The 144,179-nt window shown below is 32.6% G+C and overlaps 4 protein-coding genes and 1 long non-coding RNA gene across 10 annotated transcripts; all 5 read right to left on the reverse strand.

Moving 5' to 3' along the window:
• Positions 1–377: 377 nt before the first annotated feature.
• LOC143057712 (uncharacterized) lies at positions 378–15,397 on the reverse strand. 2 transcript variants are annotated; one of them, XM_076231079.1, is made up of 8 exons: positions 15,132–15,397; positions 8,632–9,891; positions 6,493–6,718; positions 5,743–6,005; positions 5,297–5,522; positions 4,601–4,854; positions 3,760–3,985; positions 378–766 (listed from the first exon to the last, which is right to left on the reverse strand). In XM_076231079.1, exons 2-8 carry the CDS (start codon positions 9,876–9,878, stop codon positions 617–619), a joined length of 2,592 nt encoding a protein of 863 aa, XP_076087194.1. In that variant the 5' UTR covers positions 9,879–9,891; positions 15,132–15,397; the 3' UTR covers positions 378–616. The 2 variants fall into 2 exon arrangements, with proteins under 2 accessions (XP_076087194.1, XP_076087195.1); XM_076231080.1 differs by lacking the exon at positions 378–766 and having other exon boundaries at positions 3,853–3,985; positions 4,579–4,854.
• Positions 15,398–28,402: 13,005 nt separating this feature from the next.
• Positions 28,403–39,382, reverse strand: LOC143057294 (globin-like). 3 transcript variants are annotated; one of them, XM_076230583.1, is made up of 4 exons: positions 39,133–39,382; positions 33,296–33,459; positions 31,416–31,641; positions 28,403–29,822 (listed from the first exon to the last, which is right to left on the reverse strand). In XM_076230583.1, the coding sequence occupies exons 2-4, from the start codon at positions 33,442–33,444 to the stop codon at positions 29,685–29,687; spliced, it is 513 nt and encodes a 170-aa protein (XP_076086698.1). In that variant the 5' UTR covers positions 33,445–33,459; positions 39,133–39,382; the 3' UTR covers positions 28,403–29,684. The 3 variants fall into 3 exon arrangements, with proteins under 3 accessions (XP_076086698.1, XP_076086700.1, XP_076086701.1); XM_076230585.1 differs by lacking the exon at positions 39,133–39,382 and adding an exon at positions 37,679–37,881; XM_076230586.1 differs by lacking the exon at positions 39,133–39,382 and adding an exon at positions 34,531–34,680.
• Positions 39,383–55,264: 15,882 nt separating this feature from the next.
• Positions 55,265–68,626, reverse strand: LOC143057295 (globin-like). 3 transcript variants are annotated; one of them, XM_076230588.1, is made up of 4 exons: positions 68,482–68,626; positions 60,065–60,204; positions 57,986–58,211; positions 55,265–56,569 (listed from the first exon to the last, which is right to left on the reverse strand). In XM_076230588.1, the coding sequence occupies exons 2-4, from the start codon at positions 60,196–60,198 to the stop codon at positions 56,432–56,434; spliced, it is 498 nt and encodes a 165-aa protein (XP_076086703.1). In that variant the 5' UTR covers positions 60,199–60,204; positions 68,482–68,626; the 3' UTR covers positions 55,265–56,431. The 3 variants fall into 3 exon arrangements, with proteins under 3 accessions (XP_076086703.1, XP_076086704.1, XP_076086702.1); XM_076230589.1 differs by lacking the exon at positions 68,482–68,626 and adding an exon at positions 66,579–66,601; XM_076230587.1 differs by lacking the exon at positions 68,482–68,626 and adding an exon at positions 63,408–63,620.
• A 17,239-nt stretch (positions 68,627–85,865) lies between these two features.
• On the reverse strand, positions 85,866–92,816 carry LOC143057114 (uncharacterized). Its single transcript, XR_012972638.1, has 2 exons — positions 92,100–92,816; positions 85,866–86,997 (listed from the first exon to the last, which is right to left on the reverse strand). It is a non-coding gene; the product is annotated as an uncharacterized LOC143057114 (long non-coding RNA).
• A 37,421-nt stretch (positions 92,817–130,237) lies between these two features.
• Positions 130,238–134,714, reverse strand: LOC143056072 (uncharacterized). The gene is made up of 3 exons (XM_076229148.1): positions 134,639–134,714; positions 133,084–133,941; positions 130,238–130,663 (listed from the first exon to the last, which is right to left on the reverse strand). Exons 2-3 carry the CDS (start codon positions 133,874–133,876, stop codon positions 130,278–130,280), a joined length of 1,179 nt encoding a protein of 392 aa, XP_076085263.1. The 5' UTR covers positions 133,877–133,941; positions 134,639–134,714; the 3' UTR covers positions 130,238–130,277.
• Between the last annotated feature and the right edge of the window lie 9,465 nt (positions 134,715–144,179).

The following is a 144,179-nucleotide window of genomic DNA, read 5'->3' on the forward strand; positions in this document are numbered from 1 at the left end:
ACGACGGACGCCAAGTGATGAGAAAAGCTCACTTGGCCCTTCGGGCCAGGTGAGCTAAAAAGGCCAAATAAATAGGAACATATCCGTCATCAGCCGTTAGAACTTCAGAAAATTTTAGAAAATAACACATACTAGTAAACGTATTTTTTTTTGAAATCGTGTATCATCGTTCCTAGTTTCACTGTAAGGATATTAATGAAGGATATCCCACATCTCCATAAAACATCTTTATTGGTATATTCACTGGGACATACACAATCCACCGTAGATTTGCAAAGTAAAAGGTACTTGTTTGCACCATATATTGTAACACAGATTAATCTATACTTTGAAAATTCTATTCAATGGATATAAAAAGCCAGGCAAAATTTTTGTCGTTGCATAGACTCCTCTAAAAACTAAAATCACAATAAACAGAATATAATTTAAAAATAAAATCACCAAATGTTGACAAGGAAAGCAAAAATTAAAAAAAATCCATGGTATATTCAGTAAACCCGTATTTTCATTTTCCCTATCCTTAATGTTTCTTCTAACTTTGTGCATTCCTTCATCTAATGATCAGTTGTACTATTGAGGATAACACACCTTATCCAGTATCTTAACATATCAAATTCTATTCATGTTCTTCTTTTAAATTATTAACCTCTTCCTGTGAAATTGACGCCAATAAACCAAATAACTTGGTCCAAGCCTTTTTCAAAAGTTCTGTGGCATTTTCTTCAAGAAGTTCGTCCAATAATTCTAGAAATAATGGTAACAGCCACTAAAATAAAAGATAAAACAAAAAATTAATAGAAAAGATCTGAAAATGCCTTTCTCTGTGTGTTAAATTTCTATAATTTCTACTTGTATAACATGTCCTAAAGGAAGTTCGTTACTCAGTTTCAACATAATAAGCTTTTTAAAACACTGGTATATATTGATAGGGAATAAATAAAGGAACAAATAGAGCAAAAGTAAAATACAGGTCAATGTATATTTTTTTGAGATATAAGCCATTGAAATTTTTGCGGGAAATTGTTCTCTCTTGATTTTTCATAGCTTTATCATTGACAAGTTAAAGTTTTCAAAATCTAATAAAAAATAATTGAGATTTCATAAGACTTAAACAGATGGCTTATAATTATGCATGTTGCATTGGCTAGAGGTATAGGGGGAGGGTTGAGATCTCACAAACATGTTTAACCCCGTCGCATTTTTCCGCCTGTCCCAAGTCAGGAGCCTCTGGCCTTTGTTAGTCTTGTATTATTTTAATTTTAGTTTCTTGTGTACAATTTGGAAACTAGTATGGCGTTCATTATCACTGAACTAGTATATATATGTTTAGGGGCCAGTTGAAGGACGCCTCCGGGTGCGGGAATTTCTCGCTACATTGAAGACCTGTTGGTGACCTTCTTCTGTTGTTTTTTTTTTCTATGGTCGGGTTGTTGTCTCTTTGGCACATTCCTTATTTCCATTCTCAATTTTAAAGATTTATAAAAAGCAAAATGGGGATCAATAGGCAATTGATGTTGCATCAAATTTTTTTAAGACATTCAAATAGATAAAACCAGAGGATTCCGAAGATCTGACAAAAAATCCAAAATGTGACAAACGATTTTCCTTAAAATAAGATGATATTAAGTTGCAGCTGAAAAAATATTAACTGACATAACATGATCAATAGCAATCGGAATATCAGTACACGTGGTAGGTGACACAGACTAACTTACTATAATACTGATCTTTTTAAGATAGATTCAGTGCTTGCGACGCATACTTTACGTTGGACACTCAATGCTCTTCAACTTTTAACTTGTTTGGCTTTATAAATATTTTGATATGAGCGTCACTGATGAGTCTTGTGTAGACGAAACGCGGGTCGGCGTACTAAATTATAATCCTGATGCCTTTGATAACTATTTACACCCAGTATTTCTCAAAGGACGAGAACTAGCTAGGCAACATCATAACAATACCAAAACTAGAAGACTTAACAACATGTTGCATCAACTAGAGAAGAATCACCTTACATTTCCTTACAATAAGAAGGCGTGTAAATTTGGATGACTTTAGGTTGCAGCTTAATTTTTTTTTAGCTAGCACGACATGACCAATAGCAATCGTATTATCAGTGTACGTTGTAGGTGGCAAAACTTAACTTGAAACTGATCTTTTTAAGACAGATCCATTGCTTCGGTCAATACTTAACACCAATTATTTCTCAAAAGACGAGAACTAACTAGGCAACATCATAACAATATTAAATCAGGAAGACTTAATAACTGACTGCATTAACTAGAAAAGAATTGTATTATCACGAATTATAGAAGCTGTTTATAAAAATCTGCAACAATAACAAGCTGGTTTTATAAATTGTAGCGGTTGTATAGACCACATATTTGTCGTACGAAACATCTTAGAATATTTCCATGCATGGCAGAGATAATTGCATATTAATTTTGTAGATTTCAAAAAAGCCATTGACAGCTAACACATAGACTGTATAGTTGTTGGATATGATGGAATACCAAGCAGTTATATTCAAACTTCTCATGTACCATCAGCTCTGAAATTGATTCTAGTTTCCTTTTAAAATGAGGAGTAAGACAAGATTAGTTAAGTTGTATGTGCTTTTTATGATTTCATTGGTAGGATTATGAGAACGACCCTAGCAGAAAACAATCCCGAACTCAGATGGACACTTAGCTTGAGGATACAAGATATGCTGATGATGTACCATTTTTTTGCATATCAAAGACCTTATGGAGAAAAAAAAACAGAAAGCTAAAAGCGAGAGATTTAGCTTGCAATAAACCAAGGTTAAATCAACCATTTTCTACATAAGGAAATGCAAATACCAATTCAGGAATATAACAGTTGTTTTCCTTTCGTTTGATTTGTTGAAGCTTTTGATTTTGCCATTTGATAAAGCACTCTGTTTTAAATTTTTCTGGGAATTTTTTTCATTCCACTTTTTTCTAAAAGAAAATTCTAGACTGATTTGGATAAAGACCAAGATTAAGAAAACATAGTTAGTGTATCTCAACTTAGAGTAACTGCCTTTTCTATTTGTACAATTGAAACACCTGGATACACATGACTCATTTAGTTGGCAATGAAATTGTATGACAACAGAATGTTGGATATAAACGGGATATTTAGGTCAAAATAGGAAACGCTAAATCAACTTTCATAAGTGTAACCAGCTCAAGAAAAAACCAAGACTTTTCCAAGAGGACCAAGCTTAAACTTTATAATAGCTGAGTACGTCAGGTGCTCCTATATGGCTACATAATGACAGACAAATACATCAACACACTTTCTTATATAACACCAGTCTGAGAGAGATAGAGAAAACTATCGTCAAAGAGTTTACGAATACCAATGACATGTATACTTGGCTGATACAAAAAAGATGGAGAAGGCTTTGTCATGTTCTACATAAATCATCTGGAGAAATGACCAAGGTATCCCTTAGATGAACACCAATAAGTAAGAGAGAATGAGGAATACAAAAAAGTACGTCGAGGAGCATATAGGAAAATAAAATAAAGGAAAGAGAATATGCCCAAAGAACAGTGGAAAAAACAACAGAGAGATTGGAAAACTGGTTCTTGACCTATATGCTTAAAGGCACACCAAGACCAAGAAAAATGTGAGTACGTACGGGATATGTGTTCATTTCCGCCTGTTTATATGATTTTTTGCAACATGTTTTTTGGTGTAATTTAACTGTTGTAATTACATTTATTATAAAATCTTTTAATTCATTACCATTATTTGTTGTGGTCCTACACTTCTCTTAGCATGATTAATAGCATTTTCCCTCACTAATGCTTCCAATGTTTCTGGATCATCTAGATTGTCCAGAAAAGATTTCAATGCATACATTAAGGCCAACGCATGTGCGCCCAATTTTTTGTTTGATCTTACTTCATCAATTGTTAAACCATCGAACTCTTTGAACATCTTTTGTGCTTCCGGATACGTAGTAAATAATCTGCAAACAGAAAAAAAAGATTTTAAAAACACTCCAAAGGATATAGTTTTTTTTTATCGAAGTTGTTTTTGTACCTCGGACACACATTTTTGAGTCAAACAAATTGCTAATGAAGTTTGTTATTTATATTGTGCTTCTAAACCACTCTCCCATGTTAGGGTAGGGTTGAGCGCTCAGATACACGTTAAACCATGACACATTCAATAAATGCATCCCAAGTCAGGAGCCTGCAGGTCAAAGGGTGTCGTTGTCTTATTTGTTAATACTATCCGGAATGGTTTTTTCATTGTTGAAGGGTAAGGTGATTGCCTACATCTACTTTATTTGAATTCCGGTGAATAGTATGCAAACTTGTAACCTGTTGGATGATGGCTTTTGAAGTCAGACCCCTGGTACATTTCTTTATTTCTGTGAAAATAATGTTAGTCTTTGAAAATGTTAAATGGCACATTCAACATTTTGGAACAAGCATTTCAACAAAACTGTCAAAGCCTTTTGCAAAACTTGTTGATTAATGAACCATTAGTTATTTATGTTGGAAGACCATTGGCAGTATAAAGTTACAACTGTATCAACGAAGATGAAAAAAATACCTATATTTTAAGTATATCGTACTTTACGAAAAGTGCTATCCCATTTTTCTTCTTATCACTCCACACAACAGTCCATGTCTCACTTATAATGTTTGCCTCGTCTTCTGTAATAGAAGACGGTTCTTCTGGTAATAATTGAGCACTTAGATTATTAACCTCTTCCCGTGAAATTGATGCCAGTACAACGTATAGTTTTGCCCAAGCCTTTTTCTCAAGTTCTGTAACATTGTCTTCCGTTGTTTCGTCCAATTGTTCTAGAAATAATGGTAGCAGCAACTAAAACGTGAGACAAAACAATAAAATTCAATAATACAATTGAAATTGTCGTTCTTTTTGTGTAAATTTTCTGCTAATAAATTTATACTTTATGTTTTCTCCCTATGATTTCTTTATGATTGAATGAAAATGTTTGCCAATCAATTATTCATAATAATAATACGTTCATAATTGTTAAAACTAATCATCAGACTAATACGTTTATAAACATCCAAATCGGTACTAAGATGGATGCGTATCAAAACAACTGAGAAATTTTATTTTTGCTGTAAAAAGACAACCTAAAACTAAAATTATATAAAGCTTATATTAAAAAGAACCAATATTGCGTAAATTTACCGAGGAAGATTTCCAATGTAAATTCTAATATCAAAGTACTCATGTTTTAGGTTTTATAACTACTGCAATCCGATTGTTTTTTCTCAATCTGTTAATTAATTACCATTATTTCTTTCGGGCCTACGCCTCGCACTGCATGGTTTATTGCATTTTTCCTCACTAATCCTTCTAACGTATCTGGATCATCTAGATTGTCCAGAAAGGATTTCAATGCATACATAAAAGACAATCCATGGGCTTCCAATTTTTTACTTGATTTCATTTCTTCAATTGTTAAACCATCGAAATCTTTGAACATCTTTTGTGCTTCTGGATGCGTAGTAAATAATCTGGATAAAAAAAACAAGCTCGGATAAACATTGCAAAAGGATATAAGTTCTCTTATCTAAATATCCTAGCCAAACCTTAAGTGAGATATGACAATTATCCAATATCATTAAAATGTATTTGTAGTAATTTTTGATATAGCAAATGGAATAATCAAACTTATATATATCTACAACTATATAATGAATATTGAAAAAAACTAATATTTAGAAAATATCATACTTTATAAAGAGTGTTTTCCCATTTTTCTTCTTGTCACTCCACACAACAGCCCATGATTCATTTAAAGCGAGTGCATCTTCTTCAGTCATTGAAGTTGTTCCTTCTGGTAATAATTGAGCCCATTTTACAATTAAATTATTAACCTCTTCCCGTGAAATTGATGCCAGTACACCATATATTTTTGTCCAAGCTTTTTTATGAAGTTCTGTGACACTATCCTCCATAATTTCGTCCAATAGTTCCAGAAATAATGGTAACAACCACTAAAAAGTGAGACAAAATTATAAAATTCAAGGGTACCGGTAGAATCAAAAATGTCTTTTTTGTGTGTTATTTTTTATGTTAGTAGATATATACTTGTATGTCATGTCTCGATGATTGTCTTATGGTTAAGTGAAAATGTTTTTAATATTTTGTTAATATAAATCATTATAATGATACGCTAATAAAATGCAAGATAGAGACATAGCAAAACAACTGAAAAGGCAATCTTTGCAGTAAAAAGACAAATTACATGTAAAATCACATAAAATTAAAAAATGAAAAACGGAAACTATTTGTTATAAATTTGAGAAAGGCATTCTTATATCAAAATCCAGATATTGACAGTTGTTACTGATAAGGTAATTGATACAGTTAATATATAATAAATGACAACATTATGTTATCAAAATTGCCTTTGTCTACAAACTAGACATTACAAATCTTTATCTGTATAGATTGTATTTACTAAATCTGTTAATTCATTACCATTAATTCTTTCGCACCAACACCTCGTTTAGCATGGTTGATTGCATTTTTCCTCACTAATCCATCTAACGTGTCTGAATCATCTAGATTGTCCAGAAATGATTTTAAAGCATACATAAGAGACAATGCATGCGCTCTCAATTTCTTACTTGATCGCACTTCTTCAATTGTCAAACCATCAAACATGGGGAACATCTTTTGTGCTTCTGGATACGTCGTAAATAATCTACAAAGAAAAACAAGAATGTATACATAGCACTTGGATGCCCAACTCGCACTCTCATTTACTATGTTCACTTGATCGTGTAATTTTGGTCAACACTCTAATTTGGCATTTAAAATAAGATAAATCATATCACATGGAACATGTGAACTAAGTTTCAAGTTGATTGAACTTCAACTTCATGAAAAATAACCTTGACCAACATCTTTAACCTGAAACAAGACAGACGGACGAACGGACGCACAGACCAAAAAATATAATGCCCCTAAGTGGCTGTTACACTACTGTCCCAGGGTAGGCCGAGTGTTGGGATATCGCTAACGTGTTTAACCCCGCCACATTCTGTATATGCCCGTTCCAAGTCAGAAGCCTGTAATTCAGTGGTAGTCTTTTGTTTTTTCGTTCATTTTTTGTACATTTATTAGGCCGATTGTTTTCTAGTTTGAATAATTTACGTTAGATATTTCGGAGCCTTTTATATCTGACTTTGCGGTATTGGCTTTGCTCATTGTTAAATCACTGTACGCTGATATATAGCTGTTAATTTTTTTGTCATTTAGTCTCTTGTGGAAGGTTGTTTCATTGGCAAATATATCAAATCTTCTCTTTATATTTAATAAACATTTCAAAGGATATAAGTTCTCTAACTTAAAGATCCTAATTGAAACTTAAATGTGGTATGATTGCAATTTAGACAACTATCCAATAGGATCTAAATAAAAAGGCAACAGTAGTATACAGGTGTTCAAAAGTCATAAGGTAGTAAAACACAGTTAAAAGTTTAGTTTCACATTTTGGCCATGGTGATTTTTTTTTAAATATTAAATTGAGAATGGAAATGGGGAATGTGTCAAAGAGACAACAACCCGACCAAATAAAAAACAACAGCAGAGGGTCACCAACAGGTCTTCAATGTAGCGAGAAATTCCCGCACCCGGAGGCGTCCTTCAGCTGGCCCCTAAACAAATATATACTAGTCCAGTGATAATGAACGCCATACTAATTTCCAAATTGTATGTTTTACAATAAAATTGGTTTTAGATAGTTGAAGAATAAAATAACATTTTAAGTGGGTTTATATGAACATGTAAATTTTTTTTTCTCTGTTTGAAAGTCCGTAATTTCACATCTGTACCGCCCATAGGTCCAGAAAGTAGTATAGTGGTATTCAGCAAAACTTTGACCCTCCTTCTTGCCATTCAATTTTATGGAAAAAAACAAGCAGAAATGAATATGATTTTTGTGGACCTCTTGATAGGTAAATGTATATAATGTCAGGAAAGGTGTCACTCTAATGGATTGCATTTCTCTTTTGAACCAACATTTTTGAGACCGTTGTGGCATTTCTCCCCCTTTTTGCGATATCTCGTATCAAATAAATGCAAATGGTCGACATGGTTTAACCAAACAAAATTATATTTTACCATTATGACTATTAGAAATCAAAGCTAGGGGAAAAGCTCATTCCATAAATATACACATGCATAACAAAAATACAAAGCCTTATTTGTTAGAAAGGAAGGGAAGGGAGAGTGGGTGGTTAAAAATTGGGAGTGTCAATTTTAAGTTTTTTCCTTACTGTGTATCTCTACCTAAATCGATTGAGAAAAATCAAATCCGGGTAACAAGCCAAAACCGTTAGAAACTATAAGAGAAAAGCAAAGGAACAACAGAAACACCGAAGTGCAACAAAAACAAACGCCAACACAATTTCAAATAGAAACGAACTATTTGATAACAACTGCCATATGCCTGACTTGTTTCAGGACATGTTAGGAAAAATATAGGGTTGTACCTGGTTTAAGTGACATGCCAAACCTCCTGCTTTATGACAATATTAAATAAATGTATTTGTATTGAGATAGCTATATTAATGAATATTGAAAATAAATACTTATAATCTAAGAATATCGTACTTTATGAGAAGTGCTATTCCATTTTCCTTCTTATTACTCCACAAGACAGTCCATGTCTCACGTATAGCATTTGCTTCTTCTTCAGTTATGGCAGTGGTTTCTTCTAATAATAATTCAGCCGACATCTTTTTTTCTAAATTTTTGTCCGATATTTCATTGGTAGAACTTGCGATTTCTAATAACTGAGGTGATTTATTTACTGCATTTGTCTCATCTTTTGATAACGGAGCCGAAGTCTCAGTCATAGTTTCCTCTTCTTCCGATAACGATCCAGATGTATGAGAGATGACATTTAATTCTTCGCATATCAACGGAATCGGTGTCTCAGTTTTTGCACTTGCATCTTTTTCGAATAACGGAGAGGATGTATCAGCGATGATATTTGCCTTTTCTAGTAATGGTAACGATGTTTCATTTACACTGGTAGTTGTGTCTTCATTTATCAACGAAGTTAATGTTTTAGTTTCAATAGTTGCCTCTTCTTTTATTTGATGATCCGACGAATTAGTAACGGTAGGAGATTTTTCTTCTATCAATGAAGGCAAGGTTTCAGTGACGGCGGTTAACTCTTTTTTTGAAAACATAGCCGATGTATCATTTTCTGCACTTGTCTCATCTTCTAACTTAGGTGCCGATGTTCCGTTAATGGACACGGCCTCTAGTGTCGAATCCAATGTCCCATTAATGTCATTTGTCTCGTTTTTCGAATCTGATTTACTATTTATAGCATTTTCCTCTTCTGTCGAATCCAATGTCCCATTCTTGTCCTTAGCCTCGCTTGTCGAATCCGTTATACCAGTTATAGCATTTTCCTCTTCTGTCGAATCCGATTTGCCATTTATGCCATTTGCCTCTTCTGTTAAATCTGATATGCAATTCATGGCTTCTGACCCATTTGCCGAATCCGATATGCCATTCATAGCATTTGCCTCTTCTGTCGAATCCGATATCCCATTTACGACCTTTGCCTCTTCTGTCGAATCTGACATTTCTGTCGTTGCATTTGTCTTTTGTTTTAATAGCTGAGCAAACGGTACAGTAACGAAATTTGTAAATGTTTCTAATAAGGATGTCGATGTTTCAATCATAACGTTTTCTTCTATTTCTGAAATTTCAGATTCACTTTTTCCCACCATTTTGTTTATATTCACCTCATTATTATTTTGATTGGTCGATTGGACATCCAGATATGTCTCAGATATGCCATTAACCTCTGTTTCCGGTACATTAGAATCCACTTCAGCCATTTTGTTTCAATGCCTGAAATATAAAATGGTATCAGTAATGTTGATATCACAAAACATTTGAGGTACAATATAATTATTCATTTAAAAATATGAAATTACTTCTAGGTGTCTATGAGCTCTCGAGGGTGACTTCCTAATGGTAAGTATTTAGATTTGCAAACATGTGATCCGAATGGTCATTGTTTAGATGTTTAGGATGTGATCCGATTGTCAGTTTTTACATGTTTAGGATATGATCCGAATGGTCAGTATTTATACATTTTTTTCAAAGTTAACTTATTGCATCATATTTTATGAATCAGAACCACATAATAAGCTGACCGTAGATGGTAATTAAATTCATTTTGATGGTTATCTTGCCTATACATAACTCAATATGTATTTGCCTATCATTAACTGTGCTAACTTTTTGCTTTGATAATTTCAGAATTAGGTATATACAAATGTACTAATTGAACTGACAATAATGGTAGTTTACTTTTATCAACAATTAGTTAATAAATAAATATTTGTTGACAAATGATATAAGTGAGTATGACTTTCATCAGCATTTAGTTAACTTTATAGGACCGTAAAGCTGGTTTGCTAAGGAACACATAAGAACACTTTCGGTTATTTTTCGTCACTATTGCTTGTAACAAAATATTGTCAACTTCTGAAATTTGTAAAAAGTGAAACCATAAAGAAAAATGAACTCCGAGGAAAATTCAAAACAGAAAGTCCCTAATCAATGGCAAAAACAAAAGCTAAAACACATCAAACAACTGTCATGTTCCTGACTTGGTACATGCATTTTCTTATGTAAAATGGTAGATCAAACCTGGTTTTGTAGCTAGCGAAACCTCTTACATGTATTACAGTTGCATCAAATGCCATTAAATTGACAACAATGCACGTTTGAAAGGACGACAAAAAATTGATAAAAAACCTTGTAGATTTCGAAAAAGAGTAGGCTACTGTCGCTACAAGGCAGCACTCGCACCCGCAAAGTGGAAAGGGATTAATATAAGTTGCAACACTTGTTTCCCAATCCACTATAAATAAATATGGTTAAACTAAAACAACATGATTTTTTTTTATTAAAAGATGTAAGTTAATCTAGTTTTGAACAAATATTAGTGTTTGATTTTGAATATTTAACATTTTCTTTTTAAGAAGAAAACGAAGAGGTACCAACATCTTTAGTATTACAGCTTAAGTCATCTATGGATTTTTATCAGTTATTAATATATGCGGCAAAGAAAGTGCTGTCCGCATATATTACATTTAAGCAGTTGTGCTCTTTATTGTTAGCATAACAATCAGGATTTATTCTTACACTATTCGTCCTAGTTTGGTGTATAGTATCTACTTTAGCATTGCTTACTTTAATAAATTCAAATTTTCTTTAAAAAAAATCGTAAAAAAAAATAAACACAGAAGAAAGAAACAGAGGTCAAACGAAATATGCATAACATCACAAACCTATGCATTGACGATGCCTAAGGAAATAACTATGTAGGTTCCCATTATCTATTCCAAATCTTAAATTAACCTCTCACGGGAAAACCCGAAGTGTATAAACGGGTTTATCAAGGAAGATCATCTATGTTTTTAGCTAATAAGAAAAGAGAAATTTTATAGTCGTGTAAGAAACAATTTCATTGAAATACTGATAAATAAGGTCTGAGATATAAACAAATACTACACAGCTACTTTTGCATAGGTACTATTTATGTACTATTCATGTACCACAAATCTGTAGTACTGGAAATCTACTTTTAAAATTCAGTACTATAGTGTTACTTACGAATTATTGTAATATTTAAGTACCTGTATCTTACAGTACTTGATTTGTACTTGAAATTTAAGTACTACAGATTTTTGGTTGCACGGTTAAATTTTCAGCATTTTGAACGTTTGTCTTTTTTCAAATCTCATGTAGTTATGATGTTCAAACATGGAATACTGTGATCATTGTTGGTATCATTTTTGTACCAATATTTTGAGTACAAATCAAGTACTGGAAAATACAATAACCTAAAGATTACAATGATTTTGAAGTAAAGAAATAGTACTAAATATTACAAGTAAATTTTCAGTACTACAGATTTTAAGTACAGAAATAGTACTTATGCAAAAGTAACTGTGTAGTAAATGGAAACATAATTGAAAATTGTAATTAAAGTTGGGAAAGTGAAACAAGTAATTTTATAACCCTTTGTATAGTGCTCTTGCAACTCTTAACACTTTTTTGATACTTTGTTAAAATGGATTCAAATAATAATATCCGGTACTTTATGGAGTGTAAATCTTCCTTGAGTGTTTTAGATATATGCATAATATATAGTTATCAAATGTACCAGGGTTATAATTTAGAACGCCAGACGCGCGTTTCGTCTACATAAGACTCATCAGTGACGCTCATGTCAAAATATTTATAAAGCCAATATTTTGACAGACATTTCAATACCGCTAAGATTCGTGTCTTGTATAACGTGTGCATATCGTATCCTGGGTATTTAGTCAAGCTAGACTTCTTCTATTTAAGGACATGGTATCTCAAGAAAATGTACATGTTGACGTGAGAGTGCCCAAATTGCACCTATTTTAAAAGTTTTTTAACCTTCGTTTTGTATGATCCAGACAAATGTTTCCATTTTATAGATGTATCCTTATTAACTATATATTTCCAACAATTTAATTCTTAATCCATATTGAAAAATAGAAAAATGGGTTTGAACTGAAACATATTTCTGTTATGAAGAGTACCCAAATTGCATTCATGCTTAAATTCAAATCCGTAAAAATCTAATAACTGACGTTTTGTATTGTTTCTTTAAATATTTAGAACTTTTTGACAATAGTCCATGCTTACTCATCATTTTTGAGGATAAGATTTTTTTGTGGACGTTGCATGGCGATGTTTCCATAAATTTTACTGTTTCCAATAAACACTTCATTTGTTGATATATACTGTGAACGTGAATATTAAGTTAGTTAACCTATTCCAAACACGTGCATAATGTCAATGATATTTTTTTTTAAATTGTTTAGTCCCTAAGAAAAGTAGTTAGATTTCCCCTGCTATTTATGATTTAAAGAAACAGTTTGGGCACTCGGTGCAATTTGTGAACTGTGATGTTAGGCTTCTGAAAACCTTTTCTCAAAAACCTTTTTTACCGATGTTTCGTTGAGATGAATTACAAGTTTATGTTTTTCCTAATAATTTTACAATTTCTTTTTGACTTTCGGAATTTCTAAGAACATTTATTGTTCTCCCATACATGATTTAATCGAAATTATAATGAGTCAGTGGCAATAGGCGACCTTGATAACGATCTGTCTTATCTCGTATAACAAAACAAATATCACACCGGTTTTTCCTTACATCAAATTTTCTTGGAACCTATCAAATATTTAACGCTTATAATTCAATACAATTCAGAACGCTTATCGTTTGTTTGGTCTACAACAGACTTATCAGTGGTGATAGAAAATAGTGTAAAACCAAGTCAAATGTAAAGTTAGAGTAAGCCTAGGAAAGTAAAACCATGATTGGATAAATGATTTTTCAATTTTTTGATACTTTTATTCATTCAAATGACAATATCGGTGATAATCATATTGCTGCGTATGCCATCGGAAACAAAATGTTTCGAAATTGACGAAAATAAAAGGCAACAGTATTCGTAGTTCAACTATTTTCACATCTCGTAAATTCATTTTGAAATTGAAAACCACCATTTTGAGGATCTTCGCTCCTCTGTTTTAGATTTACAGTTACACTCTTTTGCAAAGACTGCTATCAATTGATTGTATACATATATAGGAATAAGCAGAAAACTGTTTTTGAGATATTAGCAACAACATATTTGGTGGAAAAGTATACTCTGTAGATTGTTCATACATGTGTTCTTTTCCAAAATATATATAATGAAATTATTAAATTGAAAGAAAGGGTTAGCGGGTAAACATTTGTAATGGCGCGATATTAATTAATGTAGAGGATTCCGAATATCTGACAAAAAATAAAACAACAAGAGAGGCAAATATACTTAAAATGTTATAGTTGTATGACCAGGGACCGGAGACGTCGACTGGGTAATAGTCTCTTCCTTAATGTATCACCTATCAAGCAAATCAAGATCTTGTCAATAAGTCATAAACGGCAGCAGGACAAAACAGTTAAATTTACAAATATACGGCTACTCTTGGTCCGCTTTTGTGTTATGATCACACTTTTGTTAATGAATTCCGTATCTTATGAAAATTCACGCGCGGAACGTTTCATTTCATTTCAGCTGGTTACGTTTCAAAGCGGGCTCATAAAAAACATTATTTTACCCTTCAGTCTTTACATTTTTACGGAAAAGAATTGTATTGAATTTCTTACGTAATGTTCACTTTAATAAAATCAATATGATAACATTTCTCAGATAAAACATTTGGTTTTTTTCTACATAAGCTAGAGGTATGGGGGGAGGCTTGAAATCTCATAAACATGTTTAACCCCGTCGCATTTTTGCGCCTGTCCCAAGTCAGGAGCCTCTGGCCTTTGTTAGTCTGTTATGATTTTTCATTTTAGTTTCTTGTGTATGATTCAGAGTTTAGTATGACGTCCATTATCACTGAGCAAATAACATATTTGTTTAGGGGCCAGCTGAATGACTCTACCGGGTGCTGGAGTTTCTCGCTGAATTGAAGACCCATTGGTGGAATTCAGCTGTTGTCTGCTCTATGGTCGGGTTGTTGTCTTTTTGACATATTTCCCATTTCCATTCTCAATTTTATTTAAGATTTATTTTGTTTTTTGTATTTAGGTACCCGGATGAGAAAGTCGATTAATCTGTTTGACGCACTTTCCATAGTGTCGATGATAAGTGACAGATATTGCGATTACTTCATGCGGAAATTCACAACAGTTTGGTTTTTGATGAATCTATTAAAGCTTTTACACGTATTTATTATAATTTTACTGTTTTATATAACTTTAAAAAAATCTTAGATACTCCAACTAAGTGAACTTTTTTCTGCTAGGTCCTCCGCCAGAATTTAAAGCTTGTTATTACATTTTAACAAATAAATCAGCTTGATTATATTCTTACTTATTTTATTTTAAACAAGAATTAAACACCAAACCAGTAAAAGTTAAACAATAAGTATATACAAAGATAAATAATAATAAAACAAAATATAAATCAAACAACAATTATAATTAATAAAAAGAAAGAAAATAGAATAAGTTTATCTTGAAAATAATATTTGCTTTACCTTTTTTGTAAGCATATAGTACAATAACTATAATATCAAATATATCTATCCGGGTTATCAGGCTAAGTATGTTAGCTGTAATGACTTTCAAGACGATGGTCGTTACAGACTATACGTCTGGATTCAATAAGTTGTCGAATTTTGTAGTTGATTAGACCCCATTTCACTATTTATATAAACATGAACTTAAATACACTTGAAGTAGTCCAGTACTTAATCAATAATATTTGAAATAATTTGTCTGCAATGACATTGAAATGCACAAGTTTGGTGATACAAGGAACTTCATTGGGTTGGATTTGACATTTGGCTATAACCAGAACACGTGGTTTCACATGTGGGTAAAACATACGTGAGAAAAAAGTAAATCTACCTACCACATGGGTTATGCACATTTAAACTATCACAAACCTGTCTCTTTAATTTGGTTTAAGTGATAGCAACAAAAAAATGCACAAAAGTAAGTAGAATTATGTAATGAATGACTGAAGTGCACAAAAGTGCAAATCAAATGAAATAGAAACCAATAATTGCATTAGATTTTAAAGGTATTGCAGTATACAAAATTGTGTACACTCGTAAGCACTACACAATAACCTTCAAATTAACAATTACGTGCAAATCGTTTTAAGGATATGGAACCTGTAGTTATGAGCAGGATACGTTTAATATACTTGCAAATAAGGAGATTCTGTATGAACATAACAAGAAACCAAAGGGCAAAGAAATTAACAAACAAGGTCACCGATCGGCTTCAACAATGAAATAACAAAACACTATTTAGCATAGTAAGCTATACAAGACACCGAGTTGAAAAATATAAAATCATTTCAATTGAGACTACAAGGTCACATATTTATAATACATCAATAAATGAACTACATGTATGCCAAACGCACAAATACAATCACTGGATTACATTGTATATCGGTTTTTAGTTTTAAAAAAATCAAAAAGAAAAAAACATTGTGACCCGGAACGTGTAGGAGTACTCAAATGACTTCGTTCATGTAGCATATTCTGAAATCTTGAATATCTGATCAGCATTTCTGTATACTCTTTGTACGTAAAACAAAAGTTTTAAAGAAAACTTGCAAAAAGCAAATTTTGTAAACAATTGTAAATCGTAGGACAATATGGTTTCGGTCATACTTTCATGTTTGCACATCTTTTATTGCTAGTTATTAAGTCGTATACACAATTTGTTTATCAGATAGAGATTTTTCAGTAAAAAAAGTACATAAAAAATAGTTGTAATTGTAGGGCAACAACTCCTATCAATAGTTATTCAATGGTCGTTTAGTAGTTTTGCAGATCTTATACTACTGATAAGTGTTAGTGTTTTCAGTTTCATATGCAAAAGTTTGATACAACAACGGACACCGATGGAGTCGTCAATGACAAACGACTTCGACGGACTCCTAGTGATAACAAAATAAATTCAAAAAACATAATTTTATCATTTCTAGAGTAGGAATTAATTTTCTGGATTTTACCTTCATCGGAAACGCTCAAATCTGTATATTTGAAAGCCAAGGGTGTATAGTAACGAAATAGTTCTTATTCCGCGAATTAGAATTGTAGAACCAAAAAGGACCCCAAAAAATACTTTTAGCCAAATACACTAAAGGTCAACCCTTACATTATATAGGTCCGATGTGCCTGAACCAATAAAATATGTGTTGGTGTACTAGTAACTTGGTTAAAAGATCTATGAGAAATTATATTCAAAGCAAACAACAGAATGGAAAAAGACAGTCACAAATGAAAAAAGACAAACATACAAGACATTCGATTATGAAATATCCAGTTCGGCCTTGCCTCAATAAATACAACAACAAGAAACAACAACCAATAGAAATCAACAAATAAAATCCGCAAGAAAAACCAAAACATTTATAATTTTATGAATGAAGCTATAGTTGCATAATTGAAAAAAAATAGAATATGGAACAGAAAAAAAGAGATCACTATTCAGCCAAAATTAAAAAAATGACTTTTATCACGTTCTATGTTCTAAATATTCACTCTGAATGTTTTAAAATATATGCAATCAATGATAAATAGTATCCGGTATCAAAAATAATAGTCATCGCGTCTGAAGTACTTAAAATATTTTCAGTGTACACATGTCAGTAGTTGATCGGTTATCGAATCATTCGTATAAACTGTTAAAAAATCTGTTTTAACCGGTAATCCACTATATATATGTTCAATTCGATTTTACATGTAGCATGCGTTTCAAAATTTATTATGTTATGAAGAGCGTTATACAAACTCATTCGGACATAAAACAAGGGCCTCGGTGGCCAAGTTGTCTAAGTACTAAATAGTTCTACCACTGTCATCACTAGACAGTCAATACTTAGGTTGTGAGTTCGTACCCCGTCCGTGCATGTGCACTCGACTCTTATCTTAAATGACTAGGATTGTCAATTTTCCTATCAAAGGTCGATGGCTTTCTCCGGGTAATCCTGCTTTTTTCAACACAAAAAAAAAAACTGGCCGTCACGAAAAATGGTGCTTTGAAACAAAGAGTTTATTTTTCATTATTTTTGCACAATGTGCACTGGTGTATTTATACATCCCGTCATTATTTTATTGTGCTTTTGTATTCTTGTCTTTCATTTTTGCTAATGTGCTTTCTCTATATGCCTTTTTGTGATTCTTTGTTAAATATTTGTTTGTTTTATAGTGATTAAGATTATAACACAATGTTGACTGCTGCACCCCAATTTTTGACATTTTCTCCTATTATGTATGTGTGTTTTTTGTTCAATATTATTGAATTTGATGTGACGGTCATACAAGTGAGAGGTAAAGCTAGTGATTTAACCAGGTTTAGTGCACCATTTTCTACATAGAATAATTCCTGTACCAAGTCAGGAATATGACAGTTGTTATCCATTCGTTTGATAACTTTGAGCTTTCGTTTATGGCATTTGATTAAGGACTTTCCGTTTAAATACTCCGCGGAGTTCAGTATTTTTCTTATTTTTCTTTTTTCGCTACCGCTTCTTGTGAACTGGTAGTTTCAGACACATATCATCATCTCACTAAGCAGTGCTTCTTACTGACATGAAGAGTAAGAAGCTTTTGCAAATAACTTCTGTGTTGATACATTGATAAATCATTCAAACAAAAATTCCCTTATGCAAACAAGACGCCAATACATTTATTTTGTTATTCTTTAATGTCATTTTGATGATATAGTTTTACATGTTTTTTTAGTATTTATACATCCTGGGCTTTCACAAAATTGGCTTTGAAGTTATGAACGTTCCTAATGAAGGTAAAGCCAGAAATTGGATTCACAGGCAACCAATTTATTAAGCGTAATTTTCACTTGTGGAACATTAGATTTGCATGTATTGGAAATATATATAATCTAACTTCCTACATCAAAACTGTCCGAAAATTTTGGGAGAGTGATATGCATTTTAATTTGAAAGCATTTTGCATGTTAGTTAAAAAAATAAAGTATCGATGACAGTAGTCCCTATAAGGCTTTTCTACCTCATGAATAGTTTACCTTAGCTGTACATTGGCAAACCTTTTAGGAACTTCTGGTCCTCAATGCTCTCCAACTTCGTTCTTTATTTGGCCTTTTTGACTTTTTTTATTCGAGCGTCACTGGTGAGTTTTTTTATAGACGAAATGCCCGTCTAGCGCAAATACAAAATTTCAATCTTAGTATCTATGATGAGGGATTTTTTTACAATCACTGGGTCGATGTCACTGCTGTTGGTGTGTTTATTCCAAGAGGGTATCACTGTCCGGTAGTCAGCACTTCTGTATTGATATACTATCATTGAAATGGTCATTATTATGAATCACCTGTTAACACAACTTTGAAATTTTGAAATACTAAGGTTTTTCTACCACAGGAATATATATTACCTTAGCTTTTTTTGGCAAAACTTTAAGGGATTTTTGGTACTCAACTTCTACTTCGTACTTTGTTTGATCTTTTTAACTTTTAATCGAGCGTCAATGATGAGTCTTTTAAAGACGAGATCCGTATCTGGCGCAAATATTTGAATCCTGGTATCTAAGATGAGTTTATTATCATATACAACATATGAAATTATTTTCTTTCTCTATAAAAAAAAAACCCCAATTTTAAGATGTATATATGACTTTTTAAAGATTTTTTTTTACATTGTAAGTGTTAATGAATTAAGAAAATTATTTACGTATATCCGTCCATATGTGTAATAGATCATGATACTATATAAATTATTACATCCTATTACCGACTTGTATACGTCCGATTTTATGGGATATGTGTGTTCCAAACGCCATTAAAACAAATGAGTTTGCTATCGTATACATCAGATTTTTGTTTGATGTTTCGATTGACATAGCAGAACAACATATTTTGATATATGTATACCTATTGCACATGCTGAACCCCTGGATAGTAATAGGATGTATTTGGCAAATTGAACTGAGAATTTCCTTTTTAAATAATCAAGTTAAACCTATTTAATCAAGTCTATAACTTTGAATTATTCTAAAGAATTTCGTAACAACAACATATGCTATTCATTCAACCCAGAGATTCCTTTTGTTCATATTTTCAAATCGAAATCCGCTTACCCTTCCGGGGCGCTTGTGATTATCCCATTTTTTTGCTGGAGTTCTTTTACCTCAGTATTTAGCTTTCAATGTTGATTTTTCTTTTTGTCATTTTTGGGGCATTTCTAGTTGTTAAATAAAGGCAACAGTAGTATACCGCTGTTCAAAACTCATAAATCTATGGACAAAAAACAAAATCGGGGTAACAAACTAAAACGGAGGGACTGTAATTACTTTCAGATGTGAAGATTTCAATTTTAGGTAATAAACATAAAGAATTTATAAATGTGATCTTGTGAAGTGAAGTTATCATTTCAGTTGATCAGTCTTTTCAGTATAATTGTTAGATACATGTAAGCTTTCAAATATGGGTCATGGCATAACTTTTCAATTATTTTAATATCAGCAATTTTCATATTGTGATATTTAAGTAAATACAATTACAATACAATTATTCACCATCAGACGCTTACGTTGTCAACGAACATGAGCGCTCATTGAGAAAACTTGACTCAGTAATTGGAGTATAAAATTGTGATCAATAACATTTGATTGGTTATTTCTGTGTCTGAGTACGATAATCTTTCTCGAAAAATTAATAACCAAAAGGTTTGGTTTTGCACCTGTTGAAGTGCATGAGATTTTTCATACTTTGTATGTGACATTGATTCGATCTTCTTTCTCGATTTATGAGATTTTTCATACTTTGTATGTGACATTGATTCGATCTTCTTTCTCGATTTATGAGATTTTTCATACTTTGTATGTGACATTGATTCGATCTTCTTTCTCGATTTATGAGATTTTTCATACTTTGTATGTGACATTGATTCGATCTTCTTTCTCGATTTATGAGATTTTTCATACTTTGTATGTGACATTGATTCGATCTTCTTTCTCGATTTATGAGATTTTTCATACTTTGTATGAGACATTGATTCGATCTTCTTTCTCGATTTATGAGATTTTTCATACTTGTATGTGACATTGATTCGATCTTCTTTCTCGATTTATGAGATTTTTCATACTTTGTATGTGACATTGATTCGATCTTCTTTCTCGATTTATGAGATTTTTCATACTTTGTATGTGACATTGATTCGATCTTCTTTCTCGATTTATGAGATTTTTCATACTTTGTATGTGACATTGATTCGATCTTCTTTCTCGATTTATGAGATTTTTCATACTTTGTATGTGACATTGATTCGATCTTCTTTCTCGATTTATGAGATTTTTCATACTTTGTATGTGACATTGATTCGATCTTCTTTCTCGATTTATGAGATTTTTCATACTTTGTATCAGACATTGATTCGATCTTCTTTCTCGATTTATGAGATTTTTCATACTTTGTATGTGACATTGATTCGATCTTCTTTCTCGATTTATGAGATTTTTCATACTTTGTATGTGACATTGATTCGATCTTCTTTCTCGATTTATGAGATTTTTCATACTTTGTATGTGACATTGATTCGATCTTCTTTCTCGATTTATGAGATTGTTCATACTTTGTATGTGACATTGATTCGATCTTCTTTCTCGATTTATGAGATTTTTCATACTTTGTATGAGACATTGATTCGATCTTCTTTCTCGATTTATGAGATTTTTCATACTTGTATGTGACATTGATTCGATCTTCTTTCTCGATTTATGAGATTTTTCATACTTTGTATGTGACATTGATTCGATCTTCTTTCTCGATTTATGAGATTTTTCATACTTTGTATGTGACATTGATTCGATCTTCTTTCTCGATTTATGAGATTTTTCATACTTTGTATGTGACATTGATTCGATCTTCTTTCTCGATTTATGAGATTTTTCATACTTTGTATGTGACATTGATTCGATCTTCTTTCTCGATTTATGAGATTTTTCTTACTTTGTATGTGACATTGATTCGATCTTCTTTCTCGATTTATGAGATTTTTCATACTTTGTATGTGACATTGATTCGATCTTCTTTCTCGATTTATGAGATTTTTCTTACTTTGTATGTGACATTGATTCGATCTTCTTTCTCGATTTATGAGATTTTTCATACTTTGTATGTGACATTGATTCGATCTTCTTTCTCGATTTATGAGATTTTTCATACTTTGTATGTGACATTGGTTCGATCTTCTTTCTCGATTTATGAGATTTTTCATACTTTGTATGTGACATTGGTTCGATCTTCTTTCTCGATTTATGAGATTTTTCATACTTTGTATGTGACATTGATTCGATCTTCTTTCTCGATTTATGAGATTTTTCATACTTTGTATGTGACATTGATTCGATCTTCTTTCTCGATTTATGAGATTTTTCATACTTTGTATGTGACATTGATTCGATCTTCTTTCTCGATTTATGAGATTTGAACATCGCTTTAAATTTGTTTTTGATTCGAGCGCCCTGATTGAGTCTTTTGTAGACGAAACGCGCGTCAGGCGTAAGTATAAAATTTTAGTCCTGGTATCTATGATGAGTTTATTTAGATATCGCTATCTATAATTTAAAAAAATAAATATTTGAACATAACGTTCAAAACATTCACAACCAATTAACCTTTAGTTTGAATACCTGAATAAAGGAAACAGTAGTATACCGCTGTTCATAATATATACATTAAGAGAGGGCCGAAAATTAGCAGAGGGACAGTCAAACTCATAGATCGAAAATAACCGACAACGCCATGACTAAAAAAGGGTAAAGACAAACAGACAAATAATAGTTCACAGGACACAACATACAAAACTTAAGACTAAGCAACAGGAACCCCATCAAAACTGGGGATGATCCAAGGTGCTCCGGAAGGGTTCGCTATAATTTCGTAATCATTACCATTTTCGGTTGTCTTCCTTGCTATAGTTGTAGATAAACACATAACTATTGGTTATCTATGATAAGACAGTATTGTGAACTTTAATTTAATGTAATTCTCATAAATATGTCCTACTGATATCGATGTCCCAGCCTCTAAACCATATAAGCACACATGACATTTTGTGTAAAAAGCATTTCAAACATATTTTTTTTTAATAAAGTAGTGATTCTAGAAAGTGATAAAGATATTAGCCGAAACTTTTAACTGTTATTTTTAGCCATACACAACAGCCACGTTATAAATATGTTTATGTTAGAATAAAGCGAAATATCGGTCAGTCATAGTATGCATGCATACACATCAGAATAAATGAACAAGAAATATTTATATTTGAATGACATATTTACCTATATTACATGTTCAATATTGTCGCTTTGTTTTTATTTTAAATGAACATGTATATACATAACCAGACAGACAGTAATAGGTTATATTTGTTTTATAATTTCCTAATTTATGAATAAAGCTAAGGTAACATCTCTATCTGAAAACCCCATTCTAACTTTCACACATTTTGTTTTATTCTTGAAGCATCCCAATTATGCACTGAAATCAGTATATGTTTACATGTTGTAATGTTCTTCTGTATTATTTATTCATGCATCTCTCTGTGCTGAGTACTCATGCATTTGTTTGTGATGTATTCCTATCACGTTGTGTTGTCATTTTAGTGGTATTTTTAACATGCAATATAAGCGGGATGTTTGGCTAGCTATCATATCAGGTTCAACCCACCATTTTTGTTCAAAGCGTCCTATACCATGTCAAGAATATGGCTGTTGTTATCAACGATTAAACGGTTCGTTTATATATTTACATATTGGTGTTTGTTTCTGCTGCAGTTTAGAGTTTCTGATGTTCCATTCTCTTCCTCTTATACTTGATGTGTATCCCCCGGTTTTAGTTTTATAACCCGGATTTGTTTTCGTTTAATGGATTGATTTTAACTATTGAACAGCAGTATTCTACTGTTCCCTTTATTAAGAATTATTGAGTGGATATTAATGTTAATAGACTTTCGTGCGATGTTCTCTCTACTAGTTGCTAAGTAGCCAGTTGCTTCACAACTGTCATGGTTTAAATGATAGACCTTAACTATTATTTTTTTTAATTTATAGACTTAATCTAGTATGTGCATCAAATAGAGTAAGCCTTAATCAGCTGTGATGTACACACAATGTTTTATCCCAGACATAGATTACCTTTAGTCGTATTTGACACAACATTTTTGAATTTTGGGTCCTCAATGCTTTATACTTGTTTGGCTATTTTGATCTGATACCGGCGTCACACATCAGCGTATAGCTCCGACGAACGCTGGGCATGGTAAAAAATCATGGACGCTGCCAAGACGCTAGTAATTTTGGATGCATTCAACCTGCTACATATCTGTATCGTGTACACAATGAGCTTTAAATGTGTTTTTTTGCGTACGAGAACCGTACCTTAGCGTTTATCGGGCGTTTAAGTAATGTCTGTTGTCGTATGCTTGGCGTTTGTCTATCGTAAAAGGAATGCACGATACGATACGTATCTGGAACGATAATCCGTGCTTTCGCCGTGACTTGAACATTTTATAATGGGGTGTTTGTAACAAACACACCCGCATACGTTTGAGTTAAAGTCGAACGTTGATGAAGCGTATGAAACGTGCCCTAAACGTGTTTTAAACTTATCTGTAGCGTTTTTAACGCCCTTGTAGCGTATGTATTACGTGCGTGTAGCGTACAGATATTCGCTAGACAAACGCTTGAGCTGGGTAAAAATTTTTTAGCAGCATAAAAATTTCCTGGCGTTATAGCGTTCACCAAGCGTATACCTTTGCATTTCGTCGTACTTCAAACTTATGCAACGCGCGTTTAACGATTGCTTAGTGTTCCTCTGGCGTGCAACTAACGTGTTCCGACCTTGTCAATTTTCTCTGTACGTCTGGTGCACGCAGGTCTGTACGCCAATATGTGACGCTTGCATGGACGTCACTGATGGGTGTTATGGAGACAAAACGCGCGTCTGACGTATCAAAAATAAGCATGGTACCCTTGACAACTAATTATATATATATCTGACTTCTAAAATGAAAGTTACCAGCGAACCTGATGAACATTTTTCAGATATACACTTAAATTGGAATGATACCTATAGATTGTAAATATACATTCATTATTCTAAGGAAATAGCTGGATGTGCATGTAGCGTATAATTAAGAAGTAGAGCTAAAATATAATCCAATGGTCGGTTTTCATTTGTGTTCAGCATTTATTGTAATTAACTCATCTTTTAATATCAATATCAGTCTTATCACCCCCAGTTTTTGGTGAGTTTCGTGTTGCGTAGTCTTTAGTTTTCTATGTTGTGTCGTGTGGACTATTATCTATCTGGTTTTTTTTTCTTTTTTAGCCATGGTGTTGCCATATTATTTTCGATCTATGAGTTTGAATGTCCCTCTGGTATCTTTCGCCCCTCTTTTATAAAGTTTAAATTGAGGTAATTTAGTTCTGATATTGTAACGTTGTAGATAATGTTTGCAGCAAATAAATTAGCGTTATTTGAGTGACACTAATTTTGAGTGGCAAATTAAACAAAACGATAAGTGAGTTATTACAATTTAGTTTAGAATTGGTTTCATTCTTTCATTGCAAGGTTTTACGTACCAATATCCCATTCATCTGATAACTTGTAACAGTACATCATTTGTTACTACATTATTATACTGTCAGGGAATAGGTCTCGCTCTTTTTGAAGATCACGCAATTCCCTCCCTTTTCTATTGTCACATTTGCATACCTGTCAACCTGTGACGATGAAAATGCAGGTCATGACCTGCATTGAAGAATCAAATCTCAGGTCATAACGAGTACAAACTTTTTCGAGCTGAATTTCAGTATTTATGGTACATTTTCTTATAATGTATATCAAGATACCAAAACATCAATGCATGTTCACTTTGTTAAGTCATTTTAAATCTTATTAAATATTATTTCATTGCACTTTTAAAGATTTTTATAAATTTGTGTAACTCAGTCTTATGTGCTTTTCTTTTTGAAAAAAAATAATACAATCATCAAACACTAAAATTTAATGTAATTTTTAAATGTTTGAGACTATTCACTATGTAGCCTTTACCCAAAATATTTTTTATTCAACAAGGAAATTAGACTACGATAAAATATACAATGTAGTAATACAGTTAAAGGAAGTATAAATGTAAAAAATAATTTTCAACTTTTTTTTTAAATTGTATAAAGGTATAAAAATAATGAATAGTTATTTTTCAATATGTATTTGAATTTTATATTTTGAATGATTTAATCTTTTTCACCCATAAAACGTAAATATAAGGAATAATTTTGAATGGTGACAAATAAGGGGAAGTAACTCTAGTTCAGTTTGTAACCGATGGTGCAATTTATTTACGACCTAAAGCTAAGGTAATTGGTGTTAATTAACGGTGTGTTTGACACTAAAGCTGTCAAGTAAAGCCATGCACTTAATGGGTCACTTAATTTGACAGTTTACATAGCTAGAGGAACTTCCTGTTCATGAAAGAATTACGAATTTGACCACAGGTGCTTGAGGACAGGATCCTGTATGAGCCCCAAATAGTCCCTCCCCCTTTTTTTATATATTTTTTTTTAATCATAAATCTCAGATTTTTCTATATATATCCCTTATTTGTACTTATTTGTACCATATATATACTAATATACCATATTTATACTCTAAATATGCATGTTTACTATCAACGTGAATCTCGACTATAGAGCGAAGCGAAAGGTTGCCAACTTCGTTTCAAGAAATTGGGGCAATGGTCAGGAAAAATTGTTTTAAAATCTAATAAAATGTCTCTTACCGGTCTAATCAACGAGTACTTGCTGTTCCTACATAATTATCCTTATCGAATATCAATATCCAGACATAATATATTACTGTTTAAACACTTTTAATTAGTTTTTTCGCTGACGGTGTTGCTGTTTTTTGGTCCATTCAACTTCGATCAACGGAAGTTACAAAACAACGACATCTGTGTGGTCTTCAGCTCAAGAAGGATAACTCCACTTGAAAACGCGGGAAATTAGATGAGTTCCGGGGTATAAAAAGTCAGAGATTTTCGAAATGTTTACATTCGAAATTCTCTTATGTTTTCTTATCCAGCATATATATACGTCTTTGGTGGCGGTTCTCAATCCTCATTTTTAGTTTTCTATGTTGTGTTTAATGAACTTGGTACCTTTCTTGGAATTTGGAATGTCTTCGCTGCTTTGGTAAATCTTATAGAATTTGGATTGTCTTAGTGCTATTTATTTTAAATGAATACCTAATATTGTCAATTTCTCTGATAACGACGACATTTTAAAGAGGATTAAACATCTAGAATTAATACTAAGCATTGCCAGGGCGTCTTACACGACAACTACAAACTTAATTTTATGTGTTAGGTTAACGGTTTAACTTACTTTTGTATGTCAAAGAATATGGTAGAAATTGTAAATAACTATGGGGTTGACATGTAAACTCAACTCTTTACTATGAGTTGCATATGCATAAAGCCCCTTCAAACTGATGAGCTAATAGAGACAAAACTCCAGTGCAGCGTACACAAAAATAATCCTGATATCTTTTGTGTATACATATGTTTACGTACAATTAACGGGGGCAGTTGAAAAACTCGGTCAGAGTTGTACAAACATACATGCATATTTAGACATTTTACTATAATATTTCAATATTTCATACTTTAATGGCATATTTATTTAATAATATTGTCAATACAAGTATATATATAGGTAAATAATTTATATAACAAATATTAACATAAGAGTATATGTCTAACAACTATTCAATCTCGGGCGCATAGTTCCCATCCGTTCCTTGAATGCTCCGCAATACTATACTTAATATTGAGTGTAGTGTTACATGGTTCTGAACAGAACGGATATGATCTCTGAGCCGGATATTTACTTATTATATTTAGATCTTCTAAATAGCAAAGTAATTGATGCATATTTATTATACACGAATAATTCATAAATTAAACTATTGCTACATATCCATTCGGAAGAATATCACTGAATCAAAACATTTTTTGGTTGATTGTTTTTATTATACCCATATTTTGTAGAAACTCTACAATGTTTAAAGCGTCTGTTCTCTGTAGTTTCCTTAGAAGAATGTATGGCAAGCCATTTTGCTATTTATTCTTACTTAAAGATATCTCATAAACTTTATAAGATATCTTATATAGTTTATAAGATTTCTCATATAATTTATCAGATATCTTATAGAATTGTCTTCATAAGATATCTCATAAACTATATAAAATATCTTCTAAAGTTTATAAGATATCTTATAAACTATATAAGATATCTTATAAATTATATAAGATATCTTATAAACTTTAGAAGATATCTTATACAGTATATAAGATATCTTATAAATTTTAGGAGATATCTTATATAACATTAAAGAATCTTATATAACATTAAAAATATCTCATATAACATCAAAGATATCTAAAGATATCTTATATAATATATAAGATTTATAAGATATCTTATAAACTATATAAGATATCTTATAAATTATATAAGATTTATAAACTTTAGAAGATATCTTATAAAGTATATAAGATATCTTATAAATTTTAGGAGATATCTTATATAACATTAAAGATATCTTATATAACATTAAAAATATCTCATATAACATTAAAGATATCTTATACAATATATAAGATATCTTATATAATATATAAGATATCTATAAAAATGAAATTATATTAGATATCTTACATATTATTATATGATATCTAAGATACATCATAGGAGATATCTTAAAATTCGAATAAATAGTCAAACGGCTTACCATAGAATGCGCTAAAATATGCCATCAAAGGGTCAATTAAGTATCATACATTACTATTTTTTCTTCAATTGAATCGATGTCGCTAAGACCGTAAGACGGTGACTATCACTAAGTATTCTGCGATTCGGAATAGGTGTTTGTCTTTAACTTGTCATGAATATGCTATTATTTTCCATTCGTTTGATGTGCTTGGGTTTTGGATTTTGCCACTTGATATAGGACTTCCGTTTCGAATCGTCCTTACAAGTCGAATTCTTTTAACTGTAAACTTATAATATAGATAAATTTATTTAGGATGCAAGTTTTCAGTTGAGTAGTATTAAATTTAAGTTTTAAATCAATTATACTTTACCATCAACTATTTTCAGTATTTGTGGCTTTGACTTTGGCTTATGTATTCGATTCCCAAACGTTTGGTTTCTAGCGTCACCGATGCAAATTGAAAAAGGTAACATACATGACAGTAAGTAATAATTGTCTTGTAAGTTTCCATCTCATAAGCAGAGCTGGGCATGCGTTAAGTGAATAATTATGAATTATGAATAATTCAGTCGTTGTTTTTTTTCAGTTGTGTTTAGCGTTTATAGACGCATCAATCGTAATTCACTCAACTCATTAATGTAATATCAATCTTTGACCTGAGGTAATTATGTTCTGGAATATCTACTTTGAAAATAATGTATGCACCTAACTATGCGATGGCGTTATTTGTCTAACTGATGAGAGTTGTGAAGACTATTTGTTCACCTTATATTACATAATGACATATTAAACGGAGGACAAGCTGTTGTAATTTCTTGGTCTCATATTTTTTAGTACTAGTCTGTATTTGACGTTCTGAATCTATGTCTAAAAAGCAACCGATGTTTTGTAGTCTGAAGAAGAAATTTCCCTCCACTAATAACAATAAGAGTATTATGGTGACCAAGGTAACGTCACAATATAGCACCAACAGAATAGTTTCCCTAACCCGGTGCTTCCATCAAACATGTTTAAAAACATGCAAAAGAATGGAGAGAATTCTCATTAAGTCATTGTTTGTGGCTCTTCCAGACATTTTGAACGAACACAATATTTTGTCCCCTTTAACTACAAACTGGATTTTTAAAAAGATCAAGTTTAAAGGTTATACGCTGATCTTTTATGTATCACGTGACTAGTTGCTTCGATTAATTTTCTTCCTTGTTCGGGTTTCCAAAAACGAACAATTCATTGGTCATGTTGGTGTGTCATTACTTTAAATGGTTTTGTTCCTCTCGAGCAACTAATGCAATAACACCAAATAATTTTGTCCAAGCAGATTTATGTAAATCAGTCGTTTTTTCTTGTAATTGTTCATTCAATAGTTCCAGAAATGCTGGAAGCAACATCTGAAATATACAACATGAATATAGATTGACTGTTTATGCACAATGGACGAATCCATTTATTGTTATTCAGGGAGTGTGGTATTCGTCAATTACGAGTTTTCGAATTGACCTCTTAGTCCCGGACGTGGTTGCGTAGCTAATGCATTCCTTGTTATCTTAAGTAAAATTCCAGGTGGTCAGGAAGAGTCAGTTTGACGTCTTGAGTAAAGAGTTGATCCCGGAAGTCATATTAAATGACGTCATAGATCATAGATCACTAAAAGTCACATGCCTATAAGTGGGTATAGCGAACGCAGGACCGAAACGAATTTTTAAGGATTGGTTATTTTCAAGAATTGTCCATGGAAGAAATTCGTGTTTTTGGATTCTTTCTAAGTGTATCACATAATCTACAAAATACTCTAGAAGGATCAAATGAATCTTTTTGTTGATTTCAAGTTTAATTGTCGACAAGAGAGGCAACTATTGTATTTTTTTCTGTCGTGTGTTTTCTTGTATGGATGTTTTCTCTGTTGATTAATTGCTTACTTATAGTCGCTTCCCGTCCTTCTTCTTTACTCGCAAATATTATTATGTGATCACATTTTTTTCTCTTTTAAATCTTGCATTTCTTTGGACATGTTGGATTTGGAAGATAAAGATAGAAAACAAGAAAGGTGTTAGTAACTTCATTTTTTTTCACTTTTACGTTCTCTCCCGTTAAAGGTCGGTTAGTTTGATTTTACTAACCATTCCGTGTTTCTTAATGTTTTTGTAATTCTTCAAAAAATGTAGCTATGTAACCTCCTAACGATTTCTAACTGACAACTCCTCGTACAGTCCCGTAGACTATCATCTCGCTTGTGGTAATTAGTTGTATGTCCATCTTCAACGTTGAAGTGGTTTCTATTCGCGCATTGTTTTATAACTTTCAGTTTTAGTCATTTTATCTTTGTTCGTTATTATCAGTATGTTAAACATTTCTTACAATTTCTTAATTGCAATCTGCTATTTCAATTTTTTCTTAGTAAGCATAAAATCCTTTCCTTTGATGTGAATTTTAATCAAAGATAATTATGCAGATTTATTTCTTGTATTAGATGTTCATTTTGATGTCATCGACATGGAGTCAAGTCCGGTCATTTGTTTTTTGCGTTTTAAAGGTTATTTTGACGGACCACGACACGTGAATAAAAACCGATTAAATATAATTAATGCTTTTAATAGATCTTCTCTCGTGACAGTTTTATCCATCTCATACATCAAACTCGTAATCGCCGATAATGTTAACTATTCAAAGTCTGTCATCAAGAACCTAATTTTAATCTGCATACAATACCCTTCATATAGAGTAGTGAAAGTTATACGAGAGACGGCATTTCTGAAAAAAAAATCATAATGCTCTAGCGCATCGGACGCATGAAATTTATCACGTGTTGTTTTTTTATTTTTTCTAAGAGTCTACCTTAACGAATAATGAACATGTGATTTATTACCAAGATCAAAATTTGAAACAGCGCATGCTTCATATTACTTCTTGAGTTGTTTTCCCTTGTTTTATAAAAGGCAAACGAGATTTTATTTTTAGACCCCGGGTAAATCCTTAAATCTTACCTTAACTTCTCTCTCGCCTACTCCTCTTTCTGCATGATTTTGTGCATTTTTCCTGACTAAAGCATCTAATGTTTCTTCATCATCTAGATTGTCGATGAATGATTTCAAGGCATACATAACTGATAATGCGTGGGCACGTAATTTTTTATGTTCTCTCACTTCCTCAATAGGTAATCCTTTGAAGTCTTTGAAGAAGTTCTGTGATTCGGGAAAATGTGTAAATAATCTAGAATAATAATAATTGATTGGTAAATCCTTGTTTACAATGTTGTCTTATGGGTCATTTATAAGTTGGTTGACCGTTATGGAATATCCGTTTCACCGATGATATCGGATATGTTGCTACATGTAATGACGTAACTACAATGCCGTTCCCTTTTCTCGAAAGTGACCTACCGAATTATACTATTTACCGGATTCGTTATTACATGAGCAATACGACGGGTGCCACATGTGTAGCAGAACTGCTTACCCTTCCGGAGCACCTGAGATAAACCCTAGTTGTTTGGTGGGGTTCGTGTTGCTTAGTCTTGAGTTTTCTATGTTGTGTATTGTGTACTATTATTTGTCTGTTTGTCTTTTTCTTTTTTTGATTAGTTTGATAAATTCAAATTAAGATAATGTCAGAAAAATATGAAGAATATTTAGTAACTAGCCAAATGCCGACACATTAAGGTGGTACCTAACACTACAGGGAGATAACTCTGTAAAATCAGCTAAACGTTTTAATTACGTTGTGTTGTTTAGGGAATATTTTAAAGCTTCTCGATGATCAAAATAAGTGTTTGTCAAACTGCTATATAACCAGTGTAATTTTTCTGAAAAAACAGTTGGCTAAAATTTTTTGAAATTTTTATATTTTTGTCAAAGGGTCAAAGTAAATACTTATGAAAATTAAAAGAGCCAAATTAATTTTAGTTAAAATGTTGAGTACCACCTTAAACGAAGTTTGTTAAAAATAAAAATACGGCAGCATGATGTCACTTTATGCATTAGTATACTTGCACACTGCTCTGTTCTGGAATCACGTTGTTGATCTTTTTTCGATCCTTTCAATTAGCTTATAATATCAAAACTTAGCTTATTATTATTCTAGATAAATGAAACATCTCAATTTACGAAAGTTATGACAAAGTCAAGTCATAATAAATGATTTATGTTTGTAACCCTATATTGTTACATAATTTTTTTTTGCGGATATGTATATAGATGATTCCTCAATCTCAGGTTTTTAGTTTTTATTTTCATGTTTTTCTTCCGAAGGATATGAGATCAACCCCAGTTTTTTGTTTGGGTATTTGGTTTGTTTTATTCTTTAGTTATCTATGTTGTGTTTTGTCCACTGTTGGTTTTTTTTCTTTGGTCGTTTTTTCCATGGTGTTCTGAGTTTGTATTCGACTTATGAGATCTATTATCCCTTTGGTATCTTTTCTAGAATATAAAGTTCCTTTACATGTATGATTTAGAGACGATGTTGAGATATTGAATAAACACCTTCCTATCGTTAAAAACTGAACGATTGTCCTCTATATGCATCTTGTATTTGTTTTACAATAGGTTGTTGTTTCATGGACGTTAACCCAGGACCATCGTTAAATCGAATGTTAGGGACACTTTGGATCTTCGTAAATTTGCTTATTCCATTTGATCAAACGAAATTTGTGCCAAGAATCATACAGTGAAACCTGTTTACACCGAACCTCTTTGGGATTTAAGATTTTATTCGGTTTTGGCCGAAGTTCGGTTTTATCAGGTTCACAACGCACATAAGTTGATATGACGGTTTTCACGAACAATTTGGTTTAGACAGGTTTTCGGTTTATACAGGATTCGGTTTAGTCAGGTTTCACTGTACTTCATTTAAGAAAAAACTTTCTTACTTGATGAAAAGTTCTATTCCATTTGTTTTCTTGTCGTTCCAAATCAAAGTCCACGTCTCGTTAATAGCTTCCAGTTCCTGTTCAGATAATGCAGAAGGTTCACTAGTTGTCCCATTTGAAACCCCATTATGTGTACCATTTTCAGTCATTACTGCTTTTTGTTTCTGAAATAGAATAACATATTTGTTTTTTGTTCATTTTTTTTTACATAAATAAGGCCGTTAATTTTCTCGTTTGAATTGTTTTACATAAATAAGGCCGTTAGTTTTCTCGTTTGAATTGTTTTACATTGTCTTATCGGGGCCTTTTATAGCTGACTGTGCGGTATGGGCTTTGCTCATTGTTAAAGGCCGTACGGTGACTTATAGTTGTTAATGTCTGTGTCATGTTGGTCTTTTGTGGATAGTTGTCTCATTGGCAATCACACCACATCTTCTTTATTATAAGTATTTTGTTAGGCACCAGTCAATTTTATCACCAACCCCATAGAAGTGACAACAGCACCATCCCGGGATCCAAATTCAACCCAAGACCACGTGACCGAAACGATTGGACAAATCAATCATCCAAATTCCTATAGGAATCGTGCAGGAAGTGATATGTCGTACTTTCAGACCTGTTTTTTTTTTTTTAAATCGACACAGATTCGATATATCACAGAAGTCACAATTTCACAGAGATTTGTATACTGTAATTTAAATTTTTGATATTCAGAGGACGATAGTCTGCTGTTAGAGATAAAAATTAAACTTTTTGAACCTTGTCCTAATGTTCTGCGTTGTGTCTCAAACTTCTGACCTTTAGGAAATTTTTCATATGCCAAAGTTATCGTCATGAGATAATAATTTATCAAATAGAATTACAAGCTTTAAAAAAAAATTACGTGGAGAAAAACTACGTTTAAAATGGTCATTTCATGTCTCAATTGATATCATAGAGCTTTATCCACTCATTCTTATTCAATCTCCACTTATAAAATTTATAAAATTGGCATAAGATTGATAGCATTGATATTCAAGTGTCTAATCAATTCCTCTGATGATATTTACATTTGATATCGCTGTTAAAAATGCAATAGGTTTATCAAAAGCGGAATTTGAATATGTAATTACGAAACAAAAATTGAATAACAAATAAAAATTGACATAATCAATTAAAACTTGACATAATGAATTAAATTCGTAATACTACATTTAAATATTTTATTTTGACAGGTTATAAAAAGGCTTCTCTACCTGGTGTTCTAGCGGCTTATCCCTAAATAGAACGAAACGATACTACACATTCTTTACTTATAAATGTTAAAATTGCAAAAATTCACAATACTTTGGTCCAGGTAAAATAAGTCAAAGAAATTTAACGACTTCAAATATTTCGAAGACGAAATAGAGACATATATCTGCTAAGCAATGACTTTGATATCATTTATCAAGATTTAAAATGAAATGGTATAATTACATTTCACACCTTTGTAACAAAGATCTAAACCCGTATTGTTGTGAAAGATTATCCTCCCAATTCATATTAATCATGCCTTGACGTTCATGAGATCCTTTATCAGCCATTGACAAGTATGTTTACAGTTTTAAAATCTACAGTCCGTCTTAATAGACATTTGAAACCGATATGGACACAATTTATTCAAAACCAACTGTTTTTCTCATATCTTGTTGTTTCTCGTTATGAATAAGTTTTCTGTGTGTGTCTTGAAATTCCACCAACTCTACACATTTTCATTCTCCATATCTTGTGCTTCCTAGTTATAAATTAGTTTTCTTTTTACTCTTCTAATTCCAACAAGAGTGCACCCGTCGATCGGTTAAGTATACCTCACTCCTATTTTAAGGTATCAGTGAACAGAAAGTTGACGCCCGACACATTCAAAAATCGGTGGCACTTTGTATCTCACAACTGTCAAGTTGTCGACAAAAATGTAAGTTAATTATTTTGTTCAGTAGAACAAATAAACAAACGGACGGACGGACATGGGGAATTTAGTGCAGTCCCAATATTTCTATTATAGTTGGGATAGGAAGGGTTTGGATAGAAAAAAGTCAAATTAAAAATTGTGTATTTGGTATCATATTATATGGAGCTCATTGTTGGATTTATTCATACAGCCGGTATAGATATAGATGGAGAAAGTCGCCGAACCTCGACACGAAATCTGGCAATTTTAGTAAAATATTTTCGGAGTTGAACGTATCCTGAACCGATAGGGGTTCAAACTTACAACAACCTCGGTGTTGACAGGCGAATGTTTGCTATAGAGGGACTACTCCGGCCAACGAATACATTTACATTGTGATGAAATGAACATGCATAATAATATAACTGCCGCAACTTCGAAGGAAACATACCAGTCGCGGATCTAGAATTTTTCATAAGGAGGGACCAACTGACTACCTACGAGGAGTCCCGCTCCACTCATGCGTCAGTGATTTCCTAAATAATCAACCAATTTTTACCCTTAAAAAAGGGGGTGCCTGGCCTCCCCCCCAATCCGCCTCTGTAGTTTCATCATTCTGATCAATTTTGTTTTGAGTCTTTGAAATGTATATAACATTTGTAATATACTTAGATGTAGGAAAATGTGGTATGAGTGCCTATGAGACAACTCTCCATCCAAGTAGCAGTTTTATAAAAAGTAGACCATAATGGGTCACTTGTATGTTGAAATTGTTATACTGGAAATAAACTGTACCATTGTATTATCCCACTATGTAGGTAGTCTAAACTTTCTTTAGTGACTAATAGTCATTTACACTTCTAGTACAAAAATCTTATTGCACTCGTTGACTCAGGGAAAAGCAACCATGCCATTACGTTAGTGTCTCTCAACCCCCAATAAATAAATTTAAAAACCTGCTTCTTTTTCAGTCCAACGTTTAAAAATTGTCACTCAAACAAGAAGAAATTCTGATTTAAAGGCTATAAAATTACATACAGTACTCGTCATTCTACTAGCTTTATAATACAATCTTGAAGTGGTTTAAACCAAATATGATCGTACGTCAACAAGAAAACTGACTTAATATAAATCTCTGAGAGATTGAACAAAAACTTTCTTCTGATCTACAAAATCTTTGTTGTTTCTGTGATGTACGCGATATCTTCATTGCGCAGGTTCAATAAAAAAAAGATAGATCATGCTTTGAAACAAAAGGGCAATATATTTCTCCTGACCTCGGGAAAACGCGTGCGTTTGTTGACATGTCGCATCGGTTTTATTTTGCTTTCCTCTTAAGCTACATGTATTTGGAAACACATGATGTGCGATAACACCTAATTTTAGAGTTAAACCTTTTTCATAAAAATAAAAAGGCAATGACATGCAATTTATAAATAAATCATGTAAAAGTAAGTCTTAATCATGTGAAAGTAAGTCTTAATCATTTAAAAGTAAGTCTTAATCATGTAAAAGTAAGTCTTAATCATGTAAAAGTAATCATGTAAAAGTAAGTGTAAAAGTAAGTCTTAATCATGTAAAAGTAAGCCTTAATCATGTAAAAGTAAGTATTTTTTTTGATATCAACATTCAAAAGAAAGAGCAATGGTTTTATTGTTAGAAAAATTAATGTTTGACTGCCATTGTTTGATGTTTGCTAATATTTCATTGCACATAGTTTAGACATATTCAGGAACAAAATAACAATATATCTGACAAAGTAAATAAGCTGTACAAAATGGGTTGACCGGTAATGATGAGGAATGCTACTGAATATGAGATAAATACATATTGGGTTAGGGCAGATTTGTCTGCAACATGCCACCTTCAGCTCCTCAAATTGATGGTTGTAACGGTTCTTTAATGTGCAGAGAGCGTGGCACTCTCCTGGAACGAGACATTCGTGAGGGGTTTTGCACTGCCCATGACCAGATATGTTTGCGTCTTTATACATCCAACACAGACAAACTTACACCCTCCTTAGCATTAGATATGCTTCCAGATGGGAGATATCCTAGTTACCGTAATTTTAAAATCCAGTCGACCGTTTGGTTTCTAGACAATCATTCCAAAGAAGTAATAATGCATTTCGTCATGTTGGTGTAAACTGGTTTTTTTTATAACTTTTGGAAATTTAAAAAGTTTAGATTTGACATATTTCAGACAAAATTTAGAACAAGCCTTGTTTTTCTGTAGTAGATTTTCGTGAGAAAAAAAATAGATATAATTTTAATGATTACAAAACATTGTTTTTATGGTGCACTATTCCGTACTTATGGTGTTGAAAATTACAGTGTTATTTTAACATACGTTAAAAATACTCTTTAATTTATAATAATTCTCAACTGAAACCCACAAACAAGGATATCATCTACTTCAATTACCTAAAAATGTACATGCATATACAAATATGTAAATAAACTAACACGTCTTACCTGATATATGGTTAGTATATGTCGTAACAAAAACTATAATAAAACACTTATTCCCAAATTTTACAATAATATACGAAGTCAACCACTTATATGAAAATAAAGTGTATATCCTATGTAAATTTAAAGTAACCCGATCTACTCTGGGGTTTACTACGTTGTAGATATTTAAGTGTCCCAAATATTGTCGATAAATGTCAACCCTAATGTTTAGGGGCACAAATTACTTCATAATTGTAATAAAATTGCTGGTGAGAAATTGGACGTACATTAAACTTTAACCTGTTAAATTGTGGGCCACGTAATAAACATTTAGTATACTGAACACAGACAAAAAAGCACCATTGGAAATATTTGGTAAAATCTGGGAGAGTATATATATTTATATATATACCCACATCAAGACATTGGGTTACAGAGGAAATTCGGCAGAAAAGTTGAAGAAATTCAGAAGACAGAAAAACTACAATAAGACTGAAATTTCAGACAAAAAAGGTTATGATTGCACATTCATTAATTATTTCCATAGATTCAAGAAAAATAATGATAAGGTCTCGAAACAAAACAAAGTTTAGTTGCAGTTTGCATAAAAGGCCAATCAATTATAATTATTCTCTTCACGGAGGTGTTTGCAACTTTTGTATTAAAAGACACAAGAGAGATTCAGAAAATATACTTTAAATAGTCTTTTTAAGTGCGGTATATCTGTAGTCTTGACACTGACCCAATTCTTTATACTACTGCATAAAATTTCAATCAAATGCAGTAAAGAAAAGAAGAGCATTTTAGGTAGCAACAAAACACAGAGTTACAATATATTTCAAGTCATTTTGGAGATATATCTTCAGTGACATAGGTTTTAGTTTTATTACATGCCATACGTTAGCGTTGGCCTTAGGCAAAATAAAAATATATGTTTGGTTCCAGTTACCCTACCGTTCCTACTTTTTTGTCTTAAAAATAGCCTACCCTAAAGATTTTATTGTCATTTTTCATCAAGCACTGTTAAAGTCAGAATGTTGCTGCCATAGACTCAATGTAAAAAAAAACATAAAATAAAAAAAAATCCCTACCTACCTACCCTAACTTATTTTCAGATGTAACTGGAAACACACATACTATTTTATTTGGCCTTACAGTATAGACTAGTGACAACAATCTTTGTTTTTAATCTGCATGGACGCATTTGAAATACATGTAGTTATTGTTTATTAAAAATTTAAATAGATATACATTGTTTATATATTTCTTCTCGTATACCAAGTACAAGTAACGATATATTAGAATTTGACCAACATTTTTTAAACAAATTAATAGACATTATATACCTACAGAGACGTAAAAATTTTATTTCTTTTAACACAAATAAACAGTATCAATTACAATACAAACTTGAATTAAACCGTTCTAAAGTTAACTTAAGAAATTTGAAGAGTAAAATTTAAAAATGTCCGTACCTTTTTGTTGGTATACTACTTTTTATCTACTATGTCAACTAACTTTATCCAGGTTATCATTTAACGATCCTATATCAAATATTACTCTCATGTAGTGAATTCACAATGATAGTTATGACAGGGTGAACGTTTTGATCCCTCCAGTTGTTGAGATTTTTACTACGCTGGGGTCCATTTCGCAATGTACGTAAATCTGTGAAGGTCAAGGGTCGAATCAATGATGTCCCGGAAAATTTACGTCCGCAGATAAATGCACAAATTGTTTTGTTGCATGTGAACTTTGGTCGGTAATATTAACACATTTTATTTATCTAGACTAAACAATGTATAGTTCGTATATTCGGATTATCTAATAACATAAGAAAATCAACATATAAAATTACTTATGTACATTTGTAATTTGAAAACATATTACATTTAATATTCAATAAATTTAATGTCTCGTTGATCAATTTGAGTCGATTGGTATTTTAAAATTAAAAAAAAAAAATAAAAGTAAATAACATCATTTGATTTATGTCAAATCTACATAGCTTTTATCATACGGGTTCTTTGTGGAAGAATTTTAACGAAAAGAATGGTATCGAAATTGCATGGGATAAATTCCTTGAATAATTAAATAAAAGGTAAAATACTTGAAAAAAACAAAGTTTTTTGCACCTTCAAAAGTACAAACCTGGGACTAGATCTTAGGTTCGTGTTTAAAAATATCAAAAAGAGATTACGTTTTTTTTTAAATTTTTTTTTGTAGAATGTATAAATCAAATGAAATAGAAACTGGAGTTAGTAAATATTGAGAGACGGTAAACGCTTTTACAACCCTATTTTACAAAAAGAAGCATTCAATTCTTAAATAATATTTTAAATGATAAAATCTGTCATCTTTGTAAGATTTTAGAATTTTTTTTGCAGAAATTAAAGATGAAGGTATAGAATGTATATAATCCTTGTTGATAAAAATTCAAATGGAAATAAGACTTATTAAATCGTGCTTCCGAAACGCTTTTCTGGATTAAACCCCATCATAAAACTCAAACCCAATCATGTAATAGCCAAAAATGTATAAGACTTTAACAAGTGTAGAGTTATATGACCAAAAAGAGCTAAAACCAGCCAAAATCTTCCAAGCCCAATTTTTTTCTGAAGGAGTTGAAACCTAACTTTCTTAACAATTTCGGAATTTATCAACGGGGAATTAAAGAATAGTTTGTTAAAAACTTTTCAGTACAGATGCACTGACCTAATTGGTGATACCATCGGGAAACTAACAGTCTGCATTAACCATAAATGTAGGAGGCGGACAACTTGCGCCCTTAAATTTGCCTCTGACACAAAAAGATTTAGAAAAAAAGAACAAATATAAAAAAATTAGGACAAGGTTTTCTTTTGACATGTTTCATTGTCTCGTGTCCTTCCTTTTAAATCGCTAAGCCCACAATGTCAATTTGAGAGGGCCGTATTATAGATGTATAAAACAATACCCTGAAGGTAAAAGATAAGTACATCGTATCGGTCTTCCCACCATGGGAACGTAACTATTTACTATATTTATAACCACGAAAATCCATTTCCAAGAACAGACATTGTTGAACCGGATAAACTTTGCGTTCTATGATTTAAATTTGGTGCATATTCAGACCGATATGGAAATCTTGGTAGACCGGGTAGAGAAGTGAAATTTTCACTGAATAAAATGATGTATTACATAAAAAAGGACAGACATGTCATTTGTGTGGATACTCAATAGGCAACAAATGAACACATTTGTATCGAGCCTGTCAACTAGGAACTGCTTAAACTTTTTGTTGGGTTTGTCGTTGTCTCCGGCGTCGTTCTTCTGCTTTTGACATTTGACTTTTTTGAAAACTAAGGCTTTTCTACCACAGGAATATATATAGATAATCTTAGCTGTATTTGGCAAAACGTTAAGGAATTTTCGATCCTAAATGCTCTTCAACTTCTTACTCTATTTGGCCTTTTAAACGTTTATTGATTCGAGCGTCACTGATGAGACTTTTGTAGATGAAACGCGCGTCTTGCGGAAATAAAAAAAAAAATTGTTGTATCTATGATGAGTTTATTTGTATTGTCTGTCTTTTTTGTACTTCGGACACCCTTCTTTCTTTCCACGTTAGTACCCGTAGACAAGGTTGTAATGACATCCCCTATTTTCACATGTGAACATTTATAAATTTTCTTGTCCTTTTAATACTTTTTTAAAAACATTATGTGAAATTCTTCAATAAAACCGAGTGAAAGAATGTTTGTTATCTAATATCAATTCAACCTGTTGACCCTTACACCCCTATGTAGACATGCCTTTGGGATTAGTAGTTTTCTTTTTTGCATATATAATATTACCTGCGCTGTAAATCAAAAGCGTTGTGCATGTCGACATGCCTTTGGAATTAGCAATTTATATTGCATATCACCTGTGTTGCATGTCAAGCGAATTTTCACTTGAAATCATATTGTAAAAATTCAATAAATTTGCATTTATATGCAAGATTTCATCAGATTTGACAATTTGGAATCTTGATATAAATAAAAGCAAACGCTTTCTCAGTATATCTGAGTTGCTGCATGTTCAACCACATGCACATATTATTTACATAGAAAAGTAAAAATTAAATCACAAAAATACTGATCTCCGAGGTAAATTCAAAAAAGGAAATATAGGCATTACCTATTGTGTAAATACGAATAATTTAATCTCTCTCCGTTTCCGGTTTTCTTCCATGCGAGGGCTTGATAATATAGTCATCGTAGATCAGGGAACAAAACGACTGAATAATTCAGGTTACTATTTGAGTGTTTCGTTTTTTTTTTACACACCGTTGTCAATATAATGACATTTTATGCAACAGTCAAACAAGTGAGAAGTTTAGCTAGCTATAAAACCAGGTTTAATCCACCATTTTCTACATGATAAATTGCCTGTACCAAGTCAGGAATATGGCAGTTGTTATCGACTCGTTTGATGTGTTTGAGCTTTTGAAGGGACTTTCCGTTTTGAATTTTCCTCAAAGTTCGGTATTTTGGTGATTCAACTTTTAGTCTCCGAGGGTATTGAGTAACTTGTGCACACAAAATAGTAACTCGTGCGCAAACTATAGTAACTTGTTCGCACAGGTTAATTGTACATTTTTTTGCATGATACTCCAGGGCTTCTGTAGTATTGTCACCATCTTAATTATTAGTGCGTCTGTACCGACTAGATTGGTGACATTCTATTCTTAAATTCTCCGTTGAAAGATTAAGAAATAATTTAACAAGAGGCTGTCACAACGACAGCAAACCGGATTTATTAATATTTATTTGTGTCCTGGCAATATCACAAGAACCATTACTGATGAATGGTGAAAGTGAAAATCGTCAATATCAAATTTGACCTCCATTTTGTCATCAGTATCAACATATTAAAATTTGAAAAGCTTAGATTGAATGGTTCATGAGTAAATGCAACAACGTGAATGGAAACACCATTTTTCAATCTTTCAAGAACCATAACTCCTGAACGGTAAAAGTCAAAATCGTCTTTATTAAACTTGACCTCTATTTTGTCATCAGTAACAATATAATAAAATTTGGGAAGCTTTGGTGGAACAGTTCATGCGTAAATGCACGGACACGACTGGAAACTCCATTTATCAATCTTTCAAGAACCATAACTCCTGAACGGTAAAAGTCAAAATCGTCATTATTGAACTTGACCTCCATTTTGTCATCAGTAACAACATATTAAAATTTGGGAAGCTTTGGTAGAACAGTTCATGCGTAAATGCACGGACATGACTGGAAACTTCATTTTTCAATCTTTCAAGAACCATAACTCCTGAACGGTAAAAGTCAAAATCGCCATTATTGAACTTGACCTTCATTTAGTTGTCAGTAACAACATATTATTATTTTAAAAGCTTTGGTTGAAAGGTTCATGAGTTAATGCACGGACAACATTTGATTGCCGCCCGAAAACTGCCCGACCGCCCGCCCGCCCGCCGTACATCCCCAAATCAATAACCGACATTTTTGTCACAAAAATCCGGTTAAAAACTAACTTAAAGGCTTGAACTCCCTCATACAAAGTTGACCTCAGCTGCGTGTGATATAAAAATGTAAACAATTACATGTGTTTTGTAGGGTAAAGAGTTTAATATATTATATAAACAGATAATGAAACATTTCAATAGTCCTGGGAACGGAATTTATATAAGTGTTAATCTACTTGTTCAACAATCCCTTGAGAGAAATGAATTTTGTATATTTGGATGTATTAAAAAATAATTGTTGACACTAATGGTAGATAAAATATATCTCAACCAAAAAAAAGTAAATTTGTTTTCAGGAACAGACAAAAATTGGACCAAGCAAAAAGAGTCATATTTTTAACACATCAAATTTAAAGAAATTGATAGTTTCTGTTGCACTTTAATAGTACTACATGTTGTATAATGGTGTCACTAATGGAACATACTATACTCAGACTCCTGGAGCTTCAGAGTTCGTCCTGGATTTTCTTACAAAAATAATGAAATATTAACAAGGACTTTATAAGATTGTCAAAGATGACATTTTAAACTACATGACTGTATATGTAATGAAATAATGAAAAGAAAAATAGAAGTTAATGAGCAAAATGTTTAATGGCACTACATGGATTAAAGGATTCCGAATCTCTGGCGAAAAACTAAAAAAAGTGTAGCGACCATAATTCATGAGATTCATGATACTCAATCTTTACATTCCGTGTTGTGTTATGTCAATATTCTAATAATTTTCTTTTTGACCATAGTACATGTATTGTCAGTTTTTCTGTTTGTTTCATGGTCTGTTTTTCTTGGACCTCTTGGGTTTAATTGTTTTTATATATAGATATTTATTTTATGGTTGATATTTTACATCCATATCTATTTAGGGAATGCATTATAATATTTTTCTATTAACATACATACGTAGCCTAGGAGTAACCATTCATATTTCAAGAACTACAAGAGGATTGTTTTACCAACTAATTCAGTAAGAAATTTAAAATCAAAATCAAACTACCAGAAACATGCATTCAATATGCTTTCTTTACAAAATTTGGAATAGATATAGGAAGATGTGGTGTGAGTGCCAATGAGACAACTCTCCATTCAAATAACAATTAAAAAAAAAGAAGTAAACCATTATAGGTCAATGTACGGCCTTCAACACGGAGCCTTGGCTCACACCGAACAACAAGCTATAAAGGGCCCAAAAATTACTAGTGTAAAACCATTCAAACGGGAAAACCAACGTTCTAATCTATATAAAAAAAAAACCACAAACGAGAAACATGTATAAATTACATAAACAAACGACAACTACTGTACATCAGATTCCTGACTTAGGACAGGTGCAAACATGTACTAGTATATATTTCAGATCTTACTGGCATCATTTTAGTTTCTTTACATGAAAAGGTCACCAAAAGATATTTCAAATAACACGCGTATAAAAGATTTGATCATTTAAAATACAAAAAATGAAAAAAGAGACGATTTCAATACAATTTTATTTTCATTTGAGATTTTCGTGGCTTTCATTTGGCATTTCAAACTTTGGCCTTGAAACAGTGCCCTTGTGAAGGTTTTCTTTCGTCTCCACTTATGGTGCAATTGTGTACACAATGCTCATTTATTATGTAAATTGATAAAATACGTTTACACACATCTGCTCAAAAGGATCTAAAGTACATTATCAAAATTAAATACCTCAAGTACCAATTGAAAATTTAAATTGAACTAATTCGTCTACTCAACGGTGTTGCAATTAAATTTGTACAAGTATTCAATTTATATATTTCAGCATAAAAGCATACCTATAGACAATGTCGCCTGTCTTATAGACACTTTTGTCCAAACACCATACATGTTAATGTGTCGTTCATTTAGTATGAAGACTTGTCCTGTAGCTGTTCATATATACATTTACCAAGTTTTAAAATACTATTGAATGCACAATTATAAACGGATATAAAATCAGTGCGTAAAGTACCATGAAAAATCGTAATCGGGGTGGGGAAGTAAAGGTAACTATGTTCTGAAGACCGTACCTTGACCTATATTGGTTTGCTTTTATAATTGTGACTTGGATGGATAGTTGTTTCATTGGCACTCATACCACATCTTCCTATATCTATCTTCCTTTCTATATTCTTTTGTCCAACTATTGAGTTTTTTGTATGACTTAAATGATCAACCATTTTCTGAGGGAAAGTTATTTTACGTCCAGCGACAGCCATTATATTTGTATTCAGGGCGAGAACACAGTCAGTTAATATCTATGTTAGCCTTGTTTAATCGTACTAGACAGACACACTGGCCGGATCTTTAATAATCTTTGATAGCAAGGCATAATATTCTGACTCCGAGCCAACTAGCTTGTTGCTAGTGTATAACTTCTAAATTTTACGTGCTTACAATGAGACAACACGGGTGCACATTCAATTTGTAATAGTCACCGTTTAAACAACAGTAAAACCTAACTAAACCGAAACCTGCAAAAACCGAAAACCTGTATAAACCAAAAATGTTCTAAAGCACCGCGAGTGACATGAAATTGTATGCGTTGTGAACCTGATAAAATCTAACATCGGCCAAAACCGAACAAAATCTTTAGTCCTGAAGAGGTTCGGTTTAAACAAGTTTCACTGTAGAAACTATTAAGTATTGATTTCTGTTGTTCTTCCTTTTAACTCTGCTCCATTTGAATTGAATTTAGCCTACTAAAATTCAAGCCTCTGTTTGTTTCTTTGCCATAAATAAGACTATGCTCTGACATAAAGCATCAATTAAAATATGTATATATCAAAGGTTCTTATAAAAAAAGAAGATGTGAATTGCCGATGAGCAAACTCTCTACAAGAAACCAAATGACATAGCATTTGATAACTATATGTCACAGTACAGCCTTCGACAATGAGCAAAGCTCATACCACAGTCAGCTATAAATGGCCGGGTGCAGTGATGTAACAGCACAACGTAAGAACGAACTATAAAAATCAGCTGAAAATAGCTTTACTCATCAGATTGATACAAATAGAAATACACCTAACAAAAACACAGAGAGATCTTGGTTATATTATATTTCTACTATAAAAGGTAGCTGAAATCTAGAGAGCTGAAACCAAAGTGTTTGTCTGTATAAATTTCCTAGTGCTTCATCAAGACAAAGACCGCAATTCAAATGCAGAAATTATCGTCTCTGTATTGAAAGCCAATATAATATTTTGAATAGATGTATTTGTTATCATGAAACGTTTACAACAAGTAAGAGTTTTAACGTTAAGATCGATGCCGTATGAGTTTTAGTGACACCTTTTGTCAAGTATGAACTCCAACAATATATCGTTAAGGTTTTTCAAATAATCTTAAATATTAATGACTCACTTAAACCTTTGAAGAACCTACTTAACTTTATATAAAGTAAGGAGATGTGGTATGATTGCCTATACGACAGCTATCTTCGAGAGTCAAAATGACGCTGATATACACGTACAGTATAGAAAAAAAGTAAAATAACAAAAATTATGAACTCCGAAGAAAATTCAAAAACGGAAAGTCCCTACTCAAATGGCAAAATCAAATGATAAAACACATCAAACGAATGGACAACAACTTCATATTCCTGTCTTGGTACAGGCATTTTCAAATGAAGAAAATGGTGAATTAAACTTGATTTTACAGCTACATGTAGCTAACCCTCTCACTTGTATGACAGTGGCATCAAATTCCATTATATTGACAACGATGTGTAAACAAAACAAACAGACATAGTAAATAAAATGTCAAATATGGAGACAGCAGTTAACAATGTGTTATAATCTTCATCAGGCATATAGAGAAAACACATTAGCAAAAATAAAAAAAAAAACAGGAATACAAAAATTTATAATAGCACCATAACACAATGACGGGATGTATAAGTACAGAGCCACGTCATATGTATCAAAGAATCACAAAAAAGCATATAGACAAAGCACTTTAGCAAAAATGAAAGAACATGAATACCGATTAAGTAGGGAAATGTATATCCCATATGCAGGTGAAGTTGGTATATTGTTACTATCGGATGGGGGAAGTTGATTATTTAAAATTAAATTCGTCCCGTTTGTCATAGATTTTTATAACTTGCAATACGGTCTCTTCCTGAATAGTATTCAGTACATTTGGGTCCGAAGTATCTAGCAATTTTTACATAAGGACATGGTTAATATTAAAGTTACACATTGTTCAAATAACCAAATCTTAAACTAATAAATATAACAGAGAAAATTTGCATTTCGTAAAAAGTCATATGCTAGACTTTTTGTAAGTCGAATGAAATATTTCAAACTCATTCAGGTAGTGTAATTTTTTGGTGAAGCAACTATTTAAAGTTTTTTTTTACTTATATCTGCATAATTATATAACTCCATAAAAAACGAACACGAAACAAATATTTGAGACTCGTTTGAAAGATCACAGATAATTGTGTATAATCATATATTTGATGTTCATATCTTTAAGGTATGATCTGAATTAATTTAAATACAATTAAACCTACTATAAAAATATATAATTTAATATTCTATATAAATATTTTTTTAAAAGATAATAAGGATTTAATAAACAGACCTCAAATTGCAGAATTGCAATGAAAGAGTCCTTAGTTAGTTTTACTTTGAAGGATGTATAACTACACAGTCAAACAAAGTCTGATTAAGAACGTAAAAAGGAAATTACAAAAATACTGAACTCCGAGGAAAATTCAAAACGGAAAGTCCTTCAATATACTGCTGAAATTTACGCTAAGGAACTTACTTTAAATAAATCAAATTTATTCGGTAATAACTGTCCTTTCCTGGATTTAGATATTTCGGTTTTAAACGGGAAACTCCACACTAAAATTTACGACAAAAGAGACGATTTTTCGTTCCCTATAATTGTTAATTTTCCATTTTTAGATGGTGATGTTCCTTTGGCACCATCTTACGGTGTTTATATTTCACAACTTGTTCGCTATGCCCGTGACTGTTGTGACGTTTTTGATTTTAACGAACGCAACCTATGTATTACTGGTAAATTATTAAACCAGGGATATCGTTACCATAAATTACTTAAAACCTTTACTTAATTTTTCCATAGATATAAAGATTTGGTTTTGAGGTTTGGTTGTACCTGTAGAAAACTTATTTCAAACGGGATAGCACATCCTCATTTCTACGGAAATGTTGTTAACCGTGCCTCGAAATTTAAAAATGATCCATGTAAACTTGTCGCTCCTTTAAATAAACTTATTCTAAAAGGTTATCTATTCAACACTGTAATAAGATCATTGAATATTGTTTTTATTGGTATAAAAATTGATTTTGTTATCAGTAAATTAAAAGCCAACTAAATATTTCTAGTATGTTATATACATATACATATTCATGGATTTACAATCTGTCGATACCTTTAACTTGGCATTGCGCAAGGTCATGTTTTCTCTCCGGCTGTTTATGACGTCTTTACACTAAATCCATTGGATGTTGGATGTGTACTGATTGATAGTTTAGTCTTAGATGTATGATTTTTTTTAATTAGTTGTTAGTTTGAACTAGCTGTCAGATAACTGCGAATACTCTCAGATCTTTTCATTATGTCTTTTTGTGACGGGATGTATAAGTACCCGGCCACGTACGTCCACTTGCATTTTTGTCCAGCTGATGAATTAAGCCTTTTCAACTGATTTTTAGAGTTCGTTCTTATGTTGTACTGTTATACCACTATCCCAGGTTCAGGAAGGGTTGGGATCCCACTAACATGTTTAACCCCGCCACATTATTTATGTATGTGCCTGTCCCAAGTCAGGAGCCTGTAATTCAGTGGTTGTCGTTTGTTAATGTGTTACATATTTGTTTTTCGTTCATTTTTTTTACATAAATAAGGCCGTTAGTTTTCTCGTTTGAATTGTTTTACATTGTCTTATGGGGGCCTTTTATAGCTGACTTTGCGGTATGGGCTTTGCTCATTGTTGAAGGCCGTACGGTGACCTATAGTTGTTAATGTCTGTTTCATTTTGGTCTTTTGTGGATAGTTGTCTCATTGGCAATCATACCACATCTTCTTTTTTATATATTGGTATATGCATTATTTTTATTTAAGTAGAACATGGTGGATTAAATCTGTTGTTATAGCTAGCTAAACCTTTCACTTGTATGACAGTCCCATAAAATTCGATAATTATAATGAAAACGATGTATGAACAAATCAAACAGAATACTGATACTTATTAGTTAGTTATGTAGTTGAGCCTGAACCTGCACGATTAAAATTAGTGCTTGAAACAGGAAGTAAATTTTAAAGCATGTCCACTACGTTAAATGAAATGGTCTTTGTTCATTTTTTCCCCAGTATATTAAGCTACTGTAATTTAGAAAAAAATATACAAAACATAACTTAAGCAATAAAAACTTAATGAAAGGAGAAAAAAAAAAAAGACAAAAATAATGTCAAATTATTCTTTTAATGTTAAAAAGATATCGTGTAATATATATGTTTTTTGACACGCTCATGTGGATTTCAACATAAATATCAAATTCTGTACATTTATTCAAAGCATGTGAAATTAAATATGTTAGAATAATCCTCAAGTTCATGTCAGTGTGTTTTCAAAAGAGCTCAACTTAACCATGTTAACTGCTTGAACTTAAACTTCGTTTAATATAAACACGAATAAAAAAGACTACTGTAATGTTACTTCTAAAATATGCCTTATGCATGCTGACAGAAAAGTCATTTGTTGGGGGAACATTTCTGTTGTATAGAAACAATAAAAGTCAAAAATGTTTTGCAATTATTTTTTTTAAGTCGATCAGTATTTTTGTGTGTAAACAAACAAGATGAAAGATTTTTTTTTTACTTTCAATCACAGCAGTTTCAGTAAACATAAGCACAGCTATAGGAGGACATAAGAGGTTCATACTGGTAATTATAAGTCTCTATAAAGATTGATATATTGTGTAATATATATGTTTTTGACAAGTTCATGTAGACTTAATAAAACGTGAATATCAAATTCTGAACTATAATTATTCAAAGTTAGTGAAATTATATATGTTAGAATAATTTGCATGTCAGTGTTTTCCACTTAAACTACGGTGAAGGGAAAAACGAATAAGAAGGACAACTACTAAAATGTGTCCAATGTTTAATGAAAGGTTGTTTAACTTTTGTTGGGGAAAATTTCGTAGTATATAAACCCTTGGAAATAAACATGTTCCGCAGTTATTTTTTGAATTTTCTTTTTAAGTTAAGAGTTAGTTCTAGGTCTCAACTACACAAAGCCTGTCATTTCTTACTGAGTGTATCGAGTGGATCCTAAATGAACTTAACATGCATGATATATTTGTCATTGGACCTTAACCAAACAACATTCAATCAATAAAAATAAGAATAAGTACTACATTTTGTAGTTATCTAAATATTGAACAGGGTAGACACCGTAAATTACCGTTGGAAAAAAGATTATGTCCTCTCTGTAAAAAGGATGTAGAAGATGAATATCATTTTACTTTAAAATGTCAAATTTTAGAAAAATGTAGGAATCCAAACAAGATTTGTCCAGAGTATACATCATTTTTTTCTCTACAAAAGTAAAATGTCAGTTAAGAACTTTACAAATAACAAAATGCCCATTCAAATACGTGTAGGTTATACAATATCCTCTTAATTTATTTCCACTTAGTCTTAGAGGACTCATACTTGTAGTTTTGTTCCACTTTGTATAATATACATGTTTTTTTGACACGTTAATTTAGATTTAATCATAGATATCATATTCTTTACTACATGTATAATTAAAACAATTTCAAATCAGATATGTTCGAGTAGTTAACATGTCAGCAGCTAAGTAAAAACGAGGTCAAATAAAAATATACGGTGAAATTTTCATCCCGGAACGAGAATCGAACCAGAAACCTTTGTGTTAGTAGTCCGATGCACTAAACACTACACTACGGCTCTTAATTTAATTTAAAATAACCGATATGAAGTTTTCATTAACCAGGATTGCAAAATCAATTAAATCACATGCGGAGATAGGTTCGAATAGGGATGTTAAATCCGATATTTGGTGTTGAGAAAGTATCGCTCTCTCTCTCTCTCTCTCTGCGTTTAATTTTTTAAGAGAATTCGTATGATCCCGAAGTTGACTGTTGCATAGCTATGTTTTTTTTTTATCCAATTGTCTCTAATTTACTAGTGGCAGACCGAAAATAACTCGCCACAAAACTGCTCGTCCAACCTAATTATTCGATGTTGTTTAATGTGTTCTTGTCCTGAACATTCATGAAATATATGTCACTGTCCAAAGTAGATGCTGAAAGGGATATTTAACTTGTATGAAATTTTTCCATGGGATTATCAGATTAGTGTACAGATCTGGCACTGCAGTTTGTATGGCTTTTTGGAAGGAGTACTTTCTTTACATGAAACAAAAAAGAAGATGCGGTACATGCATGATTGCCCGCAATAAGATTATTCTTCACAAGAGACCAAATGACACAGAAATGAACATATATAGGATACTGTACGGCCTTCGACAATGAGAAAAAATGATAGTATGCAGCTCTACAATGGCAAACAAGGGGTTATCAGATTAAGATACAGATCTGGTATCTGACACAGCAATTATGAAATATTCAGCGAATGTCAACAATTTTGCTTTATCATCCTAAGTTGACTGTTTTGACGGTGTATCTTGTTAGCATTAATTTTATCTCAAAACATGACAAGACGCGTATGTAAGTTTATATTTACATTGTATTTTTTATCATTTCAGAGATCAGGGATAAACTATTTTTATCTACATTGTACCTGAATGACCAATAGTACTCGTGTTTGTCAAGAAGAAAAATGAGACGATATCTAAATATGTCTAAAAATAAGGTTAATTGCTTTATTTGCATATAATTGCGTTAAGTGGTTCTTTATTTAACATAAGTGGAAAGAAATAGCTGCTTGGTGGGAGAAGAATTTCACAAATAATACATCAGGTTTATGTCACTTGTGTAAGAATGTCGTCAAAATTTCATGTAAAGGAATGCAGTATTGAGAATGAACAGCGTTACTTTAACAGAGTCCTCCAATTCCGTACAGTATTCTTTGTTATTTTTTAAGCCTGTTTTTCTTTTTTTTATATCTAAGTAACCAGTATTTTCTGTTGTTAGTTTTTGGTATATTTTTCTCTTTTTTCCAGCGCTCTCTCATTATTCTGTATACCCCACCCAGCAGACCTTACTTACGAGTTAGCATATTAATCGTAGATATGTGTTCTAATCGGTTTGCATTCTATAACAAATATTTGCATGCATGAATTTGAATAAATAAAAAGAATTCTATTGCAAATGCCAATCCTTGACCCCCTCAAATTCCGTTCCCCAAAAATGGAAACATTGTATAATTTTTCGTTTTCATTTTTTCCATTGATTAGTTTACCAGCTTGTAATTTGATTATTTAATTGGCGAATGCGTCCAGTGGCAAATATGTCTATAATATTGGAGACAATATCAAACGAATCTGTACATTGAATACATTGTAAAAAGGTCCGATGAAAAGGGTCTACCGGGATTGAGGAATTGAAATTGTGTCTGCCTCTTAAAAAGAGGGAATTTTGGAAAGTGACAGAAAATTGACCATGCAGCATACGTACAGGCAACCCCTAAAAGATCTAATACAATAGTTAATGAATGTGCATTGAGCTTGGCATCCTCAACATGTGGAATCTATATTGTAACTTCCCCATTTCAGTTGGACGTGAATACGTATTTGTACATCGGTGCCGGTCATGTTAGTGTAATTTGAACTCATATTGAGGAGGTGTTACACTAACACTAACACAGTTGATAATTGTTTAGTCTGTTAGTATTTAAAACAATAATTCAACAAGCACTGAGGATGCACTTTCTTTCATACAACAACCGCTTGCAGGAGCTGATCCAGCCATTTTTAAAAGAGGGGTTCCAACCGAGGATAAATATGGGGGGATGTTCCAACCGCATTTCCCCATTCAAAAGCATATTGATCTTCATAAAAAGTTGGTTCCAATCCCTGGAATCCCTCCATCCCAACGTTGCAACCGCAACTGACTTGAATATCATTATCTTGGTTATATTTCTGTTTCTACCATTCTGGACTTTTTTTTTATTGAAAAGTTGTTATCTTAATGTTTACTTTATGCCAATAATTTTCAGGTCGCATATGCTTTTACAATTTATATTTAAGTATTCGGTCAGAAAAAAATACGAAAATGTGGTATGATTGACATTGAGACAACTTTCCACCAGATACCAAAAAGACATACAAATGTAGAAACAACTATTTTGCCAATATACATCCTTCAACAATGAGCAAAACCAATACCACAAATTAACACTCTGAACGTGAAGATACATAAACTGATTCCAATTAAATTACAAAGGATCGTTGATTGTACGATGTGTACTTAACTTCCAGTTGCAAAAATTTCATAAAAAAATCAAGCCGAAAACCTAGCTATTTAACTAAAATAAATACAAGTTAAAACTACTATTTGGGAACGACACAAAAGTAATTTATGCATGACTTCCTAGGATACAACTTTATACTTTTAAGTGGATATTAAACTTTAGTATATGCTAAAATAAATTATATGCATGTTTTAAAAGGTACACATTAAATATACAAATAAAAAACTAGCTAAAGGATGAATGTCTAATAAGTTTTGTTGTTCGTAATTATGCTAATGTATGTAATTTACATTTTAAAGCATTAGTAGAAAGTTTGAAATAGGAGATAGATATACTCATAATAAATTCATGGTGCATTTTTAATTTCTGTTTTGATTATGTATATACATATAAGGAGAAAGATGAATAACGGAAATTCAATGGAAAATTTAAGAACAAGATCAAGTCTTAATTATACACAGCGTTTAGAAATACCATTGAAAGTTTCGATTATCTAAGTTAACCACAATGCAGCGGACGTTCATTGCATTTGTATTATTGTATCCTGATTAATCAAGTCGTTATATTGCGACTCGCTATAGATCACTACATTAAGAAGACATTGACCGATACAGGGCGCTGAATCATTCGAGTTAGTATTATTGCGATCTGCTCTCTTTGTAGCTTAGACTTGCTTCGATTGGTCGTTAATACACATGGCTACGTGTTCTATTGATCTCAATTCCACATATCTCTACAAAACATCTAAAATCTTACAACTTTTCAATATGTTATATGAACATAAATTTTCGTCAAACATTTATCCAATACTAATGAACAAGATTACTATATATATAAGATGATCAGCAGCTCAACATAACAGGGACGATATTTGACGTGTTTGCTTTTCGTCCTTTAATTCATTCATTCGCCCGTTCATCCGGATTGTGAACCCGGAACAGTCTTTTCATCCGGAATTAGAATTTTTTGACTGGTTACATTCTCTGTGGAAGGACATCCTGGTACTCGGTCAAGCAAGGGCAAAGTAAAAAAGTAAATTCGAGATTTTAATCTGTACAATTTTGAATGAAAGTTAACTGTTTATTAATAAATGCTTTCTATACATGACTAATGTGACCTACCGAATTAGACTATTTACCGGATTTGTTATCACATAAGCAACACAACGGGTGCCGCATGTGGAGCAGGATCTGCTTACCCTTCCGGAGCACCTGAGATCACCCCTAGTTTTTTTGGTGGAGTTCGTGTTGTTTATTCTTTAGTTTTCTATGTTGTGTCGTGTGTGCTGTTGTTTGTTTGTCTTTTTCATTTTTAGCCATGGCGTAGTCAGTTTGTTTCAGATTTATGAGTTTGACTGTCCCTTTGGTATCTTTCGTCCCTCTTTTATAGAAAACTAGTAAATTTCACTCTAAATTGCACAAATCATATATTTGATCTTACTTTTTTTGGCTGCTCGTAATTGACCGAGTACCATAATGTTCTACCACAGAGTAGGTAACCTGTCGATAAAAGTTGGTAAACGAAAACGGTCTTCATATATTGATGTTCTTAGACATTTCATTTCAAAATCTGTTCATTAACACTTTATATTATATTGGATTGTAGACATTAGCACTATCTTCATTTATGCAAACAAATTAACGATAAAATATTTATTTATTTTCAAAGTCCTTTAAAATATTGTTAATACAACATATCAATAACAAATACATAATATAAAATTCATATAAAAACATATCTCATTTACACATTATATATACAAGAGGTAATAGTAAAAATATTAAATATTCCCGTTTTCATAATGACCAGTTCAATAATAAATTGACTGTCTGTTTTTCATATGACAATAATTATTACATGTGTATTTTGATCATTTGTTATCGCAACCTTTGTTTGTAGAATTAATTGTAGAAATACAACGTTTGAGAATTTTTGTTATTTTCTCATTATGACATTGATTGACTTGGATTATGGTTGTCCCTGGTGAGTTTTGTAACAGATGAACAACACCATCTGCTTTAAAAGAAACACATCCGATGTCATAAATTTTAGGTTAGTCGGCAATCCTCGGATGATTCCGCTACTCTCTGAAGGTACGGAATAGGCCGAGTTGTGACGAATGTATGTTAGGTCTTACTTCCTTGGTGGTTGTTATGGCAACAACAAAGTTTATACACGTTCATACCGATGCCATGATAGCATGTGTATGCATTTTTATTCTAAAAATAGTTCTGTAATTGTTCATGAAATATTTGAGCTTGGCATACTTTTACAGCATTTTTGGATTTATAAGTAATATGTTTATCTTTAAGAGTTTATTGATGTGATAACTTTCACTCACAAGCTTAACATAGATAAATTTCATTCGGTTGCGAGTGAGTCTGCCGAATTTGGAAATTGATAAACGTCTGAAAGATATCTTAGCCTTATTACTTATAATTCCAATACAATAAAAGAAAAATGGAAGAGGCCAATAGAACGACGCACATAATTAATCATAAACAAACAAAACAAACAAACACGAACATACACGAACAGAGAACACATGTATCGATAGCTATGGATAATATGATTATACTGATTCGCATGCGATCCTCATCATATCGTACTTTTAAGTGAAATCTCTTCAGTAGATTTTTCATCGATTAACATAATTGATTTACTATAAACTTCACCTTTTAACCCTGAATAAATTACTGGAGTCGCTCAAACGTCATTCAGTGTCAATTATCAGTAGCGATTATTTGTCTAGAAACCTGAAAAACGTGTTTTACCACATATAAATGTAGATAATATATATCTGTTTATTTTGCTTTTTCAATCTCTTCATCTGATATTGAAGCAATAACATCAAAAACTTTTGTCCATGCAGTTTTATGTAACTCTGTCACTTTTCCATTCGTCTTTTCTTGAAGGAGTTCAACGAATGGAGGAACAAGCCACTGAAAAAATATATAGCAATAAGTCGATATTTTCGTAATAAATGTCAATAACTTTATATAATTATCGATACATTCCACGTAAATCGATACGTTTGCATATAAATCGATAAATTTGAATATAAATCGATAAATTTGCATATAAATCGATAAATTTGTATAAAAATCGATAAATTTGCATATAAATCGATAGATTCTATAGATTTATATATACAAAAGTAAATCGACAATAAAATGGTATCAAACACACAATTGGTATCAACATACATGGAAATATATTTAACCCACTTGTAATTAAATGCTAAAAACTGCTCTTTTACTGAAATATACAACAATTTACACAATCTCTACTTTTCTGTGTAGTGTTTTGTGTGTTGTTGTTATTCGCTTAGTCTTTCTTTTAGCCATGATTGTTTAATTTTGAGTTATAACTTTCTATGGCCCTTGGTATCTTTATCCTTTGTTTGATCTTTTAGGGAGCTACCATTTGATTTTTATGGGGGGCTAGGATGAAAAATTTTGTCCTGCATTATTTTTTTAGCTGTAATCTCTGTCCTGGCTTTTTATTTTTCACTCTGTTCGGTCCTGCCTTCTTTTTTTTTAGTTTATCCTGACTTTTTTTTTTGCAAGTGTCTCATTCTGCCTTTTTTTTTTACTCAAAACTCCTGTCCTGCCTATTTTTTTCAAATTTCATCCTAGGCCCCCCATAAAAATCAAATGGTAGCTCCCTTAAAGTGTTGTGATTGTCGTTACCATTGTTGCATACTTTTATAATGTGAATTCCTGGATTTGTTTAGCATTATTTGTTTGTATTTCACAAAAGTGAAGTATTGAGTAAATGTTGAGTCACCATTTGTTTCTTAAACATTTGGGTGAACACAAAATATTTTATCAAAATTTTGGATAATGATCAGTTTTAAAAGAATGCTAGAACGTTCTCGTTGTTTTCTTTCTGAATAAATGCAATGCAGTTATTATTGTTCTTCAAACACACAATAAATCTTTAATACACGTTAAGAAACGAATAGAGTTTACCAAGCACTTTCACACTAAAGAGAATAGTCATTCTAGTAAAACTTCAATTGCTGACTATAAGTTTAAATTTTATTCGTTGTATGTTGCATGTTAAACGAACCGTTATGTTAACAAATTTTGTTTATTTCACAGTTGACTTAATTAAGGGACCTCTTCGTGGTTCGCGTTGAAGCCATGTAAATATTTTTAAACATCAAAAACCAGGTAATTCAAAATAAATATTAAAGTACCAGAATAAATTACATGATAAAGCATTACATATATTAATTTTATATGAACTAAAACACAAAATAGGAGATAAGCTCGACGAGTCTCGCTGTTGGTCCTCTTTCTTAAGCTCGTACAAAGTATTTAAATAATTTCCAAAATTGTACATATACTCACCTTTACTTCTTTCCCACCAACTTTTCTATCTACATGATTCCTTGCATTCTTCCGAATTAATTCGGTTAGCGTTTCAAGATCATCTAGATGGTCAATATATGATTTTATAGCGTAGAAAACCGACAACGCATGCGCACGTAACTTTTTGTGTGCTCTCACTTCTTCAATTGACAATCCTTTAAAGTCTTTGAATTTATCTTGTGCTTCAGGAAAATGAGTAAAAAATCTGAAAAATTAAAAAAATATGTAACTGTTTATGCAACAGAACTTTTTATACCATTGTTGTAGTACTGACCGTCGCATATAAACTGATGAATTGTATGTCTAAGTGTCATTAAACGATATAACCCCCCCCTCCCCCCCCCCAAAAAAAAAGAAAAAAAAAACTAATAGGACGAAAATCTTTTTCATTACAATTAAAATACTTTATTGTACATACTGATGATGTTATGTTTTAGAATTTATGATACTCGATAGAACATATTCCGTACCGCCTATATTATATGTTTTCCGAAACGTATTTCAATAAATGTTAGATATATTGCGGCTCTATCACGTCCATATTCTAACATGCGTTTTCTATTGTACTCCAATTTCATAATAATATATGACAAGTTTTGGGTTAAGGATAGTAGTGCACCAAGTAACGATATTTCTTTCATCACAAATCATCTGCTAGATTAAAAAGACTATTACAGCAGATTTCAGTCAGTATGTAGCTAATGGTAATATCTTTGGTTAGCTTGCTTGTTAGCTGAACCGTGAAGTCATTGTTAGGTAAGGTAAACTTCCCTCCTTTAATAGTAGACTAGCCCAACAGATAAAAAATCTATCTCTCTGTAGGACTAAGCTACTTTAAAAGGAGGGTAGTATACCTTACCTAACAATGACTTCACGGTTCAGCTAACAAGCAAGCTAACCAAAGATATTACCATTAGCTACATACTGACTGAAATCTGCTGTATTATTGTTGCGAAGTTTGCTTCGTTCGTTCATCCTTATTCTTTTACATTGTTTTACAGTCAAAAATCATTATGTGCATGTTCTATATTTTTATCTATCGAAGTTCTTTATATCAACCAAACTAGGTTATTTTATAAATACATATATTTTTTTTATAGGTAGAACGTTTTAGAGCATACGAACCAAATAAAGTCATAACATAAGAGGCCAATTTACCCGAAGATGTAAGAGTTTAGCTAGACTTTTCTAATCAAACACCTCCTTTTCAGTGTCAGTCAAAACTTTAAAAGTAAATCTGTTTTTCCAATGCATATTTCTGTAACTATAATCTAGACACGAACAAGGTGTATTTGAATAAATGTGGTTTTTAAAATGTCAGCATTGTTTATATCTATCTGTATATATTTTGATATATTGGGCTGTGGTTCAATGTGAAAAGGATCACATTACGCTAACAAAGACCTCTCTCATAAAAAAGTCACCCATTACTTTCTTGTGCCATCACCATCTCGATCTTTTAGTATTTTTAATTCAATGTAGATCTTTTTAATTGTTGGATATCATTTTTGAAAAATTGTTCTAGACAGTTAGGTCAAACCTTATGAAGATAACGAGAAGGAAATATTTTATAGTTATTCAGAAATGCGATATTGGGTGTTGGTTTAATTCTGTTTTGTCAAAACATTTGTATTACATAATTGTTTCTACATGGTCGGATAAGGCTCCAATACCTTGTGCAACTAAAGGTGTAATGTAATATTTAATAAAAGAACAACTCTGATCATTTTATTTTAATAGCTTCATACGAATTTACTTTAATAAAACGGCGAAAACCGTGCTAGTTCACAAAGTCACAGTCCGAAAGAAGATATGTCACCCTTCCCGGAGACTTTACTTTTGTCCCGAGCCGATTATTCTTTGCTCTTACTCATATATGCGTACTTAGCGGAAAAGTAGAAAATACTAATTTTAGAGTCGTTGGTTTGAACAGACCGAGTTAGAACCTTTGACCTCCCGCAATAGGCCTCTAGAATTTTGTGAAAATGCGATATGTAAGCACCCTTATTGTCCGCTTGCATAAAATCAGTCTAAATACAATTTATTCTGAAATCTTACTTTACAAAAAATTCTATTCCATTATTTTTCTTGTCACTCCAAACCAGGGCCCATGTTTCATGAATGGCATCAACTTCCTCTTTCGTCAGCGGTGAACCGGAATCAGATCCATTTGTTGATCCGTTCTCTGTCATGTCGACCTGAAAAAATAGAAATTATATTTATTGCTACATGTAACAATTACGTTTATTTCTGTATAAGAATAAGGAATTGGCGTATGACTGTCAATGAGGTAACAACCAATAAATGACCAAAGGTCAAAGATTTCAGAAATTACAGATCACAGTATTGATTTTAGAAATCAGCAAATCCCGTACTTTTTAAAAGCATCGAAACGACGAAATGTGAAACAAATAAAAATCGGCCCCCTAATGTTTGCTGCAACAGTAAACAATCGTGTTAGCCAGAAACTAATGACGACAACTTAACGCAAGATTCTGCCATGGAAAAATGCACTGCTCAAGGGTGTGAACATGATTGTTACATGTAGGATTCGAATCTCCCCTAAGAAAAGACAGCTGTATAACAACATTACATAAATCATTCGGAAAAAAACATAATTAAACTCATTTAAAAGGTGCCAATCAAAAACAGCCAATCAAAAAGAAATAACAAAAAAACTTCAAGCCCACAGTACAGATCTTAGAGTACTCGAAGTTACTGAAAGCTAGTTGAAAGACTAATTTCACTTCTGTTCTTTTTAATGTTTATATGAAGATTATTTAATTCATTGGGTTCAAAGCATACCTTACTTCTTTGTAAAGAAACACAACGAAATAGCTACAACAGTTGGCTATCTACAGGTATAAAATTAGTTAGCGTTTGATCATTTAAAGGGATCGACTTGTACAAATGGTGATAAATCTTTAATATCAGTGTCGCGTTTGTTCCATATCTAGATATCTAATTATTCTAATGAAACCGAATTAAGCTATTTTGTGCTAATTTGATTGACTGATTGATGTTTAATGCCACGTTCAATATGACTGCGCCATTTCGTGGCGGTCAGATATAACTGGTGGAAGAAGCCGGAGAACATTTCAGATTTTTTATTTTATCTAGTTTAAATTACTTCATCAATGATTAATGAATTTTCAATGGTATTTTTAAATGCGGTTTGAAAGCAATGTTTTCTCATAGAATAGAATGCAAAGTTATATACATAAAAAAGAAACCTCTACAACTGTCCAATATACGAACAACGTAATATCCTATTATCATGTTGGGGTTTTAAGTGTCATTTTAAGTTATTTAAAGTAATGTTATTTTAGACATCCTTTTACTAACAAAGCTAATTGAAATAATTTGAAATTCATTTTCATCTTTATACCTCATTATCACGACATATATCAAAACGAGATCTGACATAGATAAAATCATCAAATTTGAATAAATTTTGGCATACATTTATCATTATAACTAAAGAATAGAATTCTAGTTGTAGTATATACACGTCCTAGCAATATTTTGATGAAAAATATAAATAAAAAATGAGTTTCAATAATCAGAAAAACATTTTTATTCGATTATGAATGCTCTGTGTTGTGTGCGCTTAAAATAGTTGACGATTTTTAATACAAGAAGTGGTCTATAATAAGTTTTAATACCTATGATATAAGACATCTTACTTGTTGTTTAAAATATGTTATAGACGATTACCCAAACTGACCGTCAATACGTAGTAACAATATTTTAATACGCTTTCAGATGGAACATTGGCAAGAACTTAAGCAACACAAAAATGAAAACAAGGTATTTGTGCAAACAACGTTTTTCACATTTTATTAATAAAAACTCCCAATATGTTATTTTAGGAAATGCTTGTAGTTTATAATTTATCGAATTAGCAGCATTTGACTTGCACACATGTTCAAGAAAAAAGTAACATCACAAAAATACTCAGAGAGGAAAATTTAAAACGAAAATTAATAAAATGACAAAATCAAATGCTCAATCACATGACATTAATGGACAACAACGTTTAACTGTCATATTCCTGACTTGCTACAGTCATTTTCAAATGTATATAGAAAATGGTGGATTAAACCTGGTATTAATATATTATAGCTAGCTAAACCTTTCACTTGTATGACAGTCGCATAAAATTTCAGTGTGGTATAATCTTAAAATCACTTTAAAAAAACCAAACAAATATGTAACAGAAAAACGCGAAAGGGCATATAGACAAATTAAAGCACACAAACACAAATGAAAGACAAGAATACAAAGATTTATCATAGCACAATAACATAATGACGGGATGTATAAGTACCGAGCCACGTCAAATGAATATCTCCCTTATTGTTAAATTCCAGTACACATTCATGAAATCATACATTAAAGAAATCCTTCAAAATGTAAGAAGACCACCAGACGTGAAATATCAAATAAAGTGTGTTGACTGATGGTGTACAAGATAATTGATGGAACGATTGTACATGTATTTATAAGTGTTCCATAATTCACACACCAGTCTGTGCAGCGCACGTAGATCACAATTCTCAATTATTTTATACGAAAACAATGTGCATGCAATCTGATCATAGTTATATTTCAACCATTCCATATTTAAGAGTACATGTTAGGTAAATAATATTGAAATTCGATTTAAAAAGTCACCGGGGGTTAAGTCCAACTGTAATATATATGTATAAACAAAAGATTCAAGATTTGGAAACGGCACACATGTATGTATAAGATAGTATCTGGTATGATTTAAAGTCTTTACCGACGATCAATCAATGGGGGAAAAAATACAAAAAATACTGAAAAGTATTGTAATTCAACTGTACTATAAAATGCGTATGCTAGATGATAGTACCAAAGGTATGGAATGAGCAATGTCACTGAGGAAGTATCACATTCTTTATACGTCAATTATAATGATAACAAGTTAGTTTTTATTTGTTTTATGTAAAAAGAATCTTAAAAAAGGATCAAGATATTTTAGAAGTTGGTTTTATTGGAAAGTGTGATGGTTGCTTGTGTGTATGTTGGGGTTGGGTTGGGTGGGGTTTTGGGTTGGGGTTGGTTTGAACATTTACTGTTTTCTAGGTGAAGAAAAGTCTTTCTTTTCATTACAAAATGATTTTTAAAAAATAAATAAATTGCAAAATCGCATTTTAAATACAATCTTTAATTAAAAAAAATGGCCTTTTAAACATGCATATTTCAAGGACTGTAAAAACCTTGAATACATCAATCATTAAAACTTTCATAAATATTATCTTACATCTTGTCAAATACACTCATATATAAAACTATATTACCTCAACCATGCATGTAAAATAAACAAAAGGAAAATTGAAAAAAGAAAAAGTAAAAACAATAAATTGAGACTTACCCGATTAAAGATAATCTTTTAGGTATATATACAATGTGATAGTTAATCCAAATGTACAGTATGTCTCAGGTTAACTACCCTCTTATACGTATCAGTAAAACTAAATAGCCTATGGACAGGTAGCTTTGACTGTAATCTGATCGCACCGCAATGTTTGGGAGATCTTTTGTAAAGAGATACAATTTGTCAGGCACGCCAGAATAGAATGGATGTGTAGGGTTATATTCACAAGCCACCACAAATTACCCACTAAATTACAATGAAATGTTGGTGAGAAAATTGATATATTAACATAGTATACTATATAATTATATATAGTCATACCTATCACATGTAGTATACTAAGCAGGTAAAAAAACACGTAAACATATGTTATCTGATCTGGAAAGTTAAATCTATTATTCTCTTCTTATTTGAAATTCAATTTTACAAGAAACGCTGAATAAATGCATCCTAATTTTTGCACACAAAATTGGCCTTTAAAGATGACTTTGCACTAAAAATTACAAGTAACCACTTATGGTCAAGTTCTATTAATAGAGCGCAGAAAATGAAGAAAAAACTCTCCAAAATACCATTACTTTGGAAGTTTCTGATTGGACGAGTTTATTTGCTTTTAACGAGCTATAATGATATTTTACCCGATATCAGAGTATGGGAAAATCTGTATTGCTTACATAATATATTGTTTTGGGTTACTTTTAGTATCTCTTTGCATTTATCATTTATTTATCTGTTTATAGCTGATTCATCATGCAGTTAACGGTATGTATTTTCCACATTGTTGAAGGTCATGCGGTGACCTATCATTGCTTCAATTGAAGTTATTTGTTTGATTGTTATCCCATTGGCAATCTTATCTAGTCTCCTTTTTCTTAAATCTGAAAACAACACACACACACACACACAAAGAAAAACAATATATTGAAAATTCGTTGTTTAAAGAACCAAAATATAAATGCAATATTACCTTAAACTATCAGCATATTTTTTATTTAACTAATTCAAAATTACGATCTTTTCACGACGAACAAAAATATGAATTACTAGTCAAAATTTACGAAACAACGCTCAAATACGTCAGAATGGAAGATAGTTCATTGCTATTTTTCGATAGTTGCTCAGTATACTATGTAACCGTGTATTGTTTATGTATGAAAGATGAAATAGATCATATTGTTAGTATAGGCAGAAACTTTTAATAATTAACAACTATATTAATAACTCGGTATTCACCTGTGCATATCATTTCGCCATTAATCATAACATTATTTTAGGGTTAAAAAGGTCAAGGACATAATAAAAGACATAAGAATTCACCTATGCATTTCATTTCGCCATTAATCATAACATTATTTTAGAGTTCCAAAGTAAAAGACATAAGGTCTGAGATATTATATAGATGAAAAGATTCAGTTTGCCTCAATTCTATTAGACTGCGAGGGCTAATATTTTGTTTGTTAGTTATTTCAAAGTGATTTTATTTTATTTTAATAAAAGATTATATAAAGACAAGCATTAGCCTTTCAAAAAAGGGCTATTCGACTCTTAGCTGATGAAAATGGAAAGTGCTCTCGCTTTGTAGATTAATTCATTTACTAGAATAGCCTCGTGCATCAATCAAATTTTTTTACCACACACGTGATGTCACACGTTATGAAGTAATATATATATATCGTTTAACGTTGTTGTTTACGAAACTCCAGAAGATTCGACTATTTATAGATAAAAGTTACCTGTGTACCAATATCATGAATATGCATGATTAATGACCAGGCAAAATCTAATTGCTAAAATAGAGAGGACAAATCCGATACTCTACGGGATTGAAGGACATTTACTGGGTTTGGATTATCCTAACCAATCAATAACGTTGATTATTCACGTCTCGTAATTTCTTCCAATCAGGTAGCAAGAAAAATTCACGCACTAACTGTCCATCGTTCAATTCTTAATCTCGACTCCTAATAGTCGATAATCAGCTTTATTAAGTTCAAATACGTTGATGAAAATATTTCATCGCTATTTAGAAAACACAGTCCTTAATGAAGGTACTAAACAGAGGACTAGGAAAATAATAAGGGTGCAATGAAAACCTTAAGTGGAATACAATGTAACCTTGATAAAACCAGTCTAAGATCTAAGTTGGATAAATTTTGAATAGAAAATAATGAGGGTACAATACAGAAATGAAAAAGTGGTACAGAACATGATAACTGTAAAAATATTTGCAAGAAGATCTTTTATTGAAATTTAGAAAAACAAATTTTGTTTTCTTTAAAGTTGTGATATTTTGCTATGCTTCAAAGGTTAATATTTTCGGCTTTCTTAACTATACGATGAGCTGTAATTGTTCACATCTTTGTCCTAAAGTCTATGGATAATTGTCCGATTGGCAACCATACATCTCTTTTTCTTTTGAATTACCTTTTCTTGTAAGTCCTTGTTTGGTCTTGATAAGAAACTGATATCATGAATGAAACAAGTACAAAAAAATTACCATTACACAAATGAACAATTACTCAACCACCATTGGCTATTTGGGCTCGGTCAGTTAATCTGATTTTATGGTAAAATTGATGGTAAATCCATTATTGATTTAAACCAGCCTTTGAAGGAAAGAATTATTTGTATCTACCCTCCTCGCGGAAAGTTAGAGAAAAAGGATTGAAATTTTATATCAAAACAAGAAACGTATCAAATATACGGAAGTCTTACTGTGTAGATTTTATTATCCAATGCTATATTAAATCTGTTTAGAAAGGTGACAATAGAAAAAAATAATTGAAACACAAGAATTGTTTTCATAAAATATCACATGTTATAAAGAATGGTTTTATTATGAAAACAATAGACACTCATATTATATATTATTTATCAGTGACCGCCGTGGATAGAAAACTTGGAGTTAAATAGCAAATACACTTTATTTAAAGTATATGTATATTCAAAGTATACAGAAAAATTTAAAAATAATTGAAATTAATAGAAAAAAAAGTATTTTGAAAAAAAGGGGGAGGGTAAAAAATGTCCTGTCCCCCAGTACAATGTATCTATGATGAAAATGTGTATATACTTGTTACTAAGCAATATCACGAGTTCTCAAACTATCAAAAATAGAATCTGTGGATATTTTGAAGTAATGGAGATTTAGTGGTAATAACGCTTTACCTAACAGTTTGTTCTAAACTCCAGCTGTCCAGGTCATTGACCAAGAAACGGATTAAAGTTTAATCCTTCAAATTTCACTTCAGTTTACACAACATGTTTCATTCAATAGATTGTATTCACAGCTTATCTTTCTTCAATGAAATAGTAGATATGCGCCAATACATACAGCAATTTGTTAAATCATACTTGATAAAATTAGATATTACACTATATCTGTTATGTGTTGAATATAGTATTTGTTAAATTTATTGTCATTTTTGTTTATGCATGTATAAGTTTTTACAAGTGAATAAATTTGTAAATGCTGACGTGATTTATAACATATTTTTTCTAAAGTTCCCCTTGCAAAATATGAAATTATTAACAACTTAGATTCCAACTAACTCAGTCAAAGTTTAGTCAAATTTCCAAATGCTTGTAGAGCAAGACTTTGCTTGCTTTGTTTGTATGTTACATACAATTGTGATTGGGATAACGTCAAATGAAAATTTAAATATATATTTACAGGTTTAACTATATTATTGTTAGAAGATGTCAATCTTAAATACAAAGCTTAATACAAACAAAGCAAGCACGCCAACCAAACTTTTACTTTGCAAGCAGTAGGAAATTATTTCTAAACGTAGAGCAATTTGGCTGTGTTCATTTAAGGTCCCTTTGGCTATTTCTTGAAGGTCCATTTTGATTATTTTGCTTCAAACGATTCTTAGTGTATATACGTTCCTGGTTTTCAAATATTTCAACTTGAGCGTTCTTATGAGAATAATAATCAAGAAATGTACATCGCTATCACGAAATTTATATCGTGACAATTTCATCATGTACATTGTAAGTAATTCTGCAGCGAGAAATGAGTATCTCTTTGAATAAAAAATAATGTGTATGCGTCTGTTTGTTTTGTTCACACATTGCTATTAATATAATCGAATTTTATGAGACTAGCATACAATTGAGAGGTTTAGCTAACTATAAAACCAGGTTTAATCCACCATTTTCTATATAGGAAATGCCCTTCCAATCAGGAATATAACAGTTGTTATTAATTCGTTTGATGTGTTTGAGCTTATGATTTTGCAATTTTATTAGGTAATTTCCGTTTTGGGTTTACTTCGGAGTTCAGTATTTTTGTGATTCTATTTTTTAGTGGGACGAGAGTGGAACAAAGAAGTGAGCAATACATCAGCTGCATTTGTCATGAGAGAAAATAGAAACTATGATCTTAACAAAAAATTAACCTGTATGATTGAAAATTCTATCTAAGTATGTTCATGTAACAAATGTTTGCGTGTCATACTAGTCAAACGCAGTTTTTAAATAAATGAAACAAATGAATTGACTATCTTCAGCAACCATTAATTTTTACTAAATTAAACTGGAAACACTATCAATTTTAAACACTTGAAGCGTTTACAATTATAAAAATGGCTAATATCAAGGGTTCTAACCTTTCTGGCGAAGTCGTAAGTTGACTTTTGATAAATTTTAAGTTCTCTTTTTAGGTTATAACGTATTGCTACATCGCATTGAAAGTTCCGGGTGGAGATAAATCCAGATAACACTTCGAAAGCACGAAAGTAATAAGGTGTTATTTTCATAAGCTTATACAATTAATACATTCTTACTTGTCCGTTTATCATTCGCTACATGTCCTCTGCGATTTACAATTATCCTTTGTAACAGAAAAAAATGTTAAAAAAGCTACAACCGAGCAATCATGATACAACAATAAAGCTAGTATACTTATTACGAATAACAAATCATTCGCTAAAAGTCCTCTGTGATTTACAATGTTGCTTTGTTACAGAAAAAAATGTTAAAAAAGATACAACTAAGCAATCATGATACAATAATAAAGCTAGTATACTTATTACAAATAACAAATCTAAAATTTATTATCACCTACCGGTCTTGTTGTTCAGAGATTTACCAGGTGGTTCGGTTTATGAGTAATTCTGTTTGTAGATTTTTGTCGAATACACATCACACGCTTCATAAAATAAATTAAATCTTCGTTTTATCACCCTTAATGAAATAATTCACTACGTATAATACAATGGGTTATCACTATTGATAAACTTGTATACACTTTAACCCTCAAATGAGGCCACTGACATTTATAACACTTGTTAAATTTCTGGCTATTTCATGTTAAATTAGTTACTGTCATTGCTTTCTAATCTCTTCAATTATTTTGCATAATCAAAATCTGGTTAGTTTTTCTTTCGATATTAAGTGACAATTTTCAAGATAATTCTTGCATATTAATCGATCATTTTTTTTAATATTAAGTGACAATTTTCTTAATAATTCTTGCCTACTAATGCGTCATTTTTATGGGTAACGTAATTACAAAGTAAGATATAAAACTGTATCAAAAGTGAAAAACCTATCAAAATCAGGAAATTGAAATCTGTCACTTAATTTTCTCCGTAGAGAGTCTCTTGAAGTAAGGAGGTCATTTAAAATTGTGCTACAATGTATAGTAAATCTTGAAATTTAATAATCAATTGTTCAAGGCATAATTCAAAGCTAAAAATCTTTTATCGAGACATTCTTATAGAATAAACAAACTTCAAAGCCTATAACTACAGCCAGCCATCAGCCTAAAATCGTAAAAAGACACTCTGTAAATATTGAAAACGAAGACCATCAACACTTTCCATAAATGATAAAAAATATACTTTGTGAATATATAAATACATTTACCAGCTATCGTCATTAGCATACTAAGAACATATACTCTGTAAATGCATAAAATAAAGTCTACAGAATACCAACATGACCAACCATCACCACTATACCGCGCGTATAAATACAATGTGTAAAGGTATAAACACATCAACCATCAGCACTTTACCGTGTAAAGACAGTGTGCGAATATATAAATATAGGTCGTCATCGTTTTAACAAGAAAGAGAGGTGAAAGATACATACAAAACTCATCAGTCGAAAATAAACTATCAACGCCATGACTATATATAAACAATAAAAAAAAACTCAAGAGGCTAATAAAAGTACACAAAACACGTCATAGAAATCTAAAGACGGAGCAACAAAACGCCACCAAAACTTGGGGTGAGCTCAGATGCTCCGGAAGGGTGAGCAGATCCTGCTCCACATGTGGCACCCCGTCGTGTTGCTCATGTTAGTACAAACCCGGCAATACATTGTACGTCTTATTCAGAAGGTCACATTCGAGAAAAGGGGGCGGGATTGTAGTTACGACATTAGGAAAATATCCGCCACCATCGGTGAAACGGATATTCCATAACGGTCAAATAACTCTTGATGGCATCCTCAAAATTTACGAAGAGAACATTATCATTATAGCGGAAAGTAAAGTTTGATAAAGGATAATTCTAACTTATTTTCTTTCTTCCTAAGAATTCCACGTCTGAAGCAGCCTCATATGAATAAAAGAACAAATCGGCAAGAATAGGGGCACACTAGGTTCTAATTAGAATGCCGTTTGTTTATTGAGAACACACGAAAGGACACTATGTGAGCGTTTAAAACAAAGACTTTAAAATACCAGCTTTTCTCACTACCCTAATAAGGTATTCTTGAGATAATGTATGTACATCATGGAGTTTCCATACAGTAGCCATCAACTGCAAACTATACTGTATAAATCTGTATAAAAAACAAAGATTATGAATTTTCAGCTATCTGCACCCTACCGTTTAAAGATCCAAGCATGTGTATGGTATGAAAAGAGACAGAGTGCCCAATATGTATTTGATTTGTTATGGTTCAGCTAGAGAGTCTACCTGGGACCTTCATCTGCTTTATCTTTATATATTTGACAAATTACAGCACCATGCAGACTAGTTTGTACTATATGCGCTTTCTCTAATAACGTAGTTCTCTATACATGCATGTATAGTACTTGTCACTGGACGTTAACATAACAAAATTTATCAACAATATTTATTCACCTTGTTCAGCATATACCGATTGGTCAAAGTGCGATTCGAGTGTTACTATAAATGAGTAATTCAGTCGGTGAATTTTGTCTAATACACATCACACGCTTCATAAAATAGATTAAATCTACGTTTTATCACCCTCAATGATATAATTCACTAGGTTTAATACAATGGTTATCACAATTGATAAAATTGTAAACACTTTATCCCAATTTGCCCTGTGACAATAATAGCACTTATTAAATTGCTGGTCATTTCGCGTCGAATGAGCTTGAAATGTTTACTTATATCTACAGTATGCTCATTCATTTTGCATAAACAAAATCTGAATTGAATTTTCACGGAATATAGGCTGCTTTTTTTTATTTACGACAAATGTACATAAATATTTGTTCTTCTTAAATCATGAAAATTTAATAAAAAAATGTTTAAAAATATCAACCTCAATTATATCAAAAAAAAGGCACACGAATGTATATTAATTTTGCTTACATATTTGAATTGTCTAGTAGATGAGAAAAAAACTTGTATGAAAATTTTCGTTAAAAAATTACCGTGGGATCAAAACTGTATCGTATGCTCTTAACTGTTACGTTTGGTAGACGAGTTGTCTATCAGCGTAAATGTAACACACAACATGATGCCACCAGATAACAGCAATTATGTATTTAGTTAGACCAATTTACAGATAAACAACTATTAAAGTTATGATTGAACAATCAATGAAATTGGTTTACATACAAGGGCACCCAAGCAGATATATTGACATAGGTCAACTAATAATATTGGACAACGTCCAAAAAAATGTTATGTAAAAAAAAAACATATAAACGTTTAAAAAATTTTACACCCACTATTCTCAGAACGGTAGGACGGTTTGTGCAGAAACTTGTGTACTAAGATACCGGAATAAGAAGATGTTGTATGAGTGCCAATGAGACTACTCTTCATCCAAGTCACAATTTGTAAACGTAAATAATTACAGTTCAAAGAACGGTCGTCAAGCAGGAGCATTGGCTTACACCGAACAGCAAGCTATAAAAGGCCCCACAACTGACTAGTGTAAAACCATTCAAACAACAAAAGCAACAGTCTAATCTATATATAAACACGTGACGTTATGTTTTCATGGTTTTGCTGTAACATTGATGTTCAGCTACATCTACTTTATCATACACTGCATCTCCATTCATCAATTTTTTCATTAGAAATTTAGTTTTTTTTGTTTCTTGTGGTTGTTGTCTCTCTCAGTAGTATAACGTAATCAGAGATCAATATTTTAATTAGATTGGTCTCATCGATGCAAATACATGCATGCCTTTAATTAAGTCAATTTCTTCAGATACCTTTGGGTTTTTCTGTTCGTTGGGTTGATGAATACCGCATCTACTTTTAATGCATCCATTTATTTAGATGTCGTCCTTTTTATGGGTTGTTTTATGACGTATACCCTGCATCTCCTTTAATGTAATCCTTATACAAGTAAGATTAAGAATAAAAATGGAGAATGTACATGTACCAAAGAAACAACAAGCCGAACAAAAACAAAAAAAAACCCAGCCCATGACCACAAATGGCCTTTTAACACAGCGACAAAATCCCGTATCGGTAGGCGAGCTTCATGCATGTCTATTTGTGATGTTTGGTTTTTGTCTCTGTATTGTTTTATCATTGATGTACAATGTATATCCACAATCTCCTTGGCTGATTTCACCAGATGTATTTTGTATTTTTGTATTGTATGGTTGCTGTATCACTGCTGTATTGTACAACACCTCTGTTATTTGCATTATCTTTAGTATAAAAACAGGAATTCCCCTACTACTAAATAAATTTTAAAAAAAGGATGTTGTATGATTGCCAATGAGACAACTATCCACCAGAGACCAAAATTGAAGAAGATGTAGATGTACCAGCTAATTTATGTTTTAGGTGCACTCGGAATTGTATACCGGTTTTAGGTTGCTCAGTGTTATGACCTAGTTAATGGATAAATATTTAATCCTCTACATCGTCTTACTGAATTCAAGATAACGTACTTCGTGTCGTGGGTTATTTTCAGTTTATCTTTCATTAATGTAATACCAGACAAAACTACCGTTTGTGTTATCGTATTGATAAAAATCATTTGACATAACCTTAAATGGTATACATTTATTAGAACCACTTTTCGGACCCTGTCGGAAACTAGTACATATTTCAAACAAAAATAGTTCATACGTGTGGCTTTAACTTTATTTTATATTATTATTTTATATTTTGAATGATTTTGGTATGAAACAAAAGCTTTAGAACCTAGGATCAATGTTGCACCCTTGTTGCAAGTGGGTATGAAAAAAAAACAAAAATGGCATATTTTGCCAGTTTTTGTACTCTCGAAACTTTCTGGAACCAGTGCGCTTTTACATGCAATTTGAAATTGAATATTTAAGCACTAGTTAACCTGAGGTATGATTGTTCTGATACTTAGTATAAAATGACTGTCACTTTATCTTCATTAACACTAAATGACCATGCATATTGGAACATTTTTTTTATTTTCTTCTGACATCGGACTTCTTTTAAACTGAATTTTAATGTGCGTATTATTATGCATTTACCTTTCTTCATTGGCTAGATGTATAGGGGGAGGGTTGAGATCTCAGAAACATGTTAACCCCGCCGCATTTTTGCGTCTGTCCACAGTCAGGAGCCTAGATCTGGCCTTTGTTAGTCTTGTATTATTTTTAATTTTAGTTTCTTGTGTACATTTTGGAGTTTAGTATGGCGTTCATCATCACTGAACAAGTATATATATTTGTTTAGGGGCCAACTGAAGGACACTTCCGGGTGCGGGAATTTCTTGCTGCAATGAAGACTAGTTGGTGACCTTCTGCTGTTGTCTGTTATATGGTTGGGTTGTTGTCTCTCTGACACATTCCCATTCTCAATTTTATATTGGAAATTGAAGATTTCAACATAGAAAGCAAGGGGTTGTATATCTTACATCGCATGTCATTTGACACTGTTGAAAATATGGATAATCCACCTGAATTCAAACTGTTATAAAATATTAAATCTTTTATGCAATCATATTCTACAGGTGTTGAAGTTCTACATTATTGATATGGTGTTTCTAAAATATGCATTGTCATAGTCAAGATAAAGATTTATCAAATTAGATGAAATATGATATGACTATGCTTGTTGTAGTGATATAACCAGTTATTTTTAGGGGGAGTTGAATATTTTGGCTCTTCAAATCTTTTGTATACCCTTAATTTGGAATTTCTTCCCCTGTTCAAATACGAAACATGTTTGCGAAGCTGTCAGAAGAGTCGAAATTAAAAAATAAAAATTGAAAAAACCCCAGTATTTCAAAAATTTTAGCAGATTTTTATAAGCTAAGGTATACCATTTAGATTGAGATATGTAGAAAACATTAATAAGAAATAATTTGTTCCGCTCCTGCTGGACTTGCAGTTTCTAATGGCCCCCCATTCACCCACAGTGTTACATTTATAGCATTTCATTTTTTCCAAGTATCAATAAGTTAACATGGATGTTATCTGAATTTACGGGCTCTATTAACGACATCACCGAAAAAAAACTAAGTTTAAATACTACATACATTTGTAGTTTAACAGTTAAAATACATATATTACTTTCATCCAAAACAGAACATGTTTGTTTTTCATCAATAAAAATATTCATATTTCATTCAATTTGGTTTGAAATAAAAAATAAATAAAAAAGCTATACATTTCATGGTAATCTAAAGACAACTACATACACCATTTTGTTTGTGTGTTACATATACAAAATGTGTGATGGATTGTCTTATTTTGTTTTATGAACTACACATGTGTAATACTCTTTCTGTTTGAGCGGATGTTTTGCTCTTTTGGTGTTAATTCAAATTAGCGACATTGTGGTATTTTATTCTTCTATAACACATCCCGTTGATAAATTAAAACGAGAAACTCTGTATCTTTAATATTATAAGATTATATATAAAAAAAAAGAATATGTGGTATGATTGACAATGAGACAAATACCTTCACAAGAGACTAAACGACACAGAAATAAACAATAGGACAACCATGATCTGAAATTGGTCATGTTATAGCATATTGCTGCATTTCAAAGAGATCAATCGAATGAAATAACAAAAAAGAACTATATGTATTTTTACTGTATCAAAATAGTCTTACCACAGTCTTAGCTGTGTGACTATGAAAACAAATTGGGGACATAGTGGGATTAAAAAAACAAACAACATTAAAGCGAAAAAAAAAATCAAACCCGAAAACAAAAGAGAACAAAAAATCACTGAAACAAGCATGACTTCCATAGAACAACATCAAATCCATTATGTATAAACGCAACAATAAAAGTCTACAGTTACTATTAAAATCTAAAAACTACAACAAAATAAAGAATGTCAAATAAAGGCAATAGTAGTATAACGCTGTTCAAAAGTCATAAATCGATTTAAAGAAAACAAAGCCGGGTAAGAAACTTAAACCGGCGAAACACATCATTTATAAGGGAAAACAACGGAAAGACTGAAGTGTAACAAAAACAAATCACATTAATGCAAAAAGCATAAAGTAATTGACACGTACAAGAAAAACAGTTATACAGTCAATTTTTGATTATTTGAAAAGGATATGGGATGTGATATGATTGACAACGAGACAACTATACATTAGAGAAAAAATGAAGAGGATTTCAGGTAAAATATTTGACATTGTACGGCCTTCAACAATGAGCCAAATCCATTACATATTATAAAGTTAATTTCATTGTATGTGATAATCGAAACTATACTTTGCTACGTTGTATTTACACTTGTGAACCCGATATCTGTGGAAAGAAAAACCATTTCAGACAATCGAACGAGAACCTAGAGATAGTTAATTTCTGATATAGCTCTAAAATTCAAATGGCATTATCACACGCAGTGTGTTTATTATTAAAATGAAAACTATCATGCTCACCTACCTGCCTTTGGTAGTCCTGCTTTTCAATTGTAATGCATAATAGTAATTCGTAAGTCTTCCATTCACATAATACGTCTTAATAAAAATTATAGTTTAAATCCACACTTTATCTCAATCAATAATTAAAATCCACACGTTATCACCTTATTATGAAAAAGTTAACACCTGCCAAAGTAGCTTCCCTTTCTTACAACTTATTAAATATTATGTACTTTAACCCAATGTCTGTTGAGTAATAACATTTAAATGTGGCTGGTCATTTCAAGTTTAATCAGGTTGAAATGTTTATTTCAAAAAAAAAATAAAAGATTTTAGGTAATTGATATAAACACATTTTTTGGTGGAAGAAGACTTCAAGTCTTCTGAAGGCCAATGGTGCCGACTTTAAAATCATTGAATTCTCCGTATGCCGCATTCGTTTTTGTGTATTACAATTTCATAACAACTTCTGATTCCTGACACCGATTTTTACACATGATTAAGCATCTGAATCATTTAATTTGTAAATTAGGATTGAAAAACAATCACTATCGTAAATATGTACCCTTTTAATTATGTAAATTATTAGATTTCATCTCATCTACATGAACGTTATTTGTTTACTTGTAACCGGATGTTTTTATTGTAGATATTTGAAGTACGCATACGTGAATTTGGTATCGGGACAACTCGCCCTATTTACATGTTCGCCCTTGAAGTTACGAATTTGCAGACAAGACTTTGTTTTTAATAAATAGAAAGGATCTATTTCTTATTAAATTGTTGTCTTTATTCATTGTTTTCCTTTGTCATGTGAATTAGATGCCCTTCTACTTTGAATCTATTTATAAAATTATTCAAGACTCAGTTGACAAGAAAAGTAGGTTGCTGTTGGGAGAATTTTGATTAAACTCTAAATGCTAATAGAATAAAAAATATGATCTAAACTGAATGTACCTCCTTCTGAATAATTTATTGCAATATAAATATAAATCCCTTTTGACAAGAGAAATCTGACTTTTGTCAGAAATATTTGTTTCAAATGTGCAAAGGTAATCACGTGTGGCGGCCATATTGGTTTGTTTACAAATATGTGAAGAAGCCTCTAGAACCATGACCTTAACATAAATAGTCTTCCGAAAATGTAAACTTTATGCAATACTATTTTATCACTCATGATTATTTTCATAAATTTAAATTTGATTATTTAAAGAAATGAAATTATAACAATTACGATTTTAGATTAGAGATTCTACACAGACATGCTTTGATCTATTTATAGCCAAATTAGTTTATCTGTTTGAAAATGTAAATAATGGTCTAAATGGATATTAATTTGTTTACTACACAAGTAAAGACAAACTATGGATGGAAGATAATAATTCACTTCAATATTTCAGGACATTTGATTTATTTTAATAAATTTTCAGTTATTTAGTATTTTGTAAAAAAGGGGGAGAGTTTTTTTACATTTCGCGCCGTATCTCAAAAACAATTTATGATTATTGTTTACAATTTTACACACTTTTTTGTTATATTTATCTAAAGATCTGTAGACTTTTTGATTTTTATTCAAAATTTTATTTTAGTGATATTTAGTTTTTTTGAAGATAAAAAGAGGGGGTTCATATGTCCCTCCGTATCTCAAAAACAATAAATGAAACAAAGCAGCCTGGATTAGTGGGACTGCTTCTATGGTAATTCAAATTACCTTTTATTCACCTTCTTCCACCTCAGAGCTATCAGCTCTTTGATTTTTATTAATTTTTATGATCTTTTATATGAGAAGAAGATGCTAAATATTTATAACAATGAATGTTCATTGACTTCATTGTTTTATTATGCACATAATGTGTGATCTGAACTTTGGATTTCCCAAACCAGGTTATTTTTCGAAATGTAAACAAGGTACCATGTTCTTGCAACAACTCGTCGTGGGAACATGGGAAATGATTTATAGATTGCGTTATTTTCTCAACATAATCATTTTATTTTCTTTTTTGGTCATTATTAATACACATATACAGTTTTCATTATTTAGACTAATAATCATAATAAAGATATCTTTATTTTCAACGTAAACGATCGCAGGAGTGTTTATAGGTAACATATTTATTATATGTTTCAGTATCTGAAAGTGATTTTCAAACCTTTCCTTTTCCACTTGGTGTTTGCTAAATACTTTGCACTTCACTGCAACCAAACAGATTGCACATCTTCATCATCCACTAGGGTTACATTACATAAGAACTATTCTCTTTTCACTGCCAGTTTATTTTCTAAAACGTTTGACTATGTACTTGACAAAGGAGGCACCAATATATTTTCTGCAATATCAGGGGCGTAGCAGCCGGTACGGCAGGTACGGCAGTCGCCGTACCAATAATGTTCGTTGGTACGGCATGCCGTACCTAAAATTTATATAAAAAATATAAAAAAATAAGGGTTTTCAACGGAAATAAAGAAAATAAAGATTTTACAGAAAAAAATCATGATAGAAAGGTCCATGTAGAAGTCATAGCAATATAGGGTATACATTCATAAGCAAAGTTCGAAAACTCGTATACGTAGTATATATACGATAACGAATAATTGCCCTGTATTAATCAAAGTATGGATTTTTTTTTACTTACAAATGATTTTAATTGACCATGCATATGGTCATGAACAGTCATAGTACTATCAATAGCATGTTACTGCCTTCTACAATTGTTCTGGTTTAAACACAAATGGCATGGAAGAATCAAAGTTAGAACTCTCAAATGGAGAAACAAACGTTGTGCGGCAAACATGGAATTTTGTGCGACTGGCATACACATATATTAAAGTTTAGCAAGCTATAAAACCAGTTTTAGTCCAGCATTTTCTACTTTAGAAAATACCTGTACCAAGTCAGGAATATGAAAGTTGTTATTCATTCGTTTGATGTGTTTGAGCTCTTGACTTTACCATTGGATAACGGTATTTTCGTTTTGAATGTTCCTGGGCGGGGTTCGGTATTTTTGCTATTTTATTTTTTGCAACAAAAATATTGTCAGTTACTCTGTATGCATGCACCATAAAGTTTAAGTAATCATGACTAAAATATAAACGAGTTGTCCCAATTTTATTGCGTGCCGATCTATCCGCTACAGAGACAAATAAACGATCTGCACATTGTTAAAATGCACATTCTGCTTCTAGGCACCATGACGATCGGAATATAATCCAACTTCAACAACACCATACAGTAACACATTTTTACTGTTTTATCAATAGTCATGTTTTGGTAATATCTATTTGACGTGGCTCGGTACTTATACATCCCGCCATTGTGAATGTGTGATATCATTTGTGCTATGGTAAATTTTTGTGATCGCGTCTTTCATATTTGCTAATGTGCGTTGTATATATGGCTTTTTGTTTTCCTTCAAGATTTTAAGAAGTGTTTGCAAAGAATGTTGCATTTTGAACAAAACATACGAAAAAAAACTGAATGCGATTTTCACTTGTAATTTAACACATTTTTTATTGGAAAATAACGATTTTTCCCTGAAGCCCCAAGTCTGATCTTCGACGGTTTACAAACACGTTTAATGCTATTAGAAAATGCTATTCCATTATATTCCCTGAACTCTCCATCTAACTGTTATGTATTTTTTTCCCTGAAATACCTGTTTTTTTTCTTCTTTAAAACATATCATATAAAAAAAAAACATGTACATATTATATACATGTCATATGCATATAATTACAGAAATACATTACTAAGGGATTCGAATCAGTATTTCCCTTCATATATTAATCAGTCTCCCTGTAAAAAAGGCAAATAACTGCAAATAAAAAGTTGATTTTTTTTTGTCTGATCTTTCCTATATGATATGTACCGGGTTGGTGTGTGTCCAGGACTTTGTCAAGACTGTCTCACCCAATTACGATCCTAACCATGAAATACTATATATTCCAAATAGCTTTGAATCTACTAAAAATTGTTGAACTTGTTTAAACACAAGTAGATTTTCCTCTTGACTGAGGTTATTTTGCCAAACAGGAGTGTTTTATATTGTATATGGGAACGGAATAGTTTCTATTGTACGTTTTCGGACAAGGGAGTACACTCGAGAAGACAATGCTTACTGCTTTCGATTCTACCACAAGTACAGTTTTTTATTTCTTCAAGATTTCTCTTAATACATGTTCGTTTAGATTACTGCAATCCATCCGAAGTCTGGCATGAAGTATTTGTCCTTTCCTTTCTCCATATAAATAATAATTTGGTATTTTACTTACATTTTGATTAATATAACGTTTAAGTGTAAACTTAGATGGGACCAAATCTGATATCGTCCAGAAAAGCATTTCAGGATCGAATGACTGACGTAAGAAAAGATTTCTGATACAATGTTGTTCTACACTTTATATGTTGTGTGTCATTCGTTCGTCTTGTGTCATAGTTATGAATATTAAATAGTTGTGAAGGATAATATCGCTTAAATAATCAGGGGTCTTATTGTGAAACAATTCATGTTTTTTACGTCTTTCTGATAGTAACTCCCATCCTGTTTCATTGTATAATTTGTTCATGGGTGATAACTTATTACCGCCAGTAACTAGCATAGCCGCTTCAAGTTGCATATTTTCTAGTTTATCACTTTTGACTGGTCTAGCGCGCCGATCATAGTGCAATGCAATTTGGTACCACGATATCTCAGTCCGAATTCTGGTGAGGGAAAAAACAGAAATTTGCTAACGCAAATTTACAGCTCTAACATTGTTGGGTTGATGTTTAGAATATTTAAATACGTCTGAACGAGTGACAACTCTACAACAGATTTATCCATCGGATCGCTAGCAGTGATGGTGATACAATATATACAAACTAATCTGTAATCACGATGCCTTTATAAATGACTTGTAAATTGGGATGTCCCTCTCTGGAAATGTTCTTATACTTTGTTTGTTCTTACATTGTTATGTTGCTACTATATTATCGCTTTAGCAGTTCTAGCATTGTCGTCATAAACTTATTGATCGTTATTGCGATGAAACCATATTCACAATGAAAATAGATTTTTTCGCAGTGTCATAGATTCGTCGTTTGTCTTACCCTTACTTCATATTGTATGAGAAATTCTGAAAGTTATCCATCATATTTATTTATTGGTCTTTGTAAAAGGAATTTTGAAAATCTGTTAATCAGTCTGTTCATAGTTCCCTTTACTTCCTGAATACTTTTAGCGAAGATTTGATAGTTTAATAATTTCCTACAACCGGTATGCATATTCGGAATGGCGCTATTTTCTGTCAAAAATTTTCAAGTATTGTAGGAGCATGCCAAGGCCTGGCAAGGTGTCCAACACAAAGTTAAAGGGTGTATTTATTTTAGCTAAGATGTTCAACGGCCTTCAACTTTTTTGATAAAGTTTAATTGCTGCCTTTTCGACACGATTCATGTTTCAAATTCTGTTTTCTATATTTTGAAATTGATTTTAACACAAGAGAGTAAAATAATTGCACATTAAACAAGTTTTTTAGGAACTAAATTTAAGTGTCAGGAGATTGTCAGGAATGCAGGATTCAAGTTGCAATTTTTATCATGAATTTTTATATTTTGATTTTAAAAAAAAAAGTCATATTTTAAATTGTTGCCCATAAAACTAGGGTTTTAGAGAACCAAATTTATGTGTCTGGAGGTTGTCAGAATGCAGGATTTTGCACTATTTATTAAAATTTTCTCAGGGGCCTTGAGCGGCCCCCGAACCCCTTGCCGAATAACCGCCTCTACGAGGCGGGATGCGTCGCTTCGCGACCCATCATAATTTTCTGCCGTACCAATATAAATTAGGATGCTACGCCTCTGAATATACAGACTAGTCAGTATCATTTGTGATGTAGCTCTTTTCCGTCTTTTCAAACCAGTTAGATCGGAACCTTTACATGAGAGAAGAAGGAAGTTCCTTCCTGTTGATTTTGCCAATAGAGGAATTGATGCAATCAATATCTGCAACGTTCTACATCACAAGGAGGTAACATCTAAAATTCCTATTCATTTTCAAAATCAGTCTGTTCCTATTGTATCCTACAGTTACACCAAAACCATTACACCTAAATTTTTTAACTATAAATAAGCATTGCAGGACCTTGACCTAGAACAATACATAAAAAAAACCTTCGACATGTGACTGTTCCCACTCGCCTTATAATTACAGCCCCTCTGGTCATGTTATAACTGGGGATCTAAACATAATTCAACACGAAAATCTCCGAAAGGTGATTTCTCATGGTCCTAAGTTTAAAGAACCCCAACACATCAATTGGAACCATAACTTCAAAATAATTATGGATTCCATTGAGGACTACGCCAGAGCATGGGCTAAGCGAGAAGAAGTTGAACTGGACACTTTGTCAGAATGGGTTAAAACTATCAGGTCTCTGATAAAACGTCGCATTCACAACGAACGATCGACCGAAGTCTGTTTTCAGAGACAAAGAGGCCATGAACTGTCTATCATCTCTTCATGATAAGTATGTTGTTGTTCCTGCGGACAAAGCTTCAAATAATATTGTCTCTGTATGTAAATCGTATTACTATGAATGTCTTGTAAAAGAATTGGGTATAAAGGAGCAGTCAGGTAATCCCACATACAAAGACATATCAATTGACAAGGATGAGATTTTAGCAAATCATAAGTCCTTCATGGCTTCAATAAACATTACATTGAACACCAAATCGGAGGACTTACCTTGTTTGTATTGGATGCCAAAGCTTCATAAAATTCCGTTCAAACAACGGTATATTGCTGGCTCATCTTCATGTTCCACTAAAGAATTGTCCATTAGATTGACTAAAGATCTTTCCGCAGTGAAAGAGGGTGAAACTGTGAAACTCTCGTAGTGGTATTAACCATATGTGGATTCTTAAAAATTCTAAAGAACTTCTAGACAATTTTAAATCTCGGTCTTTTTCTGAAATAAGTTCTATCAAAACTTTTGATTTTTCAACCCTGTATACCACCATTCCCCATGTGAAATTGAAAAATCGCCGTAAAGAAATAATCCACAATGCCTTTCAACATAAAAATGGTAGCATACGCTATAAATTTATTACTTAGGGATTTCATAAGGCGTATTTCGTTAATAGTGACAAACAAAAAGGTAGAACATGCTACACAGAAGAACAAGTGTTCAGTATGCTGGAGTTTCTTATCGACAACATATTTGTTGAGTTTGGAGGTAGACTTTTCCAACAAATTGTCGGCATTCCTATGGGAACAAACTGTGCGCCTCTTCTTGCCGACCTCTTCTTATTTTCTTATGAATCGGAGTTCCTCCAGACACTTGTCAAAAACAAGAGGATCAAAGAAGCCAGATTATTCAATTTCACTTTCAGATATATTGATGATGTTCTTTCCATAAACAATCCGAACTTTTCTGATTGGGTTCCATTAATATATCCCCAGAACTAGAGACTAAAGAAACAACAGACACGGCTTCCTCCGCCTCATTTTTAGACTTATATATCGAATTTGACTTACACAGTCATCTCAGTACCAGAATCTATGACAATTTTAATTTTGAAATTATAAATTTCCCCCACCTCAGTAGCAATATACCAACTTCACTTGCATATGGGATATATATTTCCCAATTTATTCGATATTCAAGAGCTTGCAGCTCCTACTCAGACTTTGTAAAACGTCATCAGTGTCTGAGTAGAAAGTTAATGAACCAGGGGTATGTCAAAGAACGTCTCGTCCTTTTTCTAAAAAAGTTCATCGGAAGGTACCAAGACCTTGTTGATAAATATTCCGTATCAACTTCACAAATAATACACGATGGTCTTGATGCATAGATTCTGCGTACTGATGTTGTTTATCATCTTAACAACGTGTTTATGGTTCTTTCATTTGTCTTTGTTCTATTATTAATATTACTTTAACTGTTGAATAGTTTTATGTGATATCCGTTTGACGTGGCTCGGTACTTGTATATCTCTTCAATGTGTTTGTATTGTCTTTCAATTTTTGGTGTAGTGCTTTGTATATGCGACTTATATTTATTCTTACATACTTTTGATTTTTTAACCCTATATGCTAACATTGCCTATGTAAATTTTAAAATTGTTTGCATGCACATTAAACGACAAATTTATGTGACGTATAAAATTTTCTGACGTTAGACACACAAATCAATGAATGTGTTTGTAGATAGATGTTTTTGTGTTCTGTTAAATTGTCCCTTTTAAAATTGTCATACGATGATGACTGATGTACCCATATTTTGACTATTTATTTATTGTGTCTGTTTAGTTAACGCAAGATGTAAATATAACGGAATTTGATGAGACTGTCATCAAAGTGAGAGGGTTAGCGCTATAAAACCAGGTTTTATCCACCATTTTCTACATTTGAAAATGCCTGTACCAAGTCAGGAATATGACAGTTCTTGTCCATTCGTTTTTTATGCTTTTTGTTATTTGAAATTGCCATGTGATTATGAACTCTCTAAATTGATTTTCCTCTTATAAGTTCAGTATTTTTTTTATTTTACTTTTTGCTATACTGCCTGAAACGTTTTGATTTTTTGTTGTAGTATGGAGCATTTTTTTCAGTCTGTCGTATACAATTATGAAGGATATGGAGTAAACGTACACGAAACAATATTAATATCAATACATGGTAAAACCCAAATATGGAACGTTTTTATTATTGTCCTTCATCTTCAAGTCAATGCCGTGTCGTCATAACGTCAGAAAAATGTTATTGATGTCCTGCTCATTTTTTTAAAATTTGTATTATTGTTTTGTCATAAATCATCATACGAATACGTGGCAAAAAGCGCATTCAAGTCATTATGACCTTCAAATAGAAATGACCTCTGAATGGAACTTGATATTCTGAAACAGTGTAATGTATACCAATTAGTAGGCGTATAGCCTGGATGTATTAATGGCAAACACAATCCGGTCATTACAGTTAAATTATATTTTATTTTATATTAATGATAGTTTAAAGGAAATGAACATTGTAATAAAATGAACGTGCTTAAATCAAATTAAAAAGCTAAAAATAAAGTCTAATTGCAATGATAAACGAAATATATACGAGTCAATGTAGAAATTAGAATAAATTATAAGGGTAGATAAGATATTAGTCAAAAATTTAATTTTGGATGTAACACGTCTTCTGATAGGCTCTTTACTTTGAACATGAAAATACGGAATTTGGCGGGATTAAACATGTTTGTAGGCTCCAAACCATCCCCTTAATCAAACAGTACATCAAAGCTCCAAAATACACAAGTGCAACTACAAACAGTACAACAAATCTCCATGATACACTATTGCAACCACAAACAGTACACCAAAGATACGTAGTCTAATAATGCAACCACACACATAGCACTAAAGCTCCATAATAATCTAGTTTCACCACAAACAGTATACCAAAGCTTCATAATACACAAGTGCAACTACAAACAGTATACAAAATCTCCATGAAACACTTTTGCAACCACAAACAGTACATCAAAAATCCGTATTCCAATAATACAACCACACACAGAGCATTTTAGCTCCATAATTATTAAACATTAGTTTCACCACAAACAGTATACCAAGACTTCATAAAACACAAGTGCAACTACAAATAGTACACAAAATCTTCTTATTCTACTAATGCAACAACAAACAGTACACCAAATCTCCATAATAAACTATTTTCACCACAAACAGTACAAAAGCTCCATAACGCACTGATACATCACAAATAGTAAACTAATGCAAGCTCAAACAGTACACAAAAGCTCCAAGATACACAAGTGCAACCACATAGAGGTAACAAACGCTCTAGTTTCCATAACACACTAGTGGAATCAAAAAAAGGTTCACCAAGGGGAAATAAACATTGAAACAAATATTGAAACAAATAATTATTATACTAAGTCAAATTTTAGGCGGATGCAAAAGGACTTTTTTCAAACTATCTTCAAAGTTACCCAATTTTTAGAAGAACAAAAACATGGAACGTATATTAGGTGAAAGAAATTAATCGATTTGTCAGAAGCCAATTACATGGTCATCTTTAAACTTTGCGTTAGGTCCACAATAGAATCGAATTACTAATGAATTAAAAAATTCGTTGAAATTATAACAGAATGGTTAAAGAATCTTTGTCTTATATAAATATGATAATGGGTAAAAATCGAACAACATTCATATATCGCAGAAAATATAATGCAGATCCGTAGAAACTCATGTAACAATCTCAAACCATAGATGTAATACATCTATGCTCAAACCCATATCATATTATGGACCGTCTTAGTGCCGGACCATAGTAATCTGTAATTTGATAATCTTAGTCCAAAAATTGAAAATTAAAATTAAAAATATTACATACAAAAATATAGATTAGTTTAGTTTAAACATTTTATTGTTCAAAATTGACAAATGGATTAGATATCTTTAGACAAATGTTATCAATAAAGATTGAAAATTGTAATTACTATACATAATAATATCAATACTGTTAAACTAAGCATACGTCAGAAAGTTATCTCCAACCAGTTTTTCTGTTACAATATATAAAGAAGAAGCGAGTATTGATTGAAAGAATAAACAACTTTCTAGTTCGATGCAATTCCGTCAAAATTTTTGGTTTGAGTGAACATTATTCGTGCGTTTAGGGGCATCGTCACTTCCGTTCCCATGTTGAGCGAGTGGTTGGAAAATTATGATACTGTATTATTGACAATCAGCACTGCTGTCACTTGGGAATTGTAATTAAGTGCCTACAGAAAAACATTATTTTTAGTTTATCCTGCACAATGAACATCACTAAGACGCTTGATGAACGTTAATATTGCAGGGATACAGGCGATTCCCTCTATCTGGTTAATGACGTCATAAAGGCGCGAATAATTTTTCTGGTGGAGAACAAACTCGAAAGTGAACTATTGTAGGTTAATAAATAGCACTGTCAACACAAATTAAGCATTATGTTACGTCAAAATACATCCATCCTTCACGTTATATAACTATTAAATATATATAAATTTGAAAAAAAATATCTTTGTTAACAACTATTATATAATTACAGAAGTTAATTGCACATGGTTAAAATTATGATATATCTAAATTTTTTTTTTTAAATTTTGCATTAAAAAACTACGTAATCTGCAATATTGATATACAAGAATCCAAGCCTCCGCCTACAGTAACAGAACCGCTTGTCTTTATGTATATGGTGTCGCTTAGGGATAATTTTTCAAGAATTGTTATCGAATACGTGTCAGCGCTTGTAGTAAAATGAATATCTGCAACAGCAACGCTGTTTTTATACAGTCGTGGGTATCCACCTCCGTTCGCTCCATTCTTTATGTAAGCTGATATAAGATAAATTCCTTGTGATTTACAAGAAAACTTTCCAGTGGTTCCAATTTCTGCTACATCATTGTGTGTAATAGAATTGCTCATATGAATAGTCGGGAACAATATAATAGAACTAGAGGAATAAGTCTTTCCGGATGCACAAACTGTTACTGCCACTGAAATGAAACCAGTATAAGTAAACATAATCAAATAACCGCATACATATGCTGTTTAATGCAATAGAATAAGTTGCTTAATTTTACATGTTTTATAACATTGTTTTCAACTTAAAGCTATCTTTACCCTGTTGAAAAATGAGGGTGGAAATTCGGCCTAGTTCATAGTAAGGTGTTTTCAACTCAGACGTTCATTTAAGAATTGATTGCTTCTTTTTGTAACTTAATTGGGTGTAAAAGCGTTGACCGAAGTACAATTTGTATGAAGCGCGGAATCGCTTCATTCTAAAAATGTGCACACGATCAACGCTTTTTCAACCATATGAAGTTACAAAAAGAAGCATTTAATACTTATAACTAACATTTTTAAGCTAGGATCATTAAAACACGATTTTTATCAAGTTTTTATTTAATTTACCTGTGCACTTTATTGTGGAACTTCGTGTCATCGTGAATGATAAATTTTATGTGTAAGTTTGATTAAGGAATAACGTGAGAGATTGCGCTGTAGCCAATCTGAATAACGTTTTGAAATGAAACATACATCTAACATAAATGAAATTATAATTTTACTAAGATTGTCATTTTATTGCTGAAGGTTGGTAACAAGGTATTCCGTTTTCCTCCATAAATATAAACTATCAGACATAATATAACAAAGACTGCACAATTGCATTTCACACTCAATCAATTATAATTAATGTATATAAAGCAAATGGCAAATTAAACATAACATTATATTTTTCATCATTAATATGAGATATTCACAACCTGTTTGCTTTTTAATTATAAAAATATGTTAAATGAGGGTTACTTTGTTTTGTAGCGTTAAAATCAGTTTAATACATTTTCAAATGTAACTTACTAACATTACTACCTTATCATCGGTTACGCGGCGTGTATTTGTTTCGATTTCTTAAATGCAGACAAGAACAACCTTGTAGATTATTGCAGATTTAAATAAGATAATTTGGGCTACAATACCAATAAAAGATATATATGAATAAGATGAAATCCTATAGAAAGATAATATTTCAGAACAACAAATTAAAAGACCGTCGTTTGTGCTGATCATTTCTTAAGTACAATACATTTTCGGAAACTAACCAATACCTAAGTAGCATTTAAAAAGAGACTATATAAAGATGCACAATGATCTTGACATTTACATTATCCGTTTATTCAAGATTTTTTTTTATTACTGATTGTACGTTCATTAGAATAGAATTGTCAGACTGTAAATTATCATAATAAAAGTAAAAGTAAACAAAAGACTTAACATGATCGTAGAAAGCATTTTATTAAGCAAATTTACTTAAAACGGGAGAATAACTGACGATGCCGATATATTAGCTTGTACAGATGTCCCTACATGTAGGCATAGAGAAGTGTGTAGTGAGTGCCATGTGGTATTCAGTTATAAGTCGACGCACTTATAACTTTTTCTAAAAAAGTTCATCGGAAGATACCCAGAACTTGTTGATAAATATTCCGTATCAACTTCACAAATAATACAAGATGGTCTTTAAGTATAGATTTTGCGTACTGACGTTTGTTATCATCTTAATTACGTATTATAGTATTCTTTTATACATGTATGTCTTTTTAAATATTCATTTGAAGTGACTCTGTGGTTATGTAAAACCACATACTTTGAACGGCAAAATTATTTCATTTATTGATATTACTTTTACTTAAGGATCTTGACATGCTATGAATGACAAAACTATTTTATTCAATAAGACTACTTTTTTCTGTTTAGTCTGTTTTTTATGATATACATTTGACGTGAAACTGTACTTATGTATCCCGTCATACTTTCAACCACACCATTGTTTTATTTATTATTATTACTTTTACTGTTAAATCTGGTTTTTGTTATATCTACTTTACGTGAGTCTGCATTTATGTATGCCGTCATACGACAAAATTATTTTTATGTCTACCTGTGCGAATTTCAAACGCGCAATTTTACACCAGTAATGAAAACCTTCTATCATTTATGGGTAGACTTTACATAGATAAATTCAGCCGTATTTGACGTGAAACTGTACTTATGTATCCCGTCATACTTTGAACCACACCATTATAAAATTATTTATTATTTTTACTGTAAGTCTGTTTTTTTGTTATATCTACTTTACGTGAGGTTGCATTTATGTATGCCGTCATACGACAAAATTATTTTTATGTTTACCTGTGCGAATTTCAAACGCGCAATTTTACACCAGTAATGAAAACCTTCTTTCATTTATGGGTAGACTTTACATAGATAAATTCAACCGTATAGGAAAAGCAAAATGAGAATGTTGAATTTGATGTATGCCTTTTTGTGCTACTTTGTTACATTTGTTGTTTATGTAGTGATATTAAGATGATAACACAATATTGACTGTTGTACCCCTATTTTTGACATTTTTACTCTTTGAGTATGTTTGTTTTGTTCATGCATCGTTGACAATGTAATCATGGAATTTGATGCGACTGTCATACAAGTGAGAGGTTTAGCTAGCTATAAAACCAGGTTCAATCCACCATTTTCTACATTAGAAAATGCCTGTACCAAGTCAGGAATATGACAGTTGTTATCCATTCGTTTGATGTGCTTGGACTTTTTATTTTGCCTTTTGATTTTTGATTTTCCTTTTTGAATTTTCCTCGGAGTTCAGTATTTTTGTGTTTTTTACTTTTTTCTCAATTAAGAATTCTTTGCTATTGATTTGTTTTTGAACAACTTCATATTTGTTTTATAACGTAAAACCTGGGACAGTACTATACCTACTGATATTTTGTGTCTCATATGAAATTGGGACAACAAACGTTTGTCGTATGCAATTCATATTCATGATCGTTATGGTAGTAATTAAGTCTTTTTGAAAAATAAAATAAAGCAATATTTCAATTTGATGTCCTTATCATGCTTATGGCATTGGCGTAGAACCACTAATTAGACATCGACCTGAATTACATACAAATAACGTAGTTCTTATTTTAAAAGAAAAACTTCCTAATATAAGGTACGCACAGCTGTATATTTGTCAAAAAGTTAAATATTTTGGTAATTGTTACATTTAATTTAAATGAAAGCTTACATACTTGGGATCACTGTAGAACCATATTTAAAAGTTTCTCTTTAATAACAAAATATATAAACCTCAAATATAAGAACCCCTGTGATATTATATGCAATTAAAAGTACGTTGAATGTTTCAACACAAGTCAGGATAACATATAGTTTTGACATTGAATGACTGTTACATTATTTGAACTTAAGACAAAACAGATATAAATCCTTTAGATTGTAGAATTTAACAATGACAACAATTTGCTAACCAACCATAAGTGATTTTTATTCCTTGTCCTATGTCAATTTACGTTATGTCTGAACAATGTAATACTGTGCAAAAATTTTGTGAATTATTGTGATTCAGTAGAGTATTATCTATTATTAAGAATTCTAAAACACTAATAAAATTAACGGTACCAATTTTCTTGCACCAGATGCGCATTTCGACAATACATGTCTCTTCAGTGATGCTCGTTGCCAAAATAATTGAAATCCAAAGCTTATATAAAAGATGAAGAGCTATCATCAAAAAGGTCCAAAAAGTATAGCCAAATCCGTGAAAGAAATCAGAGCTTTGCATGAGGGAGATACATTCCTTAATTTCTAATAATTTCTAATGTTTTGTAACAGCAAATTTTAATAACACAAAAGATCCGTATTGTCATGCCAGTACCGAAGTACTGACCATTGGGCTGGTGATACCCTCGGGGACTAATCATCCACCCAGTGGTAGTAATAAAATTAACGGTACCAATTTTCTTGCACTAAGTGACTCACTGTAAAAAAATGTACTCCGTCTCCAAAGAAGTAGGTTCAGTAAGACCCCTTTTTGGCCCAAAAAATAGAGCAATTTTACAAAATTGTGAAAATGTAATCTTTTAGCTATTTATTGGAAAGAAGAATGCTTCTGCTACATTAATAATTACTGTTTTTGACAATATAATGCACACATATTGGGCAATATAGCATCATAAAGTCATGCTAAATAACCGAAATCTTAACAATTTCAGCATTTTAGTTAAATTTAGACGGTTTCCGTCTTAAAATCAAGTGGCCACATTCGTGTTCATTCATAATATTGAGATGTAAGTTGTATTTGATGATAATACATAACATATATAAAGGTTGAGGATGTACACGGATGCGGTCACTTTCATTTTTGACAAAAACCAACTGAAAAGTGACGTTTTTTTGCATATTTGATAGATTTTTCATTTTTAAGCTTGAATTGGAGCGTTTGTAATGACTAAATTAGTTAAAATCTTTCACATAAACAAATTGAATGAATTACCGGACCTATTCCTTTTGTTTCTAAGCCTTGTGTATCAGTTTCATAACATTTAGATGAGGGTTACTTAGTTATGAGTGCGGAAACAAGTATTTGAAGGACGGACGAAAATACATACGAAAAGATAGACGGACCGTCGGAAGGACGGCCAAGGGTTTTTACTTACATTTAATGCTAAAAACTATAACATGACAGAAATGTTAAATGCCATACCAGAAAAAAATGAACGTAGAAGAAGCACAGACAATTAATTGTGTTATATATCATGCATTGGATTCGAATGAGAGCAAATTGTGCCTTTTTTTTCTAAACTTCACATCAACGTTTAACTGAAATGCAATATTTTTTTTGTTCGTCTCGCATATTAAAAGAAAACTTGGATAGAGATTTGTTTTACTGCGCCCCATTTTTGGAAGTGGTTATAAAATTAAGATTTGGTATGATTGCCTATAAGACAACTCTCCCCAAGAGATCAAATTACACAGAAATCATCAACTAAAGGTCACCGTATGCCTTACAAAATTAGCAAGCCATACTGTATAGACATCTATTAAAGGCCCCGAAATGACAATGTAAAACAATTCAAACGAGAAAAAAACGGCCTAAATAATGTTACAGTACAAAATAATGAACGGAAAAAAATATGTTATATTAGAAAAAAAGACAACCACTGACTTATATGCTTCTGACTTAGGGTAGTCACGTACAGAATGTGGCAGGGTTAAATATAATATAAAAACCTAATACCTGGATTTATTTGCCTGCCTACATTCATACTCGTATTGTTTTCCTGGTCAGTTTTTAAGTTAAGAACAGACTCTTTAAAACGTTCATTTGTCGCATTTTGTCTAGAAGCTAGTGAATACAGCTCATTTTGCAGGTCACGTGTTGCATTTGTAAGTGTCTGTTCTGTTGTGTCAGCTTTTTGGAGAAGAGCTAGAAAATCCTGTTTTCTGGCAATTACATCTGTTATCACAGAGTTCAATTTATTTTCATTCGCCTGTAATGCTTTTTCCAAAAGCTTTGTTTCGTTATGGATATTCATAATACTTTGTCGATCCGCGAATCCGGTCAAAGCACTTTCTATTTGTTGTGTATAATCTCTAAGAGTAGAATGGTTTTGTTTAAGATCGTCAAATTTCAGTTGAAGTAAATCATACTTATTTTGGAGATTATTATATTTGGTTTCCAGTAATATAAGAGAACTTGCGTGATTTCCTAAAGTATGATTAAAGTTCAGTTCAATGTGATAATTTTGTGTCGCACCCTGTTGTGTGGCAAGAAGCTCGTTTTGCAACTGGGAAAATTTCTTCTCGAGTTTAATCCGAGACTGCTTCTCATCTCCTAGTACTTTTAATATCAAATTCAATTGCTCTTCCAGTGCCGATGACGCGGTGTTTGTTGGCACTGGTGTTCTGTCGTCCAGTAAGAACCCATGGCATTGATTGCATATTATTAGTAATACAAAAAGTAACGACAAAATCATTTTATCGACTTTCATCGCTAACGATCATGCTTTGAATGATTTTAAATGAGTTAATAGAGTTTATCTGAAATGATAGAATCGAATTTGATTGGTATATAAGAACACGTGTCACCAAGATAACCTTATTTTTGTATCATTGATTCATCGCACTACTTCCTGTTTTTTTTAATATCTCTTTTGTACTCTTACCGACAAAGTTATCTTATTTTGTTATCAACTACGTCTATGTAAAGAACAAAGTTCAATGATGACAGGATGGACATTTACGCATCAACAATGTTTAATATTGTTCTACATTAGGACAAAAAAAGTAGTTATATGCTTGTTTAATGCACAACTTAATTGGATCAACGAAATTTAAGGGAACCATAGTACTTATAAAAAAGTGACTGATTGATTGATTGATTGGTGGTTGCTTTACTCAACCTTAGCGCAAAAAGGCTATTTTCATCAAATCAAGATAAAAAGCCGAGGACGGACTATGTGGTATGGGCTTTGCTCTTCATTGAAGGCCGTGCGGTGACCTATAGTTGTTAATTTCTGTTTAATTTGGTCTCTTGTTAAGAGTTGTCTCATTGGCAATCATGCCACATCTTCTTTTTTTATATAGAACAATTTAATGTCATGCAGAATTTTTCAATTTGTGAGCGTAAAAATTTAAAAGATAACATTATGTTATAGAAAAACCAGTACACTTAAATTATTAATTTGTTGTGTTAATGAACATGTATATATATTTATACATATATAAAAATGATTGTTTTTTGCTTGAACAAGGTCCTTATGAGTGTAAATTCAATACGCAATTCTTCTATCAATGAGTAAAACTACAAAGTGTTGTAGATATTATACAGTGGAGATCACTTCTAACCTCTCATTAAATCTGTCAGGAGAACTGTTTTAGAACAGTACGTAGAACTGTCAGCCTGACACCTTTTAGTCAGTTCTAGGTTAGAACTGTTCTAGCTAGAACTGATTTGGTCAGTTCTACCTAGAACTGATTTGGACAGTTCTACCTAGAACTGATCCTGACAGTTCTACCCTAGAACAGTTTTAGACAGTTCTAGCTAGAACTGACCAAATATTTGGTCAGTTCTACTTCTAGAACAGTTCTACGGTTAAAATTGATTTCTAATTCTACGGCTAGAATTGATTTTTATAAATTCTACGGCCAGAATTGATTTATAAGTTCTACGGCTAAAATTGATTTATAAATTCTACGGCTAGAATTGATTTATTACTATACTATATATAAAAATATTAATTTTCGCGAACCATTTAGGTCACGGAAATTCCAAAATATGGCATCAGTAAGGAGAGTTGTGCAAATAATGTGAATACACAGAACCCCCATCCAAATTATCTTTAGCTAAAAGTATTCATCATTTTCTATTTTATATGTACTAACAACATTCCATTTTTCTATAATTTCGATTAAAAAATTCCAAAATCTGAGTTAAAAAAAGTCAAATGCCCAAAATAAACATTGTCTGATTGGTTGAAGTACTGTGGCGTCAATGATAAGCATAGCAAGCCTCGATGTAAAGCACACGCTTCACATGAATAAGGAGAGTTTTACAAATAATGTGAATACACAGATCCTCCATCCTATTTATATTTTGCTGAAAATGTTGCAATGTTCATCATTTCTGTTTTGATTCTGCTAACAACATTCCATTTTTTCTTTAATTCCGATTTATATATGTGGAACCCGCAATAAAAATAGATGGCCTCAATGATTTAAACGCAACGCAAAAAATTCCGTTGACCCTGAATTCAACGGATCGATAATAGCATCATCACCATCAACAAAATGTTTACCGTTATCTTTGTGAAATTTCAGTTATATAGTTCTTTAATTAGAGAAATTTTGGTAAGTATTACTTATTAATGTTAAGGTTCTACTGATGTGCTCCTCTAGACCTTTTTGACGGTCCGTTTTATCCCATTTATCTCAATATTATCTCCGATGACAGTATAATGTCAACCCGACCTATTCGTGTCAAAAGTGAAAATCGCATCGATTTATTGAACTAATTTCTTCTTAAACTGTGCATGCATTATTTCTGTATTATATGATAACCAATCACATTCACGTTGCATGTTTGCATGAAAATGGTCATGTATTAGTGAATTGTAAGGGCGATGCAACTTGATCACGTGACATTATTATTTGTAAACAAATTTTAAACATGCTCCCCGCGTAACACGTGTCTGAATTATCCTTTCAAAGTGTTATGAATCTTTCAATCACTATTTTATGAAATATTTCCAGGTTTGCATATCAGTAGTCAAAGTGAATTAAACGTAGTTCTTAGTTGTGTTTTTTTTATATAGAATTAGAAGGTAAATCTACATAAGGGGGTCTCATTGGGGGGGGGGGGGGGGGTGTTCTGATCCCAGATCCCACTTACTGTTTTGTCAGATTCCCATATCCCGCTTACACTATGTACATGAGCAATTTTCATTTTTTTGTCATTTCCGGGGTCCTGCAGAACCCCATTTCCCGTTTTCACGACAGACCTCATTTCCCGTTTTCATGACACAATAATTTGACTTTCACGTTTCACGCTTGCGAAAAATTGTCAATATTGGTCACGCTTAGACCCAATGAGAACCACACACTAGTCAGTATTTAACTTCACCCAAAAAGATGACTCAACTTCCCTCTATATTTAAAACCTGCATACTAATTTAAATAGCATTTGCTCCCCTTGAACACTATTTGGCCCCTTCCGTGTCATTTCCCTTTAAATTTGCTGAAAAGTCATACTTTAAGTCCATTTACAGTAACGGCTAATATTTGATTTTACCATCTTAATTTCAATTTTCATATTGAACACATTTGACCATTCAATATGAGTTCCCATGTATTTTTGTCATATATGAAGGAGGTTTTAGGTCATGTTTTCCTAAACACCTTATTGCTATTTGTCTGTCTGGATTGTTAAAACCACAAAATCAAATATTGATGAATATGCAAGTTTTCAACAATCCCGGAACATTAACAAAGATGTGTGTGAGAGGGTGAAAATTACCCTTCTGATGTACTGATATTTTTAGCACCCCAAGTGAGAATCTAACTCAGGACTTTCAGCACTGTAGCCATCGGTCTTAACCACAAGATCACGAACTCACATTTGATGAACTAATTTCTTCTATATTAACTGTACGTGCATAAATTCTGTATTATTTGATAACCAATCACATTCACGTTGCATGTTTGCATGATAATGGGTTCTGTATGAGTGAACTGTAGTGTAATGCAAAATTAATGCAAATTGTGACGTCAGTGCGCCTTCACGTGACATAATTATTTGTAACCAAACCGGCTTCTCATGTAATGTAACGGTTTATTTCGTCCTCTGTGATATTTTATCCTGAGGATAATTTGTCCCGGTAATTTTTTTCCAGGCATGGTATTTCATTTCACAGGTTGATTTTTCCCAGAGGAGTGAAAATCTATCAGATTTCTGTGTTATGCGGATAGTATGTACGGGTATATATTTGCCGTATTATATTTCACAGAACCGTGTGAAAAAGAGTCCCATTAACTACTATGTAAGTTACTCTCAATCAATATATACCTGACTATAATTATAAAATGTTTACAAAGGTAAGCAACTGTCTAGGGCCAGGTAAGGGAGGGGAAAAATTAGTATTAGTACTATTTCGCAGAACGATAAACAGATGCATAGACAGACCAAGGGGGTGGGGGAAATTTAGCTTATGACATATATGTAAGAAATCATTGAAGCTTGATGGGAGTGGGCAACCCTCTGGTCCATCAGAGCCCCCACACCTTTTTGAAAAGTTCTGGATCTGCCACTGAGATTTGCAGGTTTTCTTAGTAAAGATACCTTAAAATATCACATATTTCATATTTTGCCGTGTCAAAATGACCTAAATTTTAAGGACAGTATATAGACCCAAAAATGGTATATCACATTCTACCCATCAAGATTTTAGCAGGAAAGACTGCCATTGGAGTTTTTAACCATTGTGACTTTTTAATTTGATCTACTCCACTAATTAAAGTCGTTGAAGTAGAATATTTAATGTAGGTTTGTCCACATTTTGGTATATATTAATACATGTTTAGAAATAATGTTGAGCCTGTTCCTAGATGCCTGTTATAGACTTCAATATTTATTGTTTATTGAAAATAAATGGAATCAATTCTTTCAGAAAAGTTTAATTCTATGGAAATGTATCCCCCCTTTTATAAGTTGAAAAGGCTACATAGAGGTCAATATACAGTCTCCAACAGAAAACCAAAAAAGGAAAAATAAAGTGAATTTTGGAGAATTATTAAATGTACATGCATTTGAAATATTTAAGATATATTGTTTCAATTTTTTTAGTTCTAGGTTCCACATAACTACCATTTTAGAAAACGATTTCAATGCTAAGTCTATTAGAGGGATATTTGATTTTCATTGGTTGTAAATATGGAATCTTATTCAGTGGCAAAGGAAATAGACACTGACAAGTCTTAGATAACATTTTATATAGTTTTGAATTTTTCTTCGTCAGTTGACTAAAATTAGATGGAGGTGTGTTCTAATTTCCAACAGAGGAGCAATCAACCTATATCAATATGTGCATGAAGCAAATTGATAGTTGCTAGATACTGAATGATTATATCCACAATAAAGGTTTAACCTCTGCATATATACTTAAAACAAGATAAAAAAAGTCATGTCTTTTTCAGGACTTCTGAATCCAATCATGTAGTATGGAATGTTATTGAGATATGGTTTGGGTGGATGGATGGTCATGAAGGACCTGTAGTACAAAGTATATCACTGGATTTAGCTCTTTGTCTAAGTGTATTATTAAAGTACTTTGCTTTGAGCTCAGTTCATTGTTATGCAATTCATTCTTTGTGAAATTAAGATTTGACAGACAACTCTAATGGACAAGGATTTGTCAAAGTAGTATCATCTCTATGTACAATGTAAGTATTCAGGAGATAAAAGCATTCTATTTTGATTTGAACCATACATTTTATAAAAAAAAGTGGGAACAAATTTACCTGACAATGCTACTCCCACTACTAGCAATATGATGCTAGGTTGTTTTAATACATCTGTATTGCCTGCTGATGACTCGGCCCTGAGTGTAAACGGTCCTTCAATTAGGAGGGAAAAAAATTATAAGGCCTATCCAGTCTAAGGGAGCTACCATTTGATTTTTATGGGGGGAGCTAGGATGAAATTTGAAAAAAAGGCAGGACAGGATTTTGAGTAAATAAAAAAGGCAGGATGAGTAACTTGGCAAAAAAAAAAAAGGCAGGATGACAATTGCTGTAAAAAAGTCAGGATAAGCTAAGAAAAAAAGAGGCAGGACCGAATAGACTGAAAAATAAAAAGGCAGGACAGAGATTACAACTAAAAAAAAAGGCAGGACAAAATTTTTCATCCTAGCCCCCCCCCCCCCCCATAAAAATCAAATGGTAGCTCCCTAATCGATTTCTAAAACTATACTTCATTGCACATGTTCAATATTTTTATACAACCACAAAAAATTTGGGGTCGTAAATTGGTATCCTGTCCGAAAGATGGTTTCTGGATAATAACTTTATTATAAGTCAACAGAAATCAACAAAATTATAACACAACGTTTATAACCACAAAAGGAAGCTTGGGATTGATTTTGGGGGTTATGGTCCCTAAGGTTTAGGAATAAGGGGTACAAAGGTGCCCAAAACAAGCTTTAATCTAGTGTCGGTTTAAAAAGTTGTGTATAAGTATTTCAATTGTTCTGAAATTGTACCACAATGTTTAATACCATAAGTAGAAGGTTCGGATATATTGTGTGGGTTATGGGGCAAACAGTCTAATAATTACGGACCAAAAACAAACATTTTTGTAAATTCAAGACCCTTAATTGGAGTTTGTCCAGAATGGTTCTTGAATTACCTAATACCAATGCTTTATGGAATCTTCTTTGAAAATTGGAGTTATCTTTCTTTGTTCAGTCAACTTAAATCAATTATACAATATACAATGCAATATTCACTTTATTACCAACTGATAAATTAAAGCAGTCATTAATAACCATTCAGTGATTGCAAGCACTTTCTAGGGTATGCCCTTTTACAAATGGAAAAATTATACATTTTGTTAGTTTCTGATCTCTTAACTGAAGTTTGTCTCCTCTAAATGTTTCTCATTTCAGAAATTAAAAAGAAAATTTCTTTAGATATTTTTGTTTGAAAGGATTAATATTCAGCAGCATAGTGAATTGCTCCTAACACAAAAGCAAAACAAATATTTAAGTTCATTAGACCACATTCATTCTGTGTCAGAAACCTAAGCTGTGTCATCTATTTAATCACAATTCAAACTCAGAGCTGTTTCCAGCTTGAATGTTGTGTCAATACTAGCCCCAACTGTTCAGGCTTCGACCTCTGCAGTCGTATAAAGCTGGGCTCTGCGGAGCATCTGGTCCATTCATTTGTTTATTTTTCAATTTGTGTGAATTAACATAGTTACAGTAAATGCTAATTACTGCACTTTCATACCACAACAAATATTGTATTGGTACATGTATCACTCAAATGTGTATCCATATAACAAAAAAAAATGAAAAGGAATAATTTTGCATTACCTTTTGAATACTATGACTTTTTAGATATGTAGACATATTAAGACTCATTAGTAGATGTTGATAATATTGGCTTAAAATGCTTGAAATTCTATCAGATTACTTTTGGAGCAGTTATGAGTTTTGAAATTAGAAAGATCATATCATATGCAACAAGTGTAGTAAGTTTCAAGTTGATTGGAATTCAGCTTCATCAAAAACTACTTTGACCAAAAACTTTAACCTGAAACTCCCACTTCCATTTTCTATGTTCAATGGACCGTGAAATTGGGGTCAAAAGTCTAATTTGGCTTTAAAATTAGAAAGATCATATCATAATGAACATGTGTACTAAGTTTCGAGTTGATTGGACTTCAGCTTCATCAAAAACTACCTTGACCAAAAACTTTAACCTAAAGCGGGACAAACGAACGAACGGACCCACAGACCAGAAAACATAATGCCTATCTACTATTGTAGGTGGGGGCATAAAAAATTTAATAAATAACACTCATAATGCTCAGATTGGTTGTCATCGTGCAACATAGTTAATAACACCATATAGAAAAAACATAGAACTCATTTTGTCATAAGACACTGTCAAACATCCATACATACTATCCACACTCATCTGTGTCCACACTTGTAAGTTTTAAGAAATCTTTGTCTAAATATAAAGGCTTCGGCAAAATATCGATTAATATTATATAGTTTTGCTGTTTTGCCGGTTTTATTTCAGATTTATAATCGGCAAGAGAACATGTTTAATCCCGCCATATTCTGCATGTATGTGCCTGTCCCAAGTCAGGAACCCGTAATTCAGTGATTTTCTTTTGTTGATGTGTTATATAAATTATTTGTTTTTCTTTCATTTTTTTGTACATAAATTAGGCAGTTAGTATTATGTGGGGGGGGGGGGGCATTATTATTTGAATTGTTTTACATTGGTTATTCCGGGAGTCAGGATGGCTCGTTATCACATAACAAAATTATCTGACCTCATTAACCAAATGTAATATATCTGTTTACGAGTAGTTTTCATACCTCGGACAGACCTGTTTAACAAATATCTTTTAACCGCATCAATCTAAACTGACATTATTTGCTCTTTCTTTCTGCAAATCTATATAGCTGCACAGTACTTCAGTTTTAATTTTAGGTCAAGAGGGACTGCAATATACAAGTTACAGCAATATTGGAAAACAATTTTGTTCGCATCAATATATGGTGCCAGCATGCAGGGGCAGATCCAGCCATTTTAAAGGGGGGCGGGGTTCCAACAATGAGTAAAGGGGGGTTCCAACTATATGCTCCCATTGAAATGCATTGATCGTCAAAAAAAAGGGGGTTCCAATTCCTGGACCCCCCCCTTTGATCCGCCAATGAGCATATCCTCTTTTTATTCAATATTTCAAAATATGGAATCATAAACAAATATCAGTAGTTTTCATACTTCAGACTGAGTCATGAAATAAAATCTTTTGACCGCGTCAACCAAAACTTACCATATTTGTGTTTTTTTTTTTTTTATGTAAATCTAAATAGCTGCACAGTAATTCAGTTATAATTTTAGGTCAAGAGGGACTGTAGTATATAAATAACTGCAATATTGGAAATCAATGACCACAATTTTTTCTCTCGCATCAATTGAGGGTGCCAGCATTTCCTATTTTTAATCAAAATATCGCATCAGAAACAAATATCAGTAGTTTTCATACCTCAGACTGACTCATGTAACAAAATTATTTGTCTGCATCAATCAAAACTGACCATAATTGACAGCATCACGCAAAACTGACCATATTTGACCACATCAACCAAAACTGACAATATTTGCTCTTTTTTATGTAACTCTTATAGTCGCATAGTAAATCTGTAATATTTTTATGTGAGGATGGAGTGTATAATCATGATAATACAAATGATCTATATTATAGGGTTATTGCATGAGTATTGGGGAATATTGTTCCGAGTAGAATTTTATATTGCACGAGCTTATATTTTTATAGCAGGATGGATTGTTTAATATAAATGAAAGCAATATTGGAAAACAAAATAATGCTCGCATCAGTTTATAGTGCCAGCATGTCCTCTTTTTAATCAAAATTTTGAATCGTAAACTAATTTCAGTAGTTTTGATATCTCAGACTGACTCATAGATATATAACAAAATTATTTGTCCGCATCACCCAAAACCATGAAAACTGACCATATTTATAGCTTACTTTGCGGTATGGGCTTTGCTCATTGTTGAAGGCCGTACGGTGACCTATAGTTGTTAATGTCTGTGTCATTTTGGTCTTTTGTGGATAGTTGTATTGGCAATCATACCATATCTTCTTTTTTATATTTGACAGCATCAACCAAAACTGACCATATTTACACTTTATAATGTAAATCTTAATATATATATATATATATATAGAGTAAATCACTTATAGTTACATATCACGATGGATTGTATAATTCAAATGACAGCAATATTGTAACACATTGGCTACAAAAAAATTTCCACATCAATTTAGAGTACCAGCAATTTTCTGCAAGTCCTCTTTTTATTCAAAATATTGAATTGTAAACAAATTTCAGTAGTTTCGATATACATGTATCAGACCGAGTCGTTTTAACAAAATTATTTGACCACATCAACCAAAACTGAACTTATTTACACTTATCATGTAAATATATATGGCCTCAGTCATTGTAAACCAATAATATTTTTATGTCAGGACGGATCATATGATAAAAATGACACCAACTTTGGAACACAATACACCTTATCGCTAATCCTGGCTGACCCGGCCTCTTGAACTTTTGAAGCATACAACAATCACTTTTCCATTGTGGCGTCAGATATTTTGTTTTATAACGTCAAAATTTTACGGGAACCTGTGTGATATCCAGTAATGGCAGACTAATAGCGACAAGGTGTATTTATACCATATCTAAAAATTTAGCGCGCCGTTATTTGCTCTCTGTATGCATAATAATGAACCGTCACTAAAGTGACTTTTGAAGTTTGTATAGTTTGTGATGGTTGTGTTTTTTAAAACAAAACTATTTAACGGCATCATCCAACACTCACATGACTGATTCATATACTTTGTTTTAAAATAAAAAGTACATGTATGGGAAGTTCTCTTCTTGGAATAGTATACTGTTAATATAATTTGAAGAAGGCAAAGAAAAATGCATGATTTATTTTGTAGCCGAACGTCCAGGGGCAAATGTTTCATTCATGTTCAGATCGAGTATATTTTTCTGACGTTCCAGACTCCCAGATATCATTTATAATCGTGGATAAGTCTGGCTAAATTGACGAGATGGTGCAAATGTACATAGTTTTTTTTACGTTAAACAACACCTTTTTTCATTAATATCCCATAATTCATCCACTGTACAATTTTCGTTTGAACATTTGTCAAAACAGAATCTTAAATAGTCCGAGATTACTCTGACATCCAACGGCTGTTTTGCCAGACAAGCTGGGGCCGTGAATCATGAAATCTTAAATCATGAAAATTTAAAAAAAAGTGTTGAAAAATATCGACCTCAATTATATCTAAAAATGACACACGAATGTACATTTGCTTACATATTTGAATTGTCTAGTTGAAAAAAAAACTTGTATGCAAATTTTTGTTAAAAAGAAACCGTGGGATAAAACTGTAACGTATTCCCTTATTATATGACTATAATTTTTCTGTTTTCTCATTGGCTAAAAGCATAGGAAATCCTCTTTGATAAAACATTATATTCACCGCGTCAAAAATCACGAGAGGTTAATATAAGATTTGGAACAGCGTCCGTGTACCTAAATATAGAAACGGGGAATTCTTGTTAGCTATTTAAGGGATGTATAAATAAAATGGTTTTTAATTGGACGACCGAATAAATATCAACCAATCAGCGCTCTCGACATAAAATCGTTTCGATCTAACAGACGACAGTTACATGTTTCCGGCAACAAAGTATGGCTGGAGCAGCAGAAGTAGCTACTGAAAAACGCTTTCCATCGTTAAATAATGAGGAAATTAAGAAGATTTTGATAGAAAAGGATTCTAAAAATACTCGCCGATCAACAGATTCTAGCGTGAGGACATTTAAATCTTATTTAAGAGAGAAAAATCTACCTGAAGATTTCGAGAATTTGCCAAACATTGAATTGGACAGTGAAATGATACAATATTCTTCTAGTTTTAATTATGCAGAATTAAATATGCCTAAAAATCAAACCCAAGCATAAAATATGTCACAGGGTCATTTGGCCACATGGTTTTATTCTATTTGGGCTGATAAGTGACTAGTATAAGCTTTCCAATATTTTATTCACACTGAAAATACATCAATAAATGAATTACAATTATGTAATTAAAAGTTTCCTTATAATTTGGACCGTGAATTTGACAGGCAAAACATGCAATAAAAGGCCTTTAAAAGTGAAAATGTGCTTACCTGAAAATAGGGAAAAAGTTATAGATCCCGCAGCTCTAATGTGCTGAGTAAGTGTGAATACCCGTATTTTTACGGGTAGACAGTATATATAGTACAGACAATTTGTGGCGGGATTACATGCATTAAATTATCGTGCAGAAAGTATAGTGAAAGTCTATTGTCATAGTCTGTCAATGAATGAATGAATGAATGAATGAATGAATGCGTAAATGATAGTAAATCATAGTAAATCGAAATCAGTATAGTATTTCTCTTTCTTTATTCAGCTGATAATTTGTTACGGTGACACATTCTCGGCCCAAGGAGAAAATTTCGTCCCTGAAATTTTATCTCCAAATCACAATAAGTCCATCAGGAAAACTTAACGAGATTATAGTCTTTTGCAATATAACATAGAAATGACAAATTCTATACACACACACACGTTATATACAAAAGTGAAATACAAGTTCAAAATCTAGGATAAAGGACAACAACAACAAAATCATGTAAAAAATCCATCATACAAAGTTAAATAGGCAGCAAGTGCCACTCTACCCAGAATGCAGAGTGGAAATGACATGAACTAATGAACCATAATCCTAATCATTATATCAAATCCTAATACAAAAAATAAAACACAATTATACAACAAAACAAAATGTATTCATGAATGACACAAACATATATGACAGCAACCTCACAAGTCTCATTTCTAAGTGACACTAGACAAATTTTTCTCATTCTCCGAAATAATCCTTTCCATATACAAAAACCATGTACGACTTAAATTCTTCGATGGGTGTACACCATCCACTAACTTAGAAAACATATATACTTAATCTTATCACCCTTCTTCTTCTGAACATATGTGTGTAAAAACGGAGTGATCATATGGTTTCTACAATTAAGCTCAGTTATGAACTTATTTGTCTCCCGTAAAATCTCATGTAATTTTTCTTGCATTTCCGGATAATTTTCCTCATATACCAAATATTTGGTTTTATGAATCATAAGCCTATGATTATTCCAATCCCGGAAACTAGATGCAGCAATAGTTGAAAACACAACTTTTCCTCCATGCTTCTTGATTTTACTCTCAGTATCCAAAATCAAATTTTTCATATTAGACACATGATCTACGTCGAGATTTAACCATGACTCTTCATAATAAGAAACTCCATCTTTTTTCCTTGTCAAAGTACAAATATCGGGAATTCCGATAACAAAGTATACAATACTATGAACACACGTATCACCCTTAAGTCTAGAAATAGCTATTCGGCACAAATCTTGCAATTTACCACCGGACTTGATAATAATATCTTTGCAAGCCATACCAGAGAAACACTTCCCTCTACTGGATGCAAACAGATACGAATAAGGATATAATGCCATCTATAAACAACAAAAATATATACTAAAACCATATTTACACCAAATAAACATATCTAAAATAACACTTAATCAAAGATATGACAAAAAATCCTACTGAAAACTAACTGTAAATTTTATAAAATAATCAACGATACAAAATAAAATCCTGGTAACGCTGTGGGGCTCTACACTGTCTAGTCGTCCGACGTAAGACAGGTTGTGTGTCTGTAGCCTCAAAGGCAACGGAGTTATTTTCCGTATGACCACTAGCAGACATACCACTTAATGTAGAGCTATCATTAACACCAGAAAGTACACTAGACTGACCTGACGTATCACTTAGCAAATCTCCACTAAAATCTGAACGAGAACTACTTAAATCTGAAACTGGTAAAGAACTACTAGACGATGACGGTAAAAACTCTGGGGCCTGAGGATTAAGTACCAACTGTGAACTTCGGTCAGGATCTATTACCCTAGGAGACCGAGTAGCAACTATACATATATCATCATCATCCTCATCGCTAGAGTTACTACGTACCTCTGTGAGCATTAGCTCATTTTTATCACTATCAACAGTATCGTCTTTTTGCAAATTCTGTGGTCTAGTAAAGGTTTTACCCTTTTTACAACTAGACGGAATTTGTTGTCGTACTATCTCATCTGTAGGTAGTGAAAAAATGGGTAGTAGCATATTTCTATGTACAGTTACCTTCCTTGAACGACCATGTTCAGGTTTAAGTACGTATACAGGTATACTAGTATCTGGCTGAGACTCGACAATATATGGATCTCTATTCCATTTGTTCTGTAGTTTGTGCTTACCTTTAAATCCTACTTTCTTGAGCAAAACTCTGTCCCCTTTCTGTAGATTAGAATGTCTTACTTTCAAATCATACCTGGTCTTATGGCGTTTACCTGCCTTATCCGCTACCTTGGCTGCTGTTTTATATGCGAACTGTAGTCTCTTTTCTAGATTACTTACATATGTCTTGTGATCTTTAACAGGTAAACCAGATGAAATACCTAAAAACGCATCTATAGCCAGTCTTGGATGCCAACCGAACATCAAAAAGTGAGGACTATATCCTGTACTTTCATGTCTCGAAGCATTATAAGAGTGGACAAGAGGCGCTACATAGGTTTTCCAATCTGATTTCTTATCTTCGTCTAACGTACCTAACATGTTTAACAGTGTCTGGTTAAACCGCTCACACTGTCCATTTCCCTGGGGGTGGTAAGGGGTCGTCCTCGACTTCTTAATATCAGCTAACTTACATAATTCGCTTATAATCCTCGACTCAAAATTTCGTCCTTGATCACTGTGTAATCTAGTCGGAAATGAGTAATGCTGAATAAAGTTCTCCCATAAACACTTAGCTGTAGTCTTAGCCGTCTGGTTACGTGTAGGTATTGCTTGAGCGTAGCGAGTGAAATGGTCCGTAATGACCAATATATTCTCATACCCACCTTTTGACTGTTCTAAAGTGAGAAAGTCAATGCAAACTAGCTCAAGAGGATACGATGTATGTATACTTACCATTTCGGCCGACTTTTTACACGTCTTTGACTTCCTCAGAATACAATTCTCACAAGACATTACCTTAGTTTCTACATCCCTGTCCACTCCTGGCCAAAAGAACCTAGATTTCACAAGGAATAATGTCCTGTCTCTACCCTGATGTCCTACATCATCGTGTAAACCCTGTAGTACAATATCTCTGAGTACTGATGGCAAAACTAACTGTGTTACCTTTTCATTATACAGACTACTGTTTCTGTACAATATCCCATCCTTTAATGTAAACTTATCCCAATCACGTAAATACCTACGAACTTCCTCTGTCTCTAATGATATCTTCCTTTTGGTTGGTTTATGTTTACCCTGAACTAAAGCAATAATTCTCCGAATAGACGGGTCTGCGTTCTGCTCCTCATGCCAGTCAATCTTACTAATACTTACCTCATGTAAATCTTCAGTGGCAACACTCTCAGTCAATAAAACGGTCTCAATAAATGGACCAGGAGAAACAATACTAGAAGTACATACCGCTTTAATCGCATCACTAAACATCTGCTTAGTCTCTGGTTGTATTCTAGACAAAGCGTCAGCGTCTACATTAGACTTACCCGTTCTGTATGTTAATTTGAAATCGTAATTTGAAAGAGAAGCGACCCATCTATGTCCGACGGCGTCTAACTTAGCTCGATCAAAAACGTATGTCAATGGATTATTATCCGTTTTGACTTCAAATTTACTGCCATACAGATACTCGTGGAACTTATCGGTCACCGCCCATTTAAGAGCTAGAAATTCTCTTTTATGGGTCGGGTAAAGTCTCTCTGCTCCACGTAGGCTACGGCTGGCATAGGCAATTACTCTGTCAATCCCCTCCTGTGTCTGATAAAGAACCGCTCCTAAACCATCGTTACTGGCGTCAATATGCACAGTAAACGGAAGTTTATAATCAGCGTATGCTAATATAGGAGGTGAGGTTAACTTATCAATTACCTTATCCATAGCTTCCTGTTGAGCCTCGTTCCAGAACCACCTGGTTGGTGCCTTTTTCCGTCTTACCGTACTTACCTTCTTCTTCTGTGTCGAATGACCAATCAATAGATCGTTTAAAGGTTTAACGATCTTTGCATAATCCTGAATGAAACGTCTATAATATGAAGTAAATCCGAGAAACTTTCTCAGATCCTTCACATTCCTAATAGTGGGCCAGTTTTTCACGACAGAGGTCTTTTCTGGATCTGTTTTGATACCCTCATTGGATACAATAAAACCCAGATATTTGATCTCTCTCTTGAAAAACTCACACTTCTTACCTTTTAACTTCAGGTTGTGCTCCTTCAGCTTAGAGAAAACGGATTCTAACCTCCTGAAATGCTCTTCTTCTGTCTTCGAATAAATGATAATATCATCTAAATAAATCAGACATTCTCTTAAATGTAGCTCACCCATACATCGTTCCATAAGCCTTTGGAAGGTAGAACATGCATTGGTGAGACCAAATGGTAATCTGTTGCATTCATAGAACCCTAACGGGCCTAAATTGAATGCTGTTTTCTGTTTGTCTGATTCTTTAACCCCGCACTGCCAGTAGGCTGAACGAAGGTCTAATTTAGAATAATACCTTGCCCCTGCTAGGCAATCTAACGTGTCATCTATCCTCGGCAAACCTCTTTCGTCTTTTATAGTCTTTTTATTGACCCTCCTAAAGTCAATGCAAAAACGAAGTGAACCATCAGGCTTACGTACTAATACCACATTACTAGAGTATGGACTACATGACTCTCGTATAGCCCCTGCTTCTAACATCTCTCTAATGTGCTCTCTTACCTCTTCAAACATTGAAGGTGGTATCCTCCTATATGGTTCTCTAAATGCCTTCTCATCTGTGAGATGTATCTCGTGCTCAACTAGGGTGGTAAAACCTAAATCAGTAGGACCAGTCGAAAATACGGACTTCCAATCACAGATAAGATTTTCCAACTTACTTTTTGTTTCTGGTGTCACCTCTGTCAACTCAACACCTATATTCTTTAATATCTTACCTTTATCACATTCATCACTCGCCTTTTCACCTGTTTCTTCAACTGAACTATCTAAAGCAGCATGACGTACAATCTTTACCTCATTCAATCCACAAAGAACACTTTTAGGCTTCACATATATTACCTTGGTTGACATATTAAATATCCTAACTGGTATCCTGTTTGTACCAGTAGACTTCAGGTTAACTACTCTTGGACATACCCCTAAACTACTCTGATTATCATCAACACATTCGGTAACTGCCGTCTGTATACTAGACTTTGCCTTACACAACCCTGTAACAGTCATGCTGGACATGGGGCTTACCTTAATAGGTCGTTTATTTGTGGACTTTACAAGACTCACAATACTAGAGTCCATAGCTGAAAATGCTGTATCCCATTCATGTGGTATATTTACCTCAGAATCACTTGTTAAAGTGGACTTCATAGGCCTTAATACGTTTGTACCTATTATAATAGGAACAGATCTATTATAATCTGTCTCGGGTACAACTAATAATGGGACCATCATAGGTTCAGTATGAAATGGTGCCTTTATATTTACCTCAACATACCCAAGGTATGGCAACTGTGAACCCTCAGCTACTCGTACTGAGAGAATAAACTCATCTAAAGTCTTTATCGTGGGGACTGTGTGGAACTTAATGTAGGTTCACTAATAGTAGACACCATAGATCCACTATCTATCAAAGACTTACATTTTTTTCCGTTCACATAAACATGTGTTTCATTTGCCTTACCGACCATTCTATCTAACAAAGTAGTTTTAGGCTTACTTACAATATCATCTGTAGATTTAACTAACGTAGGACTATGCTTGGCAGCAACGAGTTTAGAATCTCCAATTCGTCCTTCATTGGAGACTCCTATTCGTTTAAATCGCCATTAGCATTTTGTCGTGAATTTCCAGACTGATTATTGTAAGTATTCCTATTACCACCGCGACCTCTCTGATTCTGATATCCTCGACCTCGACCATAACTCCGCGAATAATTTCCACGTCCAGAACCAGTGGAATATCCCGGGTTAGACTGACCATGATTATCTGTTACCTTATTTGTCTCTTTTGGTGTTTTGTTTTCTAAAGTTTCTAATCTCTTACCCATACGGTCAATTTTTTTCAATATATCGTCAAGCTTGACCGAGTCGGTAGAAATAGGCTGATGTTGCACAGTGCTAACAGCTTTTTCAGAATTTGCCAATTCAAGCTCTATAGCTCTGATTTCCTTCCTAAGCTGATCAAAATCCTTAACTGTATCAAATTTATACCTACTTGAATTTTTAAGAAGTGGGTCTCTTATTCCTGACCAAAACTTAGATCGGAGCATCTCATTCTTAGTATCGAAACTAATATCACCTTTTTCAACAGCAGGTTGAATTATTGACTCTAAAGTCATACCAAAATCAGCTTCTGATTGAGAAGGTTGTTGAGTCTCCTTATAAAACTTCTCAAGTAAAGCCTCACTGGTATAAACATTACCATACACACCCTCTAACTTTTCAAGTATCTGCTGAGGAGAAGCATCCTCAGGTAATGACAACAACAAACTCCGAGCTTTACCCTTCAATGAACCCCTAACAGACTGTAATATGACCGGGTCAGAAAAATTTCCCTCTCGTAAAACGCATTTCACCTCAAACATCCAAACATCAAATGTCGCTTCACTCTTAGCTTCTCCCGAAAAAATAGGAAACTTGGGCCTCTGAAAAGCACTATAACTAGTCGACACATCGCCAAAAAATGACTTTCCCCTGACACCACTAGTATGTAAAAAACTAGACTTTCTAATCGGTGGAGGGGGAGGGGGCCTTGGGGGTGGTTCACTCTCAATTTTAACCTTAGGGGTACTATGTCTAAGTTCATGACCCTTTATAACTTTATAATCAGTGTGTGTATGTAAGAACTTAATCATCTTATCTATTTGTGCTTTAGACATACTCTCAGATAAATCATCTTCGATCTCTTTTTCTAAGTCTTTTTCACTAGCCATGATGTTAACTATATTATACTCAAACTGTACTGGCTGTATTTGAATAGAACTCTCAGTTCTATACCACAAAAATGTAACGGTACTGAGACAATACAAACATATACACAAATACAAGGACAAAACAACGAATAATGATAATGATGAAATGAGCATGAATAATGAAATGACTACTCACCCTTTACATGTCAAAGGTCAAAGTGCAAAAGAATTTTACGATCGTGCAGGTATTTTCTGAGTGCTGTGCTATAGTAGTTATATTCTGAACAAGAATGTGTCCATAGTACACGGATGCCCCACTCGCACTATCATTTTACATGTTCACTGGACCGTGAAATTGGGGTCAATACTTTAATTTGGCATTAAAATTAGAAAGATCATATCATAGTTAACATGTGTACTAAGTTTCAAGTTGATTGGACTTCAACTTCATCAAAAACTACCTTGACCAAAAACTTTAACCTGAGCTTCACACTATCTTCTTCTTTGTTCAGTGGACCATGAAATTGGGGACAATACTTTAATTTGACATTAAAATTAGAAAGATCATATCATAGGGAACATGTGTACTAAGTTTCAAATTGATTGGACTTCAATTTCATCAAAAACTACCTCGACCAAAAACTTTAACCTGAAGCGGGACGAACGAACGGACGAACGAACGGACGAACGGAGGCACAGACCAGAAAACATAATGCCCCTCTACTATCGTAGGTGGGGCATAAAAATATATTTGAGGAATTAACAATAAGGAAACATGTTCACAATTCAATTTCAAAACATATATATGAATTAAAATATTTTCATTTTCAAATCAATGTATTTACTTTACTGTTCATGTAAATAAATAAATATATTTCAATTGTCTGTATCAAAGAAAAAACACAGTTCTAACTTCAGTTTACATTTAACTTTATCACGTGCTATGTCAATTTCGGGTTGATCCTCATCAAGGTGTATAGTAAGTAGTCGAAATCAATCCTACGGTTGAGTAGATTCGTAGTACAAACGAACTAATAAATGAAGTTCACTTCATAATCAATACATAATAACGGATATACTAATAAGCACATCATATGTAGTATTCACCAACTTGCTTTGTTAGATTGAAACATTTTCACATGAAACTAACATTCACTTCAAACTAATTGAACGATTCACAAAACTTGTGTTGCTAGATTTGAACATTTTCACATGAGACTAACATTCATTTCAAACTAATTGAACGATTCACAAAATCTTTCTCTAAAGGTATGCGCTAAACACTTAAGAAATTAGACGTTGGCGTACCTTGTCACACGAAGCATGTTTGAAATATTACCCTCCATAAAATATATGTTCAAGCCGGCATTAATAATTCTCCGTCAAACGGTTTTCGTAGTTTTCGTATATAAACTGCCTTAAACTGCTAACAGGAATTTGGAGGAAAATTTGTCGTTGACAGGCTATAACCAGATAACCAGTTTTCTTTATGGCTCTCTATAATTTCTGACAACGGACTGTTATTGTAATGGTTTGGTGTACAACGTGAAAATGGATTGCTTTAATCTCGGTGGAACCTCCATTTTGTCACAGGGTCATTTGGCCACATGGTTTTATTCTATTTGGGCTGATAAGTGACTAGTATAAGCTTTCCAATATTTTATTCACACTGAAAATACATCAATAAATGAATTACAATTATGTAATTAAAAGTTTCCTTATAATTTGGACCGTGAATTTAACAGGCAAAACATGCAATAAAAGGCCTTTAAAAGTGAAAATGTGCTTACCTGAAAATAGGGAAAAAGTTATAGATCCCGCAGCTCTAATGTGCTGAGTAAGTGTGAATACCCGTATTTTTACGGGTAGACAGTATATATAGTACAGACAATTTGTGGCGGGATTACATGCATTAAATTATCGAGCAGAAAGTATAGTGAAAGTCTATTGTCATAGTCTGTCAATGAATGAATGAATGAATGAATGCGTAAATGATAGTAAATCATAGTAAATCGAAATCAGTATAGTATTTCTCTTTCTTTATTCAGCTGATAATTTGTTACGGTGACAAATAAAAACAGTCTAGGCAAAATACCATCTAACCAAGGATATATTTCACAATCTAAAAATATGAAAATGACACTGAGAACTAAAGAGTCATATAATAAAGCAATTGTTGACTTTTGATATCAGTTGATACAATGATTTATCAACCCCAGATGTGATATTCACCTCGGCCGTTGGCCTTGGTGAATATCACATCTCTGGGGTTGATAAATCATTGTTGGCCTTGGTGAATATCACATCTCTGGGGTTGATAAATCATTGTATCAACCTCATCAAAAGTCAATAATTGTATATTATCTGTTATGTTTGTTAGACCGGCTGTCTATCAGCGTATATGAAACACACAACATGATGCCACCAGATAACAGCAATTAGGTATTTAGTTAGACCAATTTACAGATAAATAACTATTAAAGTTATGATTGAACAATCAATGAAATTGGTTTACATACGAGCCTACCCAAGCAGATTTATTGACATAGGTCATGTATATATTGGAAAAACGTCCAAAAAAATGTTATGTGAAAAAAACTCATAACGTAAAAAGAAATTTACAAACACTATTCTAAGAACGGTTGGACGGTTTGGAGATGGTGCAGAAACTTGTGTATTTAGATATAAGAAGACATGGTATGAGTGTCAATGAGACAACTCTCCATCATAGTCATAATTAGTAAAAGTAGTTTTTTAACATTATAGAACAAAGTACGGTCTTTTACACGGAGCCTTCACATTGTCTTATACCGAACAGAAAGTAATAAAGCCCCCCCCCCCCAAAAAAAAAAATAAAAAAAATAAAAAAAATACTAGTGTTAAACCATTCAAACAGGAAAACCAACAGTCTAATTTATAATATTTTAAAACGAGAAACACTAATGAACCACATCAACAAATGACAACCACTGAACGTCAGGTTGTTTACAATTATATGTGAACCGTTATTTGCTTTTAATCATTTGGATTGTTGTTTCATTGACTGATATCCTACATTTGTACTTCTCCAACAATTCAATTATCAAATATTATTTGGTTTTCATGGTTTTGGTGTTTCATTGATGTACACCTGCATTTACTTTATCATACCCTGCATCTCAATTCATCAGTTTCTTCATTTAGTCTTTTTTTTTTTTTTTTTTGTGTCTTTGGGCCATCGAAGTATACCCTTCATCTCCTTTAGTCATTTTTTCCAGATATCTCTGGTGTTTTTAGTTTTGTTGGATTCATGTATACCGCATCTACTTTATTTCAATCATTAAATGTATGTCTTTTGGTTTTAAGTGTTGCTGGGTTGTTGTCTCGTCGATGTATACCCTGCACCTCCTCAAATGCAATCCTTATATAAGATATAATTAGGAATGGAAACGGGAATGTGTCAAACAAACAACCATCCGACTCAAAAGCAGAAAACAACAAAAGGCCACCAATGGGTCTTCAACACAGCGAGAAAATCTCAAATCGACAGGCATGTATATTTGTGATGTTTGGTTTATTGTCTCTCGGTTGTTGTCTCATCAAGGAGTTGTATATTTTAAATATACAATTCCTTTGTCTCATTGATGTATATCCCCAATCTCCAGATGAACTTATGGTTTTTGTATCGTTTGTTTGCTGTATCAATTAATTGCAGTATCATACCCCACATCTGTTATTTACATTATCATCAGTAGACACAGGAGCTCCCCTGCTGCTAAATAAACGCAAAGAGATCATATGTCGTATGATTGCCGATGAAACAAATGGCCACCAGAGACCAAAATTGAAGAAGATGTAGAGTACCAGCTAATTTATGTTTTAGGTGCACTCGGAATTGTATACAGGTTTTAGGTTGCTCAGTGTAATGACCTAGTTAATGGATAAATATTTAATCCTCTTCATTGTTCTTACTTGAATTCGAGATAAGTTAAACGTACTTCGTGTCGTGGGTTATTTTCACTGTTTATCTTTCATGAATGTAATATCAGACAAAACTACCGTTTGTGTTATCGTATTGATAAAAATCATTTGACTTAACCTTAAATGGTATACATTTATAGAACCACTTTTCGGACTCTGTCCGAAACTAGTACATTTTTCAAACAAAATAGTTTCATAGCAAAACTTTGAAATATTTGTATGATTTTGATATGAAATGAAAGCTTCAGAACCTATGATCAATTTTGAATCTTTGTTGAAAGTTTGTTTTGATGAGAAAAATTGAGTAAGAAAATAAAACAGTACGGCACATTTTGCCTGTTTAACCGTTCAGAAGTAGGAACCTACACGTATATTTGTATTCGCAAAACTTCCAGGAACCAGTGCGCTCTTACATAAAATTTGATAATAAATATTTAAAAACACGCTAAACTTCTGTTATGAAATGACTGTCACTTTATCTTAATTAGGACAAAATCACCATGTATGTTGGAAATTGAAGAATTTAACATAGAAAGCAAGGGGTTGTATTATTATCTTAAATTGCATGTCATTGACAAAAACACCGTTTCATTTTTGTTGAATATATGGACAATTCACCTGTTCAAATTGTTATAAAATATCAAATGTTTTATGCAATCATAGTCTACAGGTGTTCTACATTATTGATTAGGTGTTTCTAAAATATGCATTGTCACAGTCAAGATAAAGATGTATCAATTTTTATCATATGTTTAGTAGTAAATACAGTAGTTTTGAATACTTGATAAATAGCCTGCTGTTTAATCCATATCGCGCAAATTTGATGCGCACCCTTTATCGCATACCCTTTATCACACCCCTACCCTTTATCGCATACCCTTTATCACACCTTTACCCTTTATCACACCCCTACTTTTTTTTTTTTTTAAATAAAGTCAGTTTTTATTTATGTAAGCTAAAAAAATATTTTTCCTCAAAATAGGTACGGTCATTCGGGCGTGACGCAATTTATTGAATGACGCCATTGTTTGGTATGTACATATGACGTCACGAACGTCAAGTTTTCATATTTTTTGGCACACTAAATGCAACTATAAAAAATACAAAACACACAAATAAACAAAATATTTTTAAAACAACAGCACGCAAATTTTAAGGTAAACCAGGTGCTTTGGATAAGTCATTGTGCAGTTGATATTTTTAAAACAAGACAAACATAGAACTGAAGGTAACCCAGTGAACAGTTCATATATATAACTCTCCTGTTGAAATATATGATAAAGCGTATAAAACATGGCAAAATCCGTATCACATGCCGTATCACCCTCGACCAATATCATCCCTCGGGCCTAAATGCCCTTGGGCTGATATTGGTGTCTCGGGATGATACGACATACGATACGGATTTTGTCATGTATTATTCTCTATAGATCAAATATGATATATATATATGACTGCTTATCGGTCGTCCCACTGTCTATATCACTTTGTTCAGCTCTTAATATTATTCCGTATCATGTCTTTGTGACGTCAAATACGTTGACCCGGCCTTAATAACTTTGACCCGGACATATCAGCGACGTCATAATGTTTGACCCGACGTTAATAACTTTGACCCGAACTTATCAAGTCATCTTTTGTGTCCTGGTGAAACAAAGAAAACACTTCTGAATCGCGCAAATATAGCCCGATAAATCGATTATCAGATTATCTGCATATTGATATAGTAAAATATTATTAATTCGTATATTTAAACAAATTTCATTCGTTTAGGGATAGTCACATGTTAAACTATATTTTCGAAGGTAGAGAGAAAACGGCGGATAGCAAAACGCATATTGACCTGCAAAAAGCATATTGCACGGTTATTTTTAGAATATCTAAAAACCAATATACTTTGTGACGTCATGTAATGAATTTCAGGATATTGTTTAACGTTTTGAAACACATGATATCTGTGTTCGATTATTTGACGAAAAAAATCTTCAAATACATAAGATGTCCAAAAAAAAAAGTAAATGAAATAGCAACTAATATGTTGTTATTGTCAAGGAGATAATGTAATATCTATAAAATTCCAACAAACCTAAATGACGATTTTGACACAAATATGGTTAGAAATTAATAATATAACACATATAGCCTTTGTATGAGGTCAATACAGGATATATCGACCCAAAGTAGTATATCGACCTCGGACTTCGTCCTCAGTCAATATACTTCTTTCAGGTCAATATATCCTTGTATCGACCTCATACAAAGGCTATATTTGTATAATATCAGCTGCTTGACATTATATGAAGGCTTTTTGATCTCGTTCGCTACGCTCACTCGACAAAAAGCTTCATATTATGTCTCACAGCTGATATTTTACGATATCAACATGCAGATAACCTGATAATCGGTACTTGTTGTAGTGATATAACTAGTTATTTTTAGAGGGAGTTGAATATGTTGGTTCTTAAATATTTTGGTAAACGCTTTGGATTTTCTTCACTCTTTCTCATACGAAATACGTTTGCAAAGCTGTCAGATTTATATAGGCTAAAGTATATCATTTGGACTGATATATAATGTTAACATTAATTAAAATGATTGGTTCCACACCTGCTGGACTTGCAGTTTCTAATGTGTTATGATATTGTAATTATTATGTTTATTTATGTTGGCCTAATTTGTGTTGTATGGCCTGATAGTTGTTTACCAAATAATCTTATAACTGTGCAGTTTAGGAATCACTGGAACAATCACAGAATGATTGGAACTTTCTAGAATGATCCTTATAAAAGATGCGTAATTTAAACTTCTACGTTATTCCAGAAACTTCCGTTGTAACTTTCCAGGATTTTCCACAATGTTCCATTATAGAGTGTTCTAGAATTTTCCATGACAACACTATATATACAGACACTAAAGTTAAACTCTCATAATTAAAACTTGGACATAGACATTGATAGACATTAGTATTCACAGCATTTGGATTGACACTTTTATTCTACAAACAACATCATACTGGATTGTGACATTAGTAGTGAACGTAATATTCAAATTGGATTCCGAAAGATTTCCGGATACAGATAAAGATAACTGATTGGACTCATATTTTGACAGTTAAGTTAACAGTAATATTTGTGTAATACCTTTTGTAAACTTTTGTATATTAAATATTGTTAAATTTTATTATTGATTTGTGTCTTTTGTTGGCTACAATTTAAAGGCGATTTCTGGCCGTAACAGAAATTGGGGGCTCGTCCGGGATACTGAAAATATATTATTCAAAATTTATTCAATATTTTTATTATAACTAGCCAACAAAATTCTACAAAATGGCATTTGATGCCGGTAAATTTTTGAAAACGCCAGACCTGGAGAGTTTTGATAATTTAAAGAAAGACGAATTAGTGTTGCTTGCTAAACATCTGAAGTTAAATTTTAAAGTATCTATGAGAAAACAAATTATAAAAAATTTGGTTATAGACAAATTAGTTGACGCAGAAATTTTAGGTGAAGAGGCTCTTGAACTTAAGGTCGAAAATGTAGATGCCTTTAAATTAAAACAGCTTGAATTAGAACATGAATTTAAATTAAAACAAGCAGAACTGGAAATGAAGGAAAGGTTAGAAATGGAAAAGAAAGAAAAAGAAGATGAATTTAAATTAAAAGAACTGGAAATGAAGGAGAGGGAGAAAATAAAAGAACTTGAAATGAGAGAAAGGCTAGAGATGGAAAAACTGAAAATTGAAATAATTAAAGAAGAAAACAACTCTAAAGGTCAGTCGAAATCAGATTGTTTTGATGCAGCAAAAAATATACGTTTGGTTCCCAGATTTTGTGAAAAAACAGTTGATAAATATTTTTCACAGTTTGAGAAAATTGCTCGTAATTTAAATTGGCCAAAGCCGTATTGGACTACAATGCTACAAAGTGTTTTCGAGGGTAAAGCCGCTGAAATATACTCTGCACTTCCATCAGAAAAAAGTTCCAATTATGACACGGTGAAACAGGAAGTTTTGAAAGCTTATGAGCTAGTACCAGAAGCATATAGACAGAAATTTAGATCTTATAAAAAGTTTGATTCACAAACCTATGTGGAATTTGCTCGGGAAAAAGAAGATCTATTTGATAAATGGCTTACTTCAAAGAAAACAGATAACAATTTTGATAACCTAAGACAATTGATGTTATTAGAAGAGTTCAAACAATGTGTTCATTTAGACTTAAAAACACATTTAGACGACAAAACTGTTGAGTCAATACATGATGCAGCTGTTATTTCAGATAATTATACTCTTTCACATAAAAGAAGTTTCAAGGGTCAAAATGTTAATACTTCCAGTGGAAATTACAAAAATCAAAGCACTGAGCATACTGATAGTAAGCCTGTTCCGCAGAATAAGAGTCAGTCCAGTTATAATATGTCTAGTCCAAAGTTTGATACTTTTGAGAAGAAGTCACTGACTTGTGCTTATTGTAAGAAGATTGGTCACCTGATGGCTGATTGTTTTAGACTCCAGAAGAAGAATGAACGAGATAATAAGCCGAAGACCAGTGCTTGTACGACACCTTATATTACCAGTACATTGGAATGCCCTGCGCGTCAGGCTTTTAAGTCCAGTTTTTGTGATTACATGGAGGAATACAAACCCTTTATGTCTGATGGGTTTGTTTCTATTGTTGATGATACCACTCTTCAGCCTATTAAGATTTTACGGGACACTGGAGCTTCTCAGTCTTTATTGTTAGAAGGTGTGTTGCCTTTGTCCGAGAAGACTTCTGTTGGTGCCTCCGTTTTGTTACAAGGCGTAGAGTTAGGTTGTATAGATGTTCCTCTCCATCGTATTTATCTGAAGTCAGATTTGATAACTGGACCAGTTGTTGTAGGTGTTCGTCCTAATCTCCCTGTTGAGGGTGTTACCTTATTGCTAGGAAATGATCTAGCTAGGAACAAAGTGGTTGCTGAACCAATTGTTACCAGTGAACCGGTGGTGGATGTTAAATCACCTGAAGATGATGCTGAATTGTATCCAGCTTGTGTTGTTACTAGGGCGATGGCTAGAAAACAACAAAATGAGAATTTGCAAGAAGACAAGTTTGATTACATGGACCTTTCTGACACTTTTATAGCTGATATTGAAGATCCTGGTAACTCAGAAAAGGCTATTATAAAACCACCTAGTGTTAACAAAAATGTTATTATGCCATGGCCAGATGTAAACAGTCATTCATTAGACCGAAATAATTTACTCGAAGAACAACATAAAGACCCTGAGGTTCTTCAGCTCAACCAGCGGGCTCAACCACAGGAAGAAGCAGACAAAGTGGCCGAATGCTATTTCCATCAGGACGTCATTTTAATGAGGAAATGGAGGCCTCCTGATGCTACCCCAGAAGAGGAATGGAGAGTGGTACACCAAGTGGTGGTGCCTAAAGTTTATAGGCAAGAAATTATTGGTCTTGCCCATGACACCCCCTTGGCTGGACACTTAGGTATAAGAAAGACTTGCCTTAAGATCTTGCAGCATTTCTACTGGCCAAGACTTAGAAATGATGTTGCAGAATACTGCAAATCCTGTCATATATGCCAGGTTGTTGGTAAGCCTAACCAGAAAATACCACCAGCACCACTTCTGCCTATTCCAGCATTTGACGAACCTTTCAGCAGAGTTCTAATTGACTGCGTTGGACCTTTACAAAAGACCAAAACTGGAAATGCGTATTTATTGACAATCATGTGTACATCCACTCGCTTTCCTGAGGCTATTCCGCTAAGAAATATCAAGACACCTACTATTGTCAAAGCACTTATCAAATTTTTCACATTAGTAGGACTTCCTAAGTCTATACAGTCCGACCAGGGATCAAATTTCATGTCAGGTTTATTTCAGCAAGTCGTATACCAGTTAGGGATTGCTCAGTACAGATCAAGTGCTTATCATCCAGAATCTCAAGGTGCCTTAGAACGTTTTCATCAAACATTGAAGAACATGATTAGAACTTTTTGTCTTCAATTTGACAGAGACTGGGATGATGGAGTTCACTTTCTACTTTTTGCAGTCCGAGAGGCTGTTCAAGAATCCCTTGGATTTAGTCCCTTTGAGTTGGTATTTGGCCATACTGTAAGGGGACCGTTAAAATTGATTAAGGAAAAGTGGCTTACTGAACATAATGACTTGAATCTTTTAGACTATGTATCTAGATTTAAAGAAAAATTGTATACTGCTTGTCAAATTGCTCAGAAAAACTTAAAAAATGTACAGAACAAGATGAAAATTTGGTATGATAAAGATGCCAGGGATAGAGTTTTTGAGCCTGGTGATAAGGTACTTGTATTTTTGCCAGTCCCTGGACATCCTTTACAGGCTAAATATTGTGGTCCTTATACAATAGAGAGTAAAATTAATGATTTAAATTATATTGTAAAAACTCCAGGTCGGCGCAAACAAAATAGAGTGTGTCATATTAATATGTTAAAACCATATTTTGAGCGTACTAATGTTCTATGTGATAGTAAACCAGTTGCCACTTTAGGCATGGTTAAATTTGAGAACAATCATGACAAACCAGATGTAATTGAACCACCTTTTAGTTCTAAAACTTTGGAAGAGACAGTTAGATTGAAAAATTCAGAAATTTTGTCAAATTTAGACTCAAAACTTGCACATCTGTCTTTTGATCGTAGAGAAGAAATAAAAACTTTGGTATTTTCTTTTAAAAATCTTTTTCCAGATGTGCCAAACAAAACCACTGCTGTTTGTCATGATGTTGATGTAGGAGATGCTTCTCCAATTAAGCAACATCCTTACCGGCTCAATCCACTCAAACTTGAAGCTATGAGAAAAGAAATTAAATATATGCTTGACAATGATATTATTGAGCCGAGTAACAGTGAATGGAGCTCTCCTTGTCTCCTTGTGCCAAAACCAGATAAAACCTTTCGTTTCGTGACTGATTTCAGAAAAGTAAATTCAGTCTCAAAATCTGATTCCTATCCGATTCCAAGGATAGACGATTGTATTGACAACATTGGTCAAGCAAAATTTGTGAGCAAATTTGATTTGTTGAAAGGTTATTGGCAAGTTCCATTGACACAGAGAGCTCGTGAAATATCAGCTTTTGTTACACCAGATGGCTTATTTCAATATACTGTAATGCCGTTTGGCATGAAAAGTGCACCAGCTACATTTCAAAGAATGATCAATAATGTTATAAAAGATTTAAACTGTTGTTATGCTTATATTGATGATCTAATTGTATGTAGTGATAGCTGGGAACAGCATTTAACACATTTGTATGATACTTTTGATAGATTGTCACAATCAAATTTGACTGTTAATCTTGGTAAAAGTGAATTTTGTCAGGCCACTGTTGATTATTTAGGGCATACAGTTGGCCAAGGTCAAGTGAAACCTATTATGGCTAAAGTGGAAGCCATTTCCAAATTTCCTCCTCCTACAAATAGAAAACAACTTATGAGATATTTAGGCATGATAGGATTTTACAGAAAATTTTGTTCAAATTTTGCTACTGTGGTTCAACCATTGACTCATCTTTTACGAAAAGATTCTAAATTTATCTGGAGTGAAAATTGTCAAAACGCTTTTGAAAATAGCAAATCACTTTTAATTAATAGTCCAGTTCTGATTACTCCAGACTTTGAAAAACAATTTAAACTTGCCGTTGATGCAAGCGATGTAGGAATTGGAGCTGTTTTATATCAAGAGACAGATGATAATGTTGAAAAACCTATATCATATTTTTCTAAGAAATTAGATAAACATCAGAAAAATTATTCCACTATTGAAAAAGAGTGTTTTGCAATGTTGTCAGCACTTCAACATTTTGATGTATATTTGAATCCCACTGTATATCCTATTCTTGTTTATACTGATCATAATCCTCTCACCTTCATGCATAAAATGAGAAACAAGAATCAGAGGTTGACTAGGTGGAGTTTATTGTTACAGGAATATGATGTAATTGTAAAACATATTAAGGGTAAAGATAATGTAATAGCTGATGCTTTATCTAGAGCTTATTAAATCACTTTGTATATATTATGTATTTTTGTTCATATTATTCATGATAAGTTTTTGTTACACTAAAACTTCTTTTAAGGGGGGAGGTGTTATGATATTGTAATTATTATGTTTATTTATGTTGGCCTAATTTGTGTTGTATGGCCTGATAGTTGTTTACCAAATAATCTTATAACTGTGCAGTTTAGGAATCACTGGAACAATCACAGAATGATTGGAACTTTCTAGAATGATCCTTATAAAAGATGCGTAATTTAAACTTCTACGTTATTCCAGAAACTTCCGTTGTAACTTTCCAGGATTTTCCACAATGTTCCATTATAGAGTGTTCTAGAATTTTCCATGACAACACTATATATACAGACACTAAAGTTAAACTCTCATAATTAAAACTTGGACATAGACATTGATAGACATTAGTATTCACAGCATTTGGATTGACACTTTTATTCTACAAACAACATCATACTGGATTGTGACATTAGTAGTGAACGTAATATTCAAATTTTTGTCGTTCCAACGTTTTTTTCCTTTGACGTACTGTGTGTAGTGCCACAAGTGTATTATGGAACTTTGGTATACTCTTCATGGTTCCATTAGTGTATTTGCCAACTCAAGTTATACATCCTTGTTCTTATTAAGTTTTTTGGTGGAGTTTGAACTTGTCTCATAAGATTTAACATTAACAGTAGAATGGACTTTTAATAATAATGACAACGTCTTATCTACCCCTACAAGTTTTTATTTATTCTTTTAATTACCTCTAATTTCTAATCCGATTTCATTGAGTCGCAACTCATTTGAAACTATACAAAGTTGGAAATATTTTTGATATGTAGTGTTTTTACTTCCTAAATTTGTCTTTGAAATAATCTCTTTTCAATAGAAAACTCCGTTTTTTGAGAATATCCAAATTCGGAGACCGTTATCGACCCGTGTCTTATAACGCTTTCGCGCATGCTCAGTCGACATACTGATCGCGAATATTAAAAATCATATGGTTCAACGCTTTCCCAAATTGTAACACGATTTCGAGGGCATCTTCTACTATTTTCTACATTTAGCCGTATGCTTCCATTATCGTGTACATTGGTAATTAAATTTTATTTTTAGCTGTTTAATTCTATTTAATCACGTTAATTTATCCTATTACTATTTCCATTTCCTTTGATGTATCATTAGTATATATCATTTTAAATATAATTTATTAATGACCGGATTGTGTTAGCCATTAATACATCCAGGAAATACGCCTACTAATTGGTGTACATTACACTGCTTCAGAGGTCATTTCTATTTGAAGGCCATAACGACTTGAATGCGCTTTTTGCCACGTATTCGTATGATAATTTATGACAAAACAGTAAAACAAATTCAAATAATAAGCATGGCATCAATAACATTTTTGGACGTCATGACGACACGGCTTTACTTTTAAACACGTTCTAAAAGTCTTGTTGCTTAAGGTCTGCTTCATGAAGAGGTAGATCTAGGTTAAGGAAAATAACTCTTAAAATCATCAGTACGTTTGTGTCAACCATTTCCATAAATATATTCTAAGCTTCTATGTTACATAGATTATTTTAATCTGTTTCAAATAAATGCTTTAAATACATTGAAGAAACTGACCTTTTACAAACGCATCACTGATTTAAAGAGTTATCTCTCTGAACCAAGGTCTACCTCCTTAAACACGTTATAGACAGCTACTATTAATTATAAAAAAAAGTACGGTGACACCATTTTACCTTTTTATTTTCTTAAAACATATTATAAAATCTATCTTCACTCAATTTATTTCAAAAATTCTATCTCATAGATTTCTATTTATGCACACAAATGTGTTTTTACATGACCAATCTAAGCATGTTTAGGCAATTTTCAACGTCTAATAGCTTGAAAAATAGCACGGCGACCCATACTTTTTATCATATTTTGAAAAAAAGCATAGTAACATCTTCATTTTGGTAAAGTTTAAGAAAATTCTATCTAAAAAAATATATACCGATGATTCACCTTAAACATTTTTCAAACCGTTTTCAAACATGATATTTATGTTCCAGTTTACGATTAAACAATCATTATGATACTGATTATGCTTTAATATGCAAATTACAATAACAAGAGCAATATTATTTGTAAAGTTTTACGATGATCGGGAAAAATACGATATGAAAGACACGTTGGACATAACGTTTTTGCGCGAAATTGGGAAAATTAAGGGCTATAATCTGCTCATTAATCAATGGCCAAGTTTTTGTAAAAATAATAATTTTAGGGGGAAAACTATATCAAGAGCAAACCGACAATTATAGTCATGTTGACATATTTATAGATCTTCTCTGCTGATAGTTTTCGCTTTTAATTTTTTTTTTTTTTTTTTTTTTTTTTTTATCTAATACAGTTATCAAGATGAATAGGCAAAACATGCTACAGCCTATTGCGTTGAGTTTGTAGGTAAAAGGTAATGTATTTGGTTATCTTGCTTGTTAGCTGAACCGTGAGGTAATTATTAGGTTAGGTAAACTACCCTCCTTCAAGAGTAGACTAGTCCGACAGATACTAGTAACCAAATTATCTGTCTGTAGGACTAGACTACTTCGAAAGGATGATAATATACCTAGCCTAATAATGACTTCACGATTCATCTAGCAAGCAAGCTAACCAAAGATATCAGCTTTACATAAACACTCAATGCAATCGGCTGTAAAATTTATCATCTAAGGGTAGTAGTTCCAATAGTGATTCGATACCGGAATCAGCAGTGATAACTTTTTTGTAGATCTTAACTTGCTGATTATTTTTGCGTTTAAATGTTTCCATCTATCTTAAATTTATACTTTTAAAGAAAAAATGAAAAATTGGGAATAAAATCTTCATTACAGAACAATACTTTTAGTAGGGTGTCAACTAAAGATTTCGATCTTGAAACTTATTTGTTCATCTTGTCTTTGCTTATCTTGCTTACTATGGATTACCATCTCCGTCGTCTGGTCTGCTAAGTATCGAACGTGACCTATTCCTGAATATGACTGTTTTCCCATTGCTATACGACTTGTTTCGGTATTTATACGTCCAATATTAAAGAATTTAGTTATGATTTTTCTTTTGAAAGTCCAATTAAATATTGTCTTGTCGATTGTGGTTTGAATTCTGTATTTTCGGTTCATTTCTAACGTCTGATTTGTCAGTATATTCGTTTTATCGTTGTTCGTCTACAGTGATTTTGTTTCATTTTGTTTGTCTTTAATTGTGTTTACTGTTTGGTCTTACATAATCTTGCCTAATATAACAGTTTTTTCTACTTTTTCTATATATATATGAAAAAGTTAAGATGAAAAAAACAGGTATTGAATTTATATACTTTTATATACTATACGTGTATGCACAGGATATTTTTGTTTATACAGTTTTGATTTAGAAGAAAAGCTTACATGGTTAAAAAATACAAATAATAACACCATTAACACAACTCATTTAAATATTCTTGTCATAGTTAGATAATACATAAAATAACACTGTGACCATTCCAAAATTAATCCCAATTTAATATTATTGTCCTCGTTAATAAAACAAATCTATATAATTTTTAGAAGTTAACCTGTGATTGTGAAAATATAACGTCACAAAAATAGATTACATCACTTTTTGTAGCGTTGATCCATTCATGTGACGCACTATTTATACTTCCTTTGTGGTGTCTTGGTGTGATTCCATAAGATCATAGGAGGTGTCCGTTGTAATTCTGCGGTTAACATGTTGTAAAAGAGGGACGAAAGATACCAGAGGGACAGTCAAACTCACAAATTGAAAACAAACTGACAACGCCATGGCTAAAATGAAAAAGACAAAAAGACAAATAACAGTACACAAAAAACAACATAGAAAACTAAAGACTGAGCAACACGAACCCTACTAAAACTGGATGATCTCAGGTGCTCCGGAAGGGTAGGCAGATCCTGCTCCACATGTGGCACCCGTTGTGTTGCTCGTGTTATTACAAACCCGGTAAATAGTATAATTCGGTAGGTCACATTCATGAAAAGGGAAGGGGATTGTAGTTACGACAAAAGAAACATATCCGATATGATCTGTGAAACGGTTATTCCATAACGGTCAACCAACTCGTGATGGCGTCCGTAAAATTTACAAAGGAATAATTTCAACTTCACAATTTAGAACTCTTGGTTTAACAGCTTCCTTGTAAGCAGCAACCCTCTATTGAGAAAATCATGATAGGAAATACAAGCGCGAGAATATAGTATCATTTGGGAGATATATACTCTGTTTGCAGGCGCTGCTGGAATGTTGCTACATAGAAATGGAAAGTTCACAATTGGGAAGCTTAAAATTATCTCGTTTGTCGTAAGTTTTGTTTTCAACCGACCCTCATTGTCAATTTGTAAGTCAAGATATGAGGGAGACTTAACTGTATCTGTTGCATCATTTATCTCTAGTTCGATAGTATAGATGCGTTCAACAAGTATGTACTATTTTATTAATTATCTCTGTGCTGAGTGTTCTTTCGTTTGTTTGTACTGTATTCCTGTCACACATTTAGCGGTATTTTCAACATTGCCAGATAAGCGGGAGGTTTGGCTAGCCATAAAACCAGTATGTTGGGGTTTGTTTTTGTTGTTTCGATGTTTTTCTCTTAAAGTCGATTTATAAAAAAGAACATGTGATATAATTGCCAATAAGACAAACTCTCCACAAGAGCCAAAATGACACAGAAATAAACAAATGTAGGTCACCGTACGGCTTTCAACAATGAGCAAATCCAATACCGCATAGTCAGTTATAAAAGGCACCAAAATGACAAATGTAAACTAATTCAAACGAGAAAACTAACGGCCTAATGTAACACATTAACAAACGACAACCACTGAGTTACATGCTCCTGACTTGTGACAGGCACACACATAAATGTACATATATCGTTCTCTCGGTTTTAGTTTGTAACACGGATTTGTTTTCGCCTAAGCGATTTGTGACTATCGAACAGCGGTATACTACTGTTGCCTTTATGTATCGTTTATGCTGCTAAATGTTTCGGTCTATCTTTTATGAAATGTCTAGATAATAGGCAAACTGAATTGCAACTTATCCATTGTTCTATTTTAGCTATGTCAACCATGTTTATCGGTAGCCGGGGTAATCGAACCCCTTTTAAACTAGAAGTCATATCTGATATTCTTCCTCAGTTATAATAACCTTCCATCATTACCGAACTGACCAAGAAATAACACGACGGGTGCCGTATACGGTGCAGGAAATGCTTACCCTTCCGGAGCACCTGATTTCACTCCGGGTTTTTAGTGGAGTTCGTGTTGTTTCTTATTTATTATTTATAACTGTTAATGTAAATGTCCTTTGGTTTTGTGAGTCTTTGTTTACTCCTTGGTTTTGATTGTAATTGTCCTAATGATGATTGAGGCCAAGTAGTTTCAGAGGAGATGATCTTTGTAAAAGTAAACAGGTGATAGAAGACTGCGAATGACGATACATGCCAAATTATGGGAAAGATCACATGACCCGAAAAATGAGCTGTGATATGACTACCGATGAGACAACTATAATCATAAAATGAAGTGGATGTTAGCAATTGAAGGCAACCATTATGGCTTTCAACAATGAGGAATACCTATACCTTAAAGTTTGTTATACATGGTCTCGACATGAAAAATATGAAACGATTGAATTGAGAAAACTAACGGCCTTATTTATAAAGAAAAACAATATGCGAAAAACAAATATGACACTCATGAATAAACGACAACTACTGAACTACAGTTCTGACTTGGGACGGGCAAAAGATCAAAGATCTAAAACAAACCGGTAAAATATGTCAATTTAGGAAAATGGTGAATCACTCCTGTAATCCAACAATTTCGGCAAAACTTTAATTTATTTGCAAATCTTGCCAGCTAATTAACTATTCAAAGTGTCTACCTATCTTTTAAAGTTGTCAAGAAAGTCAAAACATAAAATATTGACAAACAAAAATTGATAAAATTCGTCTTTTAAAGGCAATAATTCCTCTGACATTGCCGAACACGCCCCTGACATATTCACTCCATTCATAGCAGTTGACAAGATGATAGAACAAACTTGCATTTTACCCCTTATGCTCAATTTTAAGTATTTTCGACGAAGATGATTGGCAAGTAGGGTCGGAGGGGACGATAAATGACTGACCCATGTTAAGAAAGAGCCATTTCTCTTGTGCATAAAAGACACCCTTGTAGATTTCTAAAAAGAGCAGGTTAATGCCGCTACAAGGCAGCACTCTCACCGCAACTTGTTTCCCAATCCACTATAAATGAATATGTTCAAAGTAAGTAGGGTCATCGGCCACATTTGTTAAACTAGATACCATGATGATGATTGTGCGTAAGTTTGGTTAAATATGGCCCAGTATTACAGAGAAGATTTTTGTAAAAGTTAACGTAGAAGTTCGACAGACGCGATATGGTATACAAAGCTCACTTTGCATTTATATCAGGTGAGCTAAAATAAGTTTAAAGAAGATAAAATCATCAGATCTATACAAAGCTGAAACAAAACACAGGCCGGACGTGGCAGGAAATGTATACATCCCTTACAACAAAAATGACACAAAAAACGTGACCGATACAAAGCAGAAAAAAATCAGTTCAATTAATATGTTCTTGTGTCGTCCTGTGTCATGACTGCCGAAAGAAAGGAAGAGAGTTCTGCGCCCCAAAACATTTAAAACCCCATCACATTATCATGTGTCTGTCCCAAGTCAGGAACTTCTAATTCAGTGGTTGTCAATTGTTGCTGTATGTCATATTAAATATGTTTTAAATTGTTTTTCTGCTCATTAACCAGAGCGATAATTTTCATATACATCATATGCTGGAATGTTAGTACATAGAAATAGAAAGTTCACAATTAGGAAGCTAAAATCATCTCTTTTGTCAATATGTTTTGTTTCATCCGACCCTCATTGTCAGTTTCTATATATAAGCCAAGATATGACGCAGACTTAACTGCATCTTTTGTATCTTTTGTATCTTTTATACCATAATGATTATGAATGTTTATTCGTGTCGGCAAGGTCATTAGCGGTAATACATAAAATTGAGAATAGAAATGGGGAATGTGTCAAAGAGACAACAACCCGACCATAGAGCAGACAACATTCGAATGTCACCAATAGGTCTTCAATGCAGCGTGAAACTCCCGTACCCGGAGGCGTCCTTCAGCTAGCCCCTAAACAAATATGTATACTATTCAGTGATAATGGGCGTCATACTAAACTCCGAATTATACATAATGATTAAGAAACTAAAATTAAAAATCATGCAAGACTAACAAAGGCTAGAGGCTCTTGACTTGGGACAGGCGCAAAAATACGGCGGGGTTAAACAATCCTCCCCTTTTACCTCTAACCAATGTAAAAAAAAACAAACGTACAACAGTACACACAGCAAAACTCAGTTTAAGAGAAGTGTATCTATGTCCAGTTTATTTGCTAGGATTACTTTATTTTAATAATCGTGAAACAAGAGGTCCTAGAGTTATAATTAACATTAGTTGCTGCATCAGTTTGTACCCAAACAAAATCATTGACGTTCAAGCCAACAACCCCAACAAACGTAGCTGAAATGTACACCGAACTGTCATAATTATATGCCCTCCCTATAACGTTATTGTTTTTTAATACGGCAAAATATGCAGCTGGATGTGCCCAAATCCAAGCAGACACAAGATAAAGTCCCTCTTCTTCACATTTAAACTTTCCAGTATTCTGAAAGGTCTGCAGATTATGTATGTTGTATGAAGTTGAAACATCATGAAATTTCAGTATGCTGTCCCTTGCATGATCTCCAGTACTAGTACTATCAATACATGCCGTAAGACCAACTAAAAACAAAACCACAAAAACAAATATCAATTAAACTATTCAACACACAAAATAGATATACAAATAATGAAAAGATAAGTAAAAGGAAACTAACACACACAAGTTCTTGAACGATTGATAAATTAGTTAATACAATAAACAGAACGCCAGTTGGATAAAAAAAACACAATTGTTTTTATATAAAGGACGTTAATGAAGAAAAGCCACATGTTGCAACTAAAATATTAACTTTGTATACAGCTGCTGAATCAATATGAACATAATAAATGTTACCCTGTATTTGCATTTGACATCAAAGTTGTTGAATATGCTCAATCAAGAGCAGGTTCATGCTTTGTGTGTCAATAATGAAGAACTTCGAATGATCATTGTTTGCAAAACCCTGAAAATGCTAATCAAAAGGGATTACCATTTCAATTTGTGACCGTACACAGTCCTTGCAATGAGAGGAGTAACCCCTCTTAAAAAAATGGAAAGCCTTACAATCAAAATGTTTTAATTTCAATGTTCACTTTGAAATTTTGTGCACTAGGAGATATTTTCACAGACGAGGTTGACTTCATCAGTGTATATGACGACAGTGAATACTTCTTAGCGTATCCATTTACAACTGATTTTTATACAACTGTCGAAGAATAGACAGAAAATCAGACTAACATTGGGTTGTTAATTTGTCGCAAAGGCAAGCATAACACATCTCATTATCCAAACTCCTTGGCAGTTCCAGCTACTATCCGCATACTACTTAAGAAATAATTGATGCAAGATATTTAGATTTAGTATAAGTGTAAAAGCGCTTGCATCAATTATTTTGATTCTGAATAGGACAATTAAGGTAATTTCTATGTCCGATAAGTATAAGTGTAAAAGCGTTTGTGTAGGCTCTTCCATGAACCTCCCTTTGTTGTTTGTAAAGAAGTAAACGGCTGGCACTGTGATTTTTCAGAGGGAGGAGTTTGAACAGCCATCATGAATGGTTGTCGCATATAGGTCAAAGATGTTAATTTCGGAATGCAACACATTACAGTCATAATAAATGAATTAATAAAATCATGTGCCCCATTTAAGCGTTTGAAGGTGCTTTGAAGTTAAGGAAATATATTAAGTGCATGATAATTTGATAAAATTCATTATTCTGAACAAGTCAATATACGCATGTGCAAACACATTTTATTGGATTTAGAGCATGGGTTTGTTCACAAAGCGAAAGAAGCACGTCATATTAGAATCTACATTTATAGAGTAAAAGAAAATAGTTCCGGCACTAAAACGATCACTGTACGGAGTTTGCCCCTTATCTACATATTTTACACATTTCACCGATTCATCAACAATTACCTGACAGTACATGTAGATTAACGATAGCCTCTTTTTCGTTTTGAATACTAATGATCAAATTCAACAAAAAAGTGTAACAGTACCAAGAGCAGACAAAATATCGGTAACTAAATACTAGTAATCCAATCGTTTCTCTCAGCACGATACTAGGGGAAAAACTAAAAAGCGTTTACCCCCTTTTTTCTGGTTATGTGCAATTTGCCGCTTTATTTGATAACCAGAATATCTCAAACGGTAGTTATTGAAAATACGGATTTATTTTAAAACGAACTAAAAAGTAAAATCACAAAAATATCAAAATCCGATGGAAATTCAAACCGGAATGTTCCATTATCAAATAGCAAAATCTAAAGCTCATACACATCAAACGAATGTAAAAAGTCCTTTGCATTATGTGGTGATTGTTTTTTGCTGTGCATGACTGTACTGATTGTGTGCCATTCAACTCCATGATAATCCTTTCTTGTTTATTTTTTCAGTTTAGTTTAAACATACTTATTTATAGTTGAATTTGAAACAAGTTATTACAACTTATATCAAATCCTATCCATTTTGCAGGTGCTAGTGCTGCCTTGTAGCGGCATATAATCCTGCTCTTTTTCGAAATCTACAAGGGTGTCTTTTACGTGCAAGATATATTGTCCTCTCTTAACACGGGTCAGCCATTTATAGTCCCCTTCCGACGGATTATCATCGTTTCTCAAGACCATACTCGCGAATGGTGTCAAGGGAGAGCCGAGAATTCAGTCCCTGAAGTTTTCTTCGCGGAACGGGAATCGAACCAGGGATTTTGTGTTAGTAGTCGAATTCAGTGTTAAAGACAGTCTGCAGAGAGACGATATGGTTAACCTATAAAAATCAGAAAAAAGAATTCACCTTTTTTCTAATTATTTAACACACACACACACAGCAAAACATATGCCTGTGTGCATTTATATATGATATTTATCATTGGAATATAGATATCACTGATCTGACTAACAGGGGGCGCAGTGAATAAACACAAATGTCTGTACATATTCAAAAAACTTTGACAAGGGGCTATCATAACATAGATTTAAAGTTCAAACTAATTACCTACCCTTTTCATTGGTCTTTACAATCTGTTTGTTGATGGCAACAAGTGACTCGTTTGTATCATATGCAATCTTCTGGACTTTTGCATTAGTTAGCTCTGTTTGATTAAGCCCTAGATCGACAATCTCCTTGCGAATGTCGAGAAGTGAAATATTACTTCTTAAATCAGATTTTTGTATCTTCTCATCTAGTTTATCAGCCTTTTTTCCTAAGTTTAGCGTTAGATTATACAAGGCTTGAAAATCCTGACGTCTTGCTTGCTCATTCACTGTCAACGCATGCGTGTCGGATTTTAATACCTGTACTTGTTGCTGTAACTCAAATTCGTTTTTAATAGTTTGAACACTTTTAAGATGATCTAAGTCTGTTATTCTCCTTTCTAAACTTGTTGTTTTATTCCGTAAGAACAATAACTCGCTCTCCTGTGCCACATATTTGTCTTGCAAGTGAATATACTTATTTTGTAGTTTGGTAAAATTATCTAGGAGGTCGCCATATTTGTCCTGTAATTCAACTATTGTATCATTATTGCTTATTTGTTGGTTAAATGAGCCAAGAATCTGCTGAATTTGAGTGGTCAGAAGGATCAGTTTATTGTCCATATCATGCCGTAATCCGTTCGTTTCCAAACGTGCCTGCTGGATTCCGTTTTGCAACTCTGTTTTAGTATCGAAAAATTCTGATACTTTTAGGTATTGATTCTGCGGTGTTGGTTGGTTTCCTGACTGAATCTTATTGGTATCAAGGAGGAATCCGTAAACCAGAGGAAGAAACATACAGAGTGATATGCTGCGCATGTTTGCAAAGTCCGATGGGTGTTCCTGTATGTTTTCGACAATGCAATTCTTCGGTACTAGCTGTTCTAAATAACAAACAAAAACACTTCGAGAACAATAATGAAAATGATAAAAAAAAAACCAATGTTATTTTACCGGCATAGCAGTAAGTGAGGATGTTTGGCTTTAAAAAAAATGAGTTCTCGACTTTTTTCTGTTTTTTTTTTTTGTTTTTAGTTGTTATCGCAAGTAGTTGCAAGGTAATAGGGAGATAAGTTTTAAATTGACGTAATCAACTGGTGATTCGATGATCGCAAATTAAGTTTACTGGCACTTGCGGGTGATCTTATGTGCCCCAAAATGGAAAGCGAATCCAGCTCCACAGATGGCACTCAACATGTTTAAATAATAGCTTCTGAAAGAATGAAAAAGTAAACTAAACGTGAATCAGCGACAGTACTGACCAAACACATTAAGTAACAATTCCCCAAATTGCATTACATAATTAATAGAAAAGAAAAATTTGAGAAAAAACTTATAAATACATGATAATTTATTTTATTAAAGTGTCACAAACTTGTCTACAGATTTTTATACAGATTATAAAATATATATTTGACAATAATAAAATAAGACAAATACCCAGCCTACATGTACAAATGTAGATAGGCTTATGAGACACTATATATACAAATATATATCTATTTAACAAATACAAATTAAAAAAACATATATAAAAAGTATGGGGTTGGATGAATTTGATACTTATTAATGTTTACTCACCTCGTAAATAGGTTCGTGTATAATTACGTATCACTTGAAACTGATTACGTTTATATGAAACATTATCTTATAACATCATTTAACTTTTGCTACACGTTATCAATTATAACCTATTATCATTGATATGGTCATATTTATAAATAAACTGTTAACAATACTTTTGAATTTTTGAAATACTACCTAAGGCTTTTTTTACCTCAGGAATAGATAACCTCGTACGGTCGGCTCGGTTCCCGAAGGCGTTTGGTGAGCTTTTAAATATTTTCTGCGGTGTGTCAGGAACAGACGAGGGCGCCATTTTAGGTAGGCCGCCATCTTGGTTTTGTTGAGTTGTTTTGGTTTTCACTATTTTGATGTTTCTTGACCTCACAACGGCTGCCTTCAGGGTTAGATTGGTCAGCTTGGTAGCCCACTAACCAAGATGATGGAGTACTTGTAGATGAGTCTCGGACGTAGTACTAAAGATGACAGGAATCATTATCAGGACCAAAGTCGTGAGACAGTGAAATGAAGGTCCATCATCTAACACCTAGAATACAGCCCTCGGACGTCAGTCGGCATAACACTACCCCATCTGGTTTTGGAATGTATGTTGACGCGGGAATTTACAAAAAATACCAGACGTTTACTGTACACCGTTGGATTGGTTTCTGTCATCTAAAGTAGTAAGTCGTTGATTCGTAGATCAAGTAAACCCTCATAGAAGGTAGCGGGCATAGGAGAGCTGACCCAGCACGTCCGTTCAGCTGTAATGACTGAGACGTGACTGTGTAATGATTGGATTTTAATTGACTCGTTAAGGAGTTATTGACATTAACAGTAAAAAAAAATCTCCAATTTTTCGTAATTTGTTTGTCATTTTTTACGACAATCATCTCCTCTGAAGCTGCTTAGACAAATATAACCAAACTTGGCCACAATCATCATTAGGGTATCTAGTTTAAAAATTGTGTCCGATGAACCCGTATCCATAGCAAAATTGCAGACATAGCTAAACAAAAACATATTGGTAAAATGCAATTGTTGGTTTATATCTCTGAAACTAAAGCATTTAGAGCAAATCCGACATGAGGTTACAATGTTCATTCGAATGAGATCTATCTGCCCTGAAATGTTCAGAAGAATTAGGCAATCTGTTGTTGGGTTACCGCCCCTGAATTGGTAATTTTCAGATTATTTCTCAGTTTTAGTTATTATCTTGAATATAATTATTATAGATAAAGATAAAATGTAAACAGCCATACTGTCTAGCAAATTAAGGTTTACAAATAAGTCGTGAGGATACAAAATTGAAAATCGACCCCTTAAGGAGTTATTGCCCTTTAAAGTAATTTTTAACAATTTATCGTATATTTTCGTAATCTTTTACAAAAATAATCTCCTCTGAAACTACTGAGACAAATTTAACCAAACTTTGCTACAATCATTATTAGGGTAATAGTTTAAAATATGACCCCGCCTGCCAACAACATGGCATACATTGTTTAAAATAGATCATAGGGGTAAAATGCCGTTTCGGCTTATAACTCTGAAACTAAAGCAACTCTTTTATTGCATTATTTAATGCATCAATTGTAAACAAAAATATCAGGTGAGCGGAGCCTCTAGTTATTAATGTTAATGCATGTCCCATTCATACCAGTTGTAGGATTCACGCTACTAAAATATTTCTTTTATATTCAATTTTCAGACACAGGCTCATATGCTCATATTTACTTCCATACTCCTTCCTCATTTATTTTCTCATTTGTTTGTCCCCCCCCCCCCAAAAAAAAAAGAAGAAAAAATGGGCCTGACATTTCTCTACAAAAATTTTGTTTATGAATTCAAAGTAAAAAAGTAACAAGGCCCAATGTAAAAGGGGAGCATAGTAGTGTATAAAGCTGTCAAACTGAGTTAATAAACAGCTGCGCCGTGAGCCCATGATACGCCCGCTGTCTTTTTTGGAAGTTTTATGCAATAATTAGTAATAGGTTCTGAGAAAGTTTTTTTTAAGCAATAACCATATATTGTGTTTGAGATACGGCGGGACATGTGAAACCCCTTCCCTTTTTTTTTTTTTTTTTTTTTACAAAAAACTAAATAAAATTTTGAATCAAAACCAAAAAGTATACAGATCTTAAGATTATTAATATAACTAAGTGTGTATAGTTTTAGGCAATAATCAAAAATCGTTTTTGAGATACGGTGCGACATGCGAAAAAAAATCCACCCTGTTTAAGTTACAAAGTGCTGTAACTCAAAAAGTTTTAATCTTATTTTCACCAAAAAGTATACAGATCATTTCACCATCGTAAGAAACAACTATATTAAGTTTCATGAAATTAAGATAAGTCGTTCTCAAGTTACGGTGCGACATGTTAACGTCGGACAGATAGACGGACGAAAGGACAGACGGACAGACGGACAGACAGACGGACAGACGGACGGACAGACGGACGGACGTAGGACATTTGTATGCCATAATCATCCCGTCAAAATTTTGACGGGCGTATAAAACTACCCTTTACATGAATTGTTCTTATGTTTTGTAACAGATTATTAAACTTTCTATAATCTTTTGTCCAAAACTTTAGTACGCCACACTAAAAGTATTATTGCAAAAGCGCAAGTGCATATTTTTCACTTATTACCTTAAAGAAATGGACTACAAAATAACTGCGTTCTCTAGTCATCTAATAAAGTTAAAACCAAAGAATCGATTAATTCCCCCTTTTTTTGTCGTATTTCCAGTCTATTTGTATAACATTATCAACGTATTTATGCCGTGCATATATTAACCATTCATTGTGTGAGTAAATAAAAGTGTTATGATATTGAACATGCGTCTGCATTGGCACTAATTTTTGGGGTATTTTCGAAATGTGTAAAAATAAAGTTATCCGGAAGCTTTTTGAAGTCTAGAGAAAAAGAAATAACACAGTTCTCGAAAATTAGCACAACTCTAAATACGTAGTTATTACACATTTTCCGGAGAAAAATTGAAAAGGAAGACGAAAAAAACTTTCTTATGTGTTTTTTCCCCATTATTATAGAGTTCTGTGTTAAAAATGTGTTTCACAATGAGATATCAGACCTTACTAAACTCGAAAATTAGCAGTGTCGTTTATTATATACAATGAATTTGGTTTTAATGTTCAATACTTACATGGAGGAGACACTGTATCGATTATATCAAATAATTGTATATTTTGATCCAAATCTTTGTTTTTGGATAGTAATATTTGTATAATGTACAGTAAAAAGTAAAATCCCAAAAATACTGAATTCCGAAGAAAATTCAAAACGGAAAGTCGCTAATCACATGGAAAATCTAAAGCTAAAACACATCAAACGAATGGACAACAACTGTCATATTCCTAACATTGAACAGGCATTAAATTAACCGATTGTACAGGATAAGGAATAAGGTGTGTTTTGTAATTTGTAACTTGACAATTATTTTTGTTCATGCCACTGAGTGACTATTAACGGGCCTGTTACGCAAGATCAGAATGATTATCAACAGGAAACTTAAGGAACTGTATGATTTCCTAAGACTTTTTTTTATATACAATGTATACTACCTGTATCTGGGACTATTATACTTACGTTAGTATAATAGTCCCAGCCTGTATATACAAAACATGCAAAATGTTGGAAAATCTAAGTATAAGATAAAATAAAACAACCAAACCATACTGTATGTTATTTTCCCATCTCACCCAAAGATAATTTCAAATATCATTTACGGTTTTGGTTAGAAAGAAATCCATTATAAGATGTACATGTGATACTTGTTCCAAATACACGTGATATTTGTTCCAAAAACACGTGACGAAAGCACAAAGAAAGAGTTTCACAAATCTTTTTACCACCATTGGCTCGATGCTGCTGCTGGTAGACTACTAAAGCATGATGGTACCATCCAGTAGACAGTACTTCAGAACTGGCTAGATTGAAATAATACATTTTTACTGTAAATTTGTAAATGAACATATATTCACAAGAACAAATGTATCTTTCATCATTTAAAAGGTCACCGCTCTTAAAGTATGATGGTTCCGTCCATGACAGTACTTCAGAACTGGCTAGATTGAAATAATACATTTTAACTGTAAATTTGTAAATGAACATATATTCACAAGAACAAATGTACATGTATCCTTCACCATTTAAAAGGTTGCCCCTCTTAAAGTATGATGGTACCGTCAAGTAGACAGTACTTCAGAACTGGCTAGATTGAAATAATACATTTTAACTGTAAATTTGTAAATGAACATATATTCACAAGAACAAATGTATCCTTCACCATTTAAAAGGTTGCTCCTCTTAAAGTATGATGGTACCGTCCAGTAGACAGTGCTTCAGAACTGGCTAGATTGAAAACTGTAAATTTGTAAATGAACATATATTCACAAGAACAAATGAATCCTTCACCATTTAAAAGGTTGCCCCTCTTAAAGTATGATGGTACCGTCCAGTACACAGTACTTCAGAACTGGCTAGATTGAAATAATACATTTTAACTGTAAATTTGTAAATGAACATATATTCACAAGAACAAATGTATCCTTCACTATTTAAAAGGTTGTCCCTCTTAAAGTGTGATGGTACCGTCCAGTAGACAGTGCTTCAGAACTGGCTAGATTGAAATAATACATTTTAACTGTAAATTTGTAAATGAACATATATTCACAAGAACAAATGTATCCTTCACCATTTAAAAGGTTGCCCCTCTTAAATTATGATGGTATCGTCCAGTAGACAGTACTTCAGAACTGGCTAGATTGAAATAATACATTTTAACTGTAAATTTGTAAATGAACATATATTCACAAGAACAAATGTATCCTTCACCATTTAAAAGGTTGCCCCTCTTAAAGTATGATGGTACCGTCCAGTAGACAGTACTTCAGAACTGGCTAGATTGAAATAATACATTTTAACTGTAAATTTGTAAATGAACATAATAAATTATATTCACAAGAACAAATGTATCCTTCACCATTTAAAAGGTTGCCCCTCTTAAAGTATGAAGGTACCGTCCAGTAGACAGTACTACAGAACTGGCTAGATTGAACTGTAAATTTGTAAATGAACATATATTCACAAGAACAAATGTATCCTTCACCATTTAAAAGGTTGCCCCTCTTAAAGTATGATGGTACCGTCCAGTAGACAGTACTTCAGAACTGGCTAGATTGAAATAATACATTTTAACTGTAAATTTGTAAATGAACATAATAAATTATATTCACAAGAACAAATGTATCCTTCACCATTTAAAAGGTTGCCCCTCTTAAAGTATGAAGGTACCGTCCAGTAGACAGTACTACAGAACTGGCTAGATTGAACTGTAAATTTGTAAATGAACATATATTCACAAGAACAAATGTATCCTTCACCATTTAAAAGGTTGCCCCTCTTAAAGTATGATGGTACCGTCCAGTAGACAGTACTTCAGAACTGGCAAGAATGAAATAATACATTTTAACTGTAAATGTTTAGATCAAAAATCATTCACAAGAACGTCCAATTGTATCCTTCATCTTAATTAAAATGTTGCCCTCTGCTCTTAAATCCTAGCTAGAACACTCAGTCTGGTAGATTTTTCCGAATTTTTAATCATTTGTATTAGCTTTAAGAATCGCTTTAGTATTTAGTATTTAGTAATGCACCCAAAAAGGTAATGAGATAATAGTTGTAGATGGGGTGCTCAATGGACTTTCTAACAAAAGAAACAATGCCTGTTTGTATTGTAGGACTTCTGATGAATTAAATAAATGCATAAAACCTAAATTGAAACTCCACACGCCTTTTCATATTCACACATGTACTAGAAATTGTGTTATGATTTTTCAATAGGTATCTCAGATTATTTTTTTTACTGCATGTAGACCATTTTTCTACCCTGGGGTAGATCGGGGTATATTAATATGGTCAACTAGACGTTTCCAGTCTGGGAGTAGTACCTTTAGTGAGAATACTTTAATTTGCCTTTGCAGAATAACACAGAAACGATCGATCAAAATGGGTACACAAGTTAACTTAAAAGTTGTGCAATGAGTTTGGAATGACACAATCTCTACACGTGCACTTGCAAATATTTTTTTACTCTTGGAGGGCCACAGAATAACTTTTTTCAAGGCAACAGTCCGGTTTTCTATTTTTCAGCATTTAAGCTTATACTGGTTACCTGAGTGATTCAATATGGTGCGTTCAATTTGTTCTCCTCATGATACTTAATGAAATATTTGCTACTGGATGTTAAGAAAAAAAAAAACAACTGAACCGTGGCTTCTTTTTTCTCTTGGTATATCAGCTTAATTCTAGTTATTTGATGTGTTCCACTGAGACTTAATCGTGTTTAGTTTAAACATATTTATTTTTTGTGGATTGTGAAACAAGTCTTGCAACTTATATTAATCCCTCTCCACTTTGCGAGTGCGATTGCTGCCTTGTAGCGGCATTAGCCTGCTCTCTTTCAGTGTATACAAGGGGGACTTTTACGTGCAAGAGATATAACTCTCTCTTAACACGGGTCAGCCAATTATCGTCCCCTTTCGACAGTCTATAATCGTTTTCTCAAGACCATACTCGCAAATGGTGTCAAGGGAGACCCGAAAATTTAGTACCTGAAATTTTATTCCAGCAACGGAAATCGGACCAGGAATCTTTGTGTTAGTAGTCCGATGCACTAATCACTACACCACGGCCCTCCAAACCGTGTTAATCTCTCTGATTTAATCCAAACATTATTACTTCTGCCAGACTGTATTTTATATAAGCTGCATGGTGGATTTTCTTGATGGGTTAGTCTCTTGTTCTTATCTAATTTATTTATTTTTAATTATTTGTCAAAAATGTAGTTTTTATCACTTTTTTTTTCAAAATACATGTATAATTAAAGGCACAAGACTTGTTTTTCACGCTACTGGTTATGCAAAATTGTCAGATTTTGTATAGATTAAATCCAATGTGTAGTATGTTATAAAAAGGAAACTACTACCTGACTACATAGAATTTTAAGATAAAATGTAAGAAGATAGGTCTATAATAGCATGCTTTCAGATTTATAAGTAAAAGAAAAAATGGGTTCATCGGACTTATTTTCTTGCTTCATATCAAGTTAGGTTAATTCGCATCACTTTCAATTGTAAAAATAATCTGAGTTATATCGGGGACCCCTTATATGTAGCAAAGTTGAAGAAGAAAACAAAATTGAATGAACTCAAAATATTGATTTTTATTGTCTTTTTTTTTTTTTTTTTTTTAGAAAATACAGCCTTAGATATGATAAAACATAATTGTTTTTCAATATTAATTTTACATGAAAAGTCTTACATGCGGAGTATTGAGACGATATTTCCGCGCTTGTATTTCCTATCATGCTTTTCTTGATAGAGGGTTGATACTCACAAGGAAGCTATCAAACCAAGAGTTCCAAATGGTGAAGTTGAAATCATTCCTTCGTAAGTTTTACGGACGCCATCACGAGTTGGTTGACCTTATGGAACCGTTTCACAGATGATATCGGATATGTTCTTACGTTGTGACTACAATCTTCTTCCCTTTTCATGAATGTGACCTACCGAATTAGACTATTTACCGGGTTTGTAATAACATGAGCAGCACGACGGGTACCACATGTGGAGCAGGATCTGCTTACCCTTCAAGAGCCCGTGAGATCATCCCGAGTTTTTGGTGGAGTTCGTGTCGCTCAGTCATTAGTTTTCTATGTTGTTTCTTGTGAACTTTTATTTGTTTGTTTTAATATCTTTTTCATTTAAAGCCACATTATGACGTTGTCAGTTTATTTTCGATTTATGAGTTTGACTGTTCCTCTGGTATATTTCGCCCTTCTTTTAATGTATACATGGTACACATGTACACATTTAATTACCTTTCAAAATTTGTGAATTTCATTAAAAATCTCGTTAGAGATCTGCTTCTTCAAAATCCAAGATGAAGAAAGACACCCAAGCCAACTTAAATATATTGATTTCTATACGCGTAAAATATTAAATGAGGAGGGGGTGGCCTTAAATGTAAACACATTATCGGGTTCTTGACATGAATGGTCTTATTTGATTCTATGCCAAACACTCGTTGTCAAATCCAGTGAATAATAGTTGCGCTGAACGGTGGTCACCCTATAAATAGTACTCTTCTGTGTAGTAATATTGTAGTTCTAAACATAGAAAACTAAAAACAGACAATTCTTCTTTCTATTTAGCAATACACCATAGATCTAGAGCCTTTCACCGTCTGTATTATCTGTAAGTAAAATTAACATACCGAGCAATTGAATACAATGAATAACACAAACTTAAGTTTAATTAAGTCATTCAAAGCAAAATATTTGTTTCATCCAGTTTGCATGATTTGTCATTTGTGATGACACATTTTTTTAAATGTTCGAATCACAGACTAGAAGTCCCCAGAAAATGTAGATGAGAGTGGTATGTATGCATTTAATTTATTGTATCAAACCTTTAAGATGATGGAAACATACACTATGTTTATATAATGCTGCAACTATTATTCTTTTTGAACTTAAAACTTGCAATCGTTTCTGGTAAAATGGCCACTTAGGCTTGATTGAACAAATCATTTTTTGTTTCTTGATTACCTTACACAAATATTTAATTTGATTACATGTGGTCATCTTAACTAGAAATGGATTTGTTAACCTCTGTTAGCCTTAATATGCTAGAATGGGGTAACTTCTGGTCACCTTATTCATATTTTGGATTTGGTGATCTCTGGTCACCTTATGTAAATATTGGATTTGGTGAACTCTGGTCACCTTATGTTAATATTAGATTTGATGACCTCTGGTCACCTTATGTTAATATTGGATTTGGTTACCCCTGGTCACCTTATGCAGATTTCAGATTTGGTTATCTCTGGTAATTAACATTTACATACAACTAGTTGATGTTTTTCATATCATTGGTAGAAAGTTTGAGACAATGAAAGAAAGAGAGAAATGAATAAGAAGAGGTTTGATATACATTATGGGTTCATCAAGAATATTGAATATTATTACATTAAGTTTAATATACCGATAAAATTTTACACAATGAACATTATCTTTCATGATCATCTACAAACAAATCTAAGAAAATCCTTGATCTTTCAAACATTGCCAAGAGCATTGACAGTTGATAATTAAGTAAGATAATACTGATCCTCATAAGATACTTTTGGATAAATAAAATTGAATTTACTAATACAATTATCATATATTTATCTTTTGTTTTCAGAAGTCCTCAGAAAATGTAGATGAGAGTGGTATGTATGCATTTAATTTATTGTGTCAAACCTTTAAGATGATGGAAACATACACTATGTTTATATAATGCTGCAACTATTATTCTTTTTGAACTTAACTCTTGCAATCGTTTCTGGTAAAATGGCCACTTAGGCTTGATTGAACAAATCATTTTTTGTTTCTTGATTACCTTACATAAATATTTAATTTGATTACATGTGGTCATCTTAATAAGAAATGGGATTTGTTAACCTCTGGTGACCTTAACATGCTAGAATAGGG

Source organism: Mytilus galloprovincialis, chromosome 13 (genome assembly GCF_965363235.1).
Source record: "Mytilus galloprovincialis chromosome 13, xbMytGall1.hap1.1, whole genome shotgun sequence".
Lineage (NCBI taxonomy): Eukaryota > Metazoa > Mollusca > Bivalvia > Mytilida > Mytilidae > Mytilus > Mytilus galloprovincialis.

Coding starts and splice junctions, on each gene's coding strand:
- LOC143057294 (XM_076230583.1), bottom strand. CDS start 33,444: ATGACTGAAAATGGTACACATAATGGGGTTTCAAATGGGACAACTAGT. Junction 31,642..33,295: donor GGAATAGAACTTTTCATCAA/GTAAGAAAGTTT, acceptor TTATTATTCTAG/ATTATTTACACATTTTCCCG. Junction 29,823..31,415: donor TAGGCGAGAGAGAAGTTAAG/GTAAGATTTAAG, acceptor TGTATATTTCAG/ATGTTGCTTCCAGCATTTCT.
- LOC143057295 (XM_076230588.1), bottom strand. CDS start 60,198: ATGACAGAGAACGGATCAACAAATGGATCTGATTCCGGTTCACCGCTG. Junction 58,212..60,064: donor GGAATAGAATTTTTTGTAAA/GTAAGATTTCAG, acceptor TTAATTTTTCAG/ATTTTTTACTCATTTTCCTG. Junction 56,570..57,985: donor TTGGTGGGAAAGAAGTAAAG/GTGAGTATATGT, acceptor ATATTTTTTCAG/TGGCTTGTTCCTCCATTCGT.
- LOC143056072 (XM_076229148.1), bottom strand. CDS start 133,876: ATGCGCAGCATATCACTCTGTATGTTTCTTCCTCTGGTTTACGGATTC. Junction 130,664..133,083: donor TGTAAAGACCAATGAAAAGG/GTAGGTAATTAG, acceptor TTTTGTTTTTAG/TTGGTCTTACGGCATGTATT.
- LOC143057712 (XM_076231079.1), bottom strand. CDS start 9,878: ATGGCTGAAGTGGATTCTAATGTACCGGAAACAGAGGTTAATGGCATA. Junction 5,523..5,742: donor GGGAAAACACTCTTTATAAA/GTATGATATTTT, acceptor TTTTTTATCCAG/ATTATTTACTACGCATCCAG. Junction 3,986..4,600: donor GGGATAGCACTTTTCGTAAA/GTACGATATACT, acceptor TTCTGTTTGCAG/ATTATTTACTACGTATCCGG.